Source organism: Eptesicus fuscus, chromosome 12 (genome assembly GCF_027574615.1).
Source record: "Eptesicus fuscus isolate TK198812 chromosome 12, DD_ASM_mEF_20220401, whole genome shotgun sequence".
NCBI classification, from domain to species: domain Eukaryota; kingdom Metazoa; phylum Chordata; class Mammalia; order Chiroptera; family Vespertilionidae; genus Eptesicus; species Eptesicus fuscus.
Genome location: NC_072484.1, coordinates 53,188,317 through 53,316,146, shown reverse-complemented (window position 1 = coordinate 53,316,146; position 127,830 = coordinate 53,188,317). Strand labels below are relative to the sequence as shown.

The 127,830-nt window shown below is 56.6% G+C and overlaps 1 protein-coding gene across 4 annotated transcripts; it reads right to left on the bottom strand.

Moving 5' to 3' along the window:
- Window positions 1–28,084: 28,084 nt before the first annotated feature.
- NFATC1 (nuclear factor of activated T cells 1) lies at window positions 28,085–127,460 on the bottom strand. 4 transcript variants are annotated; one of them, XM_028139299.2, is made up of 10 exons: window positions 127,257–127,460; window positions 112,707–113,805; window positions 101,301–101,460; window positions 91,384–91,586; window positions 89,715–89,887; window positions 88,510–88,650; window positions 80,106–80,161; window positions 75,867–75,999; window positions 60,869–61,546; window positions 28,085–29,978 (listed from the first exon to the last, which is right to left on the bottom strand). In XM_028139299.2, the coding sequence occupies exons 1-10, from the start codon at window positions 127,381–127,383 to the stop codon at window positions 29,929–29,931; spliced, it is 2,820 nt and encodes a 939-aa protein (XP_027995100.2). In that variant the 5' UTR covers window positions 127,384–127,460; the 3' UTR covers window positions 28,085–29,928. The 4 variants fall into 4 exon arrangements, with proteins under 4 accessions (XP_027995100.2, XP_027995102.2, XP_027995108.2 ...); XM_028139301.2 differs by lacking the exon at window positions 127,257–127,460 and adding an exon at window positions 122,994–123,387; XM_028139307.2 differs by lacking the exons at window positions 28,085–29,978; window positions 60,869–61,546 and adding an exon at window positions 73,089–73,294.
- Window positions 127,461–127,830: the final 370 nt, after the last annotated feature.

Below are 127,830 nucleotides of genomic sequence, written 5' to 3'. Positions count from 1 at the left end.
ACGGGGCCCACGCAGCCCGGGGCATGGGTGGCTCTGCTGGGCGTGACCACAGCCACGGTGTGCGTGTGGGAAGGCAAGAGCCCTGGCAGAGGGACGGACAGTCCGGGGACCACAGGGAAGCACAGCTCAGCCCTGGACGCGGCTGAAGGACCCATGAGCATTGGGGTTGGGGCTGTGCCGTTGGGACGTACCTGTGGTTTTAAAAATGGAAACAAGTAAGATAGGACTTGTTTTATCGGACAAGAGGCCCCTTTGCCAGGACAGTGTTGGTGCCACGGAGCAAGGGGACCCTGTGCCTTCGAACGGGCACCAATTGGCCAGATGCTGTGAACTGTCCCAAAAGAAGAAGACAGCTCTCACCAGGTAGCATCACGCTTGGGCCCGAGGTGTCCCAGAGCCACTCTGCAGCTGTGGTGGGGGCCTGCGGGAGCCATGCGTGGCACTCAGTGTGGGCAAGACCCAGTGGCCACACCTGTTCTGGGACGAGTGGTCTTGACCCCTGGCCTCTCTGGCCTTCAGCTCCCAGAAAGAAAGGCTCAAAAATGTACTCACCACCCAATGTTTCTTTTCAAGGTTTTTATTTGCTTCCCTCTGTCCCGCCCCCCGCCCCGCCCCGGTTCTGTTGCTCCAGGCTTCTTGAGAGATGATGTAAAGGGCCGGCCACATATAGCAGGTGAGACGCGTCCCGGAGGTGTCACAGCATTAACTGCTCCGACCGTGTGCGGCCGGGGAGCTGGGCAGGCGGGCGATGACTGACCGCAGGCACAGAGCGTGGTGTGGGCGCCGGCACCACGGCCGCACGGAGGATTTAGTCAGTTACTGCTTAGTGCTCTCAATGAACTTTTCTTTTAATAAAGAACATTCGCCGAGGAAAAGGATGGAGGCTGAAAACAAGCCTGCACCCACGATCGAATCAAAGTGAAACGGGTCAGTGCTTCCTCAGCTCCCAGGCTCCACCAGGACGAAGGCTGGAACGAGGGTCCGGGAGGAAGGGCATGGATCAGCGTGGGGCCAGGAGGGCGGGCGGAGCCTGCACCAGCTGTGGACCGTGTGCGTGTGCGTGCGTGCGTGTGCGTGCGTGTGCTCACATGTGGGTGGTGCTTTGTCAGAGCCTGCGTGTGCACCCACTGCTCACATTGTGCCCTTTGAAGAGACGTTCCATGAATTCAGTCCTCTGCTGCAGATTCTTCGACAGCCATGTCTTGCAGATGCTATTTTTATTTAAGTGTTTGGATTTTGAAGGATGCTTTCCAAAAACGAACAGGAAGTTCTCCAACTACAAGTTACTTGTTTCCAAAAAAAAAAAAAAAAAAGCCACCTCATTTGTACTCAGAACTCTGGTCTACCTCAGAGAGCATGCCGCACCAGGTGGGCTTGCTCCGGTCACCTAGCCGGGCGTGTCCTCTTCAGAGCCTCATCGGAGCTCAGACCTGCACTTCAGCTGCCATAGTAAAGGCTGGAATAGAAGAAGCAGGGGCCTTGTTTATACTAATGTGTGAATGACTGATGGCTTTTTAAAAAAAATCCTCACCCAAGGATATTTTTCCATTGATTTTTAGAGAGTGGAAGAGAGAGAGAGAAAGACAGAGAGAATATTGATGTGAGAGAAACGTATCCATCGGTTGCCTCCTGCAAAAGCCCGGACCAGGGCCCAGGCTGAGGAGGAGCCTAAGACCAAAAGGAATCGAACCCGGGACCCTTTAGTTCGCAGGCCGACACTCTATCCACTGAGCCCAGCCGGCCAGGGCTGACTGATGGCTTTTTAATAGTGCATGTACATTTGCATTTTTAGACTAGGATCCTATTTAAACCAAATCTCTAATTGGTTGCATTCCCCGGGGTTCAAGTGAAAATTCAGGGAGAGATTTTGGGGAGAACAGAGTCAGCCTCCATCAGCCCTTGAGATACCCCAGGTCCCACCCACACCTGCTCCCTACTTCCGAACCCACCACAGGCTGCACACTCGGAGCCACGGTGGCAGGACCCACAGACGGGCTCCTGAAGGCTGTCAGAGACGTGGCCATGACGAGGCTCCGGGAACGTGTCGGGGAAGATGGTGCCTCAGAGCTGGGCCTCCCTGCCCCTCCTTCCAAATCCCTGCCTGGAACTGCCCCCCTCCCAGGGCAGGGTCCTGTCCTGTCCCCTCTGCTGCCTCCGGCCGGCCCCGCACAGCCGGGGGCTCCCAGGACTCCATGCCCGGCCTGGGCTGGCTGCTCCCTCCGCAGCACATCCTCCACCACGGCTGTCTCAGGCCAGAAATGCCACAGCTCCGCTCAGCCGAGGGGGCGTCGTGAGGGAGTCAGGTGAGAGGGGGCCTCGGGTCTGCGCAGTGTTGGGCACCCAGTTCTTTCAGGGTCTGCCCGTGGACTGCAGGAGAGGAGACGGCGGGTGGGGAGGGAGGAGCCGCCTTCTCTCCACATTGTGACCTAGCAGGGCCAGGAGGCCCCCAACCAGGACAGAAACGGTGGGGCCGCCTCCTTCTGCCCCTGTGCCCTTTGGGGCGCCCCAGCTCGTGCTGCCATGATGCGTGTGGTCCATATCCCCGTGTGGTCTCCCTCACGCAGCGCAGGTCATGGTGAGATGTACGTGCTGAAGCAATAAATTCATCTGAAAGGACTTAGTGCAGGACCAGCAGTTGGCTCTGCCCTCCGCTATCTCGTCCCCAGCCCCATGGCCCCTGTCACCCACTCCCTGCGAGCCGGTGTCTGTGCCCTATTCTCCCAAGTCCCGTGTGGGGGCACCTGGTGCTGTCCCCGCCCGGTGTTGAGGGACAGTGCGGGTTGGTGGATGTGGGGAGCGCGTGGGCCGGCTCACTGGTCTCTGACAAGGACCAAGACTGAGGGAGACATGCTTTGTTGATCAGTGAGCCCTTCTGGGCCCCTGTGACATCGGGGGTGTAGGCTGTCCCCCCAAGACGAGCTTGGCCATGCGATCCTCTCTGGTCAACAGAAGGGGTGGAGGGAGGGAACAGAGGCCCTAACTGCAGTAAATGGGACCGGCCTGGGCCTGGAGGTGAGAAGCCACCAGGCGGGAGGTCTGTTAGGGGTCAGCCCACCAGCCGACTGTACACACAGCTCCCCTGCGCCTGAGGCTGGAAACCAGGGGTCTTCACCCGCCTCACCTCCGGGCCTCTCCCTCCATGGCTGACCTTTCTCTGTGGCCCGGGCTGATTTTCGTCACTTCCTCCTCTGACAACTCACTAGCCAGGCCCCGCACACCCTCAGTCTGTGCTCCACTCCGCTGTGTCCACGTGTGCACACGCATACACACACGTGTCCCGTGGGCCTCTGTTGTCACTAAGAAGGCTGTTGGGCACTCAGCCCTGAATCTGGGCAGAAAAATAATTCTAGGCCATGAGCTACCGCAAAGTCTTTCTCTACCAAATTATTTTCTAATATGAAAACAAAAGGAAAATAAGAAAACAAAAATCAAACCCATTTCCCCCAAATCCTAATTGTGACAACGACGCAGAGTTCCCTTGGCCACGTGTTCACGTGTGGATTATACATGATTCTAATAAAATCGGCAGGAGGTGGAAAATTTTATAGTGATTTCTAGACATGCACTGTCGGATAGAAATCTAATGGGAACCACATGTGAGATGTTAGGTCTTCTGGTGGCCACATTAAAAAAGTAAAAATAAGGAGGTATAGTTTTCATATTATATGTAACCCCATCCATCAGAATATTACCATTTCAATCTGTAATCAGTGTAAGAAATTAGTAGATGCGTCATTCTCCTTTTCTCATAAACTCTTCAAAACCCAGTGCCCAAGTCTCGGCTCGTGCAGCTGCCCCGAGTTCTGTCTGCAGGGAGGCAGGGCGAGGGGGCCGCTGGGCGCCGCGTGGGTCGCCACGGGAGGAGGAGGAGTCGGACAGGCGTGTGACACTCCATGTTTCTCCAGGTTTCAGGTAGGAACCCTGTTCACGGCGTCGGCCAAGGGTCGTTCTCGTGAGAAGCCTGGTGAGTGGTTCTGAAGGCTTCTCGGCCAGGGCAGGGAGTGGGTCGGCCTCACTGCGCCTGCCGGAGCGGCAGCGGCCCTAGGAGGGGACTTGCCTGGCTGCTGGGCTGGGCCTTTGCCGTCGGGGGTGGGGGGGGGGGTGGTGGTGGTGGTGGTGGGATTGGCAGCTCTGTGCCCTCTGGTGGGCGGGGCGGTGAGAGGGAGTCATGGCTGTGACAGGGGCCCCGGGACGGAGGGCAGGGGGCAGGTGCAGAGGTGGGAACCTCAGTCTTACAGCTGGGACCTTGGAATGGGGACCTTCCCGGAGCCTCCAGCAGGAAAGTGGCTCTGCGGAGACCTTGGCTTCAGGCGTGTGAGGCCCTGAACAGAGGGTGCAGCCATGTCAGCATGGACGCCTGACCCACGGAGAGCGAGGGAACAAACCCCTCATCTCAGGTCTTACTTGTTACGCAGCCAGCACAGCTGCAGGCCAGAGCTGTTGGGCTGTGCCGCCTTGGACAAGGTACTACATCTCTCTGTGCCTCGGTCTCTTGGCCCATAAGACAGAATGCAGTCCTTGGGGTTGCTGGGGACTGAGCGGGACAGTGAGGGCCCAACAGGAGGTGTGCTGTGAGCTCAGGGCCCTCAGGACTGCAGGGCCCTCCTTGTGTTTCTATAGAGGATCTGGGGCTGTGCTGGGGGCTGGGGCAGGGGGCAGGCCGGAGGCTAACAGCACCAGCGCCATCAGCCTCTTCTGATGAGTGGCTGCTTGGCCAGCGCCATCCCCAAGCCGGATTGGGAGTGTCCCGCCTCCCCCAGGTCCACAGCTTTCTCTCAGTCTCCCCGTCCCAGGCCACCCTGTCCCAGTCCGTCCGCAGGCTGCCCCAGAGTGGAGACTGTTCCTCTTCTTCACTCAGCAAATGTGCATTGAGCACCTCCTACGTGTCCAGCAGCGTCCTCCACACATATGAACGACTATGGCCCCAGCTTCTCGTCCGGTCCCTCCACAGAAGAGCCGGGTGCTTGGGGCTAAGTCTCAAGAAAAATCACTAACAATTTTCAGCAGAAAGTGAAAACAGGGAAGTTCATGCCAACAGAATTCCTGGGAAATCTCCCCCTTGGCTGTGGCTGCCCGGAGTTCTGGGTTGTCACTTCACCTGGGCATCTTGGCCACCAGAGCTCCCTCCCCTCCCCCGATTCCTGCCTGGCTGCCTCTTACGGTCCATGTGGTGGGGATGCTGCAGCCCCTGAGGGAGTGCCCTGGTGCCCGGCCTTGGGGCTGGGTGCTGGCCACCTAGGTCTGTGGTGCGCAGTCAAGCTGGTGCTGGGGGCTGGGCTCCCGTGACCAAGCCCTCTCCCGGCCACACTCCCCGCAGGGGCAGCTGGAGAGTCCAGCCTCTGGCTGCAGCTCGCCCACTAGGACGTAAATCTGGGGACGTGGCTGCCAGGAGCGCCTGCCAGCTGGAGGTGTCGCTGGCGCCCTCGTCCTCCTCCCCCGCCGGCCTCCAGCTCACAAAATACCTGGGGCTTACAGTAATCTCTCCCTTCTCCTCTGTCAGCCGGCCAGGCCCAGGGAGGTGCTGTGTTTGGGCGGCTGTGTGAGCACAGCTGGGTCTCCCCCCTCGTCTGTGCTCGGTTTATACACCCAACGCCTTGCAGCTGCTTGGGGGGACCCCCACCCCCATCGTGGGCACAGCTGGAGCAGATTAACCCACCTAAGTCCGCCTGGCGGCTGGAGTGGAGGGTCCCTGCCCTGTACCCAGACGCACACAGCGAGACGGAGACCGCCTTTCCATGGCCAGGCAGCAGGCAGGCAGCCGAATCAGAAGCTGTCCAGTTTTGGCTGGATCCCTGCGAATCTAACCCATAGACAGCGCGTCCCACACAGCACGTCTCCCTGGAGAGCAAGGAGCCGCATCCGAACCTGGAGCCCACCCCCTTCTCATTGCCCAAGGGCACCCTGCTATCTGTCATTTTCTTATGCTTCTCACTCGAGCTCAAGGGAAACATTCCACCCATTGTTCCCTGTACAGAGGCTTTCCTGCGGGAGCCCCAGGCAGTGTTTGGGGAGAACCCCCCTCCCCACCCCATCCCCAGTGCAGGCGGCTTGGCATAGTCACCCCCAGGGAGCGGCACGGAGATGCCCGTTCAGTTTAGGGATGAGGGGCCTTGAGGCGATCGGCTGTGAACCAGGATGTGTTCTCCTGGATCCAAAATGGACTTTCCTTTTTTTTTTTTTTTTTTTTTTAACTTTTGCATTTATCATTATTTCTCTATCCTCACAGAGGTAGCCTGGAATGTATAAGAAAGTCTTTTTCCAAACTGAAAATCTGAAATAGAAACACCAATAAAAACAGATCCCAGATTTATGGCCATGTGTTTTCATCTCTCTCCCTGTCTCATATTTTTTTTTTTCTCTCCCAGTTGGGACTCCTGAAAAAAGTTGAGGGGGTGCCCTGCGTGATGTCCCTTTGTCCCCTCCGCCCCTCCCCCCGCGGAGCCGGCCACGGCAGCTTCTCGGTGGGCGGGCGGTGGGGCCAGGAGAGGGCTCAGGCCCCTAGAGCCCCACCCTCGCCTGCCTGCCCTGTGAACAGCTGTTTTGGCAGCTCTGAGCAAAGATCAATCGGAGCGTGAACTCAGAACCTGGAAACTGGTGGGAGCGGATCGAGCTGCGTCCTTCACTGTTTTTCTCTTCCAGCTCCTTCCAAGGCGGCCCACGCGGCTGCTCGAATCCGTGGCCTTGGGTTCTTCCAGAGGCTCTTCCTTCTTGACTGCCGGGCACGGCACAGCCGCCGCTTTCCAGAAGCTCCGCGGCTGGAGTCCTGGGGTCCGCTCTGTGCCCACTGCGCACAAACGCACACAACACCCCCGGCCGCCCACAGGCCTGTGCCGAGTGCCTGTGCTGGGGGCCACTGCCCCAGGCTCTGAGAGGGCCCCGATGCCGGCACCTGGAACAGGGCCCGGGGGCTGGAGGCCCCTCTGAGTCACCGTTTCCATCGCTCACACCCGGGCCTCCGGGCCCCACAGCCCAGTCAGGGCGGGAGCCCTTCAGGGACCCTGACTCCACAGCCCAAGTGGCATTTGACCACTTCGACAAAAGTGCGGGCACCCCTCACTCTTCTCTCCGTCAGCGGGGTTGTCTGCTTTTGGGGCTGAAGGCAGAAATAGGGGCGAACAATTCCCCAAAGTAGGTATTTGCTCCATTTAAAAACGCGCCTTAACTTCCCAGACACCAAGGACTTCATTTCACAGTATTTTTGCACAAGCGGTCTGCAGGGTAGAGCCCTCCCTTGTGAAAAATCAGAACAGAATTGTGTTGCTAAAGGTACTGTTTCTCCAAGTTAAACACAAGATCACATTTGCTTTAATATTATTTTAAGTGAAAGCAATTAGGTCTGCAATTCAGTTTAATCATTTGCCAGATCCCATTTTACAATCGTAAGCATTTAGGGGTTAAAGCTTTCAGCCTCCTTTCTACTCCGTATCGAATGACCAGGAGCCCGGCGCTGAGGGGTCCAGGAACGCCTGCCCGGCAGAGCGGCCCCGGCGGCTCCAGGAACCAGTAGGAGGGGCCGGGCACCCGGCCGGGCGGGAGGCCTGGCGGTGCCCAGCGCGCACGTGTCCCTGGCTTGTGTTCAGTTCTCCGCCGTGTGCATACATTAGGACACCCTTACTTTAGCAAGACTTTATTCCCTATCACTTTGTTGTTTCCTTAGTTTTCATTTTGATTAAAACAACACTTTTCATAAACTTAGACATATTTTTATACTCAAAACAACAACCACCAAAACAAGACAGCATTCTTTTGTTTTGTTTTGTTTTGTTTTGTTTTGTTTTGTTAATCCTCACCTGAGGATATCCTCCCCCCCCCCCCCCCCCCCCCCGCCCATTAATTTTCAGAGAGAGTGGAAGGGAGAGAGAAAGAGAGAGGGAGAGAGAGAAACATCGATGTGAGAGACACATATTGAGTGATTGATTGCCTCCCACACATGCCCCAACCAGGGCCGGGGAATCAAACTCGCCACCAGGTGCATGCCCTTGACTGGGAATCGAATCCGAGACTGTTCAGTGTGTGGGCTGACGCTCTAACCACTGAGCAACAGCCCGGGCACAAAACACCAGAGGCATCTGTCCTTCAGACGGAAGGACAGAAATTTTTTGACTTTTTTAACTTAGTTTTTAACTGCACAGGTAACACATGCTATTTCACCCGCAAATACTTCAGCTTGCACCTCATACGATGAGGGCTCCTTTCTTAACATCACACACTATCATCACCATGCCCTCACCATCTCTCGTCCCCACTTCCTCCAGCTTTTGTAACAATCAAAGTGCTGGGCACGGGGTTAAATTTCCCAGGCTCCTTTGCACCAGGACCCATGCATGCAAGTGGGCATGAGGCGTGCAACCTCCTGGTGGGACTCAAGAGGGGAGTGTGGGCTTGATGGCAGGTGTTGGAGCAGCCGCACTGGGCCTCGAGGTGAGCAGCACAGGCGAGGATGGCCGAGCACCAACCTGTCACCCACCTCATCGAAGGAATAGAAACCAGGCGTCCACTGGCTTCAGGTTTGGGGGACCCCCCATCTGCAGCCCTCAGCTCTCACATGCGAGTACGGCTGCTGCAAAGCTGTCACCCGGGACGCCCTTCATCGTGGTTCCCAGGCCACTAGCCCCTGTCCTGTGTCGGGCTCCAGGTCCTTCTGAGGAGACAGGCTGTCGCCCGACACACCCGAGTCCAGCTTTCCCTCACCCACCTGCTTCCATCCTATCGACGGCACTTCCTCCCCTGATTTCCTGGTCATTGTGGTCATTTCAGTGGCGCTTCAGAAGGAAGTAATAAAGAACATGCACGCCCCACAACAGTTCTTCAGGCTTGGCCCTTCCCAGTTGTTCCTGTCCCTCTGTTGGTGCAGAGACGCCGGCTGAGGAGTCGGCATGAAATCACGTCAGTCCGTTTCTGCGGGACTTTCCTGACATCTCAGAGCCTTTTCCTGACGTGGCTCCTGGGACTGGGAGCGCAGGGACAGCTTCCTCCCTCTGTGGGCTCCCTCCTTCCCCACATTTCCCTCCTTTTCTCCTTAGAGGCGACTGTCTCCTTCAGCTCCGACGAGTTGAGGTTCACGTTGGTTCCCGCCTCCCCGATGTCCCTGCACAGGACGGGGCAGCAGCCTGGATGGAAGGAAAGGCTGAGTCAACGCAGCTGACATGTGGGCGGCCCCTGATGGTGAGGACGAGGTGACAGGGACAGCGCTCTCTGAGGGCCGACACGGGCACCCCGCTGTGCAAGGAGTGCTCCCTCGGGTCCTTGTCAGACCACTGAGGCCGGTGGAAGGAAACGAGGAAGTCAGTGAGACTGAGATGGCAGGCGCAGTGATAAAGGAGACGAGGAGCAGGAGGTGGGCAGGCGTCCCCAGGGAGTGAGGGGCTGAGTCACTCCCGAGGGTCCAGGGAGGACTCAGGCAAAGAACGTCCAGTCTTGGGGTGCTCAGAACTGCACGTTCATTTTTGCTCAAAGCATTCTAATTCCAACTGTGGAACAAGTCAGGGCCGTCAAGGCTGGGGCTGGTGGCCAAGTGGTGTTTTTGAAATAAAGTCATTTCTCGAGTGCCACCTTTCCCAGGACTCCATCCTCCCTCCCCCCGCCCCCTGTGGCCAAGAGCACATTCGGACGGACATCCCCAGGCCCCTGCCCCCGGAGCACGGGTGCTCTGGTCCTTGTGTCGTCTCCACGTGCGATTCTGCCCTGGACCCTGGACGAGAGGTGGGAGGTCTTCGAAGCCCACCTCTGGGAAGTCACGATGTTCAGCTGGATGTCTGCCGGGGCCCTGGAAGCTGGCTTCCAACAAGGGGAGGGTCCCCCGTTCCCAGCCCCCTGCCGTCTGGGAAGGAACGGAAGTGAGAACCCCTGCTTTCCCGAGTCTTCACTATGCGACCCTTCCACGTGCAGACGTTTGGAGGACCCAAGCTCCTGGGAGCTGCTGTGGAGCGTGAGTGCGAGCGCCCTTTCCAGCTACGGCCTCTCAGAAGCAGAGCGGAGGACGTCTGTGCTCGAGACCTGGGGGCAGCATCGCCGCCACACGTGCCCAGGTCACTCCCCAGGATCCGGGTCTGACCTCCTGGTCTGGCCGAGTCACGCTGGCTTCGTCTCCATGGCACCCGGCGGCCAGAGTGCTTCGGGCGAGAAGCAGAGAGTGGCGGGCAGCTCCTTGGGAGCCGTGAGGATAAAAGCTCCGTGTTGTATGTCGGGTCACACTGTCAAGGAGCCTGACCTGTTAGCGGCGGAGCACAGCGGTGGGCAGTGCCGAGCTGGCAGCAATGTTTACGCACCATCGGCGGCGGCAGCTAAGGCTCCACGTCCTGGGACCTGGTTTTGGATTCATGAAGAAAGCCATGGCTGCGTGATGGGGAAGACAGAGCTACTGGGCGGGGATGGTGCCAGCCCCTGGCAAACGGGTCTGACCACCTGGGAGAATGAGTAACCAGGGACTGAAGCCGTGAGCCGTGAGCCGGTCAGGACTCCGAGCCCTTGATTATATATCTTAATCCTCACCTGAGGATATGTTTTTTCATTGATTTTAGAGACAGTGGAAGGGAGAGAGGGAGAAACATTGATCAGTTGCCTCTTGCAATGTCCTAGCCAGGGATTGAACTGGAAACCTTTTTGGTGCACGGGACGACGTCCAGCCAACTGAGACACCCGGCCGGGGCCACCGAGCCCCTGATTAGTAGTAACGGACTGAATTTCCACAACAGCATCTGCGATGGGAGCTGCTGTCATCCCACTTCCCTGGGAGAGAAGACCGAAGCACAGAGAGGTCAAGCAGCTCGATTGATGTCACACAGGAACTCAGCAATGGCCGAGCTCACTTCAAACCCAAGTCTGCTTGGCTCCAGGGCTTAATTTGGCACAATGAATGTACCTCCAGGCACACAGACAACAAGGGTGCAGCTTGGAGGATGTTTGCACAAGTGTCTACACCTGCCAGTGATCCCAATCCCCAAACCCGCTGAGACACTATGCCCCTGACCCCACGGGGCCCAGCCCAAGTTCTCGCTGTGCCTGGGGGCCTTGGAACAACCCTGAGGGCACCCCACTCTCTCCAGGAGGCTTCCCTCCCGTGGGATGGGGCTGCCCAGCGCCAGCCATGCCCCTCGTAGGCCAGGGCAGCAACGGGTTCGACATGGGGGAGGGAGGATGAGGGAAACAGAGGAGACCTGGCACCATGGTTTGGGAGGAAGGAATGATTACCCAGGAGAACTCTAGGTTCAAAACTGGGCTTTTAGGTGGTTTTGAGGCATATTCAGGTGGGAGGAGGAAAGATACTTTGTACAATTGGTTTGCTGATTGTGAAGGGTGTGTGCTCAAATATTTAAGCACAGGGTATGTGGGCCCCTCCAATGTTGGGGCACCTTCCTCACCCAGCATCCTGACCCCCCACAAATGCCCACCGGCACAGCCACATCTCCCTGGCACTGTGCACACATCTGAGAACAGTAGCCGGGGTCACAGGGACCGTCTTCCCGGGCAGTCACGTGTCCCAGGAACTGGCCGTGCTGCTTCGGGCGTGGCTGAGGCGAACGCCACATGAAGGGGATGAGGGCACGGAAGGGCAGATGCAGGAAGAGCAGGACTGAGCGTCTGGGTGAGGCTCTTGCAAAGGGGCCGGGGCGGGGCCGAGGTGACAGAGAGGGATGCCGCAGGAAGCGCCCGTGGTCTGTTAGGGTGTGAGGCCAGGCAATGTGGAAAATACGGCAGGACCTGTGCACCATGGAACAGAGTTCCAGTCATAGGCAGAGTTAGCGACAAGGTGGGTGGGAGCTGGGCAGCGGAGGTTCAGCCAGAGCTGGATGGGAAGGAAACAGGAGGCGATAGAGGCTTCCACGGCCGGTCCACAGATGAGAACTGGCATCCTTCCACGAAGGAGGCGGGGGAAGCAAAGTTGTCGGGAGGAGCCGGTTGACCAGAGGGTGTGTGGTGTGCAGAGGCGATGGCCGTGCAGGTACAGAGGCAGAGGCGCTCCGGGGAGCCGTGGGTGCCGGCACAGCCGCGCTGCAGCACCTGCTGAGGACCAGGCTGGGCATGGGGCCTGCAGGGCCCTGGGCTGGACCGGCAGCACCGAGTTTAGGGCGAGGACCCAAGAGTCCCCAGTGTGGACCAACTCCAGTCCTGACTGCACCTGTGGCTCAGCCCTCTTGCCTGCTGCCTGCCTGGGCCTCTCTGAAACCACAGGAGGGTGTGCCTGGGACGCACAGGCCCAGGCACCGTCCTGACCAGCGGCCGGGAGCGATGGGCACATGTCCCTCCTGTATTTGCCGAGTGAGCAGCTCTGACACGTGTTGCAGGAGGCTCCTCACCTTGCAGGTGGCCAGCCTGTTAACCAGGGCAGCAGCCCTGAGATGGCCCCAGTGGTCCCACCTTCTAATGAATACAACAGAGCAAAAGGGCCAGGATGTCACCTCAGAGCTTAGGTGACAAAAGGTGGCCCACTCTCTCCCTCTTGCTCAACCTCCGCTCTTGCCAGCTGCCCCCCCCCCCCCTGTGATCTGCCTTCTGGAAAGACCCCGATGGCAAGAAACCGGGGCCTCTGTCCACAGGCCGCAGGGACGGGAGGCCTGCCATGCCATCGGAGCGGCCTGGACATGGTTCTGCCCCGTCGAGCCTGGAGATGTCGGAAGCAGCCCGTCCACACCTTGCCCGCAGCCCGTGAGGAACCCACTGAGCCATGTATGTTCCTTTTCTACAGAAACGGTGCAATAACACAGATTTGCTGTTTGGAGCTGTTGAGTTTTGGGTTGATTTGTTACACAGCCGTTGTTAACTAACTGATGCATTAAGGCATCTTTCAGTGTTTGCAGCCCCAGAACATCCCGCCTGCTGTCGGGTCACAGTCCTAACAAACCCCCTTTGTCCCAGGCTCTGCTCTGGGAGGTCCAGGCTAAGATATCCAGCCATCTAGAAGTAAGCATTTCTGTTCGTTTGCTTTCATCTACTTACTTAGAAGGACAATAGATATAATTTTAGTAAAAATTTAAAACAAGATTGAAAAGAAATAGGGTTTTCTAGTCAATTATGAAGTTAATCAGAAACTTCCAATTGGACCAAACACCTGACCCCACTCCTTTGAATCAAGGTCACGCTCTATTTCTAATCGCACTTTGATTCTCTAAATAATTTTAGTTAACTTTTTAGGGAGCTCCAAGATGTTTACAGCTTTTCTCTTGTGAAAGGAAGTCTCTGAGTTTTAAAAAGGCCCTGAGTGATGATATGCAGGAGAGGCCCTGCCCATCACTGAGGACAGCCAAGGCCGAGAGAATGGAGCGCCGAGGTCAGTCAAGGCTGAGCCACATCAACCCTTTAAGAACAGCAGCAGGGAAGAGCTGTGGCCTCAAGGGCCATCTGGCAGAGAAAAGGCATCTAGAAGTCACTTGCCTTAGCACCGGGCAGTCACGTTAGTCTGCCTCCGGCATGTACAGTATTGGGAGGAACAGACCCAAGGAACCCACTAACCTCCTCTCCAGTCCCAGCTGCCCCTGCTTCTAGGACCAGTGACATCCTTTTGGTGGTTAGCAGCTTGTCACCACCCATGAGTCCTTAGGTCCCCAAGACTTGTCCTCTGTAGCAGGAAGGCTGCTGTCAGTCAGTCGTCTGGCCAACCCGCATCTGTGGCCCCCTCGCCCACCTCTCTCTGCACCTGTTTCCACTGGGATGATGTGAAGGGTGTGGGCCGTCCTCCCAGGAGCTGGCCCAGAAGGGCAGGCCTCTGAGCAGCTCCCGGAGGGTCTCTCCCGCTAGGTGCAGAGCTGTCACAGTGGGTGGGGTCACGCCCTGGCTCCGTGAAGCCGCCCTGGCCTGGGAGACCCGAGCCAGGCTCTGCTGGTCTGCATCCTGCACAACCACATCCCTATGACCTCCTGAAACCATGCCCCGAACCAGGCGGTGAGACGCACCCTGCAGACCACACTCTGATGACTGGGCTGGGTGACCTCCCTCCACCTCGGACCAAGTGGAAATAATACATAATACAGCTTTTTTTTTTTTTTTTTTTTTTTCAAAAAAGGACGAGGAGGAGGCAAAGGGGGAGGTGAGGGAGGGACAGGAAGGCACTTGTCTCAAGGCTGATGGCCAAGAGCTGGGTGGCAGGGCTTGTGTGGAAGCCCCCATCCTTGGCATAACCCCATCTCATGGCGGCTTCAAAGGGACCGTTGATTCAAACGCTGGGAACAGGTCAGGAAACGTGGCCGAGTCTGTTTGAGAACCAAGCGCCTGAAATGTGCTTTCCATCTACTACTTAGCATTCAGGAAGATAAACAAGGTGTGGTTTAAATAGCAATTTTTAATACCCCTGGGGATCTCAGAGAACTTCAGAGGGTTGAGTTAGATACCATTGGGCAGGAACTTTTCAGGGAGCGGAGGTTTTGGCAAAGCTCGGTCAGACATCAGGCCTTTACAGGGACAACTTGGCCAGCCTGCCAAGGCTACCCCAGCCGCCTTCTGAAAGTGCTGTGAAGACTTTACCGAACGCCTGGCCGGCCATCTGGGCTCAGAACGTAAATATGGCTACGCTCTGGGACTCACTGGGTGTCTGAAGCCAAACTGTACAGAATGAAACTGCCTACGAACCTCTGGAGACGAAATGGCCTCGTGTTCTCTGTTGCCCTCTGACAACAAACGAGCAGCATCTCTCACTCAGCGAGGAGGCCGATGCCGTGCATGGGAATAAGAAGACAGGTTATAATCTGGAGAGCCATGGCCTGAGTCCATGGATTGGAGAGCTGTGGTTTCTCTGGGCTCAGGGGGCGAGTGCACTGTGATCCTAATTGACCAGTGATGTCTGCTGTGGGTGCAGGTGTGGGAGCGGGTGGCGTGATTCTGCAGGTCTGCAGGCTGTGGAAATCCAATTATTCTTCCTGGTAGTGGCATCTGAGGAGCTATGAGTCACATGCACCTTAGTGTGGCCCAGAGGTCTTGGTCCAGAGGGAACAGAATAAGAGCTCACGGGCACCTGAAGGAATAGGGATGAGAAGTGGCCTGAACATGTGGGCCCTGACTCAGGTTTAGGATCAGACCTGATGCAGAGTCAGGATGTCAACTCCTATGATGATGAGACACCGGAATGGAACTTGACTGCCAGTGAACCTGGAGACCACGGTCACATGGTCCACGCCAAGGGCTTAGCAGGGCTGACCCAGCCCCTCAGATGTGAGCTGAGGCCAGGGCCGCTGTTCCCCGTCCTTTCTCAGGCCAGACCCTCACAAGGCTCATTGTGCAGATTCATTCACCTGCTGGTTTATTCATCTATTCATTCCCTCACTCGGCGATCAGGAACACCCGATGGCTTGTTGAATTAGACATCGAGCCCTCACCATGGAAGGCAAACACCACCATGGCCAACTTCTGTGGGCTCTTTGTGTCTCCGTGGGACACTGGTCAGGCTGGATTGGCTTAGGAGAGTGGCTTCCCAGGCTGGGCAGGTGCGGACGCAGATGCAGTGACTCAGTAGGTGGTGCCCTCCCATGAGTCACTGCGACGCCGCCCAGGTGTGTTGGGCTCCGCTGCTGGTGTCTCCCAGGTGTGTGGCCCATAGAAACGAGGCCCCAACAATCAGGAGGCAGCTTGAGGGCTTCATTCTCCTAACTTCCCGTTCGGTGAATTTACCATGAATGTCCACGTCTTGCTCCCACTTCCCAGGTGCTGCTGCTCACGCTGTAAAAGCATCTCCTCCACAAGCCTTCGAGGACCAAGGTCCTGGGCTCGCCTGGGGCCCACCTGCTGTTCTCAACCCCTCGGCAAGGCTCCGGGTCACTCCTCCCTGCTCACCACCCTCTGCTCAGAGCCAGAGGGCAGCAGCAGGGCCTCGGCGACGGCGCACGCACACAGGACGGCTCCCAGACTCGATGCCAGCTTTGCTCTCGGGAGCAAACGTCAGACAACACATTCCTACCCACGGAGTCACGGGCACTGCTCTTCAGGACTCGTGACCTGGGTGGGCGCTGAGGGGCTCTGTGAGCAGACAGGCAGGGTTATTGGCCTGTGCCAGGCGCGGCGACACTGCGGGCGATGTCGTGACCTGCATGAATAGTTACGGGCCTGCATCGCAGGTGAGTCCGGTCTGAGGTGTTGAGGTCTTGGCTGCGGGACTCCGGCAGCCGGGGCAGAAGCCGTGTTCTCAGGCTGTCGCCTCCACCCGGCCCTGAGCCCCCAGGGAAGCTGAGGGCAGCAGGTCTGCCTGGGGCTGTGGACACAGTGGGCGGCGGCGTCTTCCAGGGGAAGCACGAGAGAGGGCTTAAAACCACGGAGCAGGGCCTGAGCCTCTGCCGTGCCTCGGGCTATCGGGGAAGGGCTGGCTGCCGGGAACAGAGCCGGAGGCTCGAGCTGCAGGGTCTCAGCACAGAGCGGCCAGTGCTGGACACGGACGGCTGGTCCCCAAACAGGCTCTGCCTCCACACCCTCTGACCCCATGAGTGGCAGGGGGTGCAGGCCCAGCTCCCGGGGCATCCGGGGACCAATAGCAGGCCAGCTTTCGTTTTCGTAATTTCCTACAGAAGTGCTGCCTAACTGCTCACTTTTCCAAGATTAAATGAGGATTTTAAAGGAAGATCATGCCATGTAAACTGGAGTGGTTTCAATCTATCGTTGTTAATTACCGGTAAGTCTTGATGGTCACCAAGAAAAATGTAAATAGATCTGGTCTGGATGATTCAGAGAGAAAGGAAGGAAGGTGGGTGGGAGAGAAGGCCGCAGGGAAGCTGGGACTCCCTGCACAGAGAGGCCAGCGGGCTCGCAGGCGAAGTTCCTGGCCAGGAGGGTCAGTGGGGAAGCCACAGTCAAATCTCCAGGAGAGGCAGGGGGCCAGCCTGGGATCTTGCGTTTGACTGACTGGCATCAGTGTGGGGATCAGGCCCAGCAAGCCAACCTCAGACCACTGTCCAGGATTCAATTGTGTTCCCTAAAAGCAAACCCTGAAGTCCGACCCCAGGGCCTCAGAAGTGCAGGCAGGTTGCTGCAGGTGTGATTCGGAGTCCTGGGCCCTCCTCTAATGCAACGCTGTCCTTATAAAAGGGGGAGGTTTGCAGACAGGCACACAGGGGGCCACGTGGAGGTAGAGGCAGAGCTCAGGGAACCCCGAGATCTGAGGCAGCCACCAGAGTGGGGAGGCCTGGCCCAGGTTCTCCCCACGGCTTCGGGTGGGCTTCCAGCCCAGAGCCATGAGAGGACCCATTTCTATTGCTCAAGCCGCCAGGGTGGGGGTCTTCCCTCCAGCACCCCCAGGAACTTGGAGAATGAACCCGTCCATCTTCGCCTCTTTTCTCTGCCACTTTCCTTCTTTTTTTCTACTGCCTTTCACAGCCCTACAAGGCACCTGGCTGTGAGGTAAGACAGGGAAGTGGGGGCCTCGTGTGCCTACGGGGGTTACAATTGTGCTAATTGGAACCAATTTGCCAAAGTTCCTGGGCAGGTCCCAACAGGAGGTGCTGAGGAATAGCAGGAAATTCAGGCGACCAGCAACAGGCAGAGCAGAGACAACACTCAGTGAAATAAATGATGCCGCCGCCTCCAGGTGGGCGTCGGAACTTGGGCCAGAGGTGGGGAGGACCCAGGGTCAAGGAGGACACCATGACTTGGGAGCCCAGAGCCCAGGCCGGGGCTTGGGGTTTGAGGACGAGGTGGGCAGAACTCGAGGTCAGTGCCACGACCACGGCTATGACCCTTGGTGCCCCCGAGGTCTGCTCCTCTCCCCCTCCTCCCAGGAGCCCATCTGACCCTTAGCTGGGTTGTGAGTAAACTGCCCTTGTGAGGGGACCACATCAGGGGTGTGCGGCTGGAGGGGGATGATGAGTCCTGGGCCCCGGGCTGGGTCTCAGGCCGTCTTGCGAGGCGGAGGAGCAGAGCTGGCTCGGGGGGTGGGGTGGGGGCTCACAGTGCTCCCACTGCTCTGTCCTCACACACTGCTCCCCCTGTGCGGCCCCAAGCGCCCCGACCCCAGCGTTCCCCCTCTCTCCACTGTGGCTTCAGGAAAGTCTGGCTCCCACTCCTGACCACCCCAGGCGGCCATCTCCACAGGCCCAGTGCCTGAGAAATGCTCCCCTGACCCCACTGGAGGTCCCTCCCCAGCCCCCGCACAGGGACGGCCTGTAACACGCCACATCACGGTACAGCTGTCGGTTTGGGACCCACCCACCGACATGGCTTCTGGGCATTGCAGTGTCACACCTGACAACAAAGAGAACTTAGGAAGTAAAGGGCCACAGCTGGGAACTCGGACTAAAACCCCGGGTGTGGGATAACAGAGGAGTTTGATTTACTCAGTTTCCTTCCGTGTCACCCGTATCCCCTGCACAAGCAGAGCACGTGTCCTGCGTGTGCAGCGTGATGGAGTCGCCCAGTGCCACACCCGTGCGCCCCTCCCGCAGGCCCCGGCATCTGGCCAGCTCCGGCCGCACAGAAGTTCCAGGCAGGGGCACCGAGGTCAGAGGGACCCAAAGGTGTTGCCTCCATCATCCGCTTTGCTCTGACTCCAAGAATAATCAGGAAACCTATGCCAAGGGGAATACCAGGCCATCTGTCATCAACATCCAGGATGGGAGGGATGGCCCGGCGAGGGGCCTGACGAAAGGGAACAGATGGGGGACACAGAGACAGAAATGTGTCCAACTGGGGTCAGCGGCCCCAGCTGGGATTCTCTTCTGCCAGGAAACTACAACCAACAGATGCAAAGGAGCTTGAATCCAGGCCCCACAGGAGGGCAGCAGGAGGGGCCCTGACTCCCAGCAAAGAGGGTCATGGAGCCTGGGAGGGAGGTCGTGTGGAGGGGTGCAGAGCAAACTCTGGGGGCCCTGCAGCCAGGGCAGCCTGCAGGGACAGGGAGAGGGACGAGGGCTTCCCGAGACAGCCAAACCCTGCCTCTCCATCCCGGGCTGTCCAGGTCCCTCCCCTCCGAGGCTCAGGTCCCACCTTCAGTGCTGCCTCCGTGGACTGACGGTGCCTCAGGCAGGATGTGGTAGGTGAGATTAATGGAGCTGTCAGGACAGAGTTGAGCACTGAGCAGAACTGCTCCCAGGTCGCCTGCCCAAAGCCTGTGCTCCAAGGTCTCGCTGGGCCACACACACTCCGCGGTAACATGGAGATGGCGTTGCGGTGTCAGCTGTGTGCCGAGACACACGGGACAGAAGGTGCGCAAAACACGTCCGCTCACGGGATGGACGGATGGGTGGGTGGGTGTCAGGTTCTCTGTCCTCGAAGCAGTAGCACTATGAGGAAGCCCTGTAACCCCACAAGTTAACTCTGAGGCACCTCTCCCCCCAGAGCCTCAGTGGCTTCCCCTGTAGATGGGGGTTTGAGTGGCCTTGTCTCCCTCACAGCCTGCTTGGAGGTAGAGCACCTTTGAAAACCGCTTTGAGAACTGTAGTTGAACTCTGCATAGGAGCTCTGTACTGTTGTTATTTAAATTGAGTCTCAATTTGTGAAGAGTTCGGGTTGGAGGGCATACTTGTTAAAAAATTTGCTCTATTCCTTTCGAGTATACGTAGTTACAGGAACTAATTGCTAGTAGTATACTTCCATGTTGAAGTCCCACCGGGCCTACTTCAATGGATATGAAAAATCCCGTAATTAGCAGCCTTATTTGCATGCAAGCCATGAATGTTCCCGCACCCTCATTGCTGTTTCCGTAAGAGCCGGCCTGCATTCTTGCTTTCTGCTCCGCAGACCCCTTTCTCACGAGGAAGCCTGAGTGTGAACTTGAACCGGGTGCATATCATCCATGTCCAATCATTTCTGATTCCAAGGTAAGGGAGTCTTGGTGAACAGGCATTCCAGGGACAGTACAGGAAAACACGGAAGGCAGGCACACCCACGAAGCACAGCCATCTTCACTTTCTGGGTACAAACCAAACGTGCGACAGTCCGCGGTTAGTCTTGGTCCAGGTCCCCTGTCTGCGGTGGCAGCGCCGTCCCTGTGAGGCGGCTTCACCTTTGAGGGGCCGCAGCCTGGAGCCCGGTGCCTCCGAGCGGGGTCCCGAGGACAGCAGCTGGGTCGGTGGCGGGGCAGAAGCCAGCGGGCAGCACAGCGAGGAGCTCCGTGCAGACTTCCTGTCCCAGGGTCCCCAGGACCCCAGGGCCCCGCTGCTTTCCGAGGCTTTTTCAAAAACCATGAACACCCGGGTCTCTTCCCCGGGATTCTTTTGTTCTTCCTCCAGGTAAAAGAGCATATTTGGCAGCGAAAGCTGTTTTTCAGCCTCTGTTTGATGCTTTCCCTTCCGATTAAAATTATATGGGGCCCCAAGGCATATCTGGTGATCACGAGCACGCTCTTGGCCAGACATGCCGCTTTCCTGTGAATAGCATTATTGTTGTGTGATATGAAATGCAGGGAAAATGGAAGATTGACTGCCTCTCTGACTGAAATTTGGCCTACCAGAGAACCTTTGAAAAATCAAGCATCAGGACGTCTGCTTCCAGCCAAAATGAACTAACAGGGACCAGATTTACCTCCCCCCCACACCAAAACAAGTAAAAAATGGAAAAAGTATAAGAAACATGTGTTAGACATTAGACATCAGGCAACAAAGAACAGTGATCGCTGAGAGGGGAAACAAACAAGGTGAGCACTGTGGCTGCCCCAGCTTACGGCCTGGAGAGGGATTCCAGGCCCCGGCACAGGGGCGGGTGCCGGGCAGAGCCTGGTGCTGGCCCAGCAGCGTTGAAGAGGAGCTGGGAGCACAGGGCGGCGGAGGCAGCAGGAAGCATCAGGGTCGTTACTGTGAGAGAGAGCTGCTCCGAGGAGAGCTCAGAGCTCTGCAGAGGGTTCCTCCTGGGTTGTCAGCTGAGTACCAGTAACAAGTGCACGGGGGAGTCCCTTCAAGGCAGGCAAAGAACCACTGGGAAGGGCTGAGGGAGCAATACTTGGACCTCACGAGAGGCCCACCCAGAGTGGCATCACGTGGTGTCCTCAGAAGGGTTTCCCTTACTAGTGGGAAAGGTTAGTCCAAGACTAAATGCTGTGCTGTTTCCACCTAACAAAGCTTAAAACCAAGAAGACCCAAAGGATCAAACACTTTCCAAGAACAACACCCAAGCATGTATAAGAATACAAAACAAATCCAGCACTGAGTGAGGTAAAGTCCATGATGTCCGACATCTGATCGAAATTTAACAGGCGTGCAAAGGAGCAGGAGAAAACGACCCACAATGAGATGGACCATCCATCTAAATCATCTAAAGTTAAATGGATGATAGAATAGCAAACACGAATATTATTAAAACAGTTATTATACTTGTCTCCCACACATTCGAGAAGTCAGAGGAAAGACTGGGCACAGGATATTTTCAAGCAATACTGAAACCAAGCCTCTAGAGTAGACGACTATGGTGTTGGAGTCAACTAGATTAACACTAGATTAACAGCAGATTTCAAGCTGCAGAAAAGAAAAATTACTAAACGTGAATACATAGCACTCGAAGCTATATAAAATAACACAGAGAGAAACAGTCTGAAATAGCAGAGCATTAGTGAGCTGTGGGCCAACTTCACACAGCCTCATATACAGTATGTCTGATTCGTGCCACCGGAGAAGGGCAGAAACATGGGAAGAGATCATGGCTGAAAATTTCCACATTTGATGAAAACCATAAACCCACTCATCTGTGAGGCTCAACAAACCCCAAGAGACAAGAAGGAAATTACACCAAATTCCATAATCAAATTGCTTACAACAAGTGATAAAGAGAAACCTCATAAAAGCAGTCGGAAAAAGCACACATTATCTATGCTAAGAACGTGGTAAGGGTGACAGCAGGATTCTTATAAAAGGCAATGCAAACTGGAAGACGGTGGAACATCTTCAAAGTACCCAAAAAGGGGGGGGCGGGGGGGAGATGAACTGAGAATTCTATAGCCATAAAAATATCTTTCAGAAATGAAAGTGAATGTAAAACAGCATATCAATGGGCTGAAGAAGAAAAATCACATCATATCAACTCATGGGAAAAACATGGACAAAATCTCTCACCTGTATATGGTAAAACCTCTCAGCAAAGTAGGAACAGAGGACAGGACTTCCTCAGCGTGGTGAAGAACAGCCACAGAATCCAATAGCTCACATCACACTTGAATGGGGACAGATTGAGTGTTTTCTCCCTAAGATTGGAACAAGATAAGGATGCCCACTCTCACCACTCTTATTCAACATAGCAACGAAGTTCTCACCAGGGCAATAAAGCAAGAAAAATAAATGAAAGGCATATGTAGTGGAAAGGAAGAAATAAAAACGTCCCTATTTGCAGATGCCATTATTGTCTACATAGAAAAATCCCAAAGAATCTACCAAAAAACTAGAACTAACAAGTGAAATCAGCAAGGTCATGGCATAAAGGGTCACATGGCTATATACCAACAATGAACACATGGGAAAGTAGATTAAAACATAATATCATTCATAATTGATGCAAAGAGAATTAAGTACAAAGGTGTAAACCTAGTAAAGCTGAAAATAAAAAAAATGCAGATGAAAGAAATAGAAAAGATCTTAATAAGGATAAAAAAGAATTTAAAAAGACCTGAAAGACATACCGAATTTGTGGATTGGAAGATTCAACATAAAAAACATGTTGCAACTCCCCAAATTGATCTATAGGCTCAACAGAATTCCTATCAACAGCCCAGCAAGGCTTCCTATAGACATAGACAAGTTTATTCTAAAATTTATACAGAAAGACAAGGCCTAGGACAGCTACACAATTTTGGAAAAGATGCACACACCGAGAAGAGCCAGTAGAAACGATTTCAGGACTTCAGATCCTGCCATGTGGCAGCGTGGGCTGGCAGGGGATCGGACACAAAGACCCGCGATTAGAATGGAGACCCAGACGGAGACCCCACCAATATAGAAGCAGACACATGGAGAGGTGCCTTGGACACACGAGGGGGAAGAGAAGCCAGACCCAAGCTTCACACCTTAGACCAGTGGTCGGCAAACTCATTAGTCAACAGAGCCAAATATCAACAGTACAACGATTGAAATTTCTTTTGAGAGCCTAATTTTTTAAACTTAAACTTCTTCTAACGCCACTTCTTCAAAATAGACTCGCCCAGGCCGTGGTATTTTGTGGAAGAGCCACACTCAAGGTGCCCAAGAGCCGCATGTGGCTCGCGAGCTGCCGTTTGCCGACCACGGCCTTAGACGATCAATTTATTCAAAATGGATTGTGGCTTAATGTAAAACACAAACATAAAAAACATTTAGGAACACACACAGAAGGAACTCTTCAGGATGAGGGCTGGGTAAAAAAGTTCCTAGGCCTGACCCCCAGGGCACACGCTATGAAAGGGAAAACCGACAAATGTGGCTTCTTCAAAATTAAAGTTTTTGTTTCCTAAAGATCCCCTTAGGAGGCCGAAAAGCTACAGATTGGGAGGAGATGTTTGCAAACCACCCATCCGACAGAGGACTTCAAGAATATATACAGAATTCTCAAAACATGATAGAAAAAAAAAGACAAAACAATTCCATTGGAAAATGAGCACAAACCAGGAAGAGACCTTTCACCAAAGAGGATACACTGATGCACAAGCACATGAGAATGCCCAGCACCGTTACCTATCAGGGGCCTTTATTCTGGAAAAACGGAAACTTAGGTCCATCAAAACCTAAAAGGAAAAGTTATATATACAGTGTTCACGGCAGCTTTATTCACAGCAGACAAGAGACTGGGGGACCCCAGATGCCCTTCAGTGGGTGGAGAGGTAAAGGAACTGGGGTCCATGCTTACTATGGGGCATGACTGAGCAATGACCAGGAATAGCCACGGTGCACTCAACAACGTGGGGACTCTCAGGAGAAACACGCTGTGTAGATAAAGCCCGCCTGGCCACAGGCTGCGCCTTTCCATTCATAAGATAACACTGTAGCTGTGGCGGCCACGTGTTGGGGCGGAAGGGTGCGGTGTGTCCAGAGCGGTGTGCTGGAGCATTTCTGTCTCGATTCTGGTGGTAGTGACGGGCATCTGCATGTGAGGATACTGAATAGACACACATATGTGCATGTAAAACTCGTGAAACCTGAGTAATGCCTGTAAATTGTACCCATGTCCATTTTTTGTTTTGGGGGAAATGTGAAGGTTAAGTGGAACCTCCATGTGCATATTTTGGTAACTTCTTGTGAATCTGTAACTATCCTATATAATAAAGATGTAATATGCAAATGGATCAGCAGGAAGGTGGGGCAGCGAGCTACAAGCGGGGTGGCAGAGAGCTACAGGAGGGAGCAGGGCAGCAAGCTATGAGGGAGGACGCGGGGGTCGGGGGGAGCTATAGGAGGGTGGGGCAGCAGGCAGAGAGCCACTGGAGGGCGGCAGCGAGCTACTGGTGCACAGATTCATGCGCAGGGCTACTAGCTTTTAAATAAAAAGTAAAAAAAACCCTCAGATAAAATAAAGGCTTTCAAACACACAACAACTGAAATAACTCCCTACCACCAGACCGGCACTGGTCAAGATGTCGAAGGAAATCCCGACCCGCACAGGGCTGGCTGGTGCTGGGGAACAGGATCTGGGAAAAGTGGGATATTTATAATGTGCATCATTAAAACCTCTCACAAGACGATTCACTCCTGAAAGCGGGAACAGGCGGGGAAGGAAGGTGTTTGACAGGAACGGAGTGGCGGCGGGAGAGAGGACGGACGTGTGTGAGCCATAGGCCCTCAGGACCAAATCGGGAGACAACTGTGGACAGTGGCAGACCCTGGAGGGAAGAGCAGCCGGGGAACAAGCCATGGGGACGGTCCCCCGCCCCGGTCAGGCCAGGACGCAGCAGAAACCTCAGACGTGACGGAGGATGTGGCTCAGGTCGCCCCGTCCCCTCTTTCCAGATGGGACTTACACTTTCCCCCCAAATAGAGTCTCATTAGTACTTCTCCTCCTCCTTTTTGGAAAGAAGAGGAGTGGCTCAGGGGCCAGCAGTGCTCAGACGGTTCCACTCCATACAGGAAGCTGCATGGAAGCTGCGACACGTGGCCACAGACAGAACGGTCAGGTGGGGAACGACCGCTGTCTGAAGATCACACAGCGCGGCTTCTCGGCTTTCTGTGCAGACATGTTGGGGCTGAGCTGCACCCCGAGTGGAGGGGGTGCAAGCCCTGCTGTGGCTCCGTCACCGAACGTCTCGCTGTGCCCACTTCTCACAGCAGGGACGGTCTTCGCCGAGGCTCTCTGCTCCGCTATTTCAATCTGTCCGTGCAAATAAAATAAAACGGTGTAACCTGGGCTCCGTTGGCACCAGCTGAATGAGTCAGACCCTGGGAGCCGAGGCCCCCCGTCCTGGCAGAGCCCAGGGCAGGCGGGCCCGGCAGGAGCAGGGCAGGCGTGAGCGAGGGCTGCTTTCTGCTTGGGTGCAAAGGAGCATTTAGTCATCTGATAGCTAAGTTAATTATTTTGGCATAAAGAATTATAAATATGACGTGCTTCACATATGTGATTCCAAATTAGGTTAGCGATCCAGTGTCTGTCTTAGGGATGCATAATTTAAGCACTGAGCAAGGAAAAACAGTTCTTCAAAAAGTAACACACACAATTAACCGTATTCCCCAGCAACTCCCCCCTTGGGATGTGCCTAAAGAATTGAACACAGGGACTCGAATAAAGATTCGTAACGAATGCTCGCAGCAACACTGCTCACACCAGCCAAACAGGGGACACCCCACCCCCCGTGTCCCTGGACGATGAATAGACAAACTGTGGGTTAATGTACAGTGGAAAGGCATTCGGCCACAAGAAGGCACAAAGCCCTGATAAATGCTATGATGGGGACGAACCTTGAAACCACGAGGCTCAGTGAAAGGAGCCGGTCGCAAAGGCTGCACGTGCATGATTCCACGAACACAAAGCACCCAGAATGCGCAAATCCACAGAGACACAGTTAACAGTGGTCCCCAGGGGCCTGGGGAGCGAGAGGTACAGGGTTTCCTTCTGAGGGATGTAAATATTTTGGAACTAGGTAGAGTTGGAGGTTATACAACATTGTGAATGCACTAAATGCCACTGAATTGTCCACTTTGAAATGGTTAATTTCATCTTATTCGAATTTTACCTTAATGTTTTTGTTGTTAATCCTCACCTGAGGATATTTTCCCCACTGATTTTCAGAGAGAGTGGAAGGGAGTGGGGGAGGGACAGAAAGGAACATCAATATGAGAGAGACACATCGATTGGTTGCCTCCAAGACGTGCCCCGACTGGAGATGGAACCTGCAACCTGGGTCAGCGCCCTTGACCGGAAATCGAACCATGACCCTTCATCGCACCGGCTGACGCTCTAACCACTGAGAACACCAGCCAGGGCTTTACCTTAATTAAAACAACAACCACCACCACCGAGCAAGGACTCCTCCCACAGAGGCCCCTCATCTCAGCTTCAGCCTCTCCCGTCTTTCTTCCTGCTGTGTCTTCTCCAAACACACCAACCAAACGGAACACGTTTCTAAAGAAATGTTTAGTTAGAGGTGCACAGACACCCTCCTGTGACTTCATTGGTTGGGACACAGAAGGCAGCATCAGAGGGTTAGCAGAAGCAGCTGGTTTTGATAGGTTCCTCCCTGAAGTGGGGGTGGGGGCTGTGGAAAGTTGTCTAGCCAGCTGGGGACTTCGGCTGCTCAGAGGAGGAGACACCCTTGGGATGGAGAGGGTGCTCAAATGCCCAGACGTTTGCTTAGGCTGCATTTGGTGACAAGAGAAATTTGATGTTTGTCAGGATGTTTTTCATGCCCCATAGTCTCAGACCCGGGAAGAGCTGGAGTTACGGGGCTGAGGGGTGTGAGGGTGAAGCGGGGTAGCTTCACCAGCTTCCTGGGCACGTGGCTCCAGCTCTGGGGGAGGTGCCTGTGTTCGGGTTCCTGCATGGTCTCCGTCCCTGAGGACACCACGAGAGGCAAGTGACCCCAACGCTCCAGAGGGTGGGCCAGCTTTGGCTAAGCTGACATCTGTCTCAGCATCCCAGACAAACACAGTCTTCGTTTGGTCTACCAGCGTGTGGGCAAAACCTATCCTCTTGCTGCTGGAAATGAGCGCCTAGGTGTATTTCCTTATTACTCAAAACCAACCTCGGAGAAACCTCCATCGTTTTAAGATTTATATCTTTATTTCTGGAATATAAAACTGTTTTGCTGGCAATAAGGGGGAAACCAGTTTATAAAACTCGCTTTGGAACTAATAGGCTCCAGTGTCTTCTTCAGTGACAAGCCTCATTCTCCGAACCCCGACAGCCTGCTCTCAGGAGGGGTGTGGGGGCCCCAATCTCCTCTGTACCCGGGGCTCTTGGATGCCCTATGGGCCCAGCATTCCAAGTCTGTGCCAGGCCCCGACTGGGGACACCGCTGGGTCTCAAGGGCACTTCCTGTTCCAGAAGAGCCGGGTCCTCTTTCTCCCCCAATGGCCACCAGACCCTCCTCTGGGTCCCCTTCACCCCCATGGAGCTCCCTGTGGGTTGTGTGGCTTCCTTCAAGCACAGCGTGGACACCTGGTGGGATGGACGCTGCGTTTGGGGACGGGGGTCCCCCAGTGCTGGTCTCCATCTGTAACCCTCTAAGCAAAGGAGACAGGAATGCTTGCGTTAGAAATGTCCTAGAAGAAAGTATTGTTTCTGGCCATTTAAAAAGGCAACTCCTGGAAGCTCCAGGTTTCACACTTGACTTATGAACGACAGAGGATAGCTTCCTGCCAGAGCTGACAGGGAGGTTTGCGGGGGGTGGGGGGGAAGCTTCAGGAGCGAGGGGAAGGAGACGAGTTTACGCACACATCGTCTTGCTGAAACAATGGTCAAATGGCACGCGGGTATGTGTGTGGCCAAAGCCTCACCCAGGCTATTTCTCTGAGCACAGATATTTGGCAGGAGCGAACGCTCCCTCTCCCACACGGCCTGGATGCCGTGCTCGCAGCAGCTGGCTCCACCGTCCGCCCACGGCCGCCAGGCTCCCTTTAAACACAGAAGGAAGAGAGAGGAGCTGTCGGCAAGACGCACCTCCAGGCTCAGCGATCGTATCAGCGCAGCTTCACGACACAAAGCGCCTCTCACAGGTACAAGTCCCTGCAGCAGCCAACATGCTTCCCGACGAGGCAGAATTTCCACTCGGGAATGACTCACTCTCGGCCCGGAGTGTCCAGCGAGAAAGTATTGCTTTATTGGGTCTATTTCCTAACTACAGAGATAGCGGACACAAATATCAAACATTCCCTTTCCACATGACATCCATCAGAAATGTCTCATGCAAGTCTACGATGCCACACGCGAGGTGGGTTCTGGGGTCACAGGCAGGAGCAATGCCTGCGGGGGGCAGGACCGTATGTATGTACACGTAGCCATGTATCTTCAGTTCCTCACCAACATGTGCAAATGTGACAGATATGGCTTTCAGATTTTTCGTTTCTTTCGTTGAGTTAAAAAAGTAAGACATCATCATACAGAAGAGCATTTTAAAAATAACTTTTTCGGCGGGAGAATCTCCACCGTCACGTTAGGTTCAATGACGACCTACACCCTGCACCCGCGGCTGCAGTTCAGGCAGGTTCCAGGAGGGGGCATAACTTCCTAAGGCACAAGTAGCAGGTTAAAACATGTTTTAATTAAACCATGCTTCTTTTTGGTTATGTGAAACAATAAATTGTGGCTAGGAGTAATGTGTAAGAAGCTGTTAATGGTACAAAATGCAGTCGTAAAGCTTACACTACCCTATCTGTTAACAGTAACTAGTCTGAAACCTACTACGATCGCTGCATATTAAAACGTTGTTTTTGGTAATCGTTTTCTTACAGGAAGCTGAGTTATAAGGCTTCTGTGAAATAATAATCTTATAGCTGAACAAATATATTACACTCCCTTCATAATGTTATTTACAGTTACTTTCCAATTTCGCCATGTGGTAACCCAGGGTGTTCTGAGCGCACCTCCCCCGGCTTCTAAAGTGCTCGGTTATCTGCACGAGACGAGAAAAACGCAGGCCTGTCGGGGGTGACGGGCCCAGGGGGAGGAGCTGAAGAGCCAGGTTTGGATACTGGTTACTGCTGGCGCAGAAGCCCTTGCTGGGCGAAGACCGAAGACCACCTGTTATTTATTATTTATACATAAATACGTGCCTATCTATGTACATACATGCAAATGCAAGACCTGTCCTGTGACAGATTTCTTTTCTTGTCCAGTAACCTATCTTGTGCTATTCAACCTACTTGTGCTATGTTCAAAGCCAGATTAAAAACAAAATGCTAGCGTGCTACAATGGACAATCCTATGGTTTTAGTATCACAGGGGAGGGAAGGATATTATGAAAGAGCTGAGATGAAACACTGGAAGATCCCTAAAACGCACTGAATAAGGCAACAAAACTATATAGTACAGCCGCCCAGGAAAAGTTGAAATAAAGTAGGAAACGAGTGTTAGGTTTTCCTCACAAATGCCTAGCTTGCCAGTATTCTCTTATTTTTTGCAAAGTTTGATAAAGCCTCTTGATGAAATGTTTTTATAGCTTTGCTCCAATAAATACTCTCCTGGTAGCAAGTTTAATGCTTAAGTCTTTGATGCCCTGATGCTGTGGTTGGATTAAATAAGGCACTTCCAGTACTGAAATCCAGGGGCGCCCGAGGATGCATTGGGGTCAGGCTGCCACGTGGGGTCATTCCCATGGGGGTGCCGTCACACAGTCTGTTTCCTACACTCACCCCACCCCACCCCTTTACTTTCTTCTTGAGATGACTTTTCCTTCAGCAGATGGAGTGGCCCTTCCTTCCTTCCTTCCTTCCTTCCTTCCTTCCTTCCTTCCTTCCTTCCTTCCCTCCTTCCTTCCGGTTAAAGAGCTACTTCTTTGTACGTGTAACACATCTTCAGTAAGTTGGAAGGTCTGTGTGGTACCAGGTGTGTTCAGTTTATTTATTCAGAAGTCTGGATGCTGAACCTCCACTGTCACCCATCGACACCATGTGGCTCCTGAGTGAGTTCCGATGTTGCCAACTACGAATGGGTGCTGGTGCTGGAGAGGTCGTTTCGTATTATTTCATTTACTGTAAGAAAACAGAAACAAGAGAACGCATTAGGAGAACACCCCTCTGCATGGAACCGTATGTAAATAACCAGCAATTCCACCAGCCACGCTCCCAGGACGTTAAGTGCAGCCTGTGGAAAAGGAACTGGCTCCCTTCCAGCCTCCTGCCCTGTCCGCGAAGTGTCCTGCGCCAGCAGTGCGGCCGCCCAGGACCTGGCTGCCGTGACTCAGGCGCGGGTGGCGGTGCCGTTACTGCTCATGGTGCACCAGGGGCCCCCCAGGTCCCGTGTGCACTTTCTCCCGGCAGGAAAGCACCGCTGAGGTGTCTGTGGGTCTGCAACACCAACAACTGGCACCCACGTGGAAGCACCTCTGGAAGTCCACGCTCGATGACCACCCCTCAGCCTCGCCATCAAGTTGGAAAGGGGCCGGCACCGGCAGCAGGAGCCCCCGCTGTGGGGTCTCATCCTTCATCTCTGGTTCCTTGTCCATGGCCGCTATCAGCCTGTGATTTTTGGCAGCCAGAGAGGAAATGAGCAAAGGCCATCGAGAGGGAGCTGCACAACACCCCTCCCTCCACTGCCGATGGGCACCCCGATAGGGAAATGTCACCAGGGAGGTGTCACCACGGTCACTTTCCTGACAGAACCGGGAGGTGGGGAACACGTGCTCACGTCACGGAACTGCCAGGCTTCCCTCTGTTGCCCAGATAAACTCCATGTGTTTCTGCAAAGGCCCCGGCCTATCCGAGGGTGGCTTCCTGAGCAATTAGTTGGTGCACATTTCATCTCCCCGACTCCCTTCCCTACATTCCCTTTCAACATCCACCCCGCCTCCCCCAACTATTTTTAAGAATAACAATAATAAAACACAGTTGGGGGAACCAGGAATTGTGTCATGGGACCTGATAACAGAACTCACTGGCAGGAACCCGAACAGCAAACTTCAAACCCTGGCTCTTCCCAAAGGTATGGCCTGGCTGGGACCCAGGGCCATGGTGTCCACTCTCTGCCCAAGCCCACCTGTGGCCCGGGTGAGGGGCTCCAGCCGGATGCCCGCAGAGGACACACCGGGGCCCAGCCTGAGACAGGGACGTGACATGCAGCAGCTCCTCTGAAGATGGCGAACCAGTGGCTGGGACACGCGGGGAGGGACTCACCCTCTCCTAGGGCTCGTCACAGCTGCTGCTGAGGCAACAGCGACGCCCAGGGCTCAGAGCAGATATCAGGACGACACTTGCTGAGAGCGTGCATGAGGCGGCTCCTTAGCTGCAGGTGGCTTTTCCACCACAGCCCTGGGCACCGTGGAGAAGGGAGGGCAGCTCTGCCATGTCCGTCAGGCCCAGGCAGCTTGTTCCTCATCCTCCCAGGCATCTGCCCCCAGTGACCTCTGGGCCGAGATGATTGCTGAAGCACAGACAGGGGCCCGGGACGCGCAGGTGATGTCCCATTCTCTCCCATTTCACTTGTTACGCTCCTTCTTCTGTAGGACACGTGTCCATTTGTTATTTGGCAGGACACTGCCACATCAAAGAACATTTTGACAAAGGAAAAATCACAACTGTTGAGTTTCTACTGGGTGTGTCTGGGTAAGCAGAAGGCTTACTGCAGTGAGGGTGTCTCGCACCAAGACAGAGTGTGGAACATACTTAGAAAGACGTTGGTCTTGTGAGCAGAAAGCGAGTCCCCGGTGAGGTGACGGAGACAAGTTACCACAACATGACACTGCGGCATCACGCCTATTTCTGCAGCACCGGACTGTGCACAGTTGCTTTCAGGGTCATCATCTCATTTATTCCTAAAACACACCTGAGGCCAAGGGGGCAGCAACAGGTTTGGGGCCAACATGGCGAGGTCTGGACTCCTAGGTCAGCATTCCTCCGCTGGGCGGCAGGAGCACAGGGAAGGTGGAAATGGATGGCAGAGGGTGCCTTAATCCAGGGTGCTGACCAGCCACGACCCACCAGGCAGAGAAAAGGGTCCCAACTGAAGAAGCGATGGCCCCTTCAGTTACCGTATAGCAAGAGAAGGGTTTTATTTCCCACCCCATTACCAGGGATAACAAAAGTCCCAGACCACAAATCTGATCTAGTAAGATTGGTGATTCTGTGGTTGAAAAGGTCTGAGGGAAATAATGATGGAGAGGAGGGAGGTCCAGGGGAAATAATGATGGAGAGGAGGAGGGAGGCAATAAGCAAAGCAACTATAATCTGGTTCCTCAAGGTGACAGAGACCACAGGAAAATAACATCTGTTTGACAAGATAAAAGGGGAAGAAACTTCAGAAGTGGGCTTCCCCTACTGCCCACGGTCGCAGCTGAACCTGGCGGGAGCTCCTGAAGTGGGTGTGAGTGTGGAAACCATTCAGCGTGTCCTGAGCCATCCAAGGCCCCGATTCCCACGTGGCTACTTTGGTGCTGGCCCTGCTGTCTGACCCTATTGGGGGCGTCAGGAGAATGAGGAGGCTGGAAGGGCCCACCCAGTGAGCAAAGCTCTCGACTGTCATCGTGGTCCACTGGTTTCTGATGAGCAACTGGCCCTGCCTCCCTTCCAACAACATGACGCCAGAAGTGCTGGGTCATCAGACCCTGCTTTTCCAAGCCCAGCAATGTCAAGTCGGGATCAAGATCACAATGTTTCAGACATCTTGGGACTCACTCAAGAACCATCACACGTGCGTCAACATCCTCTGAATCTCCCCTAAGCACTCCATGGGACTGAGTGCATCAGGCAGCAAGCCATGATGGACAACCATACACTGCGGGTTGGATGACGCCCCCCACAATGCTCGACACAGCTGAGGATGGATAACCATGAAATACAGAGTGGGCAAAGTCCCACACAACTGTCTACACAACTGAGGACCCATGAGCATAAAGCTACCCTCTCTTCCACAGCTACAGCCTGTGTTGTAACTGAGTCAGGAAAGCCACGAGGGTTCCCGTTTCACAGATGGACGAAGAACCCATCACAGAAGGGCTGACGAAGGGTAAGTATTTCTTTGATGACCGGGCCGAGGATGAAAACCTGGGACCCTCTTGCCCCGCTCCTCTCCTGGCCGCAACTTCCTATTTCTCTTCCATGAGGTCATGGTTCCGAGTCCGTATCAGTCCACAGCCACCCTGGGCTCTGCGCGGGCTATTTTGGGAGTGGCTTTCTCTCTTTGATATGGTCGGGTCGATGACACCCACGCTTCCCCACAATGTCTTCTTTCTGCTGATAGTTTCCATTTCTTATTCAGCTTTTCCACCTACACCAAGGTTTTTCTTTATAGAAGTATTTTGAACTGCAGGTACCATGTGACCCTCACAGCTCGTCAGAGACCTGAAAGCGGAACCTTTGCCTTGCTTCACGTCAGATGTCCCTCAACAGGATGTGGTGAGCTGTTACACCACAATTTGATTTAATAAGAAGGGTTTTTTCCCTTATATTTAATTTTTCTCTAAAATGCTCCTAAGGTGGAAACTATTGCTTTTTTCTAAAACTTATGTGGCAGTTTGAACTCTTGTTCTAATCTGGGATGTGTATGCAGGATGTGTGTGTGTATGTGTGTGTCCTACACCCCCCCAAATCCACCTCTGTATACATATCTGAAATTGAGTGAAAGGGAAATTAGTATTTTTTTTAAATACAAAAGCTAAAATGTACAGCTTTTACCTGTACTTACATTATCTGTAAATATTACCCAGATTCTTCCTAAGAAGACAATCGCTCGGTTCTTCACCAGTAGTTGTACAAATGAAGGTGAAGTGCCCCTTTTACAGTAAAATGTACTTCCATATAACGAGTTTCTTCTTTTGGATCATGATTTTGAAAAGGTTGACACAAAGCCTCATGTTGCAGTGCAATAGCCAAGGCCCACCGCTCAGGGTCACACATGGGTTTTGTATGACGACTGACAGCAGCGCAAATAGGGAAGGCACTGTCGGAGTTTGAATATTGCTTAATGTATTTGCCCTTCTCAATGCCTAGGTTTTAGGCAAAGTTTCTGAATTCATGGTTTCTGAAAGCAACGAAGGATCTGAAATCTCATCTTAAGGACTGAGCAAAGCACTTATTCACCCAGCCCTCTGGCTTCTCAGCACTTGCACAGACACTAATCTGGATATTTGCAGCATCCTACAAGGAAGGAAAGACAGCTATAGTGCCTGCGGTTTTTGTACATGGAGAGACCACGGCACACTCAGCTGAGAGGCAAGGGTGTTGAGACCAGGATCTAGTGACCGGAGCGTGGCTGCTGCCTCACACCACCTCAGCCCTTGGTTCTGAGAGCTTCCAGAAGGCACTCGCCAGCTGCACTGCAAATCGATGGGTGGATGCAAGTTGCTTTCTAATACTGACTAAGAAGGTCATGAAGGGACCAGGAGCCGTGGTCCCCAAGAGCTGATGCTGGGAGGGTGCGGACACAGGCCTGCTGTTGGCGCCTGTGCCTGCCGTCCCTCCCTTCCTAATCCCACCTCCGTCCCCTTCATCTGGTCCTCGCTGGTTTCACCCGTTCAGAGCACAGCCATGGGGCTCCCAAGGGGAGGAAGGAGAGGGCACAGCTATTACCCCCTTTTCTGAGGCAGCTTCTCTCAAGAAAAGCAAAACATCTACACCCACCACCAGCACCACACACACACACACACACACACACACACACACACACACACACACGTGTGCACGTGGGTGGTTCTACTGGAGCTAAAAACAGGTTTTTTTTTCAGTCATTTCTCCTGTACCAGCTTTTATGTGCTTTAAACATTTTTTGTTGTTGTTGTTAAAAAGGAAAAGAGGGACGCGACCAAAGGAACCACGTGGGACCTGTCTGGTCACCTACGTTCCGCGGCGCTGTAGGAGCACACACGATGGCCAGCATTTTCTTTGCTCCAAAACAAACGGAAGGTGAACCGAGCGCCCCGTGAAGGTCTCGGTGCCCAGAGATTGGCAACACGCACCAAGCCATTCAGAAACCCCAGCCGCTAGGCCCCTAACTCACACTGTTTCACATCAAAAAGGCGGGTGGAGGCCTGACCAGGACAGAGCAGATGTTCCGCCACATGGGTGTGCTCCACCTGTTGTGACTCGTTCTTGGGAGTCGGCAAGCGAGTGGCAGCCGCCCACCACCGCTGTGAGGGCCTCCTCCCGGCGGGGACACGGGGCCCCAGGCCCGACTGCAGTCCGGACAGGGTTCCTCAGTCCCGAGCTTTATCACCCACGTCCTGCTCCCTACTCTCAGCGAAGAGGTGACAGCCATGCTTCTGTGGGGAGGGGCTTTGAGTGAAGGGATAACAGTGTCACTTGAACCTGCAGGAGGGAAGAACGGCCACGGAGGAAACCCACGTCCTGGCAGCTAGCGTGGCCCGTAGATCCCAGGAAACGCAGGACGTTAGGTGACCAGAGTTCAAACAGAAATACGCCGCGGAGGAAAAGCAACCCCTAAAACGTGACGGAAACTGCAGGGCATATGCAGGTGCGTTTGTCTTTACAGATGGCCCGACGTCCCGCTGTCCAGCGGTGCCTGGGCCACGGGACACTTTCTCGAATGGCAACCAACCAACGCTGACACCCCAACTCCTGAAAAACCCCCTTTCCTCAGACCCACACTCTCCCTGCATTCATGGCACAGCATTCCAACCATCACACAGCGGCGCACGAGCCAGCGGCCAGTGCGGGGGCCTGCGGCCGTCCGTTAGAAGGCCTGCCCGAGGCCTCTGCACGCTGAGCCCTCGCTGTCAGGAGAAGGGGCGGATGGAAGACCAGCTCCTGTTCTCATTTTGCCTCTGAAGCCCCGAGTGATGTGGCTCCTGGAGGGGCTGGGGCCTGAGGGCCCCACCTGTGGAAACAGGAGGCTCGGCCAAGGTCTCTTTCTGCTTTATGAATCGGGGATTTTCAGTCATCGAAATGGAGACTAGAGTTCCATGTGCTGGGGAATATAAAACGCATGAACCTCATGGCCTCTTTCCCAGCTCTGGGAGGCGAGGAGCATTCTCATTAGGGAAACAGGACCAGAGAGGGCAGGAGATGAGCTAGTCCTCGCACAGCAGGTGACAGAATCAGGAGTGGAATCAGGCTTCTGTTGGTGGATGTGGTGCCGTCAGGATCCCACCAACGTCAGCAGAAAGGGTGGGGCTGCCAGCTGGTGGCTTCCTCGGCCTCCGGCCAGTTTTTTTTTTTTTAAATGGCATAATTGCTAAAATGCTCCATCCAAAGCTCAGATCACCTGCTTTTATAAAGAAAAGACGTGTGCACGCACTAGCACTTTTTGGTAAACGTTCAGTTTACTGATGGTCAGAAAAAGAAGAAAATTATCGGGCATGTGAGTGAAAGTCACAGTGGTCTGGAGTTAATGCAAAGTCTGAGCTCAACCACAAGGCGCACATGTTCTCACAAAGACACAAAAGGTGAACAAGACGGGGCTTATCCTGCTACGCGTTTAGTTTCCACGTTTCTTACAATGCGTGTGTATCCCTTTTATCATCAGGACAAATGCCGGTGTAGGCTTTTAGGTTAATGCCAACATTAGCTGTGTCTTTTTGCCTCTCTCATATGGAATAGACGAGGCAAAACCATGGCCCCACAGCCGGCCCCACGGTGCTGTGTCCCCTCCGGAGTTGTGGACTCTGGGGAAGGGAGAGCCAGGGAGGTAAGCACTAGAAATTTTTAGGTGGGTGTTCACACAGCTATTGATTCTAGTTCCCTAGGAACTGGATGTGGGCTTGGAGAATAAGAAATCTGGCTCCTCAATGTTAACCCAAGTCATCATTTCATCCTTGTTTTTTACAAAAGGGGAAGATGGAGAAGAACTATGCTTTGCAAATAGTACTTTTATCAGTTAAACCAACCCGTATTTGTTAATATAGGTACATATTAGCTTAATTACAAAAAACTTTTTAAAGCACTTTCCTCTTTTTCAATAGTTATGTTAGTTCCAGTAAGGAAACCAATTGTACTAAGAATTTCAAAAAATTAACAGTATTCATCTACTGCCACTTAGCAAATTAGCCAGCCCAGCAGGGGACACTGTCATTTTTCTGTTCCTGGTTTTGTAACATGCTAAAATGTTGCTCTTCCATGAAAAGAACTATTTCTTCAAAGCCATTATTGTCCTTTTAAACAAAAGCAAAATGGGAAACAAAAAGTCTTCGTGATTCCACTATGGGGTCCACACAGGATTACTTCCCCCCACGTTGCATCATGTCCCATGGACTCTTTCGAATCAAACACGGATCATAAATAAGTACACAGCACAAAAGCAGTTCTCACTTCTTACTCCATATTCCTCTGAGGGGCAGAGAAATGCACAATCTTCACAGGGGACGAGTCAGAAACGCCCTGGGAAAGCCAAAATAGCTTTCTGAGGAGCAAAGCCAAACAGGAAGGACGTTCTTTCCCATTCCTATAAGTAGGAGATAATTTTAAAAAGTATTTCCTAACTTTCCCAGAAAATACACCTTTCGCTAAAGTTAGTATTGTAACCTCAGAGCATAACCACTTAGGTGGACACAAGGAAACCAGAAATATCTCAGGCCAAGCCTGTCCTTACAGAAGTCCCTTTTGGGAAGTCTCTGAATCGCTTGTTGTCCTAAACCTTTACCGTATCGGCTGGCTCTGGGATGGCGAGGCAAATCCTACGAAGCACGCAGCTGTTCGCGGCGGCTGTACCCTTTCCCACAGGGGCGCCAGCGCTGCGCTCCGCGCGCCTACGGTTTCGGGGGACTGCTGAGTGCCCAGCACTCATGGCGTCCACTGGTTTTTATTTAAGGAATGAGAGGAGGTGTGAGCTGAGGACATGAAAACACCGGGACTGCGGCCACAACTTAGAGATGAGAAAATAGGAAGCGGGGAACACGCTTTTGTTCCACGGCGACAGAGCCTCTGCGCCCGGAGAGCACCCGGGTGGGGGCGCTCAGGAGAGCGCAGTGGTCTCTCTCATGTGGGTTCTGATTTCTTCAGAAGAGGCAGCCTCTTAGGACGTCTGCCACAAATACCTGCTCCTGCCCAGGCGGCGCTGGGTCAGCAGGCGCCTGGGAGCCTGCTGTGTCCACCACGGCCTCACCGGGCCCGGTCGGCGGCCGCCCTGGCACCTTCTGAGCCAGGCGCTGCCTCTGCCTGTGGGTTAGAAACAGGGCGATTTGGCCACGAGTGTATCACAACCACTGTAATTCTGAAAATGCAGAGTTGCAACATCACTAAACTCGTTTTCTACTTTCTGCTTTTTTTTTTTTTTTCAAAGATGCTTTGTGAAGCAGTGGAAAATAATACAGTTTCTCAAGTTTCATTAAAAAGTAAGTTCTCGGGTTACTTCGGGTGTCCTGGACCCATTTCAGCCTTCACTTATTTTTATCTTTTTAATCCTAATCAACCACTGCCACGGGGCCTGCTATTTTTGGAAGGAGAGAATGGGACAGCGGTGGGACTGACTGACAACAAGTCACAGTTTTAATAAAACATGACCCTCCCAGCTGGATGTGGGGCTGGCTGATCAACACTGTTGTTACACGGGACTGCCAGCCATTAAAACAGAATAATTTTCCTACCTTCGGTGCTGCTTCCTTATTTAGCCTGAATTCTCCAAATAATGCAAACGCCCCGTGTGGAAACTCCAGCACCCGTGGGGACCGGCAGCCACGTGACCGGGCGTTTCCACCGGCTCGTCCTCCTCGCCTCCCTCCGCCTTTCGGCAGGGCGTGTGCTGGCCACATCACCTGCCCATTATTTTATCTATGCCAAACCCACGCCGCAATCACTCACTGGGATCTTTAAACTGCCAACAAGCATTTTTCCAGGGCTTTCTTTATGTTACTAGAAATATATTCTCCCAAATTGCGAAATTTCTATTCAAACAGAATTAACAGAATTGAAAAAATAAAAATTGTAAAAGCTCCCTTTAATTAAAACAAACAAACAAATGGGCCCAGAGAGAGAGAGAGAGAAAGAGAGAGAGACTGCTGCGGGTTAGGGTAGGTTTGCTGTGAGATCAGGGGACTCGGAGTGAAAGGCAAGAACAAAGTGTGGCTTCCGTCTTTGTGGGGCAACGGACGAGCTGGTCAAGGCCAAATGCTGCTGCTCTGAGTCTGGGTGTGAGAGGCCAACATGGCCAATCAGCTCTTGGCACCCACCAGGCCGTCCGCTGGGCGCCCCGGAACCGCTCACCAGCTGCTGGGTTTGGGTCAGAAGACGCTGCGCAGTAAGGAAGCGACAGTTCCGGGGTTCATGGGAAATGAAACCCACCTTCTTGTCATGAAATGTGACTTTGAACCAAATCCTCACCTTACCAAAGAATTATTAGTAATTGTGTTAGGTGTGGTCCACCGCATTGCGACCCTGGAAGGAAATGGCCACTTAAAAGATGTAAGTGGTAAGTGCGTGAGGGACAGAGGGGTGGAAAGGTGTGAGCCCCGGGAGCTGATTTTCATTATCTCGGCAGCCACAACGGAAGGACGTGATGGAGTGAGGGTGTCTGATCGTGCCTGCCCTGGTGACGAATCTGGGTGAGGGGGTGTGCAGACCCATCACACTATTCATTCTACCCTTGTGGATGTTTGGAATTTTCATCATTAAAAGCCAACACTATCTTCAGAGAGAAACCGGAACCCAAGCGAAGATGGTGATTGGCTGGCCAGCCTCCCACGTCTGACCCGCTCTCTGGGCACCCAGTGAGGCGGAGGACACCAGGGTCTAGCAGCTCAGTGATGGGCAACCTTTTGAGCTTGGTGTGTCAAACTTCGCCAAAAAACTGAGCATAACTCGGGTAGCGTGTCACTTTGAGGAAAAAAACATTATTTCACGATATTTATAGTTTAAATAACATAAATGTTTCATCCTCGGCATGCGGCTGCCTCAGCGGCCGCGTGTCATCAGAAATGGCACTGACACGCGTGTCAGAGGTTCGCCATCACTGGCTCTAGCTGCTACGCGGGGCATCCTGGCCCTGGCCCCACACCACACCACACCACGAGCGCACCGGGCCTGCCCCGGCTCCTCGTGACACTGGGGACCGGCCGAGTCACCTGGAGCTGGAACGGATGCAGATTCTCAGGCCCCACCAGACCCACTGAACCAAAACATTTGAAGAAGAGCCCAAGATTTGATCCTCCCCCACACGGATGTCTGAGACACAGGGGTTAGTTGGGGCAACCAGGAAATGCACAGAGGCCTTTTTGGTGCCTTGGGAGAATTCTACCCTTCATTTTACGTCCCTAGTGCTGCTCACCTTCAAATACCCTAACCTCATTCAAATCTTTAAGAAGAAATTCTGTGCTAGTTTCTTGCAAACTGAAAACGTAACGCTACAAGTGACATTCTGCTTGAGGTTTGAGGACAGCCAAAACATTCCAAGGAATGCAGTGTCGAATAACACACAGGCTTGGGAGTGACGGATGAGGCCACGTGGCCGTGGTGCTGAATGGAAAAGCGGGGAGGGATGCAGAGAACAGCTTTGAAGAGCTGGATCCTCACTGGGGTGCAGGAGGTCACCCAGCCCAGAGCTCAGGGCCAACATGCAGCTCTGATTCATTCCACAGGACTCGGGCTTGGGGACCAGCACCCCAACCCCAGAGCCACCTGGAGATAGTCACCTGGAGCCCATCCTCACCCGCAGCCTGTGGCACAGGACGGCCGAGATGGGGTGGCAGCTCCGCTCAGCTGCTCTGAGCCAGCGGGCCTCTGCACAGCAGCCCAGGGCTTTGAGTGTTGAGAAGGGAATTAAGATGACATGCAGATGTTTTCATTTCCATTGTTAGAATTTGCAAGAGCTTTTAAAGTGCTCTTTAAAGTTATTGATGCCACTCCACACTTCTTAGACTGAATTCCTGCAAGGCCACCTCCCTTTCGCAGGCACAGAAACCACGCTGAAGCAGAAAGACAACGTGTGAGAACTGAGATCTGCGATGGGGCGGCCCCTCCACGAGCCTGCACCCACACAGGTGTGTGATGTCAGCGCGGGTCAGCAGCTGCATCCTGGTGGGTCCTTGCCGCACAGGGGTCTCAGCCACAGCCACTGCTGTCTCCCCTTGGTGGAGAAGCTGGTGAGTAGTGAGGAATACGGCTCCTATAGTCTGCCCACCATCGCCAACATTCGCCCTCCACTGCCCTGTCATTGGCTGCCATCTCCCGCCATCACCAGCCATCTCCAAGCCATTGCCCCACCATTACCCACCACTGCTCGCCATCACCCCACCACTGCCTGCCATCACCCCACCACTGCCCACCATCACCTGCCGTTTCCTGCCATCGCCCACTATCCTGTAGCTCAAGGAATGGCTGCAGCCACAGCCCAGTGGGAGAAATAGCGGCCTCACCTGAGTGACAGCAGAGGACACAGGGCAGGGTTCTAGTCCTGCAAGTTGTCCCTCTGACACTTGTGGACCAGCCAGGGCAACGCAAGCCCCCTCTGATCTACTGGGCTGTAGCCACTGCTCTTGGCCACCAGTGGGTAGGCTGTGAGAAGATGGGGGTACCCCAAAGGTCAGGGTCTGGGTGTGATGCCTGCAGAGCAGGTTGTGCTTTGGTTCTTTGTCTGGTTTGCTGCTGGTGGGAGAAGCCCGGGGGCAGAGAGCACTGGGTTAGCAGCATCAAGTCTTTATTTATTTTCTTTTGTTGTTAATCCTCACCCAAGGATATTTTTCCATTGAGTTTTAGAGAGCAGAAGGGATGGGCAGAGACAGGGAAACATAGATGTGAAAGAGACATCGATTGGTTGCCTCCCGCACACACCCCGACCAAGGTACATGGTCTTGACAGGAATCAAACCCGGGACCCGTCAGTCCGAGGGCTGACGCTCTATCCACTGAGCCAAATGGGCTAGGGCAAGTCTTTGTTTCTTTCTACCTCACAGCACTCCTGTAGTTCAATTTCAACACAAAGTCCCACCTATCACCTCGGAATCTTGGGCCGTACTTAGGTGCTGGCATCTCACGTGTGCTGTCCTCAGCTCCACGTCCTCTCCCAGCCATTTCCCAGCCAGCAGCCCCATCGCTCAGGCCGGCCAGAGGAATTAGCGGAGGCCCCGAGTGTCTGTCCTCTGCACACCCCACGGTGCGCCTTCCTCCCAGGGACTCAGGCTCAGCCGCTGAGTCTCCAGCAAGGGTCCCACCCAGACCTCTGCGGAGCTCCACGCACAGCTCCCCATCGTCGCTCCCCCACTGCCCGAGGCCGCCTTTGCCTCTCACCACCCACACCCGGCCCGCATCCTGCCTGTCCCCACGTGGGTCCGGAATACGAACACGTCCACCCACTTGTCCTCAGGGCCACCCCTTCCACAGCCCACTCGGCCGCCAGCTCTCAGCGGGGTTCCCTCGGCACTTCCCTGCCCACGGCCAGAGCGAGCGCTGCCAAGACGAAAATCTGTCCTAAGGGCCCAGTGGGCCCCCTGGGGAGACCCATCGCCTCATGCCCCTCTGTCCACTTCACCCCAGTGGCATCCAGGTGCACCCTGACAACTCTTCCCGGAGCCCGGCTGTGATGTCCGTGCGCCAGGGTGCCCGCAACCCGCTCTTGGCCTCTCCCAGCCACCTGAGGAAGGCCACCTGGTGCCCCGTCCACGCCAGAGGTGGCTGCTGAGTCCGCTCTCATTGCACGATTCTTAATGTCTTGTCCACACACACCCCGCCCCCAGGCTGAGCCCACTCCACGGGTAAAAGCTGTCCCTGTGAATGTAGACAAAACTGACCACCACGGAGCCGGTGTTTCCATGCTGTAAAGGTCTGAACAGAAAAATCACAGAAGGCACGAAGAACAGTGCGCAGGGACCTCGCGGGTCAGTTACCCTTAAAAATTCCCGATGTGGAAAACCAAAGGTAGGAGAGAGAGGCCGAGTCAGAAAAGCACAGGCAAATGAGACAGGTCCCATAATCTTTAGGACATATTGACCCTGGAGTGGGAAACAAGCACCCGAGATTGAGTTTTGGTATTGATTATCCAATTATTAATCTTTACAGAAGCTATTCCAACACTGTATGTAATGAGCAATTCATCAAAGCGTATTAGGTGCCATGGACGTTGCAGTCGGTACAAAGGGCCATTAAGTCCCTGTAATTGCACATTACTGGGCTTTCGTTCTCCTAAATTGAATCAGCGGGACCTGCACGCACGCGCTCTGACTCTCTGGAATGACTCTCTGAGGATGTGCCCCCGCTAATCACCAAGACCAGCAGCCCGACAGAACCCCCCAAGATCCCCTCAGCCAGGTAGTGGGCCAGCATTACTAAGGACACTGAAAGAACAGGTGAAGAAGTCACCTGCGTTTCCTTCCTGAACACAGACAGGAGGCGTGGGGCCGTGAACTGGGGACCACGGTGCGGCCGGGGACACCTTCCCACTTTCTGGGGGAAATTCTTTCCACCAACCACGCCCAAACTTGACAGCGGTGGGACCCTTCCGTGGAGTCACACTAAGTGCAGTTCCCGTGTGAGCAGAGGCACCCGAGCAGATGACCGACGTCCGCCTTGGCCCTGGATTGGATTCCGCTCAAAGTCCCTCCTGATGCCACCTGGAGCCCCTCAGGTTCACTGTAACCATCGCCCCTGCGATTCCCTGGCTCCTCGCTGGCACCGTCTGGTGGCACCGCGCTGTCCTCCCACTGGGGTTTCGAGGGTTCGGGCATGTGCCCTGCTCTTGTCCTCAGGGCCCCGCTGTGCCAGGACTACCTGCAGGGCCCGCAGACACTGGCTGCTCCACACGCGCCGTGGAGAGCTGAAGGATCCCTCCATGCATTTCTGAGCAGCACCCGGGAAGTGTCCTGCTCAGGGCGCAGTTACTGCTGTGGAAATCTGCGTGCTGTTTTCTTTTCTTTTCTTTTCTTTTCTTTTCTTTTCTTTTCTTTTCTTTTCTTTTCTTTTCTTTTCTTTTCTTTTCTATGAGCTGTCTGTTTGGAAAATTTAATTTTAATTCTTTCTCTCTTGGTCTAAATTTCATTTCTGAAGAAGCCTTAAAATATGTCCTCACGCCCCGGTCGGTTTGGCTTAGTGGATAGAGTGTTGGCCTGCAGACTGAAGGGTCCCAGGTTCGATTCCGGCCAAGGGCACAAGCCTGGGTTGTGGGCTAGATCCCCGCCCCCCCCCAGTAGGGGGCGTGCAGGAGGCAGCCAATCAATGATTCTCTCTCATCATTGATGTTTCTATCTCTCTCCCTTTCTCTCTGAAATCAATAAAAATATATAAAAAAAATATGTCCTCAGATAAAACACCGACTAGGTAGAAAACAAACTATTTGGAGATACCCGTTCACCGCAGACCAGTGAGACCATTGCTGCCCCTGGACTGAAGCTGCTGGCGTCTCACTGAGCCTCGGCACCTGTCTGCAGCCTGTTTCCATAACAACAAGTCACAAAGACCCAGATGACGTGGAGGGGACCACAAGCACAGTTCAGAAGCTGGGGTCGGGGGTGGGGGTGGGGGAGGGGTTCAATGTTCTGCACCTTCACTCTCCACAAGCTATGGGACATTTAAAATCTGTTCCCTTGCTCAAGAGCAGAAGTACACATTTTACCAAACGCCCTGGAATTCAGCTGGACAAGTGGAGACCACTGACCTAATCAATGTGATCAATACTTCAGAAATCCCATGTGCGCCTGAGTGTGAAGACCTTGGTGGGCGGGCTAGTGAGTGACTGTGTGCACCCACGGGTTCCTCTAACCAGCAAGTGGCGCTGAGGGAACTGAAGGAATCATGATTTAAGTCCTCTCCTGCTCACCTTCCTGCCATGTAGGAAGTGCATGGGGCATGGCGAGTGAGCGGGGCCATCTGCTCACACCGGCTCCTCTGCAGGCCTCCTCCCCCTGCCCGCCCCCATGTCTCTGCCACTCTCGGCCCCCCTCAGGTGGCCTGGGGCTTTGAAGACAGCAAGGGGGATGACGCAGGGGAGCTCTGGTCAACAAGGGTGCACGTGGACATCAGCATTTTTGTGAGCCAGAGGCCATGAAACCTGTTGCCAACCTGGCCCTGAAATCAGAGAGAAACAGGAAGCTGTGCAGAGGAGGAAGCCACGGGCGAGGGCCTGGTGATGCTGGGGAAAGGCTCCCTCGGAAGCCCAGGTCAAAACTCAGCTCCCAGGAGCCTGCCGCCTCCGGAGAGCGCTCTCCAATCCATCAATCACCCACTTTCCATCTGCCGGCTTCTCTGCAATGCTTTATTCTACATTATCACGGCAGGAAACTGCACGCAGGGTGGAAAGCTGGCATTGGATCCAGTGGAAACCACCGTTTCCATCTTCGGGAGTGAGAGAGATTGTGAACAGGGCATCAAACATCATGGTTCACGATTTGTGTGGTGATGAAGATAAGGGGTGGGGAGGGGTGCTTGGATGAGTTTGAAGGACAGTCAGACCTATGCTTGAAATGCTCTGTAATCCAGTACCAACACCTAGTTAACACACAGACATTGACAGTTTTGAGCTTGCTTGCTTTTTCTTTCTTTTCTTTCTTTCTTTCTTTCTTTCTTTCTTTCTTTCTTTCTTTCTTTCTTTCTCTCTCTTTCTCTCCCTTTCTCTCTCTTTCTTTCTCTCTCTCTCTCTCTCTCTCTCTCTTTCTTTCTTTCTTTTCTTAAAAAAATATACTTTTATTGACCTCAGAGAGAGGAAAGAAGAGGGAGAGAAACAGAAACATCAACGATGAGAGAGAACCATTGATTGGCTGCCTCCTGCACGCCTCGTTCTGGGGATCAAGCCCACAACCTGGGCATGTGCCCTTGACCAGAATGGAACCCGGGACCCTTCAGTCCACAGGCCGACGCTCTATCCACTGAGCCAAACCAGCCCGGGCTGAGTTCCTTTCTTAAATTAAAATGCATAAAATACCGACACATGGCTCCTGCCCCCCAACACGCGTAGCTGTCGCGCAGCTGCCTTTGTAAGTGCGCCGCAGACGCTCCTGCTGAGGCCAGAGCAACTGCTCAGGTGACGGAGGGACGGCCCCCTCCGGCTGGCCAGCGGCGGCCACCTCACTCCATCCATCCATCCATCCATCCATCCATCCATCCATCCATCACCTCTTCTCTCCAGCCATCTGCCAGGAGGAAATAACTCTGCTGTGCTGGGAGTCTGGAGATCCCAGAAAACAATCTTAAATCCACAGAAATAATTGAAGTTCGCTTCTGCTGAGCTGCTCGGTTCCATTCTGATTTTTATTACAATGTCAACAAGAGTTTAATTTGTTTTAAAGTTTAGGTTCTTAAATCTGGGTGATATACGGTAGTTTACAGCGTGCTGGCAACAGCTACTGTGGAAAAAAAAAGGAAAGTGCACATAAAGGCGACTCTGAGTTTGACGCTGTGAAAGCAGGAGCTGCGCCAAAAGCAGCAAACAGCACGGCTCTCCCCTCCCGGGACCACGGCAGCCCCGGCACGTGACCTCGGTACATTTCCCTCCCTGACCAATCTCGCCTGGGCCGTAATGAAGAGGAAATGTCCTAAAATGTAATTTCTCGCACTAAACACTCGCAGATGCTAGCGAGATCGCTGACGGAGCCGCCACCGTCGTGTCTGGGCCCCTTGCTAAGCACCGATCCCAGAGCGTGTGCTCAGGAGCAGGCAGAGGTGGCAGACGCGCGCCCGTGGACAGGGCAACGCAGCGTGCGTGTCTTTCAGGCAGCTCTGAGCCGCCTGGACCCAACTGAGTCTGAGAGGACCCGTCTGCACAGAATTGCTCTGACCTCAAACATGACCTCACGAACGTCAGCCCTGGGTTTTCCAAGCTGGCTTCTGCTGGGGCAAAGCTCAACCCTGTTAAAATCATCTGCAGGGACCCACAGGACGAAACTGCAGACCTGCCCCTTTTATGGCAGAGAGGGTGGAGGAGACGGTCAAAGGAGACTAAGGGGTGCGCCCATGTGTGGGTCCCGCCCCCCCAGGGCAGAGGGAGCTGCCGGCCTCGCCACCTGAAGCACTTGGCCGGCCAGGGCCCCAAGGCGATGGGCAAAGCTCCCCCCTTGTCTGCGAAGCCAGACAGCGTCTCTGCTGTACATTTTCCTTTCCCTCCTGTAGCGGCTGGACTGCAGCCAGGGCCTCGGGTAAATCACAGACATTTCTAGATGTTACTGAGTGCTCGGAGCTCCCACTGTCTTCCAGGGCCCACTTCCTGCCGTATCTGAAATAACAGCAGCTGTGAGGGCCTGATAGGGCCTGGCCGGGCATGCCTTCACCCCAGGGCGGGAGGGAGGATGGGCTGGGGGCCGATAACACCCACCCCTGGCCCACGGAGATGACCGCATCCTGCACTGTCTGCCCCCGTTTTGGGACAAAAGAAAACCAGCCTCTGGGCCCTGGGAGCCATCACTGTGCTCGGAGGGAGGGGCCTGGCTGACTGGCCTATTGTCCCAAGTATCAGGCAGTGATTAGCTGAGGTCCCTGGGCGTGATAAGGGCGGATGTTTCAAAGGCTTTCTTTGTTCTTTAAATTATAATCTGGAAGGAAGGAAGAACCCAGCTTCACATTCAAACTGAAAAGGTAAAGGGACTCAAAATTCCGCGTGCCCAACCTACATTAACAGGACAGAGTCCCTCCATCGCCCACGTCAGAGGACGGGACGGCGTCCATCCTGCTGGGGCAACTGGTGGAGCCGTTCCCATCACCTCGGTCCATGCTTTAAAGGTAGCCCTTAATTGTACTAAACAGTATGTAACAGAGAGGCACACGTATTTTATTCCCTAAGAGAAATTCTACCAGCAGCATGGTGTACAGGGCTGAGAGGACCCGTCGAACATAGAGTTAGAATTTTCTCCCAACACTCCTTAAAGAAAGGAGTCCTGGGACCACATGTGCTCCCCACACAAACCGAAAACTACGTGACACACACGGGCCCGAGCTTTGCACGCACGGTCTCCTTCGGCACAGAGCCTTTTACAGGCTCATTAAGCACATTACAAAACGATGCTTAACCTCGAGCACTCCTTGCGAGAGAAGTTCCTTGAGCTGTACGAGAGAAGCAGACCCGGACCCATCCTTGGAAACGTCCCCATGCCAAGCGATTCTCTGCCTCTGCCTTTTCTGGACATGTTTATACAAATGGAACCATATACTGTGGTGTCTCTTGTGTTGGGCCCTTTTGACTCAGCATCATGGTTTCAGGGTTCACCCATGTGAATTAGTACTTCATTCCTTCTTGTGGCTGAATAATATTCCACAGTATGAATATATCTCCCTTTTCCTAGCTATTCACCAGTTGCTGGATGTTTAGGTTGTTTCAAAGGCTGGGCTACTGTGAATAATACCTCTGAGGACATTTGTGTGCAAGTCTTTGTGCGTGCGCACGCTCGTTTCTTGTGGGTAGACACCTAACAGTGGAATTGATGGGTCCTATGGTAAATTTTTGTTCGACTTTTAAAGACATTGCCAAAGTGACAACTAATGAGTGAGAGTTCCGATTTCTCCACATCCTCTCCCAAATTGGCTATTGTCTCCCTTATTATTACAGCCACTACAGTGGGTGAGCAATGCTATCTCATTTGCACTGGCGTCTTTTGCATCCCTGTGACTAACAGTGTCGAGTATCTCTTCATGCACTTAGGAAACACTCCTGTATCATCTCTGGAGAAAAGCCTATTTCAGTCTTGTACCCAGGTTTTGACTAAGCTGTTTGTCTTACTGTTGAGATATAACGTTCTTTGTATATTCTGGATACAGGCCCTTTATCAGATATGTGTTTTGCAAATATATTCTTCTGGTCTGTTGCTTGTATTTTCATTTTATTTTTTTAAAATATATTTTTATTGAGGAAGGGATAGGGAGAGAGAGAAATATCAGTGATGAGAGAGAATCATCGACCAGCTTCCTCCTGCACGCCCCCCTACAGGGGATCGAGCCTGCAACCTGGGCAAGTGCCCTTGACTGGAATTGAACCCGGGACCCTCAGTCCACAGGCCGACGTTCTATCCACTGAGCCAAACCAGCTAGGGTGTATTTTCATTTTCTTGATGGTATCTTTTGAAGCACAACATTTTTAATTTTGATGAGGTTGAACTTACCAATTTTTTTTTTCTTTTATGGATTGTGTTTCTGGTATTATATCTAAAAACATCTTTGCCTAATCCATGGGCTTTCTCATCTATTATCTCCTAAGTTTTATTGTTTTAGTTCTTATATTTAATTCCATGATCAATTTCTAGTTAGTTGTTTAAGTTCATTTTTTTGCATGTATTTATCCACTTGTCGCAGCACTATTTATTTAAAAGGCTATCCTTTGCCCCACTTCAATGGCTTGGCACTTCTGTTAAAGATCAGTTTACCAAAAATATAAGGGTTTATTCCTGGGCTCTCTATTGTTGCATTGATTTACATGTCTTGTACGGTATCATATCATTATCACACTGTCTTGATCACTGCAGCTTTGTAGTGAGGTTTGAAATCTAGAAGTGTGACCCTTCCAACTTTGTTCTTTGTTTTAGAAATTGCTCTGGCTATTCTGGATCTTTGAAATTTCATATAAATTTTAGGATCATTTCATCAGTTTCTGAGAAAAAAATTTGCTAGAATTTTGGCAGGGACTGTGTTGATGCTATAGATTACTAGTAATAATTCCCATGTGATCAAAATTAATCTTGAAAATTTATCCAGGCTTGGTTTATGGCCAAGCAGGAAGTCTGTCCTGGAGAACGGTCCTCATGCATGCACTCTGTGGAGTGTTCTGCAGACGTTATTTAAGTCAAGCTGGTGACAGGACTGTTCAGTTGTTTTATTTCCTTGCTGATTTTCTGACTAGTTGTTCTATCCATTATTAAGGTAGAATATTAAAATCTCCAGCTATTATTTTTAAATTGTCTTCCAATTTATCCCTTCAATTCTGCCAGTTTTTGTCCCATGTGTTATGGGTCTCTGTTGTTAGGTGCAAATATATTCATAATTAGAGGCCCGGTGCACGAAATTTGTGCAGGCGGGGGGGGGGGGGGGAGGTGTGTGTGTGTCCCTCAGCCCAGCCTGCACCCTCTCCAATCTGGGACCCCTCAAGGGATGTCCGATCGCCCGTTTAGGCTTGATCCAGGTAACCACTTCTGCCTGCCAGCCTGATCACCCCCTAACCACTCCCCTGCCAGCCTGATTGATGCCTAACTGCTCCCCTGCCAGCCTGATTGCCCCTAACTGCCCTCCCCTGCAGGCCTGGTCACCCCTAACTGCCCTTCCCTGAAGGCCTGGTCACCCCTAACTGCCCTCCCCTGCAGGCCTGGCCCCCCTCAACTGCTCTCCCCTGCAGGCCCGGTCGCCCCCAACTTCCCTCGTCTGCTGGCCTGGTCACCCCTAACTACCCTCCCCTGCTGGCCTAATTGCCCACAACTGCCCTCCCTTGCAGACCTGGTCCCTCCCAACTGCCCTCCCCTGCTGGCCATCTTGTGGTGGCCATCTTGTGTCCACATTGGGGCAGCCATCTTTGACCACATGGGGGCAGCCATCTTGTGTGTTGGAGTGATGGTCAATCTGCATATTACTCTTTTATTAGATAGGATAGAGGCCTGGTGCACGGGTGGGGGCCAGCTGGTTTGCCCTGAAGGGTGTCTCGGATCAGGGTGGGGGTTTTCTTGGGGCGTGGGGCGGCCTGGGCGAGGGGCCTGTGGTGGTTTGCAGGACAGCCACACCCCCCAGCGACCCAAGCAGAGGCCCTGGTATCTGGGGTTTATTTATCTTCTATAATTGAAACTTTGTAGCCTTGAGTGTAGGTCTGGGCTGGCCAGGGCAGCAGGGAAGCTTGGCTTCCTCCATTGCCGGGAAAACCCAATTGCTGCAGCAACGTGGCTGCAGCCATCTTGGTTGGGTTAATTTGCATACCCACTCCTGATTGGCTGGTGGGTGTGGCTGGTGGGTGTAGCAGAGGTATGGTCAATTTGCATATTACTCTTTTATTAGATAGGATTGTTATATCTTTCTTCTCAACTTATGTTTTACTCATTATAAATGGCCTCCTTGTCTCCAATTATATTTTTTGGTCCTTACTATTTTGTCTGATGTTAGAATAGCTACTCCAGGTCTCTTTTGGTCACTATTGGCATGACATATCTTATCCACCCTTGTACTTTCACCTATTTGTGCTTTCAATCTAAAACATGTCTTTTGTAGACAGCATATAGTTGGATCCTGTGGGGGTTTTCCCAGTCTAGTCTCACAAGCTCCACCTTTTTACTGGAGTGTTTAGTCTTTTTACATTTTATGTGATTGGACCGTAGGATTTACATTTACCATTTTATGACTTGTTTTCCACATCTTGTGGTTTTTCTTTTTTTTGTTTGTAGTGGCTTTGTTCCTATGATCTTTCATTACCACCTTCTTTCATGTTAAATATATTTTTCCATATCATTTAAATGCCTTTTTTGATCTTGTTTTGTTTACTATATATTTTAAAGTTATTTTCTTCGTGGTTCCTCTAGGAATTACAATATGCAGTTGAATGTAAAACAATTTTAGATTAATACTTACTTATTTCTAATAATATATAGAAACTTTGTTCTGATATAGCTTCCTTCCCCATGCCCTCCTTTGTGCTGTTATTGTCAAACAACGTACTTACATATTGTTAGCCCATCAGAACATTTTGTAATGATTGTCTTATGTATTTTTAAAAATTTAATTAGAAGAAAAAAGTTTAAAAATATGCTTATGCTGTCTTTTTTTATTTACCTATGCAATTCTTTTCAGCAGTGCTTTTTATTTCATTATGTCGATCTGAGCTACCATCCGCCTGAAGGACACCCTTTAGTTCTTCTTGTAGGTCAGATCTGCTGGCAACAAATTCTTTGCATCTTTGCTTTTCTGGGAATAGCTTCATGCCTCCTATCCTAAAGCCACTTTTGCTAAATACGGACTTATTGGTCAATAGCCTTTTTCTTTCAGTCCTTTGAATACTACATCCCACTGCCTTATGGCCTCCATGATTGCTCAAGAGGAGTCAGCTGTTAGTCTTATTGAGGCATCTATGTACCTGGTGTCTTGTTTTTCTCTTGCTGCCTTCAGGACAGTCTCATTTTCTTTGATGTTTGACAGTTTGGTTATGATGTGTCTAGGTGTGAATTTCTGACTTTATCCTACTTAAAATTTGTTAACCTTTTTGGATGTATAGAATAATGTTTTTCATCTAATTGAAAAGATTTTGGCTATTATTTCCTCAAATATATTTTTTACCCCATTCTTTCTCCTCTCTTTCTGGATTCCCATTATGCATATGCTTGTATGCTTTATGATGTCCCCATGTTCACTTTTCTTTCTATTCCTTAGGCTGCACAATCCATTGACCTTCCTTCAAGTTTGTTGGTTCTTTTACTCTGTGGGCTCCAATCTAATGAATTTTTAATTTCAGTTATTGTATTTTTACACACTAGTATTTCTACTTAGCTCTTTTCTGAATAGAATTTCTATATCATTACTGAAATTCCCTCTTTAGTGAGAGTTGTCATACTCACTTTCAAATTCTTTAAACATTGATTCCTTCAGTTCTTTGAACATATATATAGTATCAGATCTGAAGCACTGGCTACCAAGTTCAACACCTGAGCCCTCTCGGGACACTTGCTGTTGCCCGTGGGTTGGTCCCACACTGCCCCCCCCTCACATATAAGACATATTTTTGTGTTTCTCATAATTTTTTGGTTGAAACTGGACATTATAGATAATATATTGTAGCAGAATCAGCCCTTCCCCCATGATGTGTTGTTATCGTGGACTCTTTTTCTCTCCCTGTTGCTGTTTCCTTGATTAGTGACTTTTCTGAACTAACTGTGTGGCCATTAAGTTCTCTGTCCTCCTTTTTAAAAAAAATCTTGCGCTTATGTTTAAACTAAGTTTCTAGGGATCACCCTCAGTTTAGTAGTTTAATGGTCAGTGAGTTATCAGGTTTCTTTGAATGCCTTATGCCATTAGGGCATTTGTCAAGGAGATCTGTGTGTTGCAGGGAATTCACAAGTCAGCCTTAGCTTTCACTTGTGCTTGTGCAGGGTCTCAAGGTCAGCCAGAGGTGAATGACTGGAGCCCTCTCTTTCCCCAGGTCTTCCCTGAGTGTGCGCACATCTGTGTGCACATGTGCAGTCTTCTAGGTCCCCAGGAATATGTCAGCATTTTTCAACCCCCCCGCCCTGCCCCACCGTGGTCATCTAGTTAGGTTTAGTCCCTGTTTGGTCCAATTAAGACAACAGTGTTGGGCAGCTCCAATGAGCATAATTCCAGCATCTATAATTTTTTTTTTTTTTATCCTCACACAAGGACATATTCATTGATTTTAGAGATAGGAAGGGAGAGAAAGAGGAACATTGATGTGACCGAGAAACATAGATCAGTTGCCTCCGGGACGTGCCCTGACTGGGGATGGAACTTGCAACCTCGGTATGTACCCTGACCAGGAATTGAACCTATAACCCTTTGGTGCACAGGATGATGCTCCAACCATTGAGCAACCCGGCCAGAGCCAGCATCCGTTGTTTCTGATGATGCCCAAGGAATGCAGCTTTTCCAGGGAGCTCTGACCAGTCAAAACACTGACTGCACTGTGGGGATGGGGTTCTTAATGGGACCCCCAAAGAGGCCAATCTCTGGCACTGTCTGTGAAGTGCTTGCTTTTCATGCCATGCCCCATGGAGCTGGGGGGCGGGGGGGACGGCAACAGCCCAGGTTAAAACATCACAGGCCGTCCTCTTCTCACCAAGGCCCAGTTCTGCGTGAATAAATGTTTCTCACTTGTCCTGCCTGTTTGGTAATTTCCAGACTCTGAAACTATTGACTTGAGAGTTTTGTCAGTATTTTTATTGCTCTTGGGGGGAGGGATTCACCAAGGTCCTCTCTCCATCACTTTGGAAGTCCCATCTGTCTTCCAGGCCTTCTTGAGTTACCAAATGCACCTCAGTTAATAACCAGAAGTTCTCTAATGAAGAAAAATAGACACCACACCCCTCTTCAGCTCCCAAGGCCCACTCACACTTGGAAGCTAGACTTTTGACCAGGAATCTTTGCTGATCACACCTCTAGTGGGGGGAAATATTCAGCAATATAGCTAAACCTTGGCAGAGCAGCCAGACTGTTCAAATCAGAGCTGGCATATCGAGGGAGTGTCCTTGGGTCTGTCACTCATTAACTGTGCTTCTGCAGAGCAAGTCTAATGGCATTTCTGCCTACACCTCAGTTTCCTTCTCTGCCAGGTGGGCTTGCCATGGGCAGCTTTGCCCAGAGGATTGTTGTAAGGTCGGGTATGAAAACGGAGAGAATATATATGAAAGTCACTTGGGGAAGTACCGAAGGCCACGCATCCAGTACTGACTCCTATTAATTGCTGTTTGGGCTTTCTGTGAGTTGGCAACGCCATGTCACTGAGGATTGGGAATGACTCTCTCAGCGCCGACGGGAAGACAATTAGTACAATTGCAAATGTCTGTGTTCTTCCCCGCCTGGACTTGACGGACATCTGTGAGCCTGTGGCCATTGTTCCTCGGGAATCCGTACGTGAGGCCACACTTTTGTATCAGGAAGATCACTTGGAAGTGTCCGTGTGTAGCTGGCTCTCCGCCTGGAGCTGCAGGGCACAGAGCCAAGTGCCTGGCTCACGTTACAGGGCCCTGGCCCCACTTGCGAAAACACAGTTGTCCGACAGATGTAGACAGAGCCCGGCACTGCCCTGGTCACCACGCTCCCCGAAGAGACGCCAAGCCCTGACGGTCTATCAACAGCTGGGCTTTGTGAATGTGGCTATTGTGCTTCTAAATGCCCTGCTTTGTGGCTTCACGCTCCGGTGACACAGCACCGTGGTATGCTACTGGCCGGCTCACAGATCTGAGTGTCTGTGCAGAGCACTTGTTCTTAAGTACGAGCATCAGAGAAGGAACAGGCAGAGCCCGGGCCAACGCCGCACACTGGTCTGAAACGAAGACAAAGCTACCCGAGTGCTTCTGGGACGGCGCCCACCTCTCTGCAGGAGGAAAACCCCGGCAACACGACCGTGCAGTGCTCACACAGACACCGCGTTACTGCTCGGAGCTCGCCTGTGACAAAGGACAACCAGTCACGAGCGGGCCCGCCTTGCCCGCCGCAGTCCTACCTGACCATCAGCTCCCGCTCCCTCTTGCTTCTTGGGGACAAGTGTTTTCGGCACCAAACAGCTCTGAATGGTGCTGCCTGCCCAGGCTCCACGAGACCCCTGGCTCCTCCTTTTTGTCTCTTTCTGCTCCACCCCGTTTCTTTCCCTCAAATTAATAACCTCAAACAACTCTCCATTTAAAGAAGGGAACGAGCTAAGACCTCTCATTAAAAGAGAACGAAGAGGGTTGATTCGCTGAAAGCAAACCCACCAAATTCCCTTCCAAGCACATAGGAGATCTTTGGGCTGCAGAGCGAGGCTTGTGAGAAAGGCGTGTCACTCACAGCATTCTGTGCTTATAGTTAATGTGCGCACCAGGCGGCTGAGAAAAGTGCCCAGGACCTCGCAGACGCCGGAGCTCCTCACCCCCACCTAGGACGGAACAGAAGACACGCTGCCGTCACAGTCCTATTTATGGACAACCTGACTCAGCGGACACGCAGAGCCGGACCTGCCTTTCCATTCCTTCCTCACCAAGGGGCAGGTCCCCACCTGCTGCGGCCCGGGAGTCCACGGCAACGGGTTTCCAACACGAACACACACCCCTTCCAAGATACAGCAGAGCCCATGCTGTCGCAGCCTCCCCCAGGTTAGCAAGACAGTCCTCACACCAAGCGCCAGCCGCTGGTGGTTGCAGGTGATGGTCGGGTTTATCTAGGCCCGTGGTAGGCAAACTGCGGCTCGCGAGCCACATGAGGCTCTTTGGCCCCTTGAGTGTGGCTCTTCCACAAAATGCCACGGCCTGGGCGAGTCTATTTGGAAGAAGTGGCGTTAGAAGAAGTTTAAGTTTAAAAAATTTGGCTCTCAAAAGAAATTTCAATCGTGTACTGTTGATATTTGGCTCTGTTGACTGAGTTTGCCGACCACTGATCTAGGCCAGTGGTCGGCAAACCGCGGCTCGCGAACCACATGCGGCTCTTTGGCCCCTTGAGTGTTCTAACGCCACTTCTTCAAAATAGACTCGCCCAGGCCGAAAACCGACTTCTGCGCATGGGCCACGAAGTTTCAATCGCACTGTACGTGCGCGCCCGCACGTGGTATTTTTGTGGAAGAGCCACACTCAAGGGGCCAAAGAGCCGCGGTTTGCCGACCACGGATCTAGGAAAACACTAAGATATTTAAGCCAACGTCTGAGCCCCTTGAAGGCACAGAGCCCCTGGGAGCTCGGCTCCACATCTCTGTGTGGAGACTCTGACGTCCCAGAGAGGCACACACGGAGGCTGGCGTGGCACCGGGAAGGGAGCAGCTCGAGGTCCCGCTCCACGGCCTGCAGCTCCGGGCTGGGACCTGGACGAGCTCCCCTCGCAGGGTCTCAAGAGAGCTACGTGTAAAGCTGCTGGGCTCCCACGGCGACCCACGGCAGTCCCCATCTCCGTGTGGCACGCGGTCCCGTTTTTATGCCGGGCGACCGCCATGCAGACATCCACATCATTCAGGCCGGACCCTAATGAACTACCTGCACAGCTGAGCTCAGTCTCCTCTGCGTCGTGTGGCAGTCCGTCCACAATATTAACGTGCACAGTATTAACGACGCCGCGTGCCTGCTCACCGTAATACAGACTCTTTCAATCATCGTCGGGAACGGGGAAGGCCTCAGACCCGGGCGCCGGGCCAGGTTAGTAAAACTTTCCATGAGGAAAGCCTTTTGTTGTCTCCCAGAGCAGCTTAAGCTCAGGAAAGGAGGGGCGGAGGGGCTCGCGGCCCAGACTCGGGGCAGACACGATCCTGGCCGCCTGGTCCACCTGCTTGCTGCTTTAATGACATCGAGACTTCTGGAAACCCTAGAGCTCCTGGAGGAGCTGAAAGGGCCAATTGTGGATTGTGGTGGAGGCGGCAGGGAGGTCGAGGTGACAACAGGGGGCTTTGGCGGCAGACAAGCCAACGCCTTGGGAGCCATCGCTCCAGTTGTAAAGCTCTAAGGAGGGGCTCCGTTTCAGCCAAGCAGGGGCGCAGGTCCCCTTCACGTAAATGCTGGAGTACACTGTGTGCTTCAGAAATGTTCAGGATATGCTTCCAGCAAATGAACGGAAGTGGGGCACACAAGCAATGATGCAGGTGCGGGTGCGTGGGGGTGAACGGCACGCTCCCTGTGAGTAAATCGAGGACACCCCCTTCCCGGAGGGGGTGGTCTCCCTGTGCTGCTCTCGACAGCGGCAATCCACAGAAATCCCGTCAGAGACGTGGCTCACATGCAGCTTTTATGACACATTTTAGAAATCTACATTTCAAATAACATGAGGTCCGTAAAACCAATCTCTTAAAAAATGTACTCTTGTGGTTCTACCGTGATCGGGAAATCTAAACCGAGAGCCAAAGTCCTAGGAATATTGTTAAACCAAAGAATAAACTGTAATTGAAATATATTTATGGGCCGAGCACCTTTGAAACAAAACCTGAGAGTAGAAACAACCCCAAACAAAGACATCCTAAAATAAGCTGGGATTCCCTTGGAGCCGAGTTTTCTGGGAAGAATGACGGAATATAACTGGGTGAAGAGGTCAAACCACAATAAGGTGTTGCAACTCCAAAAGGCTGAGCAATCTGTTCTGGAGATACCGTGAAGTCCGCGGGGCAGGTGACACGCTGGCCGGGAGATGTGGTTCAGGTACCCTCCTGGCAAAGGCACACCTGCTGCCCACCCTGCCCGGGGTCAGCCCTGGCCTCCCTCCCCTCCCTGCCCGGGGTCAGCCCTGGCCACCCTCCCCTCCCTGCCCGGGGTCAGCCCTGGCCACCCTCCCCTCCCTGCCCGGGGTCAGCCCTGGCCCCTCTCCCAGGCGAGGCGTTGCTCCCAACACACTGAGCACACAGGGTGTCCTGGAGCTCTCCGGAACCTTCCTCCACCCAGAACAAGCAGGAATGTGGACATTGTCCCCATTGGACAAATTAATTTTCAAAAACCTCAGTTACACAGAACCTCACAGGGGGGGCCAGCAAAGCATCAGATCACGGAGCTGATGTGCCACACAAGCCTTACGAAAGCAACGTAGTTCTGCCCACACCCACGGCCACTCTCTCCAACCACCACATCAAGGAACCACAGTGCAAACCCACCCCAAACGCCCTCAGAATTTGGGGTGGGAGGCTGGAAGCTCAGGTTCCTTGATCATGGTGTGGCCTCGATTTCATGTCATGCCGTCCCAGGTCTGACCTGCATGGACATCCCTGCTCTAACCAGAGGGCGGGTTCCAGGTTCCGAGGAGTCACGCTTGGCACAAAAACCTGGCCTCAAGGTCCTCCCATGATACCCTGTCAGTTTGGCTCAGTGGATGGAGTGTTGGCTTGCAGGCTGAAGGGTCCCGGGTTTGATTTTGGTCAAGGGCACGTACCTCGGTTGCAGGCTTGATCCTTGGCCCTGGTTGGGCTGCATGCCGGAGGCAACCAATTGATGTGTCTCTCTCACATCGACATTTCTCTCTCTGTCACTCTCCTCCCTTCTACTCTCTAAAAATCAATGGGAAAATATCCTAGGGAGAGGATTAATAATAATAATAATAATGATAATAATAAACAGACAAAGATCTTCCCACGAGCCCTGACTTCTCGGCAGGCGGTTTGCCCAACCTCTGGTGAGACAGGTGCTTTCTCCTCATGGCGGCTGCACAGCAGTAAGTGCCCCAAGATTTCCTGGGAGAGCCGGGACCAGCTATATTCCAAATACCTACAGGCCGGGGAGATTTCAGCCACTCAGACAGCAAGAGGCATTGGCTCTGGTTTCTGGCGGGGACAGACAAGGTGTGGCTCTCGCTGCCAGGACAGGGCAGGGTCATCATGCTTGCGTGCTTGGACCAATTCCAGCCCCTCGGGCCTGAGAGCCCCATTGAGGGAAGCCTAACACGTGGGAGGCTGCACCCCAGAACCCTCAACCTCCGGGAACGGCTGTTCCATGGCAGAGGCTGGTCAGCCGTGGACACCCACCACCTGCTCTAACGGGCTAAGGGGAATTCGCTCTCCCGTGGGGGGCAGATCAGAGTGTCTGTAAGGGACCCAAGGCCAGCAGGTACTCTGCAGGGGCTCCAGGCTTTCCCCGTGTGGTTCTGACTGAGAATCAGCAATGAAATGTCACGTATGGGGTGGGGGTGGGGGTGCATGAAAAAGGTGCATATTCATAGACATCATTTACTGCTTTCTAGGGAGGCCTCTGGCACAGCTGTCTTAACCACGGTCCCAATCCTGACCCCAAAACGAACATTGCTTTGCTGTCCTGGGCTACACTGAAAAGCTTTGTTTAAGCTGGCCCGGGACAATGGAGACTTAGGGGAATAAGGTCCCCAAATGTGGCCTCAAACGGAGCAGACAGAACCTACGTGCGCGAAGCTGCACTGGGCTGGGCCACGGGACCTCAGGGGGGCCAGGACCACGTGTGTGACCTGGAGACAAGTGGGCAGACCAGGGGCGGCTCATGCATGGCTGAGGGGCAGTGTGTGTGTGGCCGGGGCAGGAGGCTGAGGACAGGGAGCGACGCCTACACTGTTCTACAGATGACCACGATCACAGGGAAAGCAAGCAGAGTGTCTGGGGAAAATGAAGAGCAGACGACCTGCGAGAAAGCATCCTGACCACGTGGGTGAGCAGCGTGGGGACTCTGATGCGGACGGCACAGGCGTTTGAAAGATGTTTTGAGGCAGGACCTCCAGGACCGGAGCCTGGTGTCAGCTGGGAGTGTGACCGGGGGAGCAGGAGCCCATTAGAAGCGCCAGGTGGGCGTCAGAGCCCAGAGGAATGGGAGGGTGCAGTCTTTGGGCACCCGGAGCTCCATGCCCGCACCCCACCAGGCTGACAGGAGCAGGGCAATCAGCAGAGGCTGCACCGTGGGGGCTGGGCCTGTGTGACAACGGCCGTCCCCTGGACTGAGGGATTCAGGGTGACTGTCGTACTCAGCTTTTACCTCGTGAACCAAGTCCAGAGGGGCCCAGAGACTGGCCCAGGGCCGTGGCCCGGGCACCCCTCACACGCCAGCACCTCCCATGCTGGCACCTTCTCAAAGGGCAGAACCAGCCCCTGGGAGTCCACTGAATGTGAAACATTGCCCCGTCATGAGCAGACCTCCTGGGAAAGGCTGCGGCTGCCCATGAGGTGCCAGGGTCATGGGACACAGGCTGGAGGGGCTTGCCAGGCATCTGCCCTCGCCCAGGAGGGATGGAGGCCAGGGCAGCACCCCGAGAGGAGAGGTGTGTGCCCTTGACTGCTCCCCACTAGCCTACACCTCGACCGTCCGTGCCCAGGTCCGGGAAACAACTTCCACTTGTGTGGATCGTTTGTGCTCACAGCCCAAGAAAGTGCTAGCGGACCGACACGTAGTGAGCAGATCATGGTCAGTGGTCGGCCAACTGCGGCTCGTGAGCCGCGGTTTGCCGCTCTGCTGACTAATGAGTTTGCCGACCGCTGCCTTAGGGAAAAACACTTAAAAAAACATTTTAATAATGTACTAATGTCTTTAACCTGAAGTCAAAACTTCTGGGTAAGGGTAATGCCTTACACAGTGGTCGGCAAACTCATCAGTCAACAGAGCGGCAAACCGCGGCGCGTGAGCCGCATGTGACTCGCGCGCCGCAGTTTGCCGACCACTGATCATAGCGCTCAAGGTGCAAGTCAGACGGCCTGCTGTCCCTCAGCCGCAGCCCCAGCTTGTCCCCAAGGAAACAGCGGCTCTTTGTACTAAATACGCTGAGAACCACCACAGCATCTTGTTACTATTTTACAGGAAGACCGTGGCACCGAGATTTTCACACCATCGTCCTGCCGGCCACGCTCAGCGACACGTCTGCAGGGAGAGCCGCGTGCCGTGCTGGGGTTCAGGAGCCGGGGTGCACTCCTCCGCCAAGCAGCGAGTTCGCACACCCCGCCTTCGCGCACTCACACGGTGCAAAGCCAGGCGCCCACCTGCGGCCGCGGGCACTTACCGTCGTCCAGGTACAGCTGGTCCAACTCCTGAGGCTCTCGCTTGACCGATACGGGAGTGGGGGCCAGACCCTGATTACTGTCCTCACGCACCTCAGGCCGGGCGGCTGCAGGCTCTTTTTCCGGAACCTTCGGCAGTTGGTGCTGCTGGTGGCCCATCCCGGGTGGGCGGGTTGGGCTGCAGGACTGCAAACAGGTCGGCTCTTGGGTACCGGATGGCAGTGCAGTCGAGGGGCTGTGGGGACAGAGTGCTGGCTGGCCACCCGGGGGACGGCTGCTGCTCAGTTGTGGACTCACCTGTGGCTGCAGCAGGGCAGGGGGCGGCTGCTGGGGGGAGCTGGGGTGCACACCCACGGGCCTCGGCATCTCGGGGCCGGCGAGGGCCCCCGCGGCTGGCCGCTGAAGTCCGAGGGGGCCGTGGCCTGGGCTGGCCATGCCCTTGCTGTAGGGGGCGGAGGACAGGTCGTGCAGCTTCGGGCTGGTGCTGGGCGGCGGAGACATCATGGTGCTCCTCTGGAGGCAGGGCGGGAAGCCGGCCACGAGGCAGGACCCCGGGTCGGGCGGCAGGGCCAGCTGTTGGCTGTAGCAGGGCTTCGGGAGTGGGCTCAGGCCCTGGCTCATTGGTCCGCAGGTCAGGGCCGGCTCGTAGTCATCGGTGGGCTCTGTTTTTATGGTTGGAACTGTGAGAAGAAAAAAAAACGTTAAATAAACACGGCTGCGGAGGGGGTGCGTGGGGCGGGCTGCGGCCAGGACACCCTCTGAAGACAAACAGTGTCGTGACTGAGCCCTGTGTCTCCCGCCCGGTTCTCCCACCCAATTAAAAAGGAGGGCGTGAGTCATCGGCTCCGAAAGCCACAGCTGCTTCTAATACCGAGAAACTATTTTCCTTGGAGTCTCCCTCAGCACTAATGTGCTATAAAAACCCATTTGCAAACGGCAGTAGAAGCCCTGGACCCGAGGGCCCACGGATTTGTAGCAATCAAAGCGAGAATGTGAACTTGGACGCACGGCTGCATCTGTGCGCTACCACCGCCGTCTGATAAGTGTCTGCCCGGGCAGTGAGCGTGAGGACAAGCGTGCGGCGCACACACCCGACGGCTGCGTCAGGAGAGGAGCCGTCAGCGCCAGGAACGGAAAGACCGCCTCTCCTTCCCGCCCCTCGGCTTCCGCTCCTGCAGAACAAGCCGTGACCGCCGCCCTGGCCCGCGGGGGAGGCTCTGAGCTGCTTCGAGTGCCCCGTCCCCTCACTAGGAAGCGGCCGAGGCCGAGAACGGGCTGGGATGCAGCTGAAGGCACACGGAAGAGGAGAGGGTCCCGCAGGCCCAGGTCCTGCAGGGGGTGTCGGGAGCAGGCGCACGGGCGCCGTGTGCTGCCTGGGCTCGGCTCCGTCTCCAGCCCGGGCCACTGCCCCCGCGCTCGCCTCCTGTGTCCCGTTTTCTCGTCGGCTTCATTTATGCCCATTTCCAGAGACATCTCGGTGGCCGGGGTTGTTCTGAGTGACAGCGATTGCACACATTCCCAGCAGGTGCCCGTGGGTCCCCCAGCCGCTGCGTGAGGACATTGGGTGGGAGCTGCCTGGCGTGCCGTGGGACAGGCGTCCGCTTGCTGGGCTCCTTGTCTCTCACGTGAAGGCGGCACTCAGACTAAAGGGTGAGGACGGTTCCCGGCGAGGGATCCCCTGCGAATGAATGTCCACGCCTAGGCTTTCCGCTCCAGGAGTTCGCCACGGGACAGCGTGTCCCAGCTGGACTCACATTACGCATCCGCCGTTAAGGTGTCCCGCTGCACACAGACCAGGGTGCGTGGATTACAGTCTGTGGACCTGGGCGGTGTGGAGTGTGAGTGGAAGGCAGGGAGGAAACACAGGGTCACAGCAGTCACGAGGCCTCCGCCCAGCATCGCCACAGCCGCGGTTGGTGACTCGCAGGTGCTGCTCAGTGCCCGTAAAGCCGCGTGTGGCCGAGAGCTGCGAGGCCTTCAGGCTGCGTGCGAGGAGGCCACGCCGCCTCCACCCTGGGGCCTGGGCGCCCCGGCAGCCTGGGGCACGTTGGGTCCAGTACGGCTGACCTGGCAAGTGCTGGGGGGCAGGCGAGCCCGGCGGATGAACGGAGCGCGGGCAGACTCCGCACGGGTGCCTGAGAGGGCACTGGCGGGCTGTCAGCAGCCACAGGTATTGCGCACAGCGCCCGGCCCGGCCCGTGTCGCTCCACAGCCCCGCCTGTGGTGGGGAGGGCTTTCCTTTGTTTCAGGAGAGCACTGCTGGTCAGGGCCCAGGACGAAGGGCTGGAGTCCTGGGCGACCGTTGTCCCGAGGAGCCCGTCAGTGGCCGCAGAAGGGACAAGAAGAGCTGGCCGTCCTCAGGGGTAAATGTTAATTCCGTGTTGAGCACATCAGTGACCCACCGCAGCCCTGGGCCGGCCAGCAGTTGGGAGTCCTGGGAGGCAGGTGGCTCCCGAAGGCGGGCGCGTGTGTCCGGAAGAGCCGCCACCCCATGACGAGGCCGTGCGTGTCTGTGGCCCGTGTCCCTGAGTGTGTGCGGAAGAGCACGTGTGGCTTGGTCAGGTGGCACCTGGGAAGGCACCCCCTCCCAGGGTCTCCGTTAACTTCCTAATCGGCCCCCAGTGACGGGGTCCTGCCGGCGAGCACCCCAGCTGGGGCCTCCTGCCGCTGCTCCCTCCGGCCGCCTGACGCAGGCTCCCCGCCACGTGCCCGTGTCCAGACAGGCAGGGTACGAGCTGGACCCGGGCTGCCAGGACCGCGATGACGTCCTCACAGTTAATAGAGAACAGCTGCAGCCCCTGGCTTCCCACTGGAGAGTCGAGCGTGCGAAGGCGGCCTCCGCTCCTCCACCTTGAGGGGCTGAGCCCCAGGCAGACGGCCCGCCCGAGCGGCTGGGCCCCCCAGGCCCGTGCCGGCCAGCGTTACCCTCCGACAGTCCCTGTGGCCGGCTCTGTGGTCCAGGTGCAGGTCCAGGCACTGGCCCAACCAGGAACCTCCCTCCTGTTCCCAGAAGGTTGTGAACCCAGAAATGGGCAAGGAGGCAGGTCCATGGCTGCTAAACACGCCCCGCGAGCAAATGCGCCCCCGGCGGGACCAGCGTCTCCCGTTCCAAAGGCACCTGCGTGCAACCGGGCGTCCAGAGCGGCAAAGGTAAAAGTCCGCACGGGTTTGGTAACGTCCAGAGTTCATGGATGCCTGGCACTTAAATGAAGGGCCTTGTGGGACTGCCTGGCCCCGGAATCAGCCAGGCAGGAGGGCCCGTGTCTCTCATGATGCATCTCCTGAGCTCATTAAACCTCTTACCCGTCTGCTCCGCACCTCACTGAAGGTGCAGCCCAAAGGAGCGGCCCGGGCAACGCCAGCAGCGTGACCTCCTCGCCGTGCTGCCAAGGGGCTGGTCCGCGGCCGAGCGGGCACCTTCAATGGGCGGGAGCAGGCTGCCGTGCCTGCTCGGCGGCCACAGTGTCACTGACGACCTGTTCAAGCCCCCGTGGCACCAGCACTGACTCCCACATCTGCCTGCTCCCAGGGCTCCTTCCGGGAAAATCCACAGATACCTGTTGGGGGCCTCTGGGAGTCCCCAGCTGAGCAGGGGCCTGGTGGGTGGACAGAGAGAGCTGGACACCCCCAATGGCTTCAGAAGGGTGGAGCGTGGACGCAGGGCTGAATTCATCAGGCTGGACCCGCCCACCCAGCCTTCCGGGGACTCCCGGGGACCAGGTCCTCTCCCCTCAGACACCCCTCCCTGTGTCTGCAGCTGCTGCCACTCTACATCCACGAGGTGGTCTGCTCCCCGCCGGCACCGTGCTCCCCGTTTACCCCAAGGCCCGCTCCAGAGGCCCAACACGAGGCCACGAGACAGACCCCCTTGGGGAATAAACTCGTGTTCAGGTAACGGAGGCGATCCCCGCCCTGCCTGCTCCGGGGACTCCGCACAACCCCAGGACAGAGACACCCTGATGATTCAGCACCAGGAAGGGGCTCCGGGACACACCGCCCGGCCGCAGGCTGAGACAGGCAGGCGCGGATGCCCTGCCAGCCCGCGGGCGCGTGATAACTCGGGAAATGTAAACACGACCCTCCAGGGACGAAGCCGCAGCCCATGCTCCTGTGGTGTCCAGGGAAGCTTCAAGGCAGAACACACTGCGACTCTGCTTGCGCCTAATTGTGTTTCTCGTGTGGTTTTCAAAGGAAATGAACACCTCCCTGCAAATCCGAGCCACCTAGGAGATGCCTCCTGTTTCCCATTAGTGAGGGAGGAGGACGCGTCCGCGCAGAGGCCCCAGCCGTGGCGCCGGTCTCGCTGCTGGCGGGCGGGTCTCGTCCACCCGGAAGCAGTTTCCTCCCAGCACGGAGGCTCCCTGTGACGCCACGTCTGCCGGCCTCCCTGCGTCCACCACCCTTACTCGTCCGGCGGGAGGGCTGGTAGCGGGAGGCCATGCCAGAGACACCGAGGTGACCGGAGGGGCACCTATAATCCACCCTGGCTACAGACAGCCCACGTGGCAGGGGTCAGCGCTGGTCCTCAGGGCCGCTGGGCTCCCCTCAGCGCAGCCCAGCAAGTGCCCGCCGCGGAGACGGCGCATGCGGTCTGACCCTGAGGCCCCCTCCCCCGGAGCTGCACTCTGCTCTGTGCAGGGCGCCGAGGCCGCTGTGTCTGACGCCAGCGCCTCACTGACGGGGCTCCGAGTTTCCGGGCCCAGGAGTGGTGGCATCAGGCCCACCCCCGCCCCAGGGCATCCCTCACAGCCTTGAGACTCTGTCTCCAGGAGCCAGGCTGCAGGGACTTCTCGCCCCTGCCACATACATGCACATGACAATTTTGGAGACAACGAGAGTGGGCAAGGCTCTGTCCTAGGACCGCGCCCCCCCCCCCCCCCCCAAGGCGGTGTGTGGGCCAAACAGCATTCCAGAACATTCCTGGCCTCGCTGAGAGAAATCCAAGTCTGGCCACTGAGCTCCTTTCCTCACAGAGCAATGGTGGTGGGAGGTGCCTTCTGAGGCGGGGGGTGGGGGGGTGTAGAAGGGGAGGGGGGTATGCTTCCTGCAGCCCCACCTGCCACCTAGGCCCCCCACCTTCCCAGGGTGGGTGCCACACGCACAGGCTCCGGGCCTGGTCCTCATGCCCCCAGATGGGCCTGCCGCCGTATCGCACACAGACCATCAGAAGACAATGTGCCCCTCCCCTTCGAGGCTCAGCCACCGTCACCCCATCCACACACCCATCTGAAACCTCTCAGAATTCGCCCCAGAGAGCAGTGGGCCCAGGATGTTGGGTGAACAGCTAATCTCTACCCTGCCTGTCACTCAGGGGTGCATCTGTAAATGACCACCACTGGCTGTTTTTTGTTTTGTTTGTTTTTCATTTTCTTTTAAAATATGTTTTTATTGATTTTTAGAGAGAGAGGAAGGGAGAGGGATAGAGAGATAGAAACATCATCCACGAGAGAGAAACATCCTCGATCAGCTGCCCCCTGCATGATCCCTCCTGGGATCAAGTCTGCAATGGGGCATGTGCCCTGACTGGGAATTGAACCAACAACCTCTTGGTTCCTGGGTTGATGCTCAACCACTGAGCAACACCGGCCTGGCCTGGATGCTTTAATCGATGAACAGAACGAAGGCGGCCAGTGGGCTGAGCTGACAGTGACTCAGCCCTGGGCAGTGAGTGACAAGATGCAGGTGCAAAATCAAATTTGGTCCCCACGTGGCCTCGACCCCCAGGCTTCCACTTGGATGAAAAGACGGTTGTCGGGGCCACTCCCTGGAGTGTGGGGGCAACATGATATTCTGCCCGGCAGGGGGTCCAGACAGTCAGGGCCTGTGGGTCCTCACGCAGAGCACACTTTATCACTTTCGCTGAGAGCACGGACCGCCTTCCCTCGGCTACAGGTGGACACGCGGAGCAGTACGGGGATGCAGCCAGGGCCCGTCACACCTGCCCATCTGCGGCTCCGCCCAGAACCAAGCACCGGAAGCCGGTGTCCTGCCTGTTCTCTGAGCAGCCCCATCCCTCACTCAAGGGCAATGCCAGTAATTCCACCCTGAGTCTGGGTTTGGGCCCATCCTCTCTAACCAGTGGTGGCCAAGACCCCGAGGGGCCTAAAGACAGGTGTTCTCTCCCCTTGTAATGGAAATGTTTGGGGACCCAGCCCACTGAGTGAATCCCGAATCCAACTGTGTTATTCAGAAACTATGATGGAACTTTAAATAGATACGGAATGCAACCCACTGTGTGAATTCCCGGAGTTCAAATTATACTGACACGTGCAGCCCCTTCCCCAGTACAGCCTCCAGCCTCAGGGAACCCTCCAGTCCCAGTGCAGTCCTGTCACCAGTGCAGCCTGACCCCCGTGCAACCTCTAACCCCAGTGTAGCCTCTGACCCCAGTGCAGCCTCCAATCCCAGTGCAGTCCTGTCACCAGTGCAACCTCTGACCCCAGTGCAGCCTCTGACCCCAGTGCAGCCTCCAGTCCCAGTGCAGTCCTGTCACCAGTGCAACCTCTGACCCCAGTGCAGCCTCTGACCCCAGTGCAGCCTCCAGTCCCAGTGCAGTCCTGTCACCAGTGCAACCTCTGACCCCAGTGCAGCCTCCATTCCCAGTGCAGTCCTGTCACCAGTGCAACCTCTGACCCCAGTGCAGCCTCTGACCCCAGTGCAGCCCCACCCCTGGTGAAAGGGGAAGCAAATGAAGGCAGGAGACGCTTCCTGAGAAAGGGCAGACACTTTTATTTGTGTACTTTTATCTGATACACTCCTTCTCAATGAGCAGCCTCACGTGCTTCTCCTGCACATGGACCTGGGAAGGACACACAGTGTCCACACCTCACTCGGAGGGGGGACCACAGTCACAGCGCTGCCCGGTTCCTTGCCCTGAGCCTCCCACGGGGCGAGCCTGGGTTGGAGTGGGAAGTCCTGCTGTCACCCACTAGCTATCAGCCTAGACCCGTGGTCAGCAAACTGCAGCTCGCGAGCCACATGCGGCTCTTTGGCCCCTTGAGTGTGGCTCTTCCACAAAATACCACGGCCTGGGTGAGTCTATTTTGAAGAAGTGGCGTTAGAAGAAATTTAAGTTTAAAAAATTTGGCTCTCAAAAGAAATTTCAATCGTTGTACTGTTGATATTTGGCTCTGTTGACTAATGAGTTTGCCGACCACTGGCTAGGGGATAATCACGAGACTCCCTTGGCCTCAGTTTCCCCGCTATAACACAGATAACGTCTACCTACAAGTTGGTGAGGGACACAGGGCACCGTCAGGAACAAAGCCACAGGCACCGACTCCACCCCTGGGGTTACTGCTGGGTCCCCTCCTGCTTCCGACGGCTGCCTCTGGCTGTGGGGCCAGCAGTTGGTGGGGAGCACAGCCCTGTTCTGGGGTTCGGATTGAACTGTGTCCCCAAATCCATGGGTTGAGGCCCTAACGCTCAGTGTTACTGTATTTGGAGATGGGCCTTTAGGAGGTAATTGAGGTTAAACGGGTCCTAAGGGGGGGGGGGGTGGCCCTGGTCCGAGGGGGCTGTGGTCTTAACAGGAAGAGAGATCTCGCTCTGTCCACAGTGGTGTGGCCACACAGGGAAGAAGTGATGTATGTCCGCAGCCTGGAAGGCGGTGTTCACTGGTCCCCACCCTGCCGGCACCTGACCTCTGACCCCGGGCTCCAGGACTGTGGGCAGTGGTGTGTGCAGCCCAGCCTGTGGCATTGTGTGATGGCGGCCTGATCCCAACAGACTCCCTTATTCATCTACAGTAACATCTGCTCACCAGGCAGTAACGGGACCGAGGGACAGGATGCACGCTAACCGCCGGACTGTGGAAGGGCTGGATGCAGGCTGGGGTTTACCCTCTGACCTGTCCCTCCTCACTGTGTGGGCACGTCTCCGTGACCTCAACCGTCTCAGCCTGAGTGACTCTACCAGGGAGGTCCCTTCTACACCTGGGCAGACAGGTTTTGTTCTAAACGCCAGAAAACAAAGAGCAGGCTATCTCCCGTTTGTTGCAAACATTCGAGCCGAGTTTTACCATCAACGTACTACACACCAGAGTGATAACTTCAGGGCGTGACTTATTTCAGAGAAGGAGAGAGGAAGCAGATGGGAACCACGTGAATTGCCAGCCCCTGGGGCCAGGAGGGCCACTCTCCAGGTCCAGAGCCGGAGTGACCACTGGACGTCAGGGGTGGACCCCCAGGCACCCCGGCTCCCAGGTGGTCAGCGCATCCCTGGCTGGTGCCGCTTCATGGCCACAGGTGGGCATCAGCCAATTATTTCCAGGTTTGCTGATGTGGGGACCTGTCACCCAGTTAGGCTGATGGCAGATTACAGTCAAAATAGACCACACAAATAAAAAAAATACATTGATCGAATTTCACCCAATAATTGCCAGAACTGAGTGGGAAGGAACAGGATTCACGCTATGCAGTTGCCTCCAAGCAGCTGCGTGCCAAGGGCCTAGACTCTGGTCTGAGGCCCAGGGAGCCTCACTTGGGGGCCCCCAAAGCCAGTGGGAGGGAAGTGTCCTACAGCCGTGACGAGACCCCCTCGTGGAGGTGTCATGGGACAGGTTTCCTGGGAACAGGCCTCCCTCTGGTTCAGATCCCAATGCCTGTCCCACGGCCTGTCCCCGCTCGGATCTCTCCAGGGCTCTCTAGTCCCACTTCCAATGCTCGGCCTGTGATCTGGAACGCCGGGTCAGAGGGCACCTGCGTGGAAAGACAGGCTTCCTGAGCCACGGGTGGACGGCTTCCCACCCCGGCCCAGATCCCCATCACACGCTGAGCAACACAGCCACCCCCAGACCTGGCCTTGTCCTCGCTCCTTTTTATCCTGTGAGCTCCTGCCCCTGTCCTGCAGGTCCCAAGCGGGGAAACAGCGGGTGTGGACCTTCACCCCCAGGTCAGGCCCTGTGGACCCCCATCTGACAACTCTCAGAACTGTGGGGCCTCAGTCACCGGGGACACACCCCTCCCAGGGCATCACCTGGGCACCTCTATTCCATCAGGTTTAAAATGTGGAAAGAGAGATCAGGACACTGGTCCCTCCTTTTCTGGCTGGAATAGCATGAGAGCCAGTAAAAACGGGAATTTAATAAGAACAGCCACTTGGTTCTGTGAGCCTTTAATGAGAGGTGACGTCAAAGCCGGTGCACACAGCCGGGGGCTAGCCCCGCTCCCAATGCCAACTCACTCCCACGGGAGGAAGGTTCCAGAATGCCTATGGGACCAGCTATGCTGCAGACCACAGCGGCCTGCCTGCTGAGTGTCCTGGGTCTCGGGGCCCTGCAGGGAGCGGCTACTGGGATGGCGTCTTCTCCTTGCCATCCCCTCCAGCCACCCACCTGTCCCCCCTCAGCTTCATCTGCCTTTAGGAGGACGTTCCCAGGATGCACAGCGTGGGTCAGAAATGTCCGCACGATCTGCTTTATCTGAAAGCCCGCAGGTGTTCTGTAATGAGGCACCGGCCTGGGAGCCAGCGTGGACCCTGGCTGAGCCCCGCCTTGCACCTCCCGCTGCTGTCAGACAGAGATGAGAACAGTCCCCAGCAGAAGGTCCACGCAGTGTCCCGCAGGCCTGGAGAGGACTGGCCGTGGGGTCAGACACTGCACACCCCACGGCGGGCCAGCTGTGCAAGCTAGGAGGAGTGTGTGTCCCCTGTGTGTCTGGGGCCAACGGCTCAAGCAAGCTCCCAGGGGCTCATTTCTTTGCCTATAAAACGAGGCACATTTATGAGTTGAGGCCCGGGCGGGGCCCCGGGGTGAGGGGCAGGGGCTCTGGCAGGAGATGAGAGGCCCAGGGCTCAGGTCCAGCCAGCACACCTCTCACAGAAGCCAGTGGCCACCTGAAGTCACTGTTGGGATGTATACCACGTACACAATGGTAAGTACTTTGGGGTTAAACTTTAATGCAATGAACTTGGGGGGAAATGAGCCAAAACGTTTGGTGGAAAAGGTGGACCTGGAGCTCACTGTGTGGTTGAGGTCACTGTGTAGGTCCAGGTCCACCTACCCGCTCCAGCCACCCTGAGAGCTGGGGCGGGCCGGCGGGCACCGGACCGAGGAGGGCCCTGGGGGCTGGAGTGGGGCCCTCACATGGTCAGCCACAACTCTGGAATCTGCAGAGACCTGCCTGCCACTCAGGCCCTGCTCTGACCGCTGTGGGGCAATCCATGTGGCACCTGGCTCAGTTCCCGCCCCCGCTCCCCCCTTCTCACTCTACTCCGATGTCTGGACTGAGTAATGCAAACAAGAGCAGAATCTACTCCCCTCTCCCCCTCCTGAGGTGGAGATGTGTTTTCAATCAGGGCATCCTCAGAGGAGGAGGACCGACTTAACCGGGGTCCCTCTAGCGACGAGCAGGACGGCTGAGGGCCCCCCTCTCGGAGGAGGTCCGTCTCCAGCTCCAAACCCCGACCCCCCAGGCAGGGCCACCCTGGGCACCTCTGTCCCTGGTCGGCGGTCGCTCCCAGGCAGGGGTTGAAGTGGTTTCTCCCACAGTCCCGAGAGGTTCTGTTGGGGACAAAAAGCTGTATCGTCATCACCACGTGGCCTCCGACCGGGACCGTCTGTGAAGGACAAGCGGGTCCCCAGCCGGGGAGTCCTGGCCACCGGGACCCGGCAAAGGGAAGCTCCAGGCCCCTCACCCGCACGGCCCCGACCTATGACCTATCACAGGCATTTTTGGGAAACCAACTGAAAACCTCTCACATGAAAAGATAAACTCCCCAGGACCCCAAAAATGCGTCATGATTTATTTTTCTCATTTGATGAAATTCTGAGGTCCCAACTTGGAATTCTTTTTATCCTGTGAGCTCCCGCCCGTCCTGCCGGTCCCAACCGGGGAAACAGCGGGTGTGGACCTTCACCCTCACATAGGCCCCCGGGACCCGCCTCTGACGCTGTGGAACAACTCGGAACCGTGGGGCCTCCTGGCAGCATGTCTGTCCTGTGGCGGTGCCGGGCCCTCAGCCATAGGGCACGACTGGACGGCCGGGCAGCTTCCTTTCAGAGGCGGTATTCGTGTTGTTAAATAAAAGCAGCGACAAGCAAGAACCCTGAGGAAGCTCCCGCTGTGTGTGTGAGCGCACACAGCTTTTCTAGAATCCCACCAAGTGTTCTGTTCCGCCCTGCGTGCTGCCCCCAGGGCGGCCGGGGGTGAGTGCAGGGGTCTCCTAGGAGCTGTGCGTCTGTTCACGGCCCTGCCTTTACCTGGAAGCTTTTCCCCACTAAACACTCAGCCCCAGAGAGGGTCAGGGAGCCGACCGGCCTGGGCCCACGCAGACCAGCAGCCGGACGACCCACCCGACCGAGGACCCACCCGACCGAGGCTCTGCACTCGGCTCGTGACAGGGTGGGGGTGGAAGTGGGCGTCACCCCTGGGAGCTGCGGGCGGGAGGTTTATCTGCTGTCATTGAAGGCAACATCAGAGCTGAGACAGGAGGTGGGGAAGGCGACAAAAGGGTGAGACAGGTGTGGGCCCTTCTCAGGTCTCTGCCTCTGCCCAGCCACCAACGCTGTCACCCTTCATTTCCACACCTGAAACGCCTGGGGTCCTGCAGGGAGGAGGCGCCGGCCTGCCCTGGGGCTCAGTGTGAGAGCAGTGCCTTCCCCAGGTCCCTGTCTGCGCCAACAGCAAGAAAGCCACCCAATCCCCTTACTTCCACCCAATCTCAAAGGAAAACCTAAGATGAGGTTTGACCTTACACATTTGCACATGAAAATGAATTTCAGGGGCGGGACTTAAATGGGTTTATGTCCATTGTCTTGTATGTTTCAACAGCACATGTCATGAGCTTGAAGGGAACCTGCCTGTCTCCATCAGCAAAACGGCAACCTGAGGCCGTGTCTGCTGTGGTCAGGTGGACAAGGCCCCCAAGCCTGGAGGAGGATGTTACAGCCTCACCGCTGAGGTCTAAAAGAGGGACACAGACCAAAGCACCTTAACATCAGGGGACCCTCTCTTGATGAATGCCACGCCCTATCCCCCCCACAGAGCCCAACAGGGCAGGGTGTCTTTGGAACTCAGGGTGGCAATCCGGTCTCAGTGACGGGGGTGCTGGTGGAGACGCTCTAAGTGAGTGACCTCTGGGGGGCAAGGCGCAAGGCCAGGCACCTGGTCCCGTGCCTACTCCCACCTGCTCAGTGCGGTGAGTACACTCAGTTCCAAAGCTAAGGAGGCGGCAATGCACGGCGAGGAAAACACCAAAACAAAACTGCTGCTTGAGCTCTAGTATATCATTCGTTCATTTATTTATCTTAAGCACCACATAAGGACAGCCCCACAAGTCAGGCACGGAGTCAGATGCAGGTGGAGGTCCCTGCTCTCGGGGAGCTCACAGGCTAGGGGCGTGTTGAGCGGTCACAACCCCACAGGGCTTGGTGGACCCAGCCCAGGAAGGCAGGGAAGGCTGGGGCGCTCTCAGGGCAGCGTGGGCACCTGCAGTTTCGTAGATAAGGAGTAAATTTCAGAGACAAGTGGCGAAAGGAGATGAGGGCCTGATGAAAATAGGGCTCACACCACCAGAAAGGCTTGGAAAGTCCAGGCCTTACGGAGCCTGATGGTCCCTGCTAATGGGATGGACCAGGGCTCTGTAGTGAAGCTGGGGCACCAGCTAGAGGGAAAGGGGTCCAGGTGAGATGTCATTGAAAGCATGGTGATGAAGATGCTGGAGGACCCGGGGGAGACACAGAGAGTGGTCCTGGAGGACCTGGGGCAGACCTAGAGTGTGGTGATGGATGACCTGGGGTAGATGGAGAGCGTGGTGATGGAGGACCTGGGGTAGATGGAGAGCGTGGTGATGGAGGACCTGGGGTAGACGGAGAGCGTGGTGATGGAGGACCTGGGGTAGACGGAGAGCGTGGTGATGGAGGACCTGGGGTAGATGTAGAGCGTGGTAATGGAGGACCTGGGGTAGATGGAGAGCGTGGTGATGGAGGACCTGGGGCAGATGGAGAGCGTGGTGATGGAGGACCTGGGGCAGATGGAGAGCGTGGTGATGGAGGACATGGGGTAGATGGAGAGCGTGGTGATGGAGGACCTGGGGCAGATGGAGAGCGTGGTGATGGAGGACCTGGGCCAGACCTAGAGCGTGGTGATGGAGGACCTGGGGCAGATGTAGAGCGTGGTGATGGAGGACCTGGGGTAGACGTAGAGCGTGGTGATGGAGGACCTGGGGTAGATGGAGAGCGTGGTGATGGAGGACCTGGGGCAGATGGAGAGCGTGGTGATGGAGGACCTGGGCAGATATAGAGCGTGGTGATGCAGGACCTGGGGCGAACATAGAGTGTGGGGTCATAGCTGTTGGGGCAGAGGGCAGCTTTGAGCTCTGTGGGAGTGAGACTGCAGCACTGAATGGCTGTGCAGGTGGGTGACCCTGGATGGCACATGGACAGCCGGTATTACCCTGGGGTCCCAGTTATGTGTCCTTGGAGGCCTCGGTCCCCCACCTGGAAGAGGGTGTGCATGTCACACACAGGCTCTGACACGGGTTGTGTGTAACCTTCGGCACTTGTGAACTTGGAGCAGGGACTGTAGAGCTATTTTCTAAACTGCTTTACAAAGAAATTTTTCTTTATAAGGCCTAGGTTTTCTTTAAAACATTCAATATCTGGTCAATCATGCTGGAAGTTTAATTAGAACATAATCATTACATTAAAAAAAAGAGAGACTAAATGTTTTCTTTTTCAGCGCTATTGTACCTTATTCCAGAACGGACAGGATTCATGACCTATGTGCAACACAGATCACAAAGCCCAGCAGCCACACGCTCGGGACAAGCCCTCTCCGGGAACCGGCTCCAGGAGCTGCTGACAGCCATACCACTGCTCCGTGCACGCACTCACGAAATGGCAATTTTACAGCAAGATCCTATTTTTCACACCTTCAAAAGCATGGCTCGTATTTGCCTCAAGGACCGTTCGTTCCAACTGTTCGGTATCAACACCGATGCTCGAGAGCTCCGCATGACCTGGTCTATTGTAAATGGCATTTTACATTTAGAGAGAACAGAAACCTTCTAGAAAGTCTCCCTTTTACGATACTAAGATAACGACATGGCTGCTCTTGCAATCAGTTTTTGGAGTATAATTTCCCCCTTCACGCTTGTGTTTTTAGAACAAAGGCGACAGCATTAAAAGGTGGTTTGCGTAGCTGGGCTTCCACGACACACAAACCCAGGACAGCACGTGCCATCCTGTGAACACAGGCCCTGGCTGCCGGGGTGAGGGGCCACCGGGCGGGGCGTGGGCTCTGCGCACACACCCTCACGTTCTCCTAGTGCAGGGGGTGAGACACAAACGATGCTCTTTTCTCTGATCACGGACCCTAAAAAAACGGACCAGTGAGCTGATGGCTCAGAAAGTGATAAGAAGCCATCCTCCACACGTGCGGACGGACAATCTGGACGAGAGAAGACTCTGTGGCCGAGTAAAAGGTACAAAGCCTCATGGTCACAGGACGTTGCAATTACTCAAGGAACAAAGCCATGTGGGTTTTAGCAGGCGTGCAAAAACATCAATGTTACTTAATGACCACATCAGGCAGCAGCCTTTAGGCTTAATAGCAAGGGTTTATTTCTAAAGGCACCTGCAAAATAATTATAGCTGTTTGCTCCCCACCTTACACAGCTATAGAATTTAAACGCACAGGAGCCCTCTCAGCTCTGAGTGCAGGAGAGCTGCACTTTCTCCCCGCCCTCCACCCCCCACCCCAGCTGTTACATACTTGCAAACAGCCGGCAAAATGATCAGCCATTACCCCAATACGCGCCCTCCCCCCGACCCCCAACAGTAATAAAGGAAAATACACCGGAAGGTTCGCTATCTTTTTTTTTTTTTTTTTTTTTTAAAGAATGGGCAACATGGTCTTGCTCACAGGATAGTAACACAGCTTAAAGGTACAGTGCGACCGTGCTGTTTGGCAGCCACAGCAGCTCATCGTTTCTGCGTCTTTTAGAAAAAGCACCCCCCCGGTCCGTCCGCAGCACGTAAGGTTAGAAAGATAGCGTTACCATTGGCAGGCAGGTAGGTGAAGGGCTGGTACTGGCTTCGCTTCCTCTTCCCGTTGCAGACGTAGAAGCTGACCGGGACGGGGCTGGTGATTCTCTGGTTGCGAAACGGCGGTATCTCGACCACCAGCGAGTTCTAGTGCGAGAGAGCAGACAGGAGGGGCAGTTAGCACCTCTCCCACGCAGAGGCTCTGCACGGAGAGGGTTCGTCCGCGTGGAGAACCGCTCCCCCGGTGGGGCTGCCGGAAGAAGCCACCCGCCGAGAGCCCGCGCGTGGGCGGGCACACGCGTGTGCGGGCCGGCCTGCTGGTCCCATGTGGGCTAGCAGGGAAGAGGGTCCTTGATGTCCTCCACACCCAGAGCTGAGAGGTGGTCTGAGGTGGTGTGTGCAGGGGACGCAGACTGGGGGCTTCACCTACGATGCCACCCACCTGGCGCAGGAGAGGGACCAGTGCAGATGCTGAGAGGGGCCCAGCCACACGGCCGGCCGCTGACCCCCAACGCTTCCGCCTGCCCTACCGCGAAGGGTCAGTGACCTTGCGCTGACTCCCGGATGGAGCCAGGGGCACCTGTCCAGGTAGCTGGCAATGGAGACCCAGGGCAGGTGCTTCCTGGAGATGTGTGTCTGCGGACAGGGTCTGTGAGGACAACGGCCCAAAGCCCCTCACGAACGCCCAGACGCCCTCAAACTGAAGAAGATGGAGAGCTGGGCGCCTGGCAGAGTCAGGAGGTGGAGCCCGAGATGGAACCACAGGGCGGCTCATGTGGCTGCTGTTGCCTTCCTATGTATTAAAATAAAATCCAGCAACCGCGTAGCATCATGCTCTTTCAAGTACCGCTATAAAAGCAAGGTGCACGGAGGCAGCGGGGCCCTGGGGGAGAGAGATGGCGGGGTTGGTACACCCGCATCCCGGCCACCTGCGTGCTCCCTGGGCCGTCCCTGTGTGGCTGTAAGCAGGCCAGCAATACGTGGTCCATGCGCCACATGCTCCGCAGGAGGAGGGGGAGCTGCACTGGATTTTGGGGGGTTGGGTAGGGGAACATTTCACATCCAAACAGTTCCACCGTTGTTTTTTTGTCATAGGATTTCAGTTAACAAGCAGGAAAAGTGTACAAGAAAAATCCATTGTGTAATTTTTTTTTGTGTTGAAGTAATTGTGGCTTGTTCCCCAGATTAATAGCAAAATTGATTGAATCATGTTAGCAATGAAATCTAAAGAATGCTAAAACAGAAAACTGAAGAGAACTTCAGGCCAAGCCTTTTCCTTTTACAGGTAGAGAAACTGAGGCACCGAAGCCGGCTGCTTGAGGGCACATGGATGGCAGGGCCGGGGTGGGGGGTCCCGAGACCACGCTGGCTCTGGGCCACATGCTTCTGTTGTTTGAACAACTTCGTGTCATTCAGAAGAAGCAACAAGCACACCGTCTCCTGTCTCAGCCGGCCGTCCCTTCACCAAAACGTGGCCCCGAAGCCAGAGGGGCAAAGGGGGTGACGATGGGAAGGAGTTGTGCACCTGCAGCCCGGGGGTGGCAGCCTGGATCCAGACCCCCCAGGTCTGGGTTCAGCCGCAGCGCGGACACGCCTGAGTCTCAGTTTCCCGTGTGTACCAGTCAGATACAGATCAAATGGCTACCTCTTGGGTCGTCTCCTGAGGACTCGGCTGGAAGGAGACACCGTGGTAATGACGGGCCTGGCACGTGGCTGGCATCACGGAGCCGACAGTAAACGAGTCTCATCTCCACAGAGGAGATTCCGAGAAGAGACAGGAAAAAAGGAGCTCTTCCTTGGGCTGAGGTTGGAACTGAGAGAGGTGCGAGGAGGCAGGGACGGCTGTGGCCACGGGAGCCCGTGACGTGCCAGGCGGGGCACATTGGATTCCGTGGGGTCGGGGTTTGTAATTCTAAGTGACGGAAGGGCCGGGCGCTGATTTGGGAACAGGCTGATACGCGTCCCCCCCTCTAAAGAGACAAAGTCCGTGACAAACGCTATCCTCCCCGGAACACGGGGCTGAAATGCCCAGCAGGGGCCAGTAAGGAAGCCAGTGCAGGGGCAGAAATAAGGCTGACAAGTGGCACTCGCTAGGTCAGGGGGCTCGCTTTAAGAACACCCACGGTCTGAACCGCTCACCGAAGCAGATAAGCTACATACATAGCACAATCCCGCTTTGTTTAAAAATGCATACACTATGATGTACATGCATACGGGTGTGTGAAGGGGTAGACAAGACACACGCAGTCACACCGATGACCACAATGAATGTGACAGTCTTTTTATAATTAGGAAAAGTGTGAAGGTGAACCTCATTTAAGAGCTAAGGATGGAATTGTGAAAAGGTGTATCCGTATCCACATGTACGTTTCTTTTAAAACACACAGCTAACTGTCACGCTTCCTTTAAAAATGCAACTATTCAACATAAAAAAGAAAACTCGGTGACAGAAAATCTGAATATGCAAACTTAGCAGGAATTATTCTGATAGAACAAGATGGCTTGGGGGTGGCACCACAGCCAGCGGGCATCAGGGGGAGACCGGCCTGGGGGGAGCGGGGCGGGCGGGAGCAGGAGTGAGGCCGCCCTGTTGGTGACAGGGTTGGAGGAGACGCAGGGAGGCAGGGAGGCGCGCCCTGCAAGGCAGAAGGGGCTGTGTCTCCAGCCACCAGGTGTCTGTTCACAGCAAGCCCTGCGCTGACAGCAGCCCACAGGCCTGCGGGCCAGGAGTCTGGTCTGGAAGCCGAACTGCTCGGGGCTGCAGCACGTCCCTGGGCTCCTCAGGAGAGAGAGCCAGCAGGAGCCCCGTGAGGCCAGTGTGAGCCCCCCACCTCCATCAGCACACTTCTAACACAGGTCCGCCCCGGGGCGTGGAGCGTGGACCAGGAAGCCACACCCCGGGCGGAAGATGTTTTGTCCTGGCAGAGCCACGGTGAGCAGCCACCCAGCATCACCCGGAGCCACCCCTGGGGCAGCCACGAGGCCCCGCCCACCTCAGGGCAGGGAGCAGCTACCCAGCTCGCTTCAGCCGACCCCATGACCCAGGTGCCCTGCTCACCCGGCTCAACCGTGCAGGACCCACAAGGAGCCCCCCGAATTAAGTACTTGACCTGAACAGTATTCCCCATCCCCTGCACCTCCGGAAGGACCGTTCACATCGCCATCAGCGGGATGTGCTACGGAGATGGAAGAGCTGTGACTATCCTCCACAAATCCCTCGCTAGCCACGGCGTCTCACGTCAGCCTACTTCCTGCAGCTTTTCCAGGACTCAGTGGGAAACACACTCATGGGAGCTACTAACCATCATGGCTTTCAACACCACGGTCCAAACACACCGCGTCATGAGACGCCACCTGGGGAGGAAGGCCCAGCTCCTGCTGTCTACGGGAGGAAGCCCCTTCCAACACGAAGTCAGGTCACAGGGAGAGAGACCCAGGACACACACCGGGCTAACAGTAACCAAAAGAGAGCCGGAGAGCGCCGTAACTTCAGACAAAAGGCATTCTCCAGGAATAACCAATCAAAGAAACAGTAACTCTTTCTCAGGTACCCAAAAAGCCGTGAAAGGCTGAGTGTGGGTGTGGGCACGTGTACGTGGCCACCTGCAGGCCCCAGACCCAGCTCAGCGGCCCCAACACCACCGGGCAGGTGTTCCCAGGCCTCCAGTCCACTGGCTAACCGGCAAAGGGAACCGGCAAAGGGAACCGGCCCGCCCAAGAGGCACAGCTCCACCCGTTTCACGTTCAAAACAAGAGTCTGGTAAGCGGTGAGCGTTCTCTGACGAGGACGGGTAAGAAGTCACTGCCAAGGATGCTGGTGGATCCTGGGCACCTGCGTGCCCACACAGGTCCAGCGCCCTCAGAGGCTCGGGGCAGCGGTCTTCCTGGGGGGCGGTGGTCTGTGTGGGGCCCTAGTGGCAATGACATCAGAGGCCACAGAAAAGCCCCGTGTCCGGGCATGACGCTCACCCTGTCCTGGCCGTGTGGCAGGAGCTGGCACACAAGCGCCCTGAGGCCTCCAGCCCCTTGGGTCCGTCTCCGTGGCTGCCCTGCACCTTGTCTCGCTGCCTCCCAGGAGCCCTGGCCCAGGGAGGGCTGTGCACCCACTTCTCTCGCACTGCCTTGCTGTCATTTCTATTGGTCCTTCCACTTGAACAAACAAGAGGCCCCGTGCCTCGGCAGGAACCCCGCCCCCGCGTGGGGAGCCCCCTGACACGCCTGGCGCCGCGTGGGCACGTCTGAGCAATACTTACTGGCTTGCACAGGTCTCGGTCGGTTTTCGCCTCCATTTCCCAGATGTGGTGGCCGTCTAGAAGAAAGGGCACGGGAAGTCCGTTACTGGGTGCCTGACTGAGCGCATCCCCCGAAAACACACACCGCGGTCCAGGCAGATGGCCCGGGGACAGCAGCCGCCGAGTAGAGGACCCACCCGCCCGGCTCGGCCGTGCTGGCCGCTAACCGGCAAGAACAGAAAGTCACGCCTGTGGGACAGTGGATGGATGCCGGGCCCGGGGGGAGACGCTGGGAGACTCACACCCAAACTCAGGCGCAGGGAACCCGGCGGAGCCCGAAGACCTGGCTCTGCAGGGCGCAGCCTGGCTGTGGGGTGGGGGACTCCCCCAGAAACGGCCCTCTGCCCAGTGTCACCCCATCAGTCAGGTAAGGGTTTCCACACGCCCATATCCAAGGGAGCTCGAGCCCAGGAAAAGCGCGGTGACCCCCGTGAGTGCCCTGTCCCCTCTCCCGCCAGCTCGGCCCCGGGGCCCCGTGCCTTCGGGGAGCCAGGTCCACGGGGTACATGAGGAAGTCCTTTCCCTGACTACTGCTTGCCAGGTCAGGACACAGACATGCAAAGCCCACGGGACTTTCATCCTCACCCCGTGGCTGTTTGCATGTTTAAGACATAAAACGTCTCACAAAGGGGCCTGTGGAAGGGCTTTGTTCCTGGGCCGGGGCCCCAGGGGGGCAGGTCGGGCCCCCACTAACTGGGGCCCTCCACAAACCGGACCCTGGTGCTTGCAAGCCCCTGTCTGCAGACACACAGCGTAGGGACTGGCTCTAAGAATTCTGAGTTGAAAGGTGTCAACACCACCCCCCCACCCCCCCACACACGGCCTCTTTCCTTGTTATTGTTTATAAAGTCGGTGCTCCTACAAGCATTAGTTTCTACCTACGCGCTGTTTTCAAAGAAGAAATGTGTCACAAATCCTAAATTATAAGTAAATTAGACAAGCTCCTTTTCCCCCCTCACACTGACTGCCGTGCGGGTGGAGGTGGAGGCGGGGAGGAAGCGTGAGTCACGACCCGCTGGGCCACACCAGCCTCTGGGGACGCCGGGCCCACCCACTGGCCAGATGCCGACCTCGGCCCCAGGGGTCAGTGCCCATCCCCCCAGGAAGAAATGGCAGAACCTGAAGGAAGGCTGCCCGCACTCGAAGCATCAGGAGCCTGACAAAGCAGCTCTCAGCCCGGGGCCCTGCGCCTACGCCCGCTCGCCAGCTGAGCCCGCCCCACCGCAGCTTCTGAAAAGTCACAGACTGGCACCGGCACAAACACACACATCTAGATGTCCGAGTTGGTCTTGGAACCCCCAAAGTGCATGCACCTTTCAAAGCCGGGGCCCCCTATGCTCCCCCTCCCCCCGCGCCCGCCCAGGGCGTGCCAAAGCGCCGGGCTCTGGCCCTGCTTCCCCAGGTCTTCCTGTCTGTGGTTGATCCACAGCCCCAGGGCGGGCACTGGCAGGACTGGTCCACTCAGAGACCCTCAAGGCGCTGATGCCTTTTAAACAGCATCTGCTCACACACGGCCATTGTTCAGGGGAGGCAGGACCGAGGCGTGAAAGACGGCCGATGGAGAACTCTTAGGAGCGGTCAGCACCGTGGCTCCCACTTCCACAGCCCAGCCCAGGCCGCCTCCTGCAGAGCCTGCCAGGCCTGGGTGTTGTGCTCAACGTCAGCTTTACTGGGAAGGGAAATCAGCCTGAATGGGCCTTTGTGTTGAGCTTATCAGGAGCTCGCTGGGCTCTCAGTAGGAAACTGTGCACAAGCCCAGAAGTAAAAATATTCCCAGTCATTAGGGAATTCCCTGCAGCGTGAGTCATCCGAAAGGCTTCCCTGCCACACCCGCCAGGAGGCTCCCGGGCGGCCTGTGGCTGGTTGCGCCTCCGCCTGGCTGGCCCCGGCTGCGTGGGTCCTCACGAGGGCCCCCCCGAGCCTCCACAAGCTGTCCTGGGACACTCGCCTGGCCTTCTTCTGGGGGCGGGAGGGTTCTGAGTCTCGGATCGGCCCCGGACCTGTGAGCCTCAGGCAGCCGGTGGGCGGAAGCAGTGAGGGAATAACGAAGGGCCTGGGTCAAAGAGTCCTTGGTTCAAGGGCGAGGACGCCCACTCCCGGGGACCCAGGCTGCTCAGGCCCTCGGCCACACACACGTCATCTCCTCCTGGTCGTCAGTCGGCCGCAGGAGCGGGCTGCACGCTTACTCACGGTACCTGTGCGACACACCGTGTCGGCCTGCGCACGGGACGCCTGGGGAGGCACCGACAGAGTGAGACCTGTGCTGGCATCGGGCTGCTGGCTGTCAGGGAAGGCGTGTGACGGGTACACCGCCGGTCATCTCCCCACGGAAAGATGCCGAGAGGCTTGTGCAGGGCCTGACGGAGGGCAGGGCCAGGGAGGGGCAGCGGGACGCTGGTCCCCGGGACTCAGGCCAGAACGGCTGAGGGTGTGCGTCCAGGTCCGTCCCATCGCCGCCTCCGTCCTCGGGACCCTCCCGGGCCTCATTTGACAGCGTCCACAGAGCCACTGGGACCAGCCTGCTCGGCACAGAGATGGGAGTGGAGAGGAAATGACCCACGTGCGGTGGGACCCAGCCTGGCGGTCCCTAGAGGGTCCCACGTGCAATTTCCAGCTGCAGTCGTGGGACTGTGCCCAAGGAACACCCTCGTCCATGCGGAACCCGGCCTCCGGTGCTCATGCAGCACTGGGCTCGAGAGACAAAACGTGGATGCACCCCGAAGCCCCACCGACGTGGACAAACCGCGCGCGGCTGGCCACACATGGGCGCGTCCACCTCCACGGGAGCGGTCCTCACACGGGCTCCCGCAGGGACAAGGCTGGAGCGTGCCCCGTGATGAAAACGTTCTGGGGTGTGTGACGGTGGAATGGCTCTGATTTACCAAAACCAGTGGACGCAGGCAGGGCAGCTGTGTGGCCCGTGAGACAGTCACATCTGACATAAGTACGTCTCCCACACAACCACGGCGGCGCTGCTGTGTCGTGGAAGCCGAGGAGAAGCGGGCGTCGAGGCCGGGCACCCAGCCGTGCCCTCTCCCACGCCCTCCCCACCAGGAGCCAGGGCCCGCCGGGCGCACAGAAGCAGCACCTGGAATGATGACTCTCCACCGTGTGGAAGTTGCCTTGGGCAGACCCTGGAGGAAGAGGCCTGTGGTTTGGGGCAAGTCAGAGGGAAGGACCAGCCATCCGCCCTGAGAGGCTGCGGTGACAACGCCCGTGAGGAAGGCTGCGAGGCCTGTGTCTGGCTCTCGGAGCCCTGTGGGTGCCTGTGGAGACGCCCTCCTGCCCACACCCTGCCCCTCCACTATCAGTCACTGTGCCCTGGGGGACAGGCTTGTCCCGGGGCCATGAAGGGTCCGGAGGGCACAGAGGCCAAGCTGAGCCCCGCCTCCTGGACCAGCAGCTGCACCGCCCACTCCCCTCCCAGGTCCCTCAAAGGCTGACCTCAGAGGTCAGCCTGGGACCCACAGGACAGCCCTGTGGGGAGTGAGGGCCCCTGGGTTGGGCTGAAGCCACAGCCCTCGCTTTGGGGGGAGGACACTTCCTGGGACCTCCCTGAAGCTGAGCACGCCGGGCTGGGGAGCAGGGGTCTGGGACTGGCGGACACGGCCCACCGACACTGCCTACCCATCCACCACGCCTCCCAGGGCAGGGCTCCTGGCCGCTCCTTTCCTCCCAAGGCTGTTCAGAATGTTGTACGATTTAGACTGTCGGTCATCTTTCCATTCTGAGGCCAAAAACATAGGAAAAGGCCTCCTTAGGACACAGGGTGGCCTGGCTCACTGCTGCTCTTCCACTCACTGGACACCAGTGTGACTCCCAGGACAGTCCAGGAAAGTCCTGCTGCCCGCCCATCGGCAGGCCTGGGCCCCGTGCGCTCACCCGGGTTGCAGGAGCGGGCACGGTGGAGGTCAGCGCCTGGAGGGCTGACGTGGGTGAGCACAGTGACGACAGCTGTCGGGGGCACGGACGTCGCCGTCCTCTTTCCCATGTCAGCGCCAGGAAAGTCTGGAAGGAGAGGTCTCTTCCTCCACGCCAAGTCATGACTTCCGGGTGTGTGCGCCGCACCACACGCCTGCGGTGTCCCATCTGGGGAACTTCCAGACGCCGAGAGCACGGGGCCTCCAACCCTCCGGCCGGGACACACACCGGGGCGCCTCACGGCCACGGCCCTGGGACCAGACCAGGGGAGGAGGTGCAGGCCGCTGGCCGGGGCTGTGCTGCATCGTCACGGAGAGCCAGCTGGATGACCAGGGCGAGCGAAACACGACCCGCATGGGCTCTGGCCCAGCTGCGAATGCGCCACGGAGAGAGCTCTGGGCACCCAGGCCGCCAGGTGTCACTCACCGCCCACACAGCACAGCCAGGCCGTGGGCTGCAGCCCCTGAGACCACACTCACACTCAACACCCTGACACACCTGTTCAGGTTCGCATACCCTGAAACAAACAGCCGCTCACACGCAAACACCCTCACACACACCGGCTCACACACCCCCACACACATCCACTCACTCACACACCCGCTCCCAGTCACCAAATACGCTCACTCTTACGCACCTTGACACAGATACCTTCTCACACTCACACACACTCTGCACACACTACTCCTGAACTGGCCCTTCAGGCCCAGGCGTCCCGCTGACAGGGCCTCGCTTGCCTCTCGTAACCGCTCCCCATGGTGAGGTGAGGATGCCCTCTCGATGCCTGAGCCGTGAGACAAAACGGCAGAAGCGTCTCATTCACCCCTGGCTTTGGTGAGCACCACGCTCATTTAAGATCAGTTCCACGCCCAGGCCAGTTTGGTCCAGGGGTTAGAGCGTCGGCCTGAGGACTGAAGGGTCTCGGGTTCAATTCCTGGTCAAGGGCACGTACCTGGGCTGCAGGTTCGATCCCCAGGCCCATTGGGGTGAGTGCAAGAGGCAACCACTCTTACTCTCTCCCCACCTGCCTTCCCTCCACTTTCCCTAAAATCAATGGGGAGAATACCCGCTGGTGAGAACTAACAACAAAGTCACTTTAGTTCCTTACGTTCCAAGGGCTGTAAACGTGCCACCAGCAGCCGGTCACTCCATGGGCTGCCGGGCAGGGCCTGCCGGGACCCCCTGGTAAAGGCCAAACCCCAGAGGTCCCAGACGCGGGAGCCCTGCCCCTTGGGTCTTTGTGTGACTCAGTAAAAGGCCAGCAGCCGTGTGGCTGCCATCCACCCCTTCGGCTTCTCTCCAGGCCCCGTGGCCCCTCGCTGACCCAGGGCCTGGCCGACTCCACTGGAGGGGCCTGGTTCCCAATGCCGATCAGCATCGCGGCCCTCTGTCGGGGTCCCTGCTGTCACCTGGACAGGCACCCCTTCCTCGGAGCAACACGGGCTCGGCCAGCCCTGGAGGGCAGAAGGAACCGCTCCCTGAAACACGTAGAAAGCTGAGTAGCTGTGCGCCTAGGGATTCCTGCGGATTCTGGGAGGCCGTGCCCAAGGCGGGGGGAGGGTAGGGCGGGGGGGAGGGCAGGGGGGGGGAGAGCAGCCCTGGACGGGTTGACGCCCACGAGAGCCACGCCTGCTGCAGCTGCAGGAGCCTTTCTGTGAGGTTTCAACGCAACGACAGGGGCGTCCACAGCCACGCTCTCCCGCTCACACTCGGCCTGGGTGCCACCCGGCAGCGTTTAAAGACGGCTCAAACAGGTCAGGTGACCTCCCTGGAAAACCAGAGGCTAACCGTGTTTTTATCTACATTGACTGAGTGGTTTCTCTTCGTGGGGAAGGCAGGAGGAGGGGGCGAGCGCCCTTTGCCAGGAAGAAAACGTGTGGAGTGCACTCCCTTCTGCAAACACGCACGTGCACATGCCTGTGTGCACACACCAACAGCCTTACTTAAATCCAAACGTGAAATTACCGGCGTGTCAGAGGTGTGAGGGCCATGTTTGCATTTCGCTGTCACAGGTGCAGGATGTTTATGTCACACCTAGTCACCGCCCACTTGTTTGTGTCTCGCCTTCTGCACCAGGCGCCCCAGCTGCTGCAGGAGATGGAGGGGTGAGGACGCCCCCACCATCCCAACCCGAGCCGGCAAGGGACGGCCTGGCACCCAGCCAGGGAAGCCCCTGGGGGGCCTGGGTGAGGACGCCTGGGCATTCCTGAACTAAGCTCCCCACACCTGTGAGGCCCCGAAGTGAAGACGCCATGACCGAGCCCACAGTGTGGCCTGGGGAGCGGCCTGCAGCAGGGGTCCCGGGTGCCCACGGCAGGCTGAGTGCCTCCAGGAGTCACACCCATTCCCACCCTGGAGGCAAGGGACTCGGTCAAGGAAACAGGGAGAAAAACTGCTCCAACCTCCCCTTTGTGCAAGTTCTGATCACAGTCTGCGTGCGACGACAGAGCCCCCGCGTTCCTGCCTCGGCACTCACACACACACACACACACACACACACACACACACACGTTTAAAGCTCAAAAGGTTAAATTATTTCAAGATTAACGTCCTCCAACGAAGGGTGTTCCAGAAACTCAAATTCCTCTCCTTGTCATCACACTTAGTTGGTTTTTCTCCATAATTCAAGACATGTTTTCCAATTATGTGCATGATTACATAGGCAGACTACACTAAACGGGGAAGACTTTTAAGCCCATTCTGATTGAAGCACTTAATTTGCTTGCAAACTGTACAAAATCAAGACCCATTATGGAGGCTGAATGTTCGCGGTTTTCAGTGGTTTGCATGAGTCCGGCCCTGGCACTCTCAGGAAAATTCCAATTAGGAAATTTGAAAAAGATGAAACAGGCCACCAGCCTGGCCACCTGCAGTCTCCCCTCCCCACACTGCAGGGTGGGGGCTGCTCTGAGGACAGGCTGGCTCCAACCACAAACTCCGGGAACTCTCACTCTCGTACCTTAACCTTGTGAGCGCCCAGCGGCTTCTCCACAGATTTGAGTAGAGCATCCATGGGGCAGGAGTGGGGCCACCCCCACATCTATCCAGAGGAAAGGAACTCTCACTCTCACCCACAGCAGCCTCTGTCCACAGCTCCCTCTTCAAACACCGGCACAGAGGTCTACACTCGCCAGCACAGGTGAAGTCTACACTCGCCCACAGAGGTCCCCATTTGCCCAGAGGTCTACACTCACCCACACAGAGGTCTACACTCACCCACACAGAGGTCTACACTCGCCCACAGAGGTCTACACTCGCCCACAGAGGTCTACCCTCGCCCACAGAGGTCTACACTCGCCCACACAGAGGTCTACACTCACCCACACAGAGGTCTATACTCGCCCACAGAGGTCTACACTCGCCCACAGAGGTCTACACTCGCCCACAGAGGTCTACACTCGCCCACAGAGGTCTACACTCGCCCACAGAGGTCTACACTCGCCCACAGAGGTCTACACTTGTCCACAGAGGTCTACACTTGTCCACAGAGGTCTACACTCACCCACAGAGGTCTACACTCACCCACAGAGGTCTACACTCGCCCACAGAGGTCTACACTCACCCACAGAGGTCTACACTCGTCCACAGAGGTCTACACTCGCCCACAGAGATCTACACTCGTCCACAGAGGTCTACACTCGCCCACAGAGGTCTATACTCGCCCACACAGAGGTCTACACTCACCCACGGAGGTCTACACTCACCCACACAGAGGTCTACACTCGCCCACACAGAGATCTACACTCACCCATACAGAGGTCTACACACACCCACACAGAGGTCTACACTCACCCACACAGAGGTTTACACTCGCCCACACAGAGGTCTACACTCACCCACAGAGTCTACATTTGCCAGCACAGGTGGAGTCTACACTCGCCCACACAGATGACGTGTACAGATCTCCTGATAATGAAGTCTGCATGGTTCACAGAGAACAGCTGGGGCCTGGAGGCCACCAGTCACGAAGAGAGCAGCAGCTCTGTGTTGGCATCTTGGGGGCCACCAGCACGGATGGGGGAGCTGGAGGGTGATGGGGGCTGGGAAGGTTTGTGGGCCTCAGTGCGGGTCCCACTGGTGACTGCGGCTGCTCTGCGCCGGGTCACCTGCCTCTGAGAGTCTGTGATTCTGAGAAAGACCTGGTCCACGTGGGAGGCACCTGCCCAGTCCAGGCAGCGGGCCACCATGCGGCCCAGGGGAGAGCATGTCCCCCACGCGGCGACCCCACTGCAGCCCCTTGGACACCAACTGCATGATGATGGGCCCTCAGCGACTCCAGAAGTAAACCCTCCACTGGCACAAATGCTCATGGCTGGACGCAGCCCCAGCGGTTACGGCCCACGCCTGTACACACGGACCCACACGCAGAGGCCTCCGCCTCCAGGACCCCATCCCCCCAGCGCCCACCCGGAAACACTCGGTGGTCTGTTTCTAAGGGAGATACCTGGTGCTTTCTCCACGAAGATGACTTTGGAGTCCTGCAGGAAGTTGTGGCCGGACAGGACCATCCTCTTCCCGCCGAGGACGGGACAGCTGGCCACGCTCTGCTTCTCCACCAGAGGCAGCTCCTGGGCCGACCGCTGGGCTGCAGGGTCAGGAGACAGTGAGTGAGGCGCCGCCGGCCTGCCCTCCCCAGTGCCCCCCAGACGGCCAGTTGGGAACCACTGCCTTCAGACAGCCCCTCCGTGGATTGTGCGAACGGCGTGAGCCATCACGGGACAACGTGCAGCCATCCCTCCCCCCACCGGTGCTGTCCCCAGAGGCAGGCCGGCAGAGTGTTTGAGGGTGCGCCATGCGCCCGGAGTCTCACACAGCCCGGGGGTCCCCCTATCTCAGAGGCGGCCACATGGCAGAAAAGCCAGGGCGTGGGGCAGGCGTCTGCGAGACGACGTGCAGGGACCAGCAGGAGCAGGGAGGCAGGGGACGGCTGGGCAGGGCCACCGTCACAGGGCAGGGGCCGGGGTGTGAGAGGAGCCCCATCCCTGCGTCGGCCTGACGTTAGCGTGGGCAACGAAGGAACCAAACCAAGGCCCTCCGCTGAAATAGGGGGGCAGGTGAGCGTGAGGACAGGTGAGTTTCCTGAGAGCCCACACCTGGGGCTGGGTCGGGCCATTCCGAGATGAGGGAAGCAGGAGTGGTTCTGACATGGTTGGTGGGTGGGCCAGGCCCCCCAGGGTTCCTGGGGAGCACCTCAATAGACCCAGCCTGGGGTCCCGCTCCTGGGCAGAGAGAAGGCTGTGGGGAGGTAGGGCACCCAATTTGCTAACAAAAACTAGTAAAACCATCGCAAGAGGAAGGACCCCCGACCACTCAGAAGCAGGACCACCAGGGGACGCTGGGTTTCACTCCGCTTCCCAACATCCCGTGGGAGGGGTTGACACAAATTCGACCACAGCAGGGGTCTGTGTTTCAAGACAAACTTCCTTTCACTTTTACCCGCCCTCCCCCCCAGCGCCCCCGTCAGTGCTGGGACCCATCCAGGCCCTGCGCCGACGCTGCTAACCCGTGCCTGCCGTCACCACACGGGGTGGGACTGTCAGACGGAGGGGCGTGCCGAGACTGCCCAGGAAAACGTGTTAGCGGATGGAACCCACCGCTCAGGGCCGTACAAAAGGTGAGGATGCGCTGTCGGCAGGACGGGATACTCACAGCACTCGATGGGGTTGGAGGCCACCTGCAGCGACAGCGTGCGGCCGCTGGGCTGCGGGATGTGCACCCGGAACACCAGCCTCACACGCGTGTTCTTCCTGCCGATGTCCGTCTCCCCCTTGCGCAGCTCGATGTCCGAGTTCCGGAGCTTCAGGATCCCGGCACAGTCAATGCTGCCCAAAACAAGAGTCCGCTGCCTGCCGGTCCCCACCCCACGCGCAGGACGCCCGTCCTCGCCGCTCCACCCGCCCGAGCCCACCCGGCAGGACGGACACACACTGGGGACAGGACACACCCTGCCGTCTACCCCGGCATGGGAGGGGGGCCGTGCAGACAGCCAAGTCCCTATCGCCGTGGTCCCCCGTCGTCCACCTGCCCAGACACGGGCAGGCCCACAGCGTCGGCCAGTGCGTGGCCTGGAGGGACCCGAGCAGGACACGGCCCCGGGAACCCAGAGTCAGGACCTGCCGCTCCGTCTCAGAGCTAAGTTCATTTATTTAAGGTTCTGGCAGCAGCCCCATCGCTCAGCTCAAGATCCCGAATTTCCTACAGCTTTATATGATTTTGTTCAGCTTCACGGAGCACTAGACTCCAGCACAACAGTCTGTGTACAGACTGTGGGGTGGAAACGGAGACTTTTCCTCTCAGGAAGCTGGAGGAGGCAGACGCTCAGACACTCAGCCGGCGGTGCCCCAGCCCATTGGTGCGGAGTGGGGACCAGCGGTGGCTTCGGGTATGTCCCTGCACCTGGACGGCTCTCACCGAAGTCACAGCTGCTGCTGCTGAGGACCCATGGGTTCTCCGACCACCCGACCGCCTGGTCTGTGGGAAACTGATTCCAGCTCTTGAACTAAACCCAGGGGCTGAGAATGAACTCAGAGGTGTGGGCAAATCTGGGAAAAATCCACAAGAAGAGAAAACTTTCCCTCTGTTTTCAACTTGAACGGTTTCATTACAAAACTTACCAAAATTCCACTCAAAGTCCTACACATTGTGGCCTGGCCTGCCCTACCTCCCACACTGTCCCCATCAACACCCCAAACTCTGCTGCCCCAGGGCCTTTGCACATGCTGTCTCCCTGCATACCCAGTTTTCTGCCTCAGGGACACTATCCTGACCTCCAGAGGCCACCAAGCTCTGATACACCACCCTGGGGCCCAGCAGGATGTAAATCCTGTGGGATGACTGTGGTCTCTTTCTCTGTGGCATCCACAGCTCAGGAGTGATATGCATAGCCCCCGGCAGTCATTCAATTAGAGGATTCATGAAACCATGAGTACAGGCCCCATTCAGATATGAGGCGTGTAAGCCTCAACTCTAAACTAGCGAGTCAGAGCTGACTACACATCAAGGACTCCGAGAGACTGTGGCCCACAGACTATGGCCCAGACACGGTGTTCTCTGTAATTGTTCAATGTTTGCAGGTTAACCGTCCCTCCAATTTGGATCCTGTCTGGGAGCTGAAGGCAGGCACTGGGGGAGGGAGGTTACTCACAGCTGCAGGGCTGTTTAACTGGCTGAAACCCCAGAAAGACAAAAATCGTCATTAATCTTTGTGAAGTTTATTTACAAACTGGGCTACTGAGCTGTGGGATGTGGGGGCTACGAATGCCGAGCACACACCAGCCGCGCCCCCGAGCACCCAGACCGCGTGGCGGGCAGTGCTTACATGGCTCTCATGTTGTTTTCTGGCAGAAGTGGGATTTCCAGGACTTTGGTGTTGGAGAGGACGGCCTCGTGGCTGGTGGTGGACACGGTCTTCCCCGTGATGCGGTGGACCTGGTAGAAGGCGTGTGGCCGCAGCAGACGGTCGTCCGCCGTCCCGATGAACAGCTGCAGCGTGAGGGGCTCGCTCTCCAGGTAGCCGTGGAGCTGGTGAGAGAACAAAACCCCGCTCAGCACCCGCACACAGGCCGCTCAGAAGCAATGAAACTTTCATAAGCAGAGTCGAATTCAAAAGGAGAACGGTGACAGGTGCTCGGGGTTAGTCTCTCCCCCTCGGCCCCTTGTTTCTCTGTGACAATGAAACCAGGAGCCTGGAAAGGCCTCCTCACCCCCAGGTCCTGGGGCAGTTGGGGACATGCAGGCTTTCAACACTGCTGCCTATGTTCAAGCACACACAGGCACACACGTACCGACTCACACGTGTGCACAGACACGCACATGTGAGGCCACAACCACCGCTGTGAACAGCATGCAGGATGAGGACAGTGACGATGCTCACAGCTGTGCTGTCTTCTCTGCAGGACAGGCAGGTGGGAAGGAGCCCCAGTTCCTCCCAGCACACGGTCCCTCCCAGCACACGGTCCCTCCCAGCACACGGTCCCTCCCAGCACACGTTCCCTCCCAGCACACGGGTCCCTCCCAGCACACGGGTCCCTCCCAGCACACGGGTCCCTCGGGTGGCGGCTGCCTGTTCCTCAGACCCACCTGCCTTCCATGTGCTCCACAGCCTGCGAGGACACCCTGTGTCCGCTTAGCCAGTGACAGCTGTGAGGACCCCATGCAGCTGGGCGGCGCCATCAGAAAGCTGGGCGACGCTAAGACTAAGCCGTTTGCTTGGTAGAATCAAGCGCCCAACAGGACACGATCCTTCTCCCTGTCTCAGGCGGCCCCCTTCAGCGGGACCAGTGGAAACAGCAGTAGCTCCTTCAGTTTCGCCCCCGTGACACCATCCACAGGCTGTCACACGCACAGACCAATTTGCAGCCCCTGAGATGCATGCATTTGCAGCTTCCAGTAACTCCCCAGCGGCTCCGAGACACCCAGCACGGGCTCGCTCAGGGCCTGGTCTATGCTGTCCTGGCGAGCACTCTGCAGCCGCCCATCAATGCTGACAGACCACACCTGTCCCCTGCTGTGGCCAATGGAGCAGGAGGCTCTGAACGCCCCCGGGGAGAGGTGACGGGGCCAGACGAGGATGGTGCACAGAGGGTGAGTGCAGACAGGTCCCCAGTCTGAACCACAGGGGACAGTCCACTCATGCACACTCATCATGCACACACTTACAGGCATTCACATTCAGACACGCATGTGCACATACAGTCTCTACAACACACACACACACACGTTCACATGCACACTCAGCAGCCCCAGCCCCTCGGGAGCCCTGTGTGTGGTGGGGAGACTGCACTCCCGGTTGCAGGGTGTGTGTCCTAGTCTTATCTCTGTCTGTCTGCCTGTGCCTCAGTCCTGAGCATTGCCGACGTGATCGACCTCAAAGTGGTCCTTTCGTATTGAAATAACTGAGTGCCATCCTGACCCTCAGGTCTCTGACACGTCTGGACTAACGACAGTGTGCAAGGCCTGTGCACACACATGGAGCGCGTCTCCCACCTGCAGCTGACACACCTGAGTTTCCACATGGAACCGGAGAGGCTGGCAGGAACAGAGAGCTGTGCTCAGCATGGGGCGTGGGGTGGTCTCTCCCTCGCCTGCTCCGTCCGCGTGCTCTCCTCCTGGCCGCATGCAGGTGAACACCAAGGCAGACCTCCCCGGTCTCCACAGGGAACCCGCCAGCACCTGGCACTCACCTCAGGTGGCTCTTAACCTGCAGGAACGACGTGTGTCCCCTGTGGACTGAAGACCTTCCCCAGGTGCAGACAGGAGCTGCACGGGAACTGTGGGCAGTGAGTACAGGAGACCGAGCCCACTGTCTGGGCCACGCCTTCCCGCCTCCTTCTGGGAGTGTGACTCCAGTCTTTGCCAGGTTAGTGAACTCACTAAGAAACCTAACTCCACGCTGGACCCAAGCCTACATTTTATAATCAGAAAATATTCAATTTAAATCAGAGATTGATTAAGAGACAAATTTTGCCATTCTGTGTCCTATTTGGTAAACTTAATGCAAGAAAATGAGCCTTTGGCCTAAACCTTGTCTCGTGCGGCTCAGGCGAGCTCCACAGAGCCAGGAGGCAGTCCCGCTGGCCTGACACGGCCGGGCTAGGGTCAGGAGTTTTGAAAATGACAATTTAAAACCCCCCAGGGACTCCCACTGTGGAGATGATCAGATGGTATGTGGAATGCAATGGATTGTGGGTATAACTAGCCTTTTAAAAACATGCTATTTCAGTGAAAATGGGAATATATAGGGTTTAACCTGGAAGGTAAACATCTATTATTTAAAACATGAAGTTCATTTTAAGAAAAGTAATTTAAATACTTCACACGTTGCACTGCATGGTTTTCAGCCTCTGGCACATTATAGTATCTGTCAGGATAATATTTATAAAATTACCTGTCATAACAATGACCTCTCTATGCTAAACAAAATGCATTATTCCATTTCAAGGTGTAAGAGCTACCGAGTTTTCTACACATAAAAATGTTTGTTTTTAGCTCCTGTGCTTAGCTCAGCACTTACTCGGGAGATGACAGGTGAGGGGAGAGATTGAGGTCAAGTTTATTCAGTATTGAAATTCAAGCGGTGCTCCCAAGCCCACACCCCCAACACACTCACACACATGCACACATACACAACACACACACACGTGCACATACACACATACAGAGGAAGGCCGTATCATGTGAACAAAGAACTAGTTGAGGGAATTGGTTCCTTTTCAATTAGCCATTCTTAGTTGGTTTACTCAAAAGCTAAGCAAGGAAAACTTCATGCAAAGTCTGTTCAAAGGGAAATTATGGCCCAGCCAGTGTGGCTCAGTGATTGAGCGTTGACCCAGGAGCAAAGGGAAATTACGCATTTAACCCAGATGTAACATTTGTGTCTTCACCTGATGGCAAAAGGAACTATGCGGAGAGGGACAATCCAGTTCAGAAAAGGGTTTCACTTCTTTTTACCCAAATGTTCCTGCTATGGATTAACTCAGAGGCTGTTTGTTGTATGAGCATCGTCACATTAATTACACTTGCAGGCCCCAGATCCTCGCTGCCAACTGCACAGGAGGCCGGGCGTCGCGGCGAAGGCGGTGGCGAGGGACAGGTTGTGGGGAGTGAGGCTCAGAGGGGCTCCTCCTCCGTGAGCAGCGTTCCTACATCCAACCATGTCTCTGCCAGATAATGGAGAGGGAAATCACAGTTTCTAGCACCCATTCTGGGACCCTGAGCGACAGGGGTGGCCATGAACTCGTCTGGGGCCGGTGTCCGTGGGGGGAGGGGCCTGCTGTTGTGACATGTGATCGTCAAAGCACAGCTGACAGTTGTAAAGACACCGATTCCTTGCCTCCTTATTAAGGAAAGAGGAAAACTAGAAAAAAGGAATAAAACAGTGGCAACAAAATGGAGCCAAAAGTCACAGGAAAAGCCCCCAAACTGTGTGAGAACACGCGTGAGGCCAGGCACCGTACCCCACCCTCTGGGCCACGCCTCCCCAGGCACCTGCTAAACGTGGCGCAGGCAGAACCTTAACGGCAGGACGTGAGCTCTGCATTTGTCAAAGTGAGTTGCAGGGGCCGCAGCCTCCCGGTTCATGATGACCTGCAGGTTAAAGCCGCCAGATGAAGGGCCCTCGATACCCACTTCCTCACAAGGCTGGTTGGTGTGTGTGCAGGTGTGATGTGTGTACATGCGTGTGTGCATGTGCCTGGGCACCAGGGTGCGCAAATGTGCAGGGATGAGGATGCAGGCACTGGCTCTGGGCCCAGTCAGCCCAGGGGAACCGTCCTACGGTGACAGCGAGTGACGGGAGGACGCGGAACTCCCCGTGGGACGGCGGGAACAGCTGGCTGTGCATCTGCAGCTCCAGCCAGGACTCACCTGCAGAGCTGGTCTCAGTGACTCATGTCTCGGTGGGCCACTCTTCCCAGCTCCCACCGTGTTGTGCATGTGCATGTGTATAGGTGTGCACCATGTACGTGTGTATGCATATGCAAACGTGTGTGTTGCATGTGTGTAGGTATGCACATGTGTGCAATGACCCAATGTCCACACTGAGTTTACACCACAAAGTGTCACCTTACTTCTGAGAGCGGTCCCTGTGGATGACGTTGCTTTAGTACTGAGTCAGACCACGCGTGTTCTCTCAGACAAAACCAGGTTTATGCCGTAAAACGAAATGGTGTAAATCGCCAGGACACGAAAGCCTTCCAGCCACAGTTTTTAAACTGCACACAAGTCACAGACTGGGTTCCGGCAACAAAAAGGCTCCAAGAGGCCACACGATATTCCTTGCAGGAAAAAGAGTTCGTTCCTAGAGTTTCCTGGGTTTTGTGTGTGATATTTTTCTACCTTTCTGAAAAGGCAGAAAATAAGTGAGGACCATATTCAGGGAGTTTAACTGCGTAAATATTTGAAAAGCCGAAATGCCAGAGACGTGGCACGCGGGCCTCTGTCCGCAGCTGGGCCACCCTGGCTGTCTTCCAAAGCACACGCCTGCCTGGCTCCGACTCCTCCCCCCCCGCACGCGGCTCCGTTCCACAGTGAGTGACACTTCCAAGGCCTCTCCTCGCCAACCGTGCACTCAAAACTGCCTGCACTTCTCATTCCACAGGGGGTGTGGGGTCGTGACGTGTGAGGACACCCAGGCGCGTGGCCACGCCCTCCATGCAGGGGAGGCACCGTCCCCCGTGGTGGCCTCTCTTCTGCCTGCTGGGATGCCCCGGAATCCACGTCTCAGGGTGTCCCGTCTCACTCCAGCCCCTCCTCCTCCACCCCGGTGTCCCAGGATGGGACGTGGCTTCCACATGGAAGGTCGTGATGGGATTTCGAGAGGAAATGTCCAGCCGGGCTCTGTGGCTCGGGCCCCGGCCACACTGTCGCCACCAGGGCCCAGGGCATCCAATTCCTGTTCCCGGGCTGTCCGCGGGCAGCGCCGGGTTCATTCCGATGCCTGGTGTTTCCTCAGACCCCACTTTCCAGAGCTTTCCCTGAGGCATATGGAAATTTCTAGACACAAAAATAAAAGAACGAGAAGCCATAGGTCTCCAGCAGGCGGAATATGGCCCTGGGGCAACTGAACCAGACGAGATGCTCGGACACACAGGGGCCTCTGTGGCAGAGTGAGGCCAGGTGGTGCCTCCTCACAAGGCCACTCCCCCGATGCCATGCCTGCCCGGCTCACACGCGGGCCTGAACGCCACGGCCATGCGGGGCGGGAGGGTCAGACCTGGCAGGGGCGGAGGCCCCAGGAGCCCTGAGAGGCAAAGCTCGTGGGGTCAGAGGTTACGACAGCTGTGCCCCTGGAGTCGTCGGAGGACGAGACTGTAAATCAACTGCCCCAGGAGGAGGGCTGGCTGCCACCCTGGTGAGCAGGGGGACAGAGGGGAGCCTTCTGGAAGCCATGCCCGGCCTGTGCTCGCCATCCCTGAGTCAGGGCAGGGCCGGCACAACGGCTGGCGCCGGGCCCCGGAGACCTCACGGGGGCTCCCGCACTGGTACGTGGGCAATGCCGGCCAGATGCCCAGCGCCCACAGGCCAGACACCAGCCTGCCGTCAGCTGCCCCTCCCCTGGCACCGAGTGCTGTGAGGGACAGCCACTGAGTGGCCGGTCAAGGGGCGACGGTGTGCCCGTCTCAATGCTGACACAGAGCAAAGTGCTGTATCCGGACGGGGGCCCTGTGTTCTCGGCAAGAGGTGAGGCTGTGGCCAGCTGCTGGGCCAGCGTGCCCAGCGACCCGGACCCGGGCCCAGGCCGACGGCACTCGGCGCCGCAGCCCACAGCGGCTCAGGAACAGTTATGTAACAGCAGCTCAGGAGGTGACATCCCCCCACCCGGGGGCCCTCCCTCACACACACAATAGCCTTTGAACGCAGCAAAGGTGAACGCCGGGGGGGCTCTGGGTGAAGGTCACGGCCCACCGGCCCTCGCCCCACTCATGATCGTCCCTGGCCTCCACCTCGCCACTCACAGCCACTCGGCTTTGCAGGAGGGAGGAAAGAACACGCCAAGTCCTCACCAGCGCCGGACAGCAACAACGGAGGCCCCACACGAGGGCGCAATCCTCGGGCTCGCGGGGACGTAGCCCGGAAGGAGCCGACCACCTGCCTGGACGCTGTGAAAGAGTAGAGGGCAGATGCCCAGCGGCTGAGGCCGACCCATGAAAAATTAATCCGCGCCCCAGGCAGGTCAGCAGCATGTGGCTGCGGTGGGGGTGGAGGGTGGGCACGGGTGTCTGGTTGGGTTCAGACCTGCATTTTAAAGCCACAGCCCGGCCTTCGGCCCCCATGCCGGGCCCTGAGCAGACCTGCAGCTTGGCTCCAAGGTGGACCTAGGGTTTGCCATGAAAGAGTGGTTTACACTTCAGTGATATCGACGTCCCTGGCTTTGTGAACCTCTGGCTTCCTAGGTTAACAGTCCTGCCTCGGCTGTGGACAAATGGATGGAAAGTGGAATGAAGCTGTGGGTAAATACGCATGCTGTGGACAGTGGATAACAGGGAGTCACAGTTTGTCCCAGGATTCGAGCCCCCCAGGGCCTGAGTCTTACAGTGTTGAGCACTCAGCCACCCCTACGAGCCCGGGGCGGGGAGGGAGGGCCTGGGAGGGGAAAGGGGGAACTTTATAAAATGAAAACGATAAGAGATGCTGACTTGAACCATCAGACAAGAAGCAATTGTGTTCATTCTGTGGTTTCAGCTATCAAGTGTCAGTACGACAGAAAGATATCTGCCTTGGTCTACAGGGGCCACACGAAGCCTACACGCCAGGCGCCCTAATTAAAGGGAGTCCCTTGGAACCATGCAGGGCACAGCCACCCTGTCTGAGCCCAAGCCTGCGGCTGGGGGGATCCCCTTGGCCAGGGTGGGGCCCGAGTCCAGCAGGGCTCACCTGGCCCCCAGCTCTGGATCCGGTTCCTTCCTCGGCCGGACAAGGGTTACGTGGTCACTCATAACTGACCAGCAAACCTAAAATGCTGTTCAGGAATCGACGAAGCCTTCGCTGTGTTTCACGTTTCCATGACGGATTAATTATTCACACACCGGCCTCCTGCGTGATGGGCTAGATGCTATCGGGAAAGTTATTTTGGTGGCTTGGTAAACAGAGCTTCACCCTTTGACCCCTGGGTCAGAGAGCAGCGGCCTCCCCGGGGGGCTCCTCGAGCCCCGACAGAAGCAGGGACACAGGACACCCCAGACGGGCTCTCTGGATGCTCACCCACCACGCGCTCACGTGGGCGGCGTTCTGGGGACGGGGACACGTGCGGACGGCAGAGCAGAGGGACGAAGGAGGCCTGGACGGAGGCTGCAGGCTGACAGGAGGCGGAGCTTCAGGCAAACAGGACAGAGAAGAGATGAACGGCAGGGGCTCGGCGACCCCGTCAGCCTCCCGGAGCCTCCGTGTTCTCGGCTGAAGAAGGTGTGGCACCAGGCCCAGGCTCCCCGGGGATGTCACTTCTGCTTTATCAGGAAAAACACCGCGAGAGGCCCAGCCTGCCCGTCTCCCTGGAGAGGCATCTTCCTGCCGTCCACCCAGGCGACGACCCCTCTGCTTTCCTGTCCCCGAGAAGGTGGCGGAACTGCCCCTCCCCAGAGCCACTGCTGTCTCCACAGAGCCGTGCCGCGTGCCGTGGTCATGGGTGGGCGGGTGCAGAGTGAGCAGCCCTCGGGCTCCCCAAGGTGCCTCCTAGTGCTGTCGGTGACTGGAGAGTCCAGGAAGAGTCCTGAGTGTGGAAAGCGTCCTGCACACTCCGCGACCCCACCCCACTGGGTGATGCTGGGTGAGCCACGTGGCCCGTGTCCCCTCACCCGTCTCTCACGGATGCAGAGCAGAGGGGCCGTGGGACGGCTCCCCCGTCACTGAGGCTGGAGAAGCGGCCGTGTCCTCGCTCGGCGTCCCCTCCTGCAGAAGATCGTGGGCTCACTTCCCGGACAAGCTCTCGGCGACGTGGAAGGTCCGACAGCCGGAGGCTCCCGGGACGGCGCGTTTATCCGGCGAGAGCTCCTGGGTTCGCTGGGTGGCTCTCCCTCGGTCCGTGGTGACAACGGTTTGATCAGAACAGCGACCGGTCACGTCGGGCTAAGGCCCTGCGATCTCGGCCATTTCTGAAGGAGGCGAGGGTGTGTGTGTGGGTCCTGGTGTCGGAGGACATGCAGCATGGTGCCCGAGCCATCACAGCCACGAGGCGAGCCTTATCTCCGTTGGTTTTATTACTGTGTGCAAACTCAGTTTTTATCTGACTTGTGGTCCACCAACCGTGAAAGAGCCCCCCGCAAATCCCTCCTTTTTCATGCTTGCCTCACACCTGCACAGACACAAACGCACCCTGGCACCACCGAGGGGGCCGAAAATTCTCGATGACCAGCTCCTCACGACGAGATGCTGGCAGACATCCTGACCCTTGTGCTCGGGCACCGATGGGGGGCGGGGCTGTCCCTTCTGTTTAAACACAGAGCCAGGCCCTCCCACTTGGCCGTCCTTGAATTTGAACTAATTCCTGAGGCTATTTTAGATGTTTATAATTCCCCCTAAAGGGGTCAGTGCTCCGAGCTGTCACACTGATGGTGACACCCCAACCGCCCAGGCCACTTAAGGGGGGAAGGTGGACACCGACTTTCTGCGCACCCTCCCCTGGGACGGTCCTCAGCCACCGGTGAGGGACAGCGCCACGGCCGCACCCCCATCGCCCGCGTCCCCCGCGTCCCCCCTCGCCGGCATTCACAGGCAGCGGGAGGGCTTTCAGTTCTCGCTGCTTTCTCCTTGTTTCTCGCGGCCGGAACGTCTCTCCCATTCAGCCACAACCACGATCGTCCATGGAAACTGTGGCCAGAAAGGGAGTTAAATGCCTGCAGCCGTGGAGCTTGGCTGGACGCAGGCGTGTCTGACCTTTCTCCCCCAGGAGGCGGCGATTTAAAATGCCACCGGCTGCGCCGAGTCGAGCAGCTAACCAGGCAGGTATTAACCGGTGCCGAGTGCATGGCCACCTACCGTCCCCGCGGGGCTGAGTGCCGCCCCCAGCGCCTGCCTGATGGCGCTGATTGTCGTGCTGGCCGACGCGTTGGCCGGCGTGCCCTCCTCCCTCCCAAGCTCTTATTTATTTCAGTGGAATAAAGCCTAACACGGGCGCCCGCTGGCATCGTCCCCGATAGCGGGGCCGGGCGCGGCAGTGGTGGGCACAGACTCAGGGAAACATTCTTGTCATCGCCGCATGGCCTGGAGCTCTGGGGCGAGGCCCGCCCACCCCCAACGTGATGGTCACACCAGGAGCCCGGCGGGGGGCGGGGGATTACAGCTTCTTAGGTGATGTGTGATCAAGGGAAATGCCGATGCCTGCCCACAGCCCCCCCCGCCCCCCGGGGCCTTCAGACCTGCTCCCCGGGGGAAGCAGGGGGACAAGGTTAGGGCGGCAGATGACCCCTGTCCCTGTCACGGTGACCAAGGTGCTCCCCGGACACCAGCTCTAACCCTAAACCCTATTTCCTCCAAAGGGCTGAGAGGGGGTGGCACCGCCCTCCCGCAGAGCCCCTGCCCCACCATGACGGCAGCTGACCCATCAGCGGCAGCAAAAGGAGCTGCACGGTGTCCCTCAGCCTCTAAGGGACGGGGGAAACCAGGCCTTCACCAGACACAAAGCATTTCGCGAGACCAGTTGGGAGGGGACAGCTTATTTTTAAAGAGAGACAAGGAAGAGATGCTAGCGGTCGCCACAAAGTTGCCTATGGACCCGAGAAGCCCAGGTGAGCACGCCGGTACCTGCACGCTGGGGTGTCCCCCTGCCGACGCCTTCACGGCCCCCCGGCTGCCCTCCGTCTCGTAGTGGGCTCTGTGGTGGGACTTGGGCTGCACCTCGATCCTCAGCTCGTAGGGCCCCGAGTGCGACGGCAGCTGCCAGTCGAGGGCAGGGAGAGACGGGCTGGAAGAGAACAGCACAGCGTTAGACCCGCGCGCACACGGCGCCCCCTCGCCCCGTCAGCGAGGTCACGTCCTGACACAGGCAGCTCATTCGACTGGGGCACGTGGCCGGGGCCTGGCGGGTCTTCGCGCTGAGGCTCCCGGATAAGATGGGAACATCTCCCGTGGAGGACCTCACACCTTCCTCCCGCGCGCCAGGCCCGCTAAACGGCGGGACCTCCCTAGGAGCTCGGCTCCAGGCTAACGGGACATCTTCCCAGCCACAGAGGGACGCCTGCTCAGGCCGTTTCTCCCTCAGCACCACCTCAGTCACCTCTGGAGACATTCCACCCTGGAACTTGACCAACAAAAGTGGGAGAGATACGCGTGAGCGGGAGAATGAGAGAAATGCCAGTCACGGGGCCGGGCATGGGCGCCGCCACCATCGAAACCAGGCTCACCTCTGAGTGACACTAAACAGCAGCCGAGGGAGAGCTCCCCGGTGGGCATTTCCCGGGTGACTTCCTGCATCACCTGCTCCGTGTCCCGCACCACGGCCAGGAGCCACCTGAGCACCAGGCTTCCACCCGAGGGACGAAGGCCTCCGAGGGGCCCGGGGAGGGGACACAGTCTCGACTGTTTACAGTGCGTGCCGACCCCCAACTCCCAGACAGACACTGGGCAGAGGTCAGGGCCACCGAGACCCCAAGACAGCACCTCCGTCTAGAGCAGTGGTCGGCAAACTCATGAGTCAACAGAGCCAAATATCAACAGTACAACGATTGAAATTTATTTTGAGAGCCAAATTTTTTAAACTTAAACTTCTTCTAATGCCACTTCTTCAAAATAGACTCGCCCAGGCCGTGGTATTTTGTGGAAGAGCCACACTCAAGGGGCCAAAGAGCCGCGTGTGGCTCGCGAGCCGCAGTTTGCCAACCACGGGTCTAGAGTATCAACGTGCTGTTTCTATGTTGCATTATTGTGTATAAACTGCTGACCTAGGTGACAAGACTACTATCTTTTACTATAAATAGAAAAAAAAAGAAACAAAAAGTTAGGTCCATCTGATTCCCAGAAAATTAAAAAAAAAGAAAAGAAAAGAGAGAGCGTGAGAGACGGTGAGGGGGCGGGAGGAACGGAGGAGGAAAGTCAACTCCTCACTCGTGGGTGAAGGGCAACGTGTCTTCTAGACAGACCGCTTCGCACTTGGATGTTACAGAATGAATCTGTGTGAAGAACGTGCTCTTGTCTCGCTGAGAGTTAGCCACACACTGTGTGCACAATTTAAAGTTAGAATGGTTCACAAAATAAATACTGTATCGTGGACGATTAAAATGATTGCTTTTGCCTGGAAATGTTCAGCATGAACGTGGCAGCTCCACATAAAGTGCGAGTGTGTCTCTGATTCGGGCGAAACGTGCCAGCCGGCGGCTGGGCGATGCGGTGACTCGCGGCCATCCCTCTTCCCTCCTCACAGCCCCGCCCCAGCTCTGCCGTCAGGAACGTCAGCCCCAGCTTTGCTGGCTCAACAGACATGTCTGTGCTTCCAAGTCGCCTTCCGCTTCATTCAATTTTTTAGAAGTCACACGTGCCCTGGCTGGTGTCGCTCAGTGGTTGGAGCATCGGCCTGCCCATCGAAAAGTCTTGGGCTTGATTCCTGGTCAAGGGCACGTGCCTGGGTTGCAAGTTCAATCCCCGGCTCTCACATCCATGTTTCTCTTCCTCCTCCCCCCTCCCCTCTCTCCCCTTTTTCCCACACACTCTAAAAATCAAAGGAAAAAATATCCTGGGGTGAGGATTAAAAACAAAACAAAACATAAACAAACAAACAAAAATAAATAAAATGAAGGTAAATATTTCCATGCCACCAGCAGGAGTACTGATGAAAATCTCCAGATTCCACACGTCCTGATTTCTTACCCTGCGTTTTATTAAAGGCAGTGTGGCCCCAGGCCCCTAGCTCCAGGCCCGGCCCATCCCAACAGCCTGCCCTCTGGGGTCTGCGAAGACCACTCGGGAGGGACGGTGACTGTCCTACACAGAGTCGCCTGCGGCACACGGTGCTCACCTCGCCGGGCCGCTGTGGTCACCTGTAAGGTAAAACCTAATGATTTCATAAACAGTGGGACGTGGCGGTGTGAGCATCGTGTGAGGAGCAAATTCAAAACCACAACACGAGTCGTGCACGCGGAGGACCGATCGGGAACGGTCTTGGGCGCAGGGCTGGCTAACGCCGCCTTTGACGTGCAAAGTCTCGAACACCTTCCTCCCCAAAGGCGCCAGCCGGGCCTGGCCTGGCGCAGGGCCCAGGGGCAGGTCGGAGGCCGCGAAGGCCGACCCTGCAGAGCCCTCGCGGCTGCTCTTCCAGAGAAAGCCTGCTCCGGACCAGCCGGGCGGCTTCCGGAGAATTACATCTGTCTCCTGACTTCTTGCTCAGGTTCCTCCCTTGTAAAATGGGGGTGACAGTAACACCACCTCGCTCAGCTGCTGGGAGATGGATAAGGTTCTAAGAAAAGCTGGGACACAGCCTGTCCTCCGTACCCTGGTCTCCTCCGCGGCACCACACACACACACACACACACACACACACACACACACACGCATTGGTTACAGGGATGCTGGCGGAAGGGGACACGGATCTCTGCCATTTTCTGTGAATCTGGGATTCTTGCAAAACAAAACGTTTTTAAATGCTGATCGTTGGGCCTGTGTGTGAGAATCAGAGCACGTTCTACTAACCTCATCCCCACCTCCCGGAGGGCTGGCCAGCTGCCCCGGCTCGAGTCCGCCCGTCCGTGCGGAGTGCCTGTCACTGTCACTGACACCCTTGGGGTCATGGGCAGGAGCCAGGTGAAGGGTGGCCCCGCTGGCTCCCCGGTCTCTGCCAGTGATGCGCCAGCCCCGCCCCCTCGCTGGGGACGCCTCCGGTGATAACACAGGGAAGCGAGTCATAGCTGCCCGGAGTCTGCTGTGCGTGGGCGCGGCCTCCCCAGGTGGAAAAGATGCGGGCGCTCCCGGTTTGAATCACCCAGCTCTCGGGGCTGCTGTGACCTCCGTTTCCCATGAGAAAAGCCTTTCGTTTTTTACTGAGCTTTTGCGTTTCCTTCACATAGAAAACGTGTGAAGGATTCTTTTAAACACTGTTCACAGTAGCAGCAAGACCACCTACACACTGTGATCCAAAATGGGAGAGGCACTCAGGGTTTTCCTCCGTCTGTGTCTACTACCGGGGGCCACGCTTTCCCACCCGGCTGGCCGGCTGCCCACCCCCTCGGCTGCATCTGAGAAGTCGGCCGTGGGGACCCACAGGAAGGGCTTCTTCCTATCCAGCTCCGGCCGCCCACCGGCTCGGGGAGCTGGTCTGTCTGCAGCGGGAGGGTTTCATGAACAGCCAGGTACGCAGCAGCACCCGTGTGGGGCCCTGCTCCGCTCGTGGAGCCCCCGGGGCTCACAGGACACCCTTCTCTGTGCAGACCCTTCGCCGACGTCCACGGTCTCCACGGATGCAGCTCAGCATCCCCGTTCCCTGCGACGGTCCTGCCTCCCCACCCGCACGGGGGACCTGGAAGCTCAGACGCACCCCCACCGACGGGAACCAATACTGAGACCGGCAGGTGTACCCCAGAACCCAGAACCAGGTGGCCTGGGGACAATTCACTGCTGACGATGGTGCTTCAGGCTCATGAGCCGTCCCACCTCCTCTCGGGCCCCTGGACTGGCAGAGCCCCACCCCCCACCCCCTTGAGATCCCAGGACTGAGGGGGCAGAGCAAGCACAAGCCAGACCTTAAAACCGAGCCTCTCAATTTAAAATTGAAAACCACCTTCAGGCCATTTCCTCAGTGGCCAGGGAGAGAGACACAGGCCCGCCGCCCGAGGGCACTCACCACGCGGCCAAACACGAAGCCAGAGTCCCAGCAATCCCCCAGATCCCGCACCAATTTGAGAAAAACACACGGAACACGGGACAGACGAGTAGCCAGGCGGCGCGTGGCAACCCGAAGAACCCGGGGAAGCGCCAGGCTTCATCCCAGCTGAACTCGGGGAGCAAAGCGGCAAGGTACCGTGTGCCTCAGCGGCAGCGAGGAAGAGAGGCCAGGCCGGAGCCCACGGCTCGCTCGATGGCCCTAAGGGGTTACTTTTAAGTTACTTGTTGGTATCTAACATGATAGCTACGGGACCATAATTCTAAAAACGAGTCCCGTCTTTTATCTCACACTGAATGTTTAGAGAAAAGGCCAAATGACGTCAGGGCACACTAGCGGGGGGCAGGGGGGCGGAGGGGTGCTGAGACCGGCCGACCCCGAGCTAGTTGCCACGTGTCTGTAATGACCACGAGCTCAACATCCTTCGTAAGAGAGAGCGAACGGCCCCAGGCGCGAGAGAAGGACACGCCGAGCGGCCCCTGCGAGACTCGGTCCTCCATCTCCACCACCTCCGCTCAGAGGGCTTCAGAGCCCGGCTGTCTCTTCGCTGACCCACACTCCTAAGAGCTCTCCAGTGGAGAAGGCTCCCTGGATAACCCCACACAATACACTGTTTCCAGAGCCAGCCGCCCCGTGCCCCTCACCAGCCCTGCCGGTCTCAGCGAGGGGCACCCACTTGTACACGGCTGCACCCCCGGGTCTGAGACTCACGCTCACGTCAGTCGCCCCACCCGCTGAGCTCAGTGAGAGTCTCAGATCACCCCTGTGGGTGAGAGGTTTTCCTTCCGTGGTAGGAACCCAGCGGGGAGGCAGTTTCAGCCGTTTGGGTAAAACCTCTCCGTTCTCAGTTTTCTAAGAGGTAAAGCCCACACGTCCTGCCACTGAGGAAACCGGAGAGCCTTTTCATGGCGCCGACACGGCTAACGGCGCCGAAGCCACACACTCTGGACTTGGCAGGGCGCAAATCCACCGCAGGGGAGTCAGCGCTGGAGGGAGCCGGGCCGAACCTTCGACGTTTCCTCAGGGCGGCAGCCGGAGGCTCCTCGCTGTCTCTTGTTTAGTCTGTTCTCTCTCTCTCTCTTGTTTAAAAACGGGGATCAGCACAGTTCTGGGGCCACTGAGGCAGGGTCTCTGGGTCCCCAGAGGCAGCTGTGGGCAGAGCTGCACCCGAACCACCCAGCTCAGCCGTCCCCTGACCCACGAAGGCAGGCTCTTCCCACCGAAAGCGATGCCTCTAATAACCTGGGACGTTCCCTACACCTGGGGGTGGGTGGCTCCCAGGGGCAGAACCTGGGGACACTGACTGCTCACCTGCTGGGCTCCTGCCCTGCGACAGGAGAGCTCTGATTCACGCTGGCCGCTCCTCGCCTGTGTCCTCTGACCCCGGACCACACGTTCCGACACGCAGAGCCCTGAGCTCCAGGGAAACAGGGCATCGGTACAGGTGCCCACCCCACACCTCCTACTCACCCGTGGAAAGCGACTTTCGGGCGGACGCCGGGCATTTCCACGCTGCGCAGGGCCTCCCAGGGCACAACCACCCCGCGTGCCACCCAGGGCCTGAGACGCAACCTCCGATTCTGGAGATCCTATGGTGAGGTCTGCAGGCCCTGGGCACCCAGGAGAGAACCGAGCTGTCCCCCCCGCAGGCCTTCAACAACGTCCGGAAAGGTAAAGCAGCCACACACACGAAACCCCGGGATGCTGCCTGGCCACTGCCTCTGACCCCGAGTGTGTGACCGTCTCCCTCTGCACAGACCAGAGCCTGCTCCTCACGGGCCGGCGGGGCCGTGTCTACAGAGGCCAGCTTGTAGGTGCCACGGCTTAGAGACGCCCGACAGCTGCATCCTCGTGGTGCTCGGCCGACATAGCCGTGTCGGCCCTTCCCCGTTCTCTGCATGGTGTCCTCACCACGGACGTGGGTCTGCCCCACACCCCACATCCCACACCCCATACCCCACATGTAGGTCATATCAGAGCACAGAGCAGCCTGGACTCGACAGGAAATCTCATCGCTTTCTTTACTGAAAGCCACCTTGTACCTGGGTCAGCCCAGCGTCCAGAGGCATTTTAGATGCACTGATAAAACAGCAAACCGCACTGTGACATAGAAAAGCACTTCGGCCCTGGCTGGCGCGGCTCCGTGGTCGGAGCGTCGGCCTGCCCAACGAGGGTCACGGGTTCTATTCCCAGTCACGGGCATGTCCCTGGGTGCAGGTTTGACCCCGGCCCCAGTCAGGGTGGGTGTGGGAGGCAACCAATCGATGGGACATATCGATGTTTCTCTCTCTCCCCTCCCCCACCTTCCACTCCCTCAAAACCAGCCAAAAAACATCCAATGGTGAGGATTAGCAAACAACAACAACAACAACAACAAAACCACTCTGGCTCAGGAACCCAAGAACACCGGCAAACAAGTCCCATTAATTACACGGACGGTCTAGTTTTAACGGGAGACAACCGCCGTCTCCCGATTAAATTTTAATCTCCCAGGCAAGGCGCTATCTGGTTTCCCCAGGGCGCGGGCGCACGTCGGCCACGGGGCTCGCTGCCGGCTCCACGGTGAAGGGCCCTCCCCACCACTCTGCTCGGAGGGAAAGGTCGGCGCAGAACCCGCTCTGCTTTGCCTGCGGTCAGTGACACACGTCCTCACTGGACACATCCTTCCCACCTCTGGGCAGGGGGGGAAATGTCGACACCGGACACCAGAGGCGCCCAGGTCCGGCACGGGAGACCCAAGCGCAGCCTCCGCCCGGCACGCACTCAGGGACACGAGCAGGGCAGACCAGGTACTGGCCAGTCGCACGGCTGTAACTCGTCTGGCATTTGGATTATTCTCTGATAGTAGGCAGCATTTCAGATCTCAACAGCTCGACTTAAACATCTGAGTGTAAAGCAAAAAAGATCCGAATTACTGTATCCTGTCCAGGACACCGAAGTGCCGCGGCCCCTCTTTCTCCTAATAACTGACACTCACAGAATCCCCTCAGCAGGGAACCCAGGGCCCACACCCTGCACGCACGCCTGGGGAGGGCTGTGCAGGTGAAGCAAGCCCCGCCCTCGGCCCTCCCTCGGCCGCTCACTCACAGTCCCAGGTGTGACTGTCAGGTAAACGCTCAGGCTGGCAGTCAGGACGGCAACACCTCCCAGGGGTCAGCTGTGAACTCTGTGGGACCAGAAGAAACGACACGAGGAGCGAAGGTGTTTGGGTCCGCTCACAGCTGCCAGGAAGAAAGCTGTGAGCTGCCTGAATGCTACCGAGCAGGCTCAGAGGGACGTGGCTTGGCTCCGTCCCCCCCAACCTGACACGTGCTCATGCACAAGTGGACACCATCATCTCACATGCCCCCAACAACAGCACACAGCCCCCGGTTCCTGCTCGTCCAACACCAAGTTCACCCTCTAGAAAGTGCTGTGGCTGGGTTGAGTCTCTGGGCCTCGTGGGGACTTCCGTCTCTGGGGTCCCACCTGCCCCAGAGGATGCTCCCGGGAGATGGACACCTAGCCGGGTCTCTGGTTGCAGGGACCCAGTGAGGGGCAGCTCTGAGTCAGGTGACCACAGGCTTTAGCGCGGGCGAACCGGGGGCCTGAGCAAGGGGCCCGGACTCTGAGCTCCGTCCTGTCGGCACTCGGAGCTGTGCCGACTCCAACTGTGTCCCCGCGGCATCCCCCCAAAGACCGTCAGGGAGCTTCCTCTCATGGCGTGCAGGTGCCGTGCCCCTTCCGCTGGGTCAGGAAAGGAAAAAAAACCCAGAAGCGACATCCTGCTGCCCGGGGTGGGCTGGCCTGACACGGACCACCGAGGCACACGGCCCGGCCAGAGCCGAGACCTCTGTGGAAGGAGCTGCCAGCTGGAGTGGTGACTTGACTACGGGTTTATTTAATCTCACTCCGACTTTAGAACATATGCTTCTGAAGGGGTAAATCTGAAAATAGTCAGATAACTTATAAATGCAACAGGCTTCAGCAGTTTTATGAAGCCAACACTTCTGCCTAGCACAAAAGTTATGAATATTTCTGAAATCATCCATATCACAGCCCAAAACCTAAAAGGCACAGCATCTAAAATCCATGGATTTGGACGTAGTCCCCAGGCCACCGAACCCTTCGGCTCCGAGTAAACACTGTGCGTCAAGCTCATCGCAGCCCTTCGTGTTTTGTGAGCATGAAAGTCAAAACGCCAGCTGCTCGCCCAGGAACCTCATCAGACAAGACGCATGGAACACGCTCCGCCTTCCAAAACCAGCGTTATGTCTACGTCCTCACGTGACTCTGCCTCGCTCCCGGCAGATTCAGAGGGGGTCCCGGCGCTACAGACATTAAACCCCCGAAGTTGGAACTTTCCATGACCTGGATCAGAAAGAAACTAAACGTTCTCATGCACAGAGACGAACCCTGGGCACGGACGCCATCCAGCGCCCGTGGCAGACGCTCAGCCCCTTTAGGTTAATAGGAAACCGGCTAAAGGCACATCTGCAAATACCACCTAGAAAACATCAAATGCAGTCACAGGCCCCAGACGCGCCCGCTGCCCTGGCCCCTGCACCCTCGGGGCCCCTGCACCGGGCAGCCTCTCGCGCCCACGGGCGGCCTCGCCTTCTAACAAGGTGGGCCCGGGGGCGCCGCCATCAGCAGCAGCACCATCACCGCAGAAAGAAGTGGGGCGGGAAGAATCCCCTTGCCTTCCCAAGAGGCTCAGGGCCTGACCTGGACACTAAAACTCTGATTTTCTATGGGGAACTCGGGAGTCAGCGGTAACTTCAGTGCATTGCCTGAGCTCGAAGAACAGAAGCGTCATTCCACTGAACTCTAAGCAAGTCTGAACTCTAGAACTATGAAATTCTACCAAATCCAACTGAAGCAAGAAGTCAGCATCGTCTTGACCCCCTGGGCCTGCCAGACGCTCTGCCCACCCAGCAGGGAAACGACGCCACAGCGCCCTCAGGCTCACCCGGCACTGATGCCCCTTTTCCTGGGGGGACATGAGTAACTGGGTACAGAGGCCCTGAACGGAGGGCGGGGGCTGGAGGTGGCAGGTTCCCCGCCCAGACTGCACCATCACGGCAGCGGCGTCCGCTGCGTGGCTGACCTGCTGACGTCTGGCGCTGGCTGCACTTTCTCGGGAAGGAAGTCTGGCCGCCCTCCCCTCTGGCTCCCACAGGGCCTCGCTGCCCCCAAGCACCAGCGGACAGGTCGCAGGGAAACAGACGGCCGGCCGGGACCAGGAAACATATTGGCTGTGGGGCCCCAACGGTGGGAAAGGTTAGCCTCACCCCGTAGGGGCGACTCGTGCCTGCCTCGGGCTTTGTGAGCGCACAGGAATGTCAGGGGCGGCACACCGGACTCCGCTCTGCAACCGAGAGATAAAGAGCGGTCCGGCGGCCAAGGCATGACAGGGACGAAGGGCACCTGCTTTCCGGCCGCGAATTAAATAAACACGGGCTGGTCGTGCAGACGGCCACCCGCCGGGAACACGCCAGTGCACCTAGAAGGGAGAGGCCGCCTCACCCCAAATTCACAGGTGGTGGAGTCCGCGCCCCGGGACCTCGGTGTGGACTGCGTGTGGACTCGGGGTCTTTCCAGGGGATCAAGTTACAAAGTGAGGTCCTTGGGCGGGCCCTGACCCAAGTGTCTACGTCCTCCTCGGTGGGAGAAATTCGGACACAGAGACAGACAGAGAAGGAGGACAAAGGAGAGACAGGTTGTTGACGAGTGTCCACACGCCCAGGAGGGAGGTCTCGAGGGAGCCAGTCTGGTATTTGGTCCCAGCCCCCCTGACAACGAGCACGCAAGGTTTCCCGGAGTTCTTACAACGTCTTAACACCCCCTCACTACGGTCATCTTCCTGCGCAAGGTTACCGCGATCTGTTGCCGACGGCACTCTGCCTTGGATGTCCAGATTGGAGTGGAGCCCATGGCAATGCCTATGACCTTCGTGGTCCAGGAACACGCAGAAGGTCATACACTGGGACACGTGGGCGGCTCCGGACTGGAGGCGGTTAGCTTCTGAACATTCTCATTCTTCTTCACGTAAAAGCCATAAAGTAGCGCATCAGGCATAACCAGCCTTAAATTTATAAAAACGCCTCCAAATGGGTTTTAAGTTCCCACGTCCATTCATTAATCCCAGGTTCGACACCTTTGAAAATACCAGCCTTTTGAACTCTATACGTTGGAAGCAGACGTGGGGATAAAAGCGGGGACGCGCCCTAACGCACGTCAAGGAAAGTCAGTGCTCGTGTTTGCTTTCTCTCTGAATCCTGACCCCTAACCATCAGCACCGGCTGCTTGACAACCTGTCAGGTCTCCTCGGGAGGGTCCCGCAGCGCCCAGCCCTCCTGCTCACCCTCCTCGCCCCGGGCGCCCCGCGGGAAGCCAGGGCCCTGCGCCCATCTCGCTTCCAGAATCCCTCCAGCCAAACACTGAGCTCACCCCCTGAAACCACACGCAGGGCCTCTTCCTGGAGGTCACAGGGGCTTCCTCCTGAGGCGGCCGCCGCCCCTGTCACACGGTGCCACGCACGGGAGGCACGGGGGGGACGCCTCACGCCCCGTCACAATGCCGCCGGGGCTGCACGCGCCCGGGGTCGTTAGCGGCCCACCTGCTGGGAAAGCTGTTCAGTTAAAAATAAAGACGCGGGGCTGAGTGAGCGGACCCAGCTGAGCCCCAGCGGCCCCACACGCCGTTAAAGAGAGAAATCAACAACCCAAGACGGGAGGCTGGGAACATGCTTGAGCTCCCCGTCACCAGCCTGCAGGGACTGGTGCGTCTCTGGGGAGGAGGCGGCTGCGTTGTTCTCCAAACAGCGTGGGCACGTGGGCACGGCAGGGAGCGGCTGCCACTAGCTCGCTCACTCGGGAGTGCTGCGCTGAGGCCCATCTGCACCCAGCGCTGACAGCAATAAGGTGGAGACGGGAAGTGGGTGAGTAGGAGGCGAAAACAAACAGGACAGGGATCGTTTGGTTTCGCAAAACAAACGCCAAGCGCATGTGTTTGTAAACTCTGTGTGCCCCGGACTCTGTACGCAGGAGCCCTAACCCCACTCCCTAGAATGTGAATTTATTTGCAGGTGGGCCTGTCAGGGGGTGAGTGATGTCTGGAGGCTGGGCTGCAGCCACTACGACTGTGTCCTTATAAAGACGTCAATTTGGACACTGAGACACCAGGGAGAGAGCCACGTGACATGGAGGGCTGAGATGGGTGATGCTGCTAAAGACGAGACTCCCCAAAGTGGCAGCAAACCCCGGTGCTGGGGAGGTGATTCTGGTTCTGAGGTGCAGGAGTTCGAGCCCTGCGGCACCTGCACGCTCACCTCCAGCCTTGGGCCCACCCCACCCGCTCACCTGGCGTAGGACGTGGGGGACCTGGGCCGGGCCCACGGGTACGGGTGCTGTGGCACCGACAGGTACTGGTCGCAGAAGGTGCCCTTCCGGATGTGCTGGAAGGGGGGGAACTCTTCCGGCGGGAAGTCAGACGCGGGGGGCGTGGTGCCCAGGTCCTCGCCCGCCGGCTCCACCTTGAGCGCCACCGAGGGAGAGTGGTCCAGGGCGGTCTTGCGGGCCTTGATGGGGACGCCGTCGCCCAGGTCCAGGCTGCTGTCGGTGCTCAGGGCGTTGATGGCGGCGACGATGGCCGAGCTGGTGTACTGCGTGGTGTTGCCCAGCCACGTGTCGTCCGTGACGCTGACCCGCGGCGAGCTGTGCGGGGACGGCGTGGGGGAGTGGTGCGGGGAGCAGGACAGCTGCCGGCCATTGAGGCCGTACTTCCTCTTGTTGCTCGGGGACGAGGGCCTGGAGGTGCGTGCCCCCAGCCAGCTCTCCTCTGTGACACTCGTGCGGGGCGAGGTGGAAGGTGAGTGTCTCGGGGAGCCCAGCAGGCTGCAGGCCCCCAGGCCTCGGGGAAAGCCCTCCTCGGGGTCTGTGGTCTTGGGGGACACGCAGGGGGACTGCCAAGGGGACGTCTGTGGGGACGCGTACGGGTACGAGTAGTTGGACTCGTAGGACGAGGCCTCGGAGTTGCAGCTGCGCGAGGACAGGCTGCTGGCCGGGCTCAGGCAGGAGGGGTCCCGGTAGGCCTCCAGGTTGGGCAGGTTCAGGGTGGCGGTGGAAGGGGGGCGTTTGGAGTTGGGAAGCACATCCTCCACCTCCACGTCGTGGAAAAACTGGTTGTTGTTGTGGTGCAGCCCCAGGTAGGACGTTATCTCAATGCGGGGGCTCTCCAGGGCCGGGGCTCCGTTGGGCCTGACGTGGCCGGAAGACAGAAAGTAGCCCGAGGGCCCGCCGTCCACGGCAGCTCCGTACCCCGCGGGGTGGCTCGCGGCCGCCATGGCTGAGAGGCCGGGGGCTGACGTCTGCATGTCGTGGCACTGCACTGGCAGTGAGGGGTGCGCCGTGGGCAGGGGCAGGCCCGGACTGAGGGTGGAGGACACATAGCTGTAATGCTCTGGAAGGAAAAGGGAAAAGGGAAAGATGACATGAGGGGGCCAGTCATCAAACATGCAAACCCACAGCCCCGTGAGCCTCAGAATCGGGTCCCACGTCTCCGCACAGCTCCAGGCCTCACCCCCAGCAGTGCGGTGCTCACGCAGCTCCGACGGCCTCCCCGGGGGAACCTGTCCAGGCAATGAGGTTCCTGGGACCCTTCCCGGCCTCCCCCGTCTCCACTCCAGCACACAGCCCCTCACTCGGCTGCCCTCGGCCCAACATCCTTCCTCCCAGAGCAGCACCAATGGCCTCCCTGCTTTTTTCTGCTCTTTGCTCAAAAGTTGCCTCCCCAACAGCTCTGTCAGAATTCTGAATGAGCCCTTCCCCAGCTGGTTTCCTCTCCTTAGTACTCATCATCATCTTGTGCCTCATCTCTGTCACCAGCAGAAAACTAAGTTCCCTGAAGGCTGGAGCCTTTGCCTGCCTCAATCTACTGTGGTTCACTGTCTTCAGAGCCTAGGACTGTGCCTGGCACATAAAGGGTGCTCAATTCGTTTGACAGATGGGTGGGTGGATGGATAGTTGAATAACAGATGGGTAGGTAGGTGAGTGGGTGGATGGATAGATGAATTGAAGAATGGATGTAATGAACAAGGGGGTGGATAAGTGGATGGATGGATAGATGGATGGATGAAGGGATAGATGGGAGGGTGAATGGATGGATGAACAGATGTATGGATGGATGAACAGACGTATGGGTGGATGTATAGGTGGATGGACAGGTAGATGAATGGGTGAGTGGGTGGATGAATGGAGAGGTGGGTCGGTGGATGGATGGATGATGGATGGATGGATGGGTGGATAAGTGGATGGATAGATGTTGAATTCGTGGGTAGATGACTGGATGGATAGATGATGGATGGGTGGGTGGGTTGAGTAGTGGGTTTAGATAGAGGGACCTGTGGATTTAAAGAGGTTTTAACAGACTAGTCACTGTTGAGCTGCTCTAATCACCAGCTACAAAGAAATCACCCCAAGAGTTGGATGGAAGCAGATTCTGGGGTTTCTCTCATATAAGCTGTGATGGTGGCTCATGACCTAGAAAATCCCTCCTTTAATAAAAACAAAGCAGATAATATTGGCACACAGCTGGATTTAAGAATCATTATATGCTAATTATAACCTCAACAAGATATTTTAAAAAATCATTACTAGTGTAATTAGTAATTTTTACCAGAAAAGCCACTCTGGATTTCCAGTTTGAAAAGACTTGTTGTAATGTCTTTGTTCTGTATTATTGTGTGCGGTAGAGCGGATATCCAGGTCGCTAAATAATGGAAACACCCACAAGGAAATTCTATCCTGGCTCCCGCCGCAGTGACCCACCGAAGACGTCTTATTGGATGGCTGTGCTGTGTCAGACACCAGCACGCTGGATCTCAGGGTGCTGGTCCACACCCCAGGGCCCTTGCTAACAGGAATGGGTGCAGACACCAAACAGGCTGGACCCACTCGTTTCCAAAAGCAGCCATCCACCGCCCTCGATCATCCAGTCTTGTAATCCTTGCCATCGAGAGGCTCTTGCTTCGATGGTGCTAAATCCCCCTGGTAAAAACACTGGCTGCTCCCAAGACTGCAGGCCCGGCCCCTCCGGGCAGCCTGGGGAGAACCCACAGCCGCTTCAACCCTGTGTTGCGAGCAGCCCTTTGGAGAGAGAGCAACAGTGTTCCAGATGCTCAAAACGGGTGCCAGGTTCCAAAGAGCCCCCGGGGGACACAGAGGCGTGACAAGGAAGAGAAAACAAAGCTACGGTTGAGAAAGTTAGAGGCTGGAGCAGCAGGGATGCCTCCTGCTCGGGGTGTGCCTGTCAGGCCCTGCAGCTCCACGTCCACAGAGCAATGTCCTGAGCATGCTGGTCCTCGCCATCCGGGGCCCCGTGTGTTCCCAGGCGCCAGCGGGACACTGGGGACAGTCACATGAAAAAAGGGTGAGCCTCGTGTCCACAGGGCGAGAGGACCGGGGGAGGCCTGACTCCAATGCCAGTGCCCCGCTCTGCTGCCAGTCCTGGACGCCACGCCCATGCCACCAGCATGCACAGTGGCCCCGGCACAGACCGGCACCCTCACAGGCTCACCACCACTTTTTGCTGTTTGTAAATCCTCAGTAGAGGATATTTTTTTTTTCCCCATTGATTTTTAGCGAGAGTGGGAGGGAAGGAGAGGGAGAGAGAGAAACATCAATGTGAGATACACATCGACTGGTTGCCTCCCGCACGTGCCCTGATCGGGGCACGGATCAAATCTGCAACTCAGGTACATGCCCTTGACCGGGAATGGAACCCTTGACCCTTCGGTGCATGGGCCGATGCTCTAACCCACTGAGTCACACCAGCCAGGGCTGGTCACTGACACTTGCAACACAGAAACCGAAATCAGATGTTAAAACTTGGTTATGATATTTACAAAACGCCAACAAGAAGCTAATAACCCTGGGAAGGCACTTCCTGGCAGAGGTCAGGTTCCTCAGGAGGAGGTGGCAGGGGGCTGCAGCTGCCGAGGCCCCAGGCACCGGGGTCATGGTGACCTCTCAGTGGGGATGTCCCTGCATCCCGTGTGCAGGCGCCAGGCAGGGACCCAGAAGTCTCCCCGCGCCCCCCACCTACCCCCGGGGCCATGACGAACACCACAGAGAGCGCCTGAGCTGGACAGGAAGAGGCCAGGCCTGGGCGCTGTCCAGAGGGACCAGGCCAGGGCGGGCAAGCCCCACAGAAGGAAATCTTACTCCTTCAGTCACCGGGAGACGACATGCTACCTGTATTCCTTCCAAAGGGAGTCTGAAGACGGCCTTGGTAAATAATGCTGCTTTACAGCCACGTGCAACTTAGCGCACGCTCTCCTGTGTTCACAGACACGTCCGCACGTTCCCACCCCGCGTCCTCTCCGTGGCGGCCCAACACGCCCCAGTGTCCCCCCAGATCTGCCAGTTCAATAAAAGGACATCGGCGTCCCCGCGGCCGGCAGGTGTCTGTCCACAAGTCCATGCGACTGGAGGTAAAGTCCGACATCAGCCAGTCCGACCAAGAGCGAAGCCCCATCCTGTCACTGTGTGATTACGGTTATTATCGTTAAATGATCAGTACGTAAGATGTTAGCAAAGCAAGTGTGAAACAGAATTGTATACCTATAGGGCAGGACGTTTAGTGATTAGACTCCAACCAACAGCTCTATTCTGTTTGACTTGTCCCAACATTAAGTGTAGGTCAGAGGGAGGCTTGCCTGCCTTCGCTCTGGCATTCTTCACTACGGATCAGACGAGTGCGTCTTGGTCCCAAGCGGGTGCTAAACCGCCCGGAGCGTGCTGGCAGTACACCCTTCCAGGCTCCTCCTTCAGGAGTGGGGGTCCCCCGATGTCCCACCTGCCCCCTGCAGACCCCTCTGCAGCCCAGCACCCCTGCACTGGCTGGTCACCCACAGGGAACTTGCTGGCCTTTTCCTAGTCCGGACAAGCACTTTCCTGGCACAATGAGACAGAGCCGGGGGTCACTTCCTGTGGCCTCTGCACCCCTCCTGCTTTGGGGGCAGATGAAATGTCCCTGGGAGGCCCCCCCCCCCCACACACACACACGAGCCCCCAGGCTGCAGGAACCAGGCAGCAGCTACAATCCGCACGGCCCGCCTGCACCGGTCAGACTTTGCTCCCTGGGGACCAGAGCTTTCCCGACGTTTTGTCCTTGAGGTGGCAACGTCCCTGTGACAGAAACAAGCACCCCCCTCCTCCCCCGCCCTACCACACACACACACACACACACACACACACACACACACACGGAAGGAAGCATCCCCTCCAGTCAGGGCTGCCCATGAGAACGGGCCCCACACTCACACCCACGCTGGGTCCACTGTTTGGTTACAGCCTTTGTATCTGCAAAGCAGCAGATGCTCGAACGTCCGTAGAAAATGAACATTCACGTCAAAGAGAAATCGCCATCTCCAGAGACGCAGCACGAGGCACGTGGAAATACGACGTGTGGCTGTAGATATGAAGTTGCCTCCCAGCACTGCTGGGTCCTGCCCCTAAGGAGCCCTGGGTGTCCTTTCCAGGGGGCCTGGCACCAGCCCCTCCTGGGCCTTGGAGGAGGTTTTGGACCGATCCCTACACTTCCTGCCCAGCTAAAAAAAATAGTATGCATATCTATAACATATTTTAAGAGATATAGCCAGCCCAGCCAGCGTGGCTCAGTGGTTGAGCATTGACCTATGAGCCACGAGGTCATAGTTCGATTCCCAGTCAGGGCAGGGCACATGCCCGGGTTATGGGTTTGATCCCCAGTGTAGGGCGTGCAGCTGACCAATGATTTCTCTCATCATTGATGTTTCTCTCTCTCTCTCCTTCTCCCTTCCTCTCTGAAATCAATAAAAATATATTTTAAAAAATTAAAACAAAGAGATATAGCCAATCCCACAGTTGAACCATTTGTTGGCAGGAAGGTAATTCTGAGAATTAAAAAAAAAAAAAATTCTAGCCATTAGCAGAGCAAGTCTGGGGGCTCCCCAACAGCTGCCCACAGGCCTTAGCCCCTTGGAAGGCTGGGGATAAACTGGCAGGTGGGGGGGGGGGCCAGAGTGAGGGGCAGTTCTGTGTGAGCATGGGGTCCACTGACAACCGGAATATTCCAGGAAGCGGCCTTCATTTAAATAAACCTAAGTCTGCCGATGAGGAGGAGAAAAAACACAAAGCCTTTATTTAAAAACAAGAAAAGACTCACCTAAGCATGAGTTCTCCGTAATTAGACAAATTTTGAAATGAAGGCCCTGAAAGGGTGAACCTCGTCATGAACACTCCATGGAGCGGATGACGAAGTTCTCTCTTTAGAACAAAACCACAAGGAGGTAGAGTCCCGGCCGGCCGGGGCCAGGCCCCCTTTCCTTCCCGCTCCACTTCATTTGGTTTTATTACGAACGCAACTGCGTTCAAGTCTGAATTATTCCATTATTCCAAGGGACCCCATTTACATGGAATGAAAGTATTTCCAGTAACTTTCTTAACAGTCCTGCGATGTTCAGGCCGATTCATGCCGCGTCAGGAGCCCCCGGGGAGCTCAGCACCCACTGGAGTCATTTTCTGCTGGCGCTCTCGGCCCTGGCCCCCTGCCGAGGAGGGTTCATTAAATTACAGTGCAGGTGAGTACAAAGCCGCAGCAGGAGCTTAAGCAAACACGGGGAGCCTATTCAAAGTAGTTTACTATCATAAAAGTAATAAAACCGCGGCTCATCCTGGGAAGACAGGAGCTGCCCGCCCCTCACTCTCCTCGTTCTCTCTGGCGCCGACACCCTCCTGGCAGAGCACCGTACCAGGCGCTCTGGGGCCGGAGGATGGACACGGTGTGAGCAGGCGGGGCCTGGCGGCTGGCAGGGGTTTGTTTGGCTCCTAGGCTGGCCCAGCGCCCACTGCAAATCCAACGCTCAGCAAATTTAGAAAGCCAGAGTTGTCAGGATGATCTCGTCTCATTCGGAGAAGTAATTTACTTCAGAACCCTACTATTTTGTTCTTTCTAAACCACCACCCCGAAGTTTTATCCACGTGCTTTCTGTTAAGGCCAACAGCGCCTGGCGTCATGCGGGCACCCACGACCACCCTGTGGGGACTGCCCTTCCGCAGCTGTGACAGCGGGACCCGGGGTGGGGGCGGGGGGGGGGGGCAGCACCCACTGCGCTGACGTTCGGCACACGCGGGGCCACGTGTCCACTGAGCAGACGTTTCCAACAGGAATCCCCGCTCTGGCCCCTGTGCATCCTGCGGTCTTTTGCAAACTCTGAGAGACACACTGACTTTTACTTTTCTGTCGTGTTTGCTGGGGTTGAGCCACAGAACAGGAGGCTAGAAATAGAACTGACATGAGTGACTGCCAGGCCCCGTCCTCCCAAACGCCTGGCCGGACCCCCGTCCACGGGGCAATGGGGCTGGTACCCATGCAGCAAGATTATAATTTCGCAGGTAATGGAAACAAAACAAAATAAAACCAAAACACGCTCAATGCCCAGACCAGCGTTGAAACCTGTTTACTGAGCAGCAGCGCGAAATGCTACCTAAGGGCAGGGACTGGGCGGGCCCCGCAGATGACAGACAGACAGCTTCCAAGGGCACCGCTGGCCCAGCAAGTTGCCCGGAGAAGGCTCCACAAAGGCCACCAGAACGCCTCGCACAGCGGCAGGCACCCCCCCCCCCCCCCCCCAGAATGTCCCGTGAGCGAGCCCCGCTGGCCCTTCTGAGGGCCCTCGGCCTGGAGCGCCTTAGGTCCTTCCCTCTCATTCTGCTTTCACGGAGCTAAAACCAGCACGTTGCTCCTTACTAGCTGTGGTCTGCCTTTGACGAACATAACACACAATTAAAGTGCCCTCCATACAAACAACTGTCTCTGAGGGCGGCGGGGCCGCTCGCATGCAAGATACAGGGGCTTGTCCTGAAACGGTGAAGGCCCTGCCCCACCTCGCACACCCCCTGCTTCCAGGGCCTCCCTGCTGGGGGATGGAGTTCCCAGGGCGGGATCCCACCCGTGTCTGTGGCAGGGCGGACCTGCACGTGAGCAGGGCTCCGGCGCTTCACGGCACCCTCACCACTGCTGAGAATGGGCTTGAGGATAAAAATGCCTCCAGAGACATCCCTTCCTCACGGGAGCGACGAAATGCCGCCCACCAAGCATGCGGAGGGGCACAGACTGGCTGCACTGAGCTGGAGGTGGCCCGACTGCTGGGGAGACTCCAGCCAGACCCAGAGGCCTGGCCAAGTTCCTCCGGAGTTGCCAGGGTGACAGTATTGGCAGTGGTGGGCCGGCCAAAATAACGAAGCAAACAGGAGCCCTGGCGGCAAGCTGGGCCACACCCGCCTTCCAACTGACGGCAAGCAGCTCTTTCCTAAGACCCAGAGGTGAGCAGGAGACCCACTGCCAGCCTTCTGCCCCCAGGAGGGCGTTGGGGCCAATGGACAGGAAGACAGATGGGTGCAAACAGCTCACCTACCCCGCCCAGAGCACGTTATTTTAAAAATTCTCTTTTCTTTCTCCCAAGAAATGGTTGCTGACTGTCTATTTGCACCTGCTAGGCCCTCTGGGAATAAAGAACCCCAAGACCCAGTCCTTCCTTTGAAGGAACAGGGAAGACAGAAGCCCATCAGTGCCACACAGCCAATAAGAGCGTGAGGTGGCCTAAGTGACGGGGGGGACGAGGGCTAACCCATCCCTGTCCCCTGGAGGACAGGACACCGAGGGTTCCGCTCTCAAGTCAGAAGGAATCGTGACCCAGGCGAGCGGCTGGGCTGCCTGTGGCCAGGGCTGACCTGTCCTTCTGATGAGGTGCCTGCTTTTGTGCTCAGCATGTGTTAATAAAGCTGTGTTCCCAAGCTTACCATTGGTCTCGGTATTAGTCACTCATTCATTTATTTATATCCAGGCCCAGCCCGGAGATCATGTGAAGGCATTGCTATCACCCATTCAGAGCTGGAGAACTGAATGTAACAATTTAATATAATAATGTAATAATTTAATGATTAATAAATATAACATACAGCTAATGAGAACAAGAAGAAAAGACTTTATTCATAATTGCCAAAACTTGGAAGGAACCAAAACATCCTTCAAAGAGTGATGGGTGAAGGAGCTGGGGTCCATCCGGACAGGGGAATATTATTCACCACGAAAAAGAAATGAGCTGTCGAGCCATGAAAAGAGCCGGAGGAACCTTCCATGCATATTGCTAAGTGCAAGGAACTGCTCTGAAGAAGCTACATATTGTGTGATCCCAACTATGTGACATTCTGGCCTTTCACAGCATAAAGAGGCCAGGAGTGCGGTCCATACTGGCACCTGTCATTTGCCATCTTTGCTAAATGAACGGGAAAGTGGTTGAACTCTCAGGGAGAGGGTCTTCCCATGGAGAGCTGCACACGAGCCTCAGGCAGCCAGACCCAGGGGGGAGTCCAGGCCTCAGATCTCTCCCACCGGGTCTGCCTGGGCGCCCATGCCTCCGAGGCCTGGAAACCCACAGCCAAGGAAGACACGGGGAGGCGGCTAGAGAGCGCGGGTAAGGAAGATCAGGCAGCCCCGGCCTGGTCAGAACATTTATTTTTTTAAAAAACGACCAGGGGGTTACAGTCTTTAAAAGAAGAGCGGTGAACGATATAGAAAATATTATACAATTGTTGCAGAAATGGCAATAGTGCCAAGTGTGCTGTGTGCAGCCTCATCGTCTCACCGCCACGTGGGCACTGACCGAGAGCAGACCCTGAAGTCGCCACAGAAAAAGAGGGTTGAGAAGGGGCTCCTGGCTTTCGCCAAGCCACGGCCTGGCAGACAGGCTGGGATTTCTCAGCAGCTCTTATTCAAGAGCTCCCATTCTGGGGGGCAGCGGGTCCCTTTATTTAGACAGACAAGAGAAAATGAAAGAAAGAAAAGGACCCCCCCCCACCCCCGCTCCAGGGTTGGGCTACTTCCACTTTAACTTCCTTCTGGGAGGGGCTAGGAGCCCAACCGATGGGGGGCTCCACGGCCCCCCTGCCCTCTGGCAGTGACCACTCACCACCTGTCCCCAGGCACTGTCCAAGTTGGGCCTTGGACGCTCCTGTGCCCTGGCCCGAGTGGTGCAGCGGCCGCCTGGAGCCAGCGGCCCCTCCACAGGAAGGCTCCAGAGACCAGCACAAGTGACCCACAGGCAGGGCCCGAGGCTCCCTGACACCTGAGCGGTGGCACCAAGCGGCTTCACAGGGTTTCCTCGGCCCAGCCGCCACTCTCCATTAAACCTGACCTGTTTTCCTCCTGCTCCACAGGGGCCTGGCACCCGACACGGGAGTGGGGGCACTATGATGCTGTCCTGGGCAGGGGTTGGGGTCCGGGACCAAGGGACACAGGAGCAGAGAGACTGGGAGGGGCTGCTCTGGCCCCAGACTGTGTCCCCAGCCTGGCTCTTCCAGACCTCGCCCTGCCTGCTGACTCCCGTACCCCAAGAGCCCCCACCCACGACCCCTGCATCACAAGGACCTGCACCCCTGGACCCTCTACATCCAACCCTTGCACTCCCCGGTCTGCACTCCATCCCTGTACCCCAGCACCCTGGACAATGCACCCCAGACCCACAACCCCTGCCCTGTACACCCAGACCCTGCACCCCGTTATCCCCTGCACCTTGGGCCCTGCACCTCCAACCCGCGCGGACCCACCTGGGGCGACCCCGGCGCCCTCGTCGCTCTGGTTAAACTCGAAAAGGAAATCAAAGTCGAACTCCTGGTCCTCCTCCAGACCCGTCATGTCGGGAAGGCCCGTCCGGAGTGCGAGTCAGAGTCCAGGGTCTGGAGTTCAGGGTCAGGGCCGGGGTCGGAGGTCGGGGTCCAGGATCGGAGTCAGGGTCCGGGATCAGGGGTCACTGCCAGGGTCCGAGGTCCAGGGTCGGGGCCGGGGTCCAGGGCCAGGGTCCAGGGACCGGGGCCGGGACCCAGGGAAGTCGGAGTCGGGTTTGCGGCCAGAATCGGGTTTGGGGCTGGGGTGCGGGCCGGGTCGGGTCGGTCCCCGGCCGGCCGCGGGCACCTGTGGTCGCCGCCCCGCTCGGCTGCGCCCTGCGCCCTGCGCCCAGCCGGTCCCGGTAACGTGACTCCGGCCGCCCCTCCCCCGCCCGCGCTCCGGCCCCTCCCCCGCGTTTCCGGGTTCACACAAACAGCTCGGCGGCCGCGTCCCGAGTTTTAAATAAACTCCGGGAGCCTCGCGCGCGCCCGCTACTCGTGTCCCGCCCTAGCGCCCCACCCGCGGGCGAGACCCCAGAGGGTCCCGAGGTCCCGAGGGTCCACGTGCGCGGGGGGAGCGGTCCTGTCCGGGACCCCCCACGTCCCGCCGACTCCTCCGTGACCCCAAGTGGCGCAAAGAGCAGCGCCCGCTCCCCGGAGCGGTGGCGACACTGGCCAGGCCCACGGACTTTGTCTGCAACTTTGTGTTTTGTTTAAAGCTTGCGCGCTGCCCGTCCTCTCGGGGAGGAAGGAGGCGGCGCTTCCCGCCAAGGCCCCGACATCCCGGCTGGACCCCACGCGCCACCGCCAGCCACGCGGCTCAGGAAAGCGCAGGGGGGACAGGGGGCCCCGGTTCGGCTGCCGCCACACCGCGTTCATGCCCTGGCTCCTGGGCCTTTCTTGCCTCCGGTGTCTGACCCCCAGGCCCGTGCCCCTCAGGCAACCCTTCTTTTCCGTCGCACCTCCCTCTTCCAGTCCCCAGCCTCCTGAAACGCACCGCACACTCCTGTGCGTGGGGAATGGCCTCCCAGCCAGCGCGTGGCAGCTCCGAGCCCCGCAGGGCTGAGCGGAGGAGGGCCGGGGTGTGAACCCCAGGGGGGCCCAGAGCAGCGCACCCGGCCGCCGCCCTCTGTCTTTCTCCCAGCGGTGTGTGCTAACTGTCCCCGGGGTCCGGGCACCCCCTCAAGCCAGCATCTGCAGCGAGAAGAGGGGGGGAGTGAAGGCCACGGTGCCGAGAAGCGCTCACTGGGCATTCCAGTCCGAAGGGGGAGAGGGCAGTGGTACCAGATCCGCCATGGCAGTCCTGCTGCTAACCCGCCCTCCTTTCTGCCCCACAGGCCCTCTGCCCCGGGGGCATGGGTTTTTCCAGAAGCTGGGACCCCCCGCTAGTCACGTGACCCCCGCCTGCACCCCAGAGCTGCTCTCCCGTGACCCTTTGCCAAGGGCTGGTTTTCTCCAGTGATAAACTATAGTTCACTTTGGCCTGATTTAGTTTCTAATAATAGTTCTCACTTTGAGATGTATGTTGGAGGGTTGTTTTGTTTTAGTTTGCTTTTTTTTGCTGACCTTCAGGCAAATGGAAGTTCTGTTTTCTGTTGAGAAGCCACAACATCTCATTTTCCCTCTCTTCGCGTTGGTTTTTTTTTTTTAACTTCAGCCACCTTCTCACCTCTGCGAAAAATCGACACACAAATAATAGCCCTCCTCATCTGCTTAGATGAAAACCTTTCGCTCCACTGTCCTGGAGAGGTGGGTGGGCACTCCGCGGCCGTGCCCACCTGGTCCCTGGGCCCTGCGGGATTCAGGACTCAGGGCTGCTCTTCCCAAGGCTGAGCTGGTGGCCCCTACTTAGTTCCAGATCGCCAACCAAGGTGACCGACTAGCTGGGGTGGCCCTTTTAAAAACACGCGCCCCTTACCAGCCCCCCAGGACTCTCGTCTTAAAAGTGGTCAGCGCTATTTGCCAACTCAGCAGACACTCCTGTCTTGACGGAAATGTTTAGCTTGGCGCTTCCTCGGAGGCTGCGGGTGTTCCCTGTGGTGCACGTTCCAGCCCTGAGTGTGATCCAGTGGGGCGCCAGCGCCCTTCTAATCTGGATTAGGAAACATGGCCGAGAAGTTAAATGGCGGGAGCAGGAGAACAGGGGTGCTTTGTTCTGTTCTGGGAGCCTGGGGGCAGGCAGTGTGAAGCAACCTCGGAATGGGTGGGTGGGTGGCTACCTACAGGCCTGCATTTCTCTGCATTCTGCTCAGGGAAAACAAGCTCGGGGACATCAGAAGCAACAGCGCCTAATGAGCGGCAGCCCAGATGCTCGTCAGCCTGGGGGAGGCCGGCAGCCTCAGACTCTGAGATGGCACCCCATGCCTCCCTCGGAGGGCCTGCGTGGGGACAGGTCGTCCCCCCCCCAGCCCTGCAGGGCGACCTGCCGCAGATGGAGGGCCTGTCTTTATGAAGGATTAGATCAGACATTCTGGTTAGCCTAATTTTGTCCTTATAAGAGACACCATTATTTGTTTAGTCAAAGGGCACGCTGCACCTGGCCCTCCGCCGGTCCGCCCGCAGAGGCATTCTGAAATGCATCTTGTTCAGTGGGAAACAGGAAAACTCGGCGCCGCCCCCAGGGATGGTTTTTCCTCTTGTCAGTGAAAAGGTTCTTGGCTGCAGGACGGACCCCTGACTGTTCAACTAAAAAGACAACCTGGACTTTGGGGAAACTTTGAAATAAGTGTCCAAGGGTTTCAATCAAAACCTCAAGAATTGTTAAAAACTTTTTTAGTAGCAAGGCTGGTCCCGTGAACATTTCCTGATGTTTGCATTTTGACAATTTCTAAATTGAGGTGAAAGGGTAAGGACCATACGGCATGTCTTCCTGCCTTGATTCAGAATATGTGGAAAGCCATGTGAGACCCCAGGCCACTGTGGCGCGGAGCCTGCCCCGGGCCTGCGGTCTCGAGCCCTCTGCCAGAGGGAACCCGCCCGCGGCCGGCAGCTTCGGAAACTGCACTCTGAGGCCTGGCGCTCGCTGGAGGGAGCAGGAAGCAGCAGGGCGTGCTTGCTAGCGCTCCGCGGAAGGATGCCCGCCTTTATAAAATATGAGGACTCATTACCCACGGGCAGGTTTGCCAGCTTCCTTAAAGTAATTTAAACAAACCGCTTCGGCACCGAGAAGGCATTTGGAAAGATGTCGCCCAGCTTCCCTTGTGAGCTTGCCATCCTAGTTCCTCCCCGGGGTGCTAGTCACCCCTCTCCCCCAGGGTTTCCAGGCACCTGAGCGAGCTTCCCCTCCCTCAAGAGGTCCCGGCTGCTCTGCTCACTGATGGTTCTTACAAGGTTGTGACAAAGGGGGCTGTGGCTGTGCCTGCCCCGCGGGGGGTGGCGAGTTCACTGTCCCGCCGCGGCGACAGCGCAGACGTGCCATCCTGTGACTCTGAACAAGCAGCTGGAAACTTGGCGGCCCCCTTTCAAAGTGTCCTGAAACGTGTTCTGCGGTTGGAGCTCTGGTGTCCATGGGACGCAAAACCGCCAGAATCAGGGGCTGCATTCGGAGTGCATTTGATGGCTTTCAAATCCTACATCCGGCCTCCAGCCCGAGGGCTCCGAGTCGGCTCAGGAACGCGGAGGCGGATTTGGAGGATGAACCTTGGAGAGAGCGCTCGCGGAGGGGCAAGGCCCCCACACCTCACGTCGGACTGGTCTTTGAAGCCAGAGGGTGGCCTCCCCCCCCCCCCCCACAGGGCAGGGAAACAGACCATCCTTCGCCCTCCCCTAGACATCGCTTCATCCCGAAGTGCCCTTCGTGGATCTGACGGTCCTAACCTCACCCCGTCCTCAAACCGCCCGCTTTGAACCGAGTTTCTACCGCCGGGATTCAAAGCGAGGCTGCACCAGCAAAGGCCGAAAGCGCGCACTCACAGCTGGAGGAGAGGAGACACCTATTGGCAAGAAGGCGCGCTCGAAATCAGGGCTCCTCCGGGGAAACACCAGGGGGACACCGCTTCCCAATCTGTGCTGCGCGCCCGCCAGCGCGCCGGGGACCCGCGCCCCTCCGCGCGCGCAGATGCCGGCCGGGCCAGCGGGCCCCTCCCCGAGTCGGACCCCGGGGGCTCGCGCCGGCGGCACAGGCGCGGGGGCGGTGGGCGCAGGGCTGGGGGCGTCAGGGCCCGGGGCCGGGGGGCCGTGTGGGGGGCGGCAGCCTCACGGGCTTACCTTCCTCCGCCGACTTCATGGTGCCGCCGGCGGGCGGCGCGGGCCCCAAAGTTTCTCCTCTCCCGCAGCCGGCAGCCGGAGAGCCGAGTGGAAACTTGGAAGGGACTGGAAAACTGGTGCTTGGCATCCACGCGGCCGCGGCGGCGCGGAACAGGAGGAGGAGCGGGCACCGCCGGGGTCGGGCTCCCGGGAAGCTGACTCCCCGGCGGACGCGCGCTGCCTGGGCTCAGCGTCGCGCGCCCCGGAGAAATGTCATCCAGGGGCGTGTGGCGGAGCGGCTGCGGCCCGGGACTCAAGCGGCGTGGCAGTGGCAGGGCTAGGAGGGGTGCGCCCGTGCCCGGTCCCCACGCTTGGCAGCCGGGTCCCTCGCAGCGACTGTGCCTGCGAGTCCGGAGTCTCAAAGTCTCGCTCTGACGCAGGGCCGGGCTCTGCCTCCTGCCTTTTTAAAGCTGGAAAACACCTCCCCCGCCTCCCGCCGCCCGGTGCTCCCTCGCCCCCTCCCTGCCATGACATCACGCCCCGCCCGCCCGAGCCGGCGCGGGCCCGGGGGACCAGTGCTGAGCGCGGGGCCCCT

Coding starts and splice junctions, on each gene's coding strand:
- NFATC1 (XM_028139299.2), bottom strand. CDS start 127,383: ATGCCAAGCACCAGTTTTCCAGTCCCTTCCAAGTTTCCACTCGGCTCT. Junction 113,806..127,256: donor CATGAAGTCGGCGGAGGAAG/GTAAGCCCGTGA, acceptor TTTTCCTTCCAG/AGCATTACAGCTATGTGTCC. Junction 89,888..91,383: donor GAAAACAACATGAGAGCCAT/GTAAGCACTGCC, acceptor TGTTTTGGGCAG/CATTGACTGTGCCGGGATCC.